Raw genomic sequence first — 102,504 nt, forward strand, 5'->3', positions numbered from 1 at the left:
CCTTTTAAGTGAATACAGAATGGAAATAGCAGCTTGAAGCAGCAGAAATTTCAAGAGATCTGAATTTAAGAGAGAAATTTCACTGCACTCTCCTCCTTTCAACTGCTGCTGTCATGGCTGGGGAGTGAAAGTGGCAATGTTTTTAGAAATGTTTCATGAAATATTTTATAAGTGCAGTTTAAATTATTTTTAAGTTGGGTAATCTGCCAAAGCTTTACATTGTTAACAGAGAAGGAGAAATTGCTGCCGAACTGACTGGTGCGCTCGGGAAATGGAAACGCAGTTCCTGCTGGGAACAAACTGTGCTTCCCAGAGTGTGTTCCAGCATCTCTTAGCTGTGTCCAGAAGCAGCCCTACCTGGAAAAGGTAAGCATGTTTTCTGAGCAGCACAGGAAATCAAAGTACATCTGCAAGGAAATTCACCCAGACCATGTGCCCTCCCAAACGGGGTCCCCATTCCTTTGGCAGAATTACTGCTGAGCGATGGGTGTCTTGTACTGCCCATTTCCAGTCAAATTCAACTGCAGAAATTCAGCATTCCTGAACCTGCTTTTTCTCAAACTTTGTACTTAAGCTCTCTGTCTGCCAGGTGGGTGAATTATCGTGGTGGTTTGTAGCAAGTCCTCTGTGCGCCGGCTGAGCGAGTCCGACTGGGTGCCCTGGGGCTGCCCCGTCATCCCCGAGCTGGGCACGCACAGCTCCACCTCGTACCAGCTGCGGGGCTGCAGAGGTCACCGGCTGCATTGCAGCTCCTTGCTCCTTTTTGGTTAGGACGGGGCTGAGCAGAGCTCAGGCACTGCCGCCTGCTTCCCGCGGTCTGTCCTTGCAGGGAGCTGGGGAAGCGGCACCTGCACCGCCGGGCTGTCCGCCCCTAGCTGCCGGTGCCGGGGCTGCGGAGCACGGAGGGGGCCCGGGGCTGTCCTGCAGACTCCGCTGGTCGGTAGGACTGGTCTGAGCGGTGTCAGGCCCTCGCAGGAGCGACCCTTTCTTGTTTCAGCACGGCTCGGGGCTGTGGACACGTGCAGGACTCCGCACACCTTGTGCAGACCTGAGCCGTGCCGGGCTGGGCCGGGATTGACTTTGAACACTGAGCGAGCCCTAATTCGTCTGTCTTAGAATTCCTCTCCTAACACGAGGGAATCGTCCCTCTCCACTCTCTGACCGGGCACAAAGAGCAGATAATTAATTCTCTAGGGTAGGGATGAGGCTCTGGGGAGGCTCCAGACGCAGAGTCCTGCCCTTGGAGAAGCAGGAGCAGCTGCACTGGCCCTCCTGGTTGGGGATTTTTTTTTCAGCTTACCCAGATAATAAGATCCTTTCTCCTCTTAACCTCTTACCTAGAGTGCAATTAGGGGTAAACTGAGCCGGCTGCTCTGTAAAGAAAGATGTGTCCTTAACCTGGTAAGAACAACTCCTTAATTATTAAGCCAGCAGTGGAAGAGTAGTCTGAGTCTGTCTGAGCCAGGTGAGCAGGGGAGCCTGTGAGACTCACCTGGCTCAGTGTGAATGCCACACAGTGCTTTGATGAGATTTCATCTGCTCAACAGGCTCTGTGAAGGAACGAGCTCAGTGAAACGAGTCCTGGCCAGAGCACAGAGCCCACCCCTCCCTGCAGACCCACTCCCAGAGCCCATTAGCACAGTGTGAGTGAGTGCCCAGCAGGGCCACACGTCCTGTCCTGCTCTGCCCAGGGCTGCGGGTGTGAGCGCGTCCCAGCCTGTGCGTGTGCACGGTCATGCTGGTTAACCAAATCCAGCAGTCTCTGTGGTGTTCCTGTGGGAGCAGGCACAGTTAAATGGATCACAGGACACTTCCCACCTCTATTATCTGATTTCCCCTGAATGCATTTGTTCAGGCTCTGCTGCTGTTGTTTGGTGACAGCTGTGCTCACCCAACCATTTTCTAAAAGCAGAGCACATCCAGTTAACCACTTCACCTGTTACAGCAGTGCTCAGGCTTGGGCTGGGGAGCTCCCTGGGAGCTGCCTCTGTGGGAATTACTGTGGGAGCACGGGGTAAGGCTGGTGCTGAGGGACCAGATGGACCTTGCAGCATCATCATTCCAGTGCTGTGGTCCTGGTGCTTTTCTGTGCAGGCCTTTTGTGAGTTTTCTTTTTTTTCTCCCACAGGCAAGTAGCAGACAAGATAAGCTGCTACTGCAGCAGATGACTTACATAAATGTTAATGAGCATCTAATGTGTACATAATTTTCCTGCAAAAGGTGATCAAAGGTAGGAGAGTTTTGACAGGCCTCATTCGAGGGAGCAAAGTGAGGCAATCTCAGCCCAGGGGCCAGAGCTCAGCACTGGAAATGGTGCCTCCAAATGCAGCTGCATTTCAGCTCCATTTGCCTCTTTCAGGCTCCCTTTTTAATCTCCGCTTCAGCTGCCTTTCAAGTGAGCAGGGATTTTTTTTTCCCCATGAAAGAAATACTACTCTCTGAGGCTCATTTTTACAGTGTGTTGCTGCTAGAGCAGCACCATTCCCATCTCCTGCTGCACCACCCACCTGCCTGGATGCCGTGAGGACCAGCAGCACGTGGGCAGACCTGGGAACACACGTGTCCCTGTTCATGCCATCCCTTCCCTCCTGAGGCAAGCTGGGTGGCTGACGTGAAGCCCTTTGCTGTCAGACAGAGCACAGGGAGGATGTGAGACACATCCTTAATTTTTGTGAGGGAGTGAAGTTGTCTTCAGCACAGCATCCAGCTATTCCCACAGACCGTCACTGCTTTGTTGTGGGCAGTGTCAGCAAGTCCAGGGGCTAGTGAGGCTTTGGGTGTTGAGCTCCTCCAGCACATTGCAGGGCAGGGTTAATGCCTGGCTTGGCTTCTCTAAGCCCTGCTGGTGCCCTGTCTGTTGTGCCTGACTCCTCCCTGCTTACAAGCCTGCCCGTGAGACGCTGTCTGGTTACTGATCTTTCTTACCCCTTATCTGGGTGTCTCCTTAGTCTTCAGTAGAGCTGAAACTTCCCCACACCACCCATTGTAAATCCAGAGCTGGGGGCTGAATTGGATGGCATTTCAGCTCAGGGCTGCAGCCTTCATGCTGAACTACTCCAGATGATAAATGCTGGTTGGGCTGACGTCTGTAAAGGCTTTACAGATCCTTCTTAAGTGAAAGCAGAGCTTTTCCTTCTGATTTGCTGAGTCCTGGTCCCTGGAAAGAAAGGGAAAGGAAAGAGGACCCTGCTGAGCCCTGCCTGTCCCCTCTGGATATACCAGACTTGGAGCTGGAGTCCCTGAGTCGCCCTGGCTGGTGCAGATGATTAAAGGGACTCAAATGATTTAAACATCCCATTTCCCATTTCAAGATGTCCATGACCCTGTAAGACAAGATCTGGGAGATTAATTATTGCAGATACTGTTGTCAGCAAATTATGCCTCTTTCTCTGTTGTCCCTGATCAGATCATGATAATTACATTTACGCTTTGAAATGACTGAGGTAGTAATGAGGAGCTCTTGGTCTGCAGTTTGTTTGTGACAGGAAGCTGCCAGCCGGTACAATTGAAGTTTGCATTGCTCTGGTTTGACATGCAGTGCACGTGGTAGCATTTCCCTTCCCAAACCAGGGAAGTATAACTCATGGTATCAGGTGCAAAAGCTGGTTTATGAGCCCATAATTCCCTTTATGGAACATTCTTTCAGGGTGGTTTAGGACTTGCTGGGCTGTTGTCATTCCTACCAGTAAACCGGTGTTCCTGGGATGTTTGCTGCAGGCTAATGTCAGAAGAACATTTTATCCCTCAAATAACAGCCTCTACATGGTTTAAAAACTTTTCTCTGTAATGAAAAAAAGTAACAGTGAAAAAACTGAAGCATTAGGCCCTTTTCTTAGCAAAAATACTTGGAACATTTCCATTAAAAACATTCCCTAAGAAAATGAACATTTTCATTTCAGCTCTCTGATAAGCACATTTTGCACAAACAGTACTTCTCATTTCCTACTCACTTTATGACCAGTCCTGGGTCTGACTCATTCCTGTCCATCCCACCTGGCCACTGGTTACTGGTAAGAAAACAGGCTAATAGAGATGAGAATGGCCAATTTTTCTCTCCAGAGGACAGAGGTCTCTTGTTCTTTGCTGTGGTTATATTTTCAGTGCTTTTTATTGAAACATAAATAGCCTTGAACAGCTCTGCTCTCCTGGAAGCTGACAACTGACTGTAGAGGGACCATGTTACTGTTTCTCTGCAGGTGGTTGAGCAGACACCTTGCAACTGGAGTAGGAAAGAGGATACGGGGGTATGTATGAGCATGGACAGCTCAGCCATCTCTGCTGTTAGGTCTGAGATTGAGTTCTGGCAGGAGAGCAGGAATGTATGACTAAAGAGAAGGAAGCTGTATCTAATAAAAGGCCAGGCGTGGGAAGAGATGGCAATAGAGAGGGTGTTTGGTGAGGAGACAGCCCCTGCCTTCTCCTGCCTGCCACAGCGACCCCCTGTGCCCCTGTGGAGGCTGGGGCAGGGCCGCCCCCTCCTCCCCATCTTGAGTGTGGAGGCAGCAGATTGGTTTCCCTCCTGGTGCTTCCTCGAGCAGCTCTCATGTGGCAGCCTGCCTCGTGCAAATGAGCTGAGCTGCAGCTGGGCAACCAAAAGAGGTCCCAGTTTGCTCCGACAGAGCAGATCTGGCTTGCAGGTGGCCTGCACCGAGTGCCAGCATGCTGGAAATGCTACCAGGAGCAGGGTGGCAGCCGGAGCTCGCTGGACCTGCAGCAGTGGCTCCGTCACCCGGTGCACTGGAGCCAACTCTGCTCCTCTCAGTTCCCAGGCACTGTGACATATGCTGTCTTAATGCCTCTGGCAAATTGGAATCAGCCTGGCTTTTTCAAAAGCCCTTTCATACAAAGGGGTGACATTTTCTGTGCTTTATTCTGGAGCTGGTTTGGGTTGTTAAAAATTATACCCAGTGGATAGGAGCTGCCATACTTCCAGTTCCTTGTGTGGCTACTCTGTATTTTATGACTCTCTTTTTTAAAATTTTATGTTGGTGTAAGGAAAGGGGAACATTGTTTTGAAACAAGTCTGTAACAAGACTGTAACAAGACATTGAAATAGATCTGGGGAAGTGCAAGTGGTAAATACCTGTCTGAAGAACAAACCACCCCGGCACCTCGAGGACAAGGCCTCCAGCTGTTCAGTTATTCTGCCTGGATCCTGGGCTCCAGCTGTAATTTCCATTTCACTGGCTTAATTCTACACTTTTTTATACTGGCTTTTAAAAATGCATATTTATTGTCTCTCTGCCATTCCCCATTAGCTGTAAATGCCTTTCAGTGGGTCACACTCTCAAGTGCACTTGTGTTTCTGGAGCTGTGCACGGTGCTGCATCAGGACACTGAACAGCAGTAGGAGACTGGCACCCAGCATGGACCTGGTCCATTCACAGGGCTGAGCCCAAATGGAGCAAACAGTGGGAACAGCTCAGCTCTCTTGTCCTGGCTGAATGTCAGACACAGAGGCACAGACACACATCCCCAAGTGCTCTGAAATCTTCATACTCATCTTCCAACATACTCTGGGAATGCAGGGTGTGCTGCCTGCCTTTTCCTTGGACCTTCATCCAGCGTTTTTTCTCTCATTTAGTGGAGCAACTCCTCTTCACGTACCTTGTGGCAAGTCTGGTGTGGTCATTTTCACAGCAGAGAAACCAAGCAAGGCTATGGAAGGAGATATGGAGGAAAAGGGTGAATGGAACCCTCTGGACAGGTGTGTTCACAGGGTTTTAAAGGGACATAGCATTGGAGCAGTGGTAGGAATAGAGAGGAACTGGGAGAAACTGCACTGGGCTGGGAAGTGGGGTGTGCACTAGAATCTGAATTATTCTTCCCAGGAAGTGGCACTGTTTCAGCCCTGTGACTCTGTGCTGGCCAAAGCACGAGGGCACAGCAGTGACTGATCCCCTCCTGTTCTGTTCCTGTTCCTGGAACATGTTGCAATGTCAGAGCAGAACTTGCACTTCTGTTCTGCAACTATTTCAGACTCTGTGATTGCATATATTGATCACAGATATTCCAGACTGCAGCTCTGCCCTTTTGGCCTGAGGGTGACATTGGCCACAGGCTTGTTCCTGGTGCCTAGACTGGAAGAGCCTGTAAGCAGTGCCAGTCTGAGTGCCTTGTGTGGGAGGGACAGGTTGGGCTGGTGAGTGAGTGATGCTGACTCAGGTGACTTTGAAAATTTCTTTTCCTGATCACTTATGCCGAGGACTGCTCCCTGGAGTCAGTCAAATAAATGCAGAGCTGCCCCAGAGAGAGGAGTCAAAGGGAATTTGAAGTGCCCTGAGTGGTGACTGTAGTGTGGGGGACAGCACAGAGCAACCTGGGGCTGGGCTGTGGGGCTGTCTCTGTCCTGAACACCCACAGCCTCAGCTGAAAACAGTCCTGTCCCTTCTCTGGGCCAGGGAAACTGTGCCACAGGCTCCTCAAACTCCTTCCCTAAAAAATGCAATATGGAAAATCCCCTTCCCCTGCTACGTTCACCACAGAGCCCCCCTAATTGTGGCTCCCTGCCACCATGTCCCCTCACAATGTCCCTCTGTCTTGCTTGCAGGGAAGCATTCTGTCCCCGAGGGAAGGCAGCTCCTGTCATTAAGGGACTGCATCCTTGGTTTTCTATTTGCCTAGTTCTTGCATTAGCTCAGTCCCATGGGCCATGTAGCTCTGACCTGGAGCTAGAAAGGGTTGATTTGTCTTGTTTTTGCATAGTCTAATGGCTGTTGCCCATTTTTACCATGCTCTGGAGCTTTAGTGAGTCCACTCCGGTCCATTAGATCACCCCACTGAACTGGAGAAAATGAAACGTGTCCTTTCTTTGTCAGTGGCTCTGTAAACAGTAGGAAAAGAAGAGAATTAAGCCCTCCCCAGTAGGCAGATTGCTTTAACAATTATTTACTTTGAGCAGGCATATCTATATTAATTTGCTTTGGGTGTGCTTGGTTTTCTTGATGAAGATTACAGAAGACAAGTTTTAAAGGAAAGCAAATTGCTTAATTGCCGTTCAATACCGGGGGTATGTCTTGGCTTTCTGCATTTGCAGAGGTTTTTAATAGAAATACTAAGTTTGGGATGAACGAAATATGATTGGAAGTGTGTGTGTATCTGTGGGTATGTGACTAAGCAGCAGCTTATATTTAAGCACATCGTTAAGTGGGTTAGTGAGGAGGGCAGAGTTGCTCCACCAGCCTGCTCCTCCCTTTCACAGACTTGCATGAGTGTGTATTTGTAAGGTTTTTGTTGCAATTTCCTAATGAACGTGGGAAAGAAATAATCAAATGCTGTGCAAAAGGCATTTCAGGTGTTTCTACCTGGAACAATCCATAGGACTATGGCAGTTCAGTTGCATTTCTGAAGACAACAGATATTTTGTATTTCCTCTTTTAACTTGACATTTGAAAAGCTGAAATGAAATGTCTTCCAGTGATTGTTTGTGTTAAAGTGTGATTCTGGCAATGCCCTCCCAGATTTCTATGGTCTTGGATTTTTCTTTTCAGTGTTCTGCTGCTGAGCATACAAATCAGTAAACCTGTTCTCGACTCCTTTGATAAATTTAATAACTTTTCATGGGACTTGATGAGAGTTTTGCAGGGTTTCATTTTAACTTTCAGTAGAACTTCAGAAGTACCTTTACATTAAGCTAAAATTTCAGACTGTCCTTCAAATTCTGATTTTCACTGGGGAATAGTTTAAATGGGAGGGAGTAGAACAGAAGCCTCAGTGAGTCTCACAGCCCTCCATGGACACGGGCACACTCGGAGCAAGTGCCCAGGTCCCAGCCTGGTCTCGGAGTGGGGTGCAGAGCAAAGCAGGGCAAAGTGAGGAAGGGCAGCATTGCCAGTCTCGGCTGCAGGAGCGCTCAGCTCCACGACTCTGACACTGGAGATGAGGCAGAGTTCACTTTTTCCATGCCTGGGTCAGAGCCCAGCTGCCCTCCTGGGTGTCACTCAGCCCTGACTGGCACTATCTTGGAGTTCTTCTGGCTTGACTAAAAATAGGCACTCTGGACACCTCCTGAGAGCCCTGGCTTTGCAGAAGTCTCTTACCGAGGTCTGCAGAGCAGCAAGCACAGGGACGTTTCTGTTAAAAATCTTCAAATGGAAAGAACTACTTTAGCCTGTGGGATTTTCCCCTTCAGTGCCCAGAGAAACATCTCCTGCCCTAGTCACCCCTGCCTTGCTTGGTACAATGGGGATCTTGCAGAGCTTCCTTATCCGGGACCACGTGGCAGCTCTTGCAGCTTCAGTTGTTAAGACAGCATAGCAGATGAGCCTTGGATCAGGGGTCCCACTGTCCTGTAGGTCAGGGACCCGACTGTCCCATGGCCCTGGGGCTCACCAGGGGGGTTGTCAGCAGGTTCCTTGCTCTGCACAAGGTTTTGTGACTGAACCTCCCTTGGTGCTGCCTCCACTCTGATAAATCAGCTCTGCAAAATGCCTAAATACATGCTTCAAAGCTTGATTAAAAGGTGATAGGTGTCGTAGAATTACCAAACTGAACCCCTTTAAGTTATTTTGCCCTGTAAGCTGGAATAGACCCAGATAATTTCAGCATTTCATAGTGTCATCTTCAGTTTAATACACAAATTACTTAATGTGGAGTTGTGACTGCAGGAACACATTGCTGTTTCCTGTCCTGGTCTTAGCAATATTGAATTTCCCCAGCCCTACCAGGACTCAGCTCCTCATGCCAATCACAGAGCTTGGTCATTAAAAATGAGAGACAAGAAAACAAGGAACTGTTCCTGTAAGCCGTGTGCTCCAGCTGATGGGAAAGGCAGGAAGGAGGAGATGGGCTTTGCTCCTAATCAGCCAGAGACGCTGCACACTGCAGAGACAAAGCTCACTGCACTCAACACAGAGCCACAGACCTTGCTGAGACTGGACCTGGACCCGTCTGTCCTGGCTCAGGAGCAATCCTGGCACGTTGCTGACACATTCTCCTTCTCTGCCCACAGAGCTCCCACTCCCCGGGGTGGCTGCCCTGCCCCAGGGTCAGTGGAGGCACAGGGAAGGTTGGACAGCAGACTGGTCCCTGGGATGGGGGGAGATGGCTCTTTGGAGTTTAGGGAAAGCTTTTAGTTCCACAGCCAGGAAAGCAGCCACGAGCCATGTGCTGTGCCAGGGCTGTGCCTGAGCTGCCCAGGGGCTGTGGGGGCATGTTGGGCACACCAGGGGCTGGCCCGAGTGCCATAACAGCGCTGCTGCAGCAGCACAAACACTCAGCCTGCAGCCCCTCTAGCAGGTTGTGGGAGCACAGCAGGCGCTGCTCCACTTTGACAAGCACAGGGAGTGATTAATGAGCCAGGGAAAACAGGATGACACATGCAAATACTAGAGATCTACAGAGGAAATTCTCAGGATCAAGTCCACCTTTGTAAACAGAAATATCTCTATTATTGCGGAAGACAAGAAGGGAGCAGAGAAGCTCCGTGAGTTTCCCAGACAGTCTCTAATGATACTTTGTGCAGTTTGCATCAATCCAGATTAAGCTTTGGGCTGACACAGACGGGTCCTAACTAGGCTCTCCTCCAATGGAGTTGCGTGTTCCCTGTCCCCGCTTTCCCTGCTGCTGAGCTGGGCTCCATGCCTGACGCAGAGTGTCTGCACATCCCCTGGAGCAGCTAACCCTGCTCCCCTGATTGCTCTGCCAAATGAGGCTCTGGTTTCACTGTGATCAGGAGTGCTGCATTGATGAGGACAGTCTGTGTGCGGGAGGAAGTGGGTTTGGTCTGTAACTTTAGTTGTTCCAGGCAGAAATTGGAGCAGCTCAGAGAACTGCTGAAGGAGGCATTCTTGGTCTCCCAGGGTATCTCTGCCAGTGTAAGGCCACTGACATTGCCAACCCCTGAGAACTACTGCTTCATTGTGGACTAAGCCTTAAAAACATCTCCCAGTGTGGGAAACAAATCAAAGCAGAGTTGTGGGAAATGGGAAACGCCACTGTAGAAGCCTGGGATATGCTGAGCCAGGGTGGGATGAATGGTGCACAGCAGTGCTCTTTCCACTGCTGTGTTGAGAGCAGGGAATGTGGCTTCTGGTCCCTCGTAGCCTGGAAAAGTTCACATCAGGTTCTGCAGTCTGCACAGTGCCCAGCCCAGCCCTGTTAGTGCAAACCTGGGCATGTGGCAGTCCCAGCAGTGCTCTGCAGGCACCACTCACTAACAACTGCTGCTGCTCAGAACATCACCAGGAACTGTATTCTCTTTTGGAAAGAGATTTCACTGGGGCCTCCAAAGAGGAGAGCAGTAATTATGCCTCTGCTCTCCATCTGGGGAGGAAAGCCTTGACCTCCTGGCACATGGTCAGATACTGGAAACAGTTTCCTGCCAATACAAACTTCTGAAAATTTCCCATGTTGCATGAGAGGGGAGGCTTTAGTATGAGATTACAGAGCTGTTTAGGAGCCCATTTTCTTTAGACAGCAAATACTGATTGAATATCTGTACTCTGGTATAAATAAGGTTGAATAAGGAGTAAGTCCTTGAGCCATACTGCAGTTTACTGGGGCTCATCCACAGACAGTTGTGGATTCTTTTGCATCAACCTGAGTCTTCTCCCTGTGCCTGCTGCTCATACAAGTTGTCCCAGGGCTCTGTGGACACCACTGTACAAAAGCAGGCTCTCAACACAGCCTGGTAAACCTGGAGAATTGCTCTGGGGCAAGTGGGGACATGAGGAGCATGGTTGAACATGCCATGTGTCAGTCAGGGATGCCATACCTTTAGCAGATAAGGGAACAAGGTAATTGACTTTTCCAGGCTTGTGCTACCTGGAAACTTTCTCCCAGGTGGTGAGAGTCTGCAGTAACACAGAAGTGTTGGTAATTGCGATCAGCACGGTGCACATGCTGCTAAGGTGAAGCCTTCTACCTCTTGAGAAGGCGTGAGCTTGGAAGGGTTCTGGGCTTGATTGTCATTCTAGACAAGTGTATCCTGACATCCTTTCCTTTTTACTTTAAATCAGAAGCAAAATGAATAAATTAGTTATTGAAGTTCCTTGTGGGCTTCATTGATGCGATTGCAGGTGGAAAAGACAGGTAACATAACCAGAGGGAATTGGTGTCAAGGCTGCTCCTTACAGACCCAGATTATGTCACCAATCAGCTGGTGAAATAAAGAGATTTCCCGCGTATATTTAGTAAATCAACATGACAATGTCATATACAATCGGAGTTAATTAGGCAAACCTTCTTGCTGTGTGTAGCATACCTCATGCCTTAGAGGTAGAGAGGCTTCCGTCAATGCTGCAGCTCTGGAAGCGTCAGGGGGAGCGGGCTGGGTGCAGCGTGGTGTTCAGAGGCCCCTCAGCACCCTCCTCCTCCTCCTCCTCCTCCCTGGGTACTGCTGTGGGTGAGCTGGGGCTGGGCAGTTTCATGGCACCAGCTCTGAGAAGGCAGAGGCCTGGCTGTGGCACTGTTGGGAGGGCACTGCTGGGGTGTGACACAACAGGGAGGCAGGAGCCATGGCTGGGAAGCCTCGTGTTCCCCTCTGCTCTCAGCACTCCCCAGCTTCCCTCAGTGCCCTGTGGCTGTGACCTCCTGCACCGCCAGCAGTCCCCGCTTGTCCCCCAAGAGCACACACTGCTCTGGGGTCAAGGAGGGACACGACTGACAGGAACCCCTGCCCTACTCGAGCTGCTCACAGCTTCCTGGCATGGCTGCAGCAAAAGGCTTTTGATCCCTGAGGGCCTTTCCTCGCCCCTGCCCCGGGGAGAAGAGGCTCAGTGTAGGGCAGTGGAGGGGCCTGTCCAAGGTCAACCCGTGTCAGGGCCGGGAGCCCTGCACCATTTCCTCCTTCTGACCGTGGGACTCCATCTGGTTTGATTCAGCTGTCAACCCTGGAGCAGAGAGTGGCAGTAACAAAAGGCTTTTTCAGACATAATCCCACTAAACGGAGACAATCCTGTTATGTTTCCAGGCGACAGGAATTGAGACTTTAGTGCCAGAGTATGAGGACTCTGCCCTAAGGGCTTTGTTTCAGGACTTAACGTCAGGTGATCTCAGGGCCAGCCTGGTCTTTGTGCCCTAAAGCAGCACAGATTAAGCCCTAAAAATGTATTTTTAAACTGAGAAAAGCCCAAGAGGTGTGATAGACAATCTGGGATGGGGAGGAAACACCAGACCAGCATCCCAGTAAGAGGGATTAGTCTGGCCAAGACAATAGAAGCCGTGAATCTCCGAGGGGCATGGCCTGACGTGCCAGCTGAGGGCTGGGCTGCCCTCCCCATGCCAGCTACACCAGCCTGCCAGAGTTCAAATGTCTGACAAGCATCACACTGCAGCTCCTGTATTCCCAGCCCATGTGTCCCTGATCCCCACCAGAGGCCAGTTAATACCCAATTAACAGGACTCTTTCTAATGAACTGAGCCTTAACTGCCAGCCACTTCATCCTTTAATCTCTCCCAGCCAGTGGAAGGGCTTGGCAGGTGTCACTTCAGGCTGGGGTGACAAGGCAGATGTGGCCTGCCGAAGCACAGCCACATGGTCCCTGTCCCCTCCCTGGGGCCTCCTCCCCGAGACACCACTTACCCCAGGGCAGAGAGAATGTCCCTGTTTCCATGGGCCCTGCGGCTCTGGAGTTCATCTTTCCTTGTCCCTGGAGCTAGGAGCTGTTCCCTGGCAGGGCAGGTATCCCAGTTTCTCTCAAATGACTGTCTTGGTCAGTCACACTCTGTCAAAGCTGTTCTTCTTCCCCTGTTCCCTCTTCCCTTTTGTAGCCATGCTCAGTGTGAAGGACCCAGTGCCACTCTGTGTGCCCAGGCAGCCCCAAATGCACGAGTCAGCAGTTCCTTGTGAAAGGCCCAAGGATGAAAGGAAAAACGGACCTCACTTGGAGATACAACTATCCCAGAGCCCTCATCAAACAAACTAGGACTGGGTGTCTTTAGTTGTACATTTTTAGAACAGAGGGACGCCACACCCCAGCTCTGGAGTTACCTTGGCTTTGGGAGCATCAGGGCAAAGCTGTTCCCACTGTGCAGAGCAGCCGCCTTGCTTTACAGGGACTGGTGTGCAAAGCAGACTTTCCCTTCCATGTTCATCCCAAAAGTAGAAATCTGTGATATGGAACAAGTTGGGAAATCCTCTGCACATCCCATCTCAGCTCCCCCAGCCTTATCTCTGCTCACAGAGTGTGGGCATGCAATGCACGACAGCCTCAGGCAGGGCAAAGGGTGAAGATGCAGCACAGTGTGGGTGCTGTGGAATTTGGGGTTGGGGCCAAATGAGGCTATGGGGAAAGAAGAATCACATGAATTGTAATTCCTAGAGGCTAGAGACATCCCCTGCTTCTCCTGTGCCTCTCTGGCTTCAGGTAGCAGCAGCAGAAGCTGGGGGTGGCTTGTGCTGTAGCCAATCCTGCCCTGAGCACCTGATCTACCTGGGAGGTGCCCCAAGCCTCACCAAGAACTGGTTTTCAGTGGGGAATCTGGGAGAGACAGTGCTTAGCACATGGAAATGATGTTATAGCACTCAAATCATCCTTAAAGATGACCCCAGCTTCTGCAGGCTGGGCTAGCACAGAGATTGTTTCATTGCATTTTCTGTTTCTTTCACCTGCAGATCTCGGCATGCATCACATGCACTACTGCAGACACTGTCCTGGGAAGGGCTGGGATAGCATCAGCCCAGCTCACAAAGTGGGGAGTAGAGAGCAGGAATGCATTCAACGTTGGCTTCTGTCTCTGTCAGGTGCATGCAAGAAGCTGGGCCAAAAAGTATCTGCTTAAAGCCCCAGAGCAAATGGCTGGAGCAGATCACGGACTCTGTGCCGCAGCCTTTGGCCGCCTCAGCCACAAAATAGCTCCATCCCCATGACTGGGACAGGAGACAGTGGGAGAAGAATATGATTTCCTAGGTCACAGGGCTTCTCTAGACTTTTGGGGAGCTAGTGGCACAGCCCCAGTTTTGGGGAACTGGGGCACAAGCTGCTGGCACTCCTGGTGCCGTGACAGGCTCTGATGTGACACAGAGCCGGGCAGCTCCTGCCGTGTGACATTGCTGCACCCCAGCCTGGCACAGAAGGGTTTGAGCTGTTCACTCACTTGTTTTCTAGAGCTGAAGAAGCAGACTGGATCCTAAGGGGTCACTGAGGATCCTGTGGGATCTATACTAACATATTGCCAGAGCAGCTTGTGCAGCTCCCCCCACTTTGCAGCCAGCAGTGTCGAACAGCAGAATTGAGTGTGAAACAGCTTCCCCGCAGACCCCATTAGCCTGAGCTGGAATTGCCAACATAAGGCCGGGCCCCCAGCCCTGGAGAGATGCTTGAGCTGAACAGTGCATCCTGTCAGAGCTTCCCAAAGCAGGAGGGAGTGAAACTCAATGAGAAATGGCAGTGCCCTTTTTGCTTTTAGGCACAGGGCCACCACTAGTCCTTTGCTTCCAAGCAAAGCCCTGGTCCCTGCCCCATGCCAGCAGGATTCCCTGAAGGATCAGGCTGCACCGAGGGTGTCCTTCTGCCTCTGATGGGGTGGGGCTTCTCTCTGCCTTAATTTCCTCCCAGATGAATTTCTCCTGTGCCTCTAATTAAGCTTCCTCTTTGGCTTAGGACTGTGGACAGTCTGAGCATTTGTAAATTAGCCATCCACCAGACAGGCTTTGTCCAGCTCTCAGCCCTCTAATTACTCTGCTCAGCCCCCAGAGATGAGGGATCTGCAGCAGGCAGACTGAGCAGAGCAGATCAGGTGCGACAGACCCTGCTTGGACAGCAGCCCTGGGAAGCACAGTGCTGCTGCCCAGCACAAAGAGCAGCAGGGACACAGCCTGAGCCTGGGCCGAGCAGAGCTCCATGCTTGCATGTGGGGAAGAAGAAAACTCTTTATTTGCATGTCTGGGCTGTGTCCGAATCCCCCAGGCCATGTGTGCCACAAGCTGGTGCTCCCCCATGGCACGAAGTCCTGCCGAAGCACAGAGCTGGTGGCAGGTGCCCCTGGGCTGTGCCCAGCCAGCTCTGAGCTGAGTGTGCCACTGTGTGCCCTGATCCCAGGGAAAAGGACACGACTGTCCCTGACTGAGGAGGTGACCAGCAGCCAGAAGCACCAGAGCAGGTGACTCCAGTTTGCTGTGTGACTTCAGGGAGCTCTCTGGGGCAGGACAGCACCGTGAATCAGTGCACGAGGCTGCTTTGGGAGAGTTTGGACTTTTACATAACACAGCCTGTGAGACTTAGTTCAGCGTTTGGAGGAGACACACTGCAAGTCATTTGCAATCTCTGCAGCTTCTTCACCAGGAGAGCTTGAGCAGCCCCTGCTTGAATGTTTGGATTTGTTTACAGAAAGTATTTTTACAATGTGGCAATTCTGGGTTTTCTGTTTTTTTAAAAACGAACATGTAGCCAGAAGTATTGGGCTCATACACTGAGCTTTGCAAGACAAGGACTAAAGAAACTTGTCTAGCTGGGCTTGACTGGGGAGGCACTAAGAGCACAGAGCCCAGCTGCCTGCTGCTCCAGGTGGAGGCACAGGCAGCCCTGCCCAGTGCCTGGCACGCACTGCCACGGACACAGCAGAGGACGGGGGCATCTTTGGGGGCAGCAGTGTGTTTGCCCTGTCCCCCCGGGGCAGGGCAGCTGCTGCAGGATCACTCTTTATGCATAGATTAAAAGAAAAAAGTGCTCCTCTCTGAGCTTGCTGCTTTGTCTAAGTCTTGAATGATTTTCTGTCACTAGGTATCAAACTGCAGTTGAAAGGATTTCCCGTTGACATTTAGCAGTATTAAATTACAAAATAACCACAAGTCAGCCACTCAGTATGATATAAACAGTGGGATTTGACAGAGCTTTTTCTGGCCTTGGGGACCAATTTACTCATTTTTACAGTCCCAACTCCAGTCATCCACTGGTAATGCACAGTGCCTTTTGGACACCACCTATTTGGAATTAGAGACACATATGGCAGAGTGTAATTACCTATTTACTCTGCTGCTGAATCAGCAAACTGAGGCTAGTTAACATTACAGCTCATAAGCCCCTTTCATAAACATGGGTCCGTGCTGGAACTGAGCAAAATTAATTCAAAAGAAAGAAAGAATTCCTCTCAAAAGGGAAGCCAAAAAAATCGGATGATTTAACAGGGAAAAAATGGACCCTCAATGCTTTCTGTAAGGAAGAAATCTGAGGAACCCCAGCCAGGCTTCTGGGAGGAGGGGCCTGGACCATCGTTTATTCCCGCTGGTGTACATCGGGAGTAGCTGTGGAAATGTCTTGCTGAAAATCTAAAATAAATGAGAGGGAAATCAGGCACATTGGCCAGAGCTCCGGCTCAGCTCCCTGAGGAAACAGGCAGCTGCTCTGAGCTCTGGGCTCTGCATCCTGCCCCCCCATGGGGTCCAGCTCCTGCCAGGCTTTGTGCTGGCTTTTGGGGCTGGGCTGTGAGTCCCACTTGTTTGCATCGAGAATTTTTTAGCCCCTTGTCAGCTGTGGGCTGAATGTGCACAGGTCCTGGGTGAACACCCCCGGCTCGTCTTGTGCCCCCCTCCGCAGCCCTGCCCTGGTTAACAACCGGCCGCAGAAAGAGCTCTGCAGCTCCGTGAAGCTCAGACATTTCCTGGTGAGTAAATGCAGAGCAGCCAAGCTGGGGAACGCTGCCCGGGCAGGAACGCTGCGGGGAGGCACCGCTTGGCTGGCACGGCTCAGGGGCTTCCCCAGCCCGCAGCCACGGAGAGTCCCAGCCGGTGGCACCCGGACAGCCCCAGGGCTCCCGGACAGCCCCAGCCTGAGGCGCTGCACCGGCTGCAGAGATGGCACTGGGGGCATGTGGAGGAAAGGGTTAACTCCCACCAGTACCAGCTGCTGCCAGCAAGAATCCAGGAGCGTGTCCTGCCCTCTGGGCAGACCAGCCGAAGGGAATCTGTCCAGTGGGTAACTGGATCTCCCAACCCTGTGTCTCAAGGGGTTCATGCGCGGCACTCCGGGGAATTTCAGCGCCCATCCACTCTTGGCTGCAGGATCTAATGGATTCTGTCTTAATCCAGGCACTGGCATGTGGGTGTGGGTGTTGTGTCTTTGTTCCTGGCGTTTGCATATTCACGGTCTCTGATGAATACCAAGCATCACAACGGCAGAGCTCAGCGGGACATGACTGGGAATGTTGTGGAGCAGAAAAATGTCCCTGTCAGCCTGGGGTGTGGGAGAGGTGCTCCAGTGTTCTGTAAAGTTTGCCAAGTTGCAGTATGACACGTGTCAGGCTTGTGGCTGAGGAGTGGGGAAAGGTGACCCTTGGGAGGGCAGGGAGGGCAATGAGCAGCTCGGACGTGGAGCTGGGTGTCTGCAAGGGCAGTGGGAGCCCCTCGTTCCTCTGGTCACTCCAGTGGCCTGCAGGGCTTGGCAGCCGCTTGGCCAGTCAAGGGCAGGGGAAGGAGGCGGCTTCCCCTCCTCTCCAGATGTGCCAAACAGGCAAAATAATAGGAATCTAAGCTGCCAGCAGAAAAGTGAGAGACGCTTCTGGAAAGCACCATCTAAAGCTGTAGGAACATGTTTCTCCTCCCACTGACTTTCAGGGCTTTGCAGTGATTAAAACACATCACTGCCAGGACTCCTCTGTAAAGCTGCTCTTAGGTGGTGTCCTGTGGGACAGGGTGAGGTACAGGACTTCACAGGGATCTGAAGTGGGATAGGAGATGAGGGGTTGGTCCCTGGCTCCATCCACAGCTGGTCCTGGCTCAGGTCTCTCCCGTGGGGAGCTCTGTGGCTCCTGGTGTGGAAAGCACCCGTGAGCTGTGCTGTTCACAGGGCAGGTGGTGGCACGTTGCTACCCCTGGTCTAATTTGAGTCTCACATGGCTCCTGCTATTCCAAAATGGAAAGGAGCCATTTTAATTTCCTCCCTCTACATTAAATTTGCCATGGTGACCAGTCACTGCCACTAACAGAAGGAAGGAACTGAGTTCCTTGGCTGAGCTTTGGAACCTCAGGGGCCACAGCTGACAGGGAAGGGAGCAGCAAAGCAGGGTGGGCACAGCCACCTGTGTCTTTGCCCTGACAAACCTCATGGTCTGCACAGACAAATTCCCAGTTGTACCCAGCACCCTGGTTTGTACAGCTGTGATATGGGGACAGCAATGACCATCTGCACTGCAGTGCTACAAAGGCTGATGTTTAACTGATGTTTAAGGTGCTTCAGGGTAAGACATTACTGTGAAGTGAGTGTGGCATCCTGGGGCAGGGTCCTGCCACCAACACCACTGGACCAGGAGTGGCCTCCGGCTCCTAGAGGTGCCCCCACTTGTGCTCCTTCTCTTTTTATTTTCACTCTTCACAGGGCTGGGCATCTCCTAGGCAGGTGTGTGGGGAGCTGGGATTTGAACTCATTAGCTTTGTGCTGCCTGCAGCCTGCACTTATGTCTGCAGCCTATGGGGAAACAATTTTGTTTCTTGGTTTGGTTTGGTTTGGTTTGGTTTGGTTTGGTTTGGTTTGGTTTGAGAGGGGAGGAGACCAAAGAGAAAATGACAAGCACTTGGGAAGACCAGCTTGTTCTGGGTGAGGTGCTGCCCAGTAGGAGCAGCAGTGCCTCAGAGGTAGCTGGTGAAACTGTTCCAGGGGCAGGACTGACATACCCGTCCCTCTCACTGAGCTGAGGCCTCTTGTGCTGGGCAAGCCTCTGTGGCTGCTGCTTGGACCTCTCCTGCCTAATGCGTGTGCAAGGCCAACCCCATGGTGCATCTCCAGTTGTGGAGGCCTCGTTTGGTACAAGCAGAAAATAACACAAAATTTCTTCCTTTTGCCCCATCCTCCCTGTGTGGGGGAGGAGGAGGCTCAGACCCTAAAGCTGGGCGGCAGGACTTGCATGTCTTTAGTCTTCCCTCTGCTAATATTCTCTCTGCTAGCATGGATTTTTAACTTGAAGCATTAGTTTCTTAATCTGTAAAACAGAGATGGAAACTAGAAGCCTCACAGGAATATTCTACACACTTCAGATGAAATTTGTCTTATCTGAATTCACATCTCCCTGCCTCATCCCCACAGCCCTCTATCTTTTTCTTTCTCTGTGATTTCAGATAGAAATAAATCTTGTTCCAGGCCTAAATTAAAAGACTGCTCAGAAGTCAAATCCCATCTGTGGCATGCCCTGTGACCTGGCAATCTTCCTTTCCATCTCTTGAAGCTGGCAACATCCCAGCGTCTCAGGGAAGTTCTGCAGAAGGATTGTCAGGCTCCTGGGATTTAGTTTAGATCAGGATTTCCATCCCCAAAACCTGTTTTGGGGGGAAGGGAGAGAAGAAAGCAGTTCAATGCAGTTTAATTGGCCATGTAAAGTCCATACACTTAAACTGTGAAATAGTCTGTTTTATATTGGAATTTGTTGGATCCTCTTAAAGGCTGTGGAAACTTAACTACCAGAAGTCCCCTTTCTCCCACATTTGCTTTCCCTGGGTTCTGTGTTCTCTGAGCATCCTGCCCTGGTGTGAGCCACAGCCACTGGCAGTGGTGGGGAAGGGGCTGCAGCTTGAAATCCTGAAACTGTGAGAAGTCTGATTTTTATCTCAAGTAAGTGTTTTTTTAATACTTTATTTAATACCAGCACTTTGAAGTGTCTGAGCACTGCACCAAATGTACCTAAAGAATGCGGAGGAACAAAAATAACAACAGGAAGCTGTTACAAAAGCAGCAGATGTGATTGCACCAGGGCAGGATCAGGCTCTGGCCCTGCTGCCCTGCAGTAGGGGTGCCAGCACCATCCCCGCAGAGGGAGACAGAGTTGGGAGCCACTCCAGGACTTTTCCATGGGAATTCAGCAAGACCTATTTTCTGATGAAGCTGAAGTTGGCAGCACATGTAACCAAGCCAAGGAGTTCACTCCAGAACATGGTGATTTTTAATAAAGTCACAATTGCTGTTTTGTGCTAAATGAGTCATTTTAAAGTCAGTCCCTCATAAAACAATCACTTCCCAGATCCTGCTTCCTTCTATACATGTCTCACCAGCACAGCATACTTTTATGGCATAAACACCACCTTCGCTTATATTGCTGCTCAACAGTTACTGCTTGTTCTCAGCGATTTCTCAACAGTGAAATCCAGGCCGTGCACAATGCCAGGGAGCAGCATGCTGGGAGGAAGGGCCGGCAGCATCTCACATCCGAAGGCAGCGGCGGGAGCGCTGTTCCCGTGACAAGTGCCCTGATGTGCGCATGTGACACCGCCCTGCTGGGCACAACGGGTCCCCTGTTCCCTGGGGCTGGGGTCCGGGCCGTGCCCTCCCGGCCGTGCCCTCCCGGCCGCGGGGCTCAGCATGGACACTCATCTGTCTCATTGCTTTCTAGTCCACTGATCTTTTACAAACTTTGGCAAACTGAATTCAGTGTTGGAGCCTCTTTCAGCTGCTTGCCAAATTACATAAAATTATTTAAAATTGGCCAGTGAGCTAAAAAGATGGGGGTGGAGGAGCTGGGGGGAGATGACAGATGGATGGTGAGAATGCAGGAGTCTTGCGTCCTTAGGAAGCCAGGCTTAAAACATTCAGGAAACCAAAGAGGTCTCTGATCCATGAACCCTTTTGTTCCCAGGCACTAATCTACCCAACCAAGCAAGCTGTTGAAGTGCAGGATGATTTAGTTTACTTTGTTTATTTGCTTTTTGAGGAAGTGTGGGCCAAAATGATGGTTGAGAGTATGGCACGTCTCGCATTATTGACTGCGGATCGCAACCTTGTAAAACAGCATTTTTGTGAAATACACTGCGAGCATTTGTAACCTGAACGCAAACTGCCAAACACACGTTCACACAACTCTGGTATTTGGTTTAATATGTATATATTTTCTTTTACAATTTGGACCTAATGAAAAACATGTGGTTTGTGCAGAGTAAAAGGAATAATAGAACTTTGTGCCGGCTGCGTCGGTTCCTGCTGGGCATTGCCGACCGCATGTGCTCTCTTGCTGCCTTGTGACTCCAGATAGCGCGGAATGACTTGAACATGTTCCTCATCCCCACCCAAACCTGAACATTGCGGTTTTCAGAAACGCTGTTGTCTTGGCAACCTTCCAAATCCTTTCTGGGCATTTAAACCTTGGCTGAAACTAGTGGAGCAAAAGCACGTTCCAAGTATTTTCCCAGGCCTCTAGCACAACACCTGACTGCAACGCTGCTTGTTCCCAATACTCAATTGCTTCAGTTGTCTTTGCTCTTCTTTCAGCAGCAGTGGCACCCCTGTGGTACCTCCCTGTTTCCTTCCGGTTTAAAAGAAAGCCCCATATCTGCCCAGCATTTGAGCCAGGGGCACCAAAACATTTTTGTTCTGTGGTTATTCACATCTGAGAACTGCAAACAGTGAGGACAGTGATGCTTCACAGACAGGCTCTCCAGAGAGCTGAGTCAGCACTTTCAACTTCCTGAGTGGTACAGACTTAAGAGGGCATGAAACAGGGCTGCTGCTTTAGAAATGGCACAGAAACCCTACAAATGCAGAAAACTGCTCAAAGAAATGTAAATTTGAATGAGAGCCATTGAAACACACAGGAAAATCTTTCATTGTGAATGTAAATTTAAACAAAATCGTCTACCTCCTGCCTTCCCACACAAAGGAAACCTGCTGCCTCTTCCCTAGGAGAGTGTTTTACCAAGCTCATATGAAACTCTTTTTACAACATCCCTTTGTCTCTCTTGGAACCTGACCAAGAACTATAAGCCTTTAAAGAGAGCTTTTTGCTTGTTCAGGCCCAAGGGGAGTAGCTGAGTATAAATAATAGATTGGCCTCTTCTGTCTCCAGTGTTTCTGTTCTGCTGCTCCTCACAGACACAACCTGGGAAAGGTGTGGCAGTGCCTGCAGCAACACAGGAGCAGTTATCTGGTCTCCCTCAAAGAAGCACGATGATAAAGTGAGAAACAGCTGACAGGACCAGAGCTGGTATGTGCAGCCCAGCGGACACGATGTTCCAATTTTGGAAAACTGCAACTGGGGAGACTTGCTAGCTCACTGGACCTTGCTGCTGTTTTCCATACAGGGAGCCTCGGGAGAGCAATGTCTTATCTGCCCAGCCTGCTCAGCAGAAACAGCCCCTCATCCAGGCAGCTGATGATCAACAATAAATACCTTTGGAGCATACACCTAGCTAGTGACTAATGTTAGGGATTTGCAATGTACAGACAGGCAACATGAATTTGTTTTTCCAAGGTGAACAGCCCAACCATGTCGTCCTAGAAAGCCACAGTTGTCACTTGTTTTCAGTTTTGCCAGTGTTGCATTTTCTATGTCATCCTTGCCTGTGAGCAGCACTGCTGTAACCCCAGGGGTCTGAGCTGTCCTGCTTCTCACCCGCCCCACTCCCACCCAGCCCTGCCTTTCTTCTTTTATCTTGTGCCTTCTCAACTGTTAAAACCCACCTCTCCACCTTTGCTAACAGCTACCCTGTAACAGTTGTCTCTTAGCTCTCAGTGTCAGATTCTGCCTTGAATTGTCAAGTTTGACACTGGCAGTTTGTCAGAGCTCCCCACCCGCTCCTTCTCCACTGCTGTGGGTTGTAGGGAAGGGAGGTAGGTGCTGTTGGATAATCCCAAAAGGAAAGTCTGTATTTATCTCTTGGCAAGCAGAATTAGGAACCTGAGGGAGAGTATACAGGCTTCTGCTTTCTCCTACTTCTCAGTTCCCTTCTTGGTCTCTCTGGGCAGATTAAGGCTTTTGTGCTGTTTTTACCAAGGTCAGCGATCTATTCTTTTGTATTTGCTGTTCTCCACTCAATTAGTTGAGGGCATTTAACATGGATTTTTCATATTTGCATCGCAAATTCCAAATGATCCATGAAAGGCAGCTGTTCAGAAACTTCTGAATTCATTATCCCCAGTGTCTCAAAAGAAACTTTGCCAGCCATTTGACTGGGGCCCTCTGTAGTCAGTATGATAGGAAACTGTCAGTCATTTATAGTCTGCATTGAAGAATTAATGTGATGCTGTGGCATCTGGTTTCCATTTTACATTCCCTGCAGCCTCTTCTTTACCTGACTTGTCATTTACTAATAGTTGTGTTGACGGAGCAGTAGATGGAGAGCTGTGCAGCAGCACCCCAAGGCCTTTGGCAGCAGGGTCAGCACAGTCCTTCCCCATCTCACTGCTGTGCATGTGCCTGTGTGCTGTGGAGAACAGCCCTCTGGTATTTGGTTTAATATGCCAGCCACAGCACCCTCCCCACTCCAGGGATACGGGCTGGGAGCGGCTACAGGATGCACAGGCACAGCTGCAGAGCACTCCTGATGTTCTTGTGTGTGACACACATGTGTGCAAACACACCCCACAATCATCACATGCACAGGGCTCCCAGCTCTTCATTCCCACCCCGTGTCTCAGCTGCATTCCTTGCTGCAGGAGCAGCATGGCTGAGAGCCAGAGCCTGCTCTTGCTTTCTCTACTCTTTCCTTCCCTTCTTCCTTCCTTCTTTCCTTCCTTGGCCTTGCTGGGTGTGACAGGCTGAGCACAGTTGTTTATTGCTTTCGTTTCCCCATCTAATCAGATCTCTTTCCCTGACATTATGCAGCTCAGCACAAGTACTCCAGGTGGGATGAATCCAGTTCAGTGCCCTCCTCCCACCCTTGGCTGCTTCTATCACTAATGAACTGCAAACAACCATGTTCCCCATGTTCAACCTTCACCCTGTCTGATGCATCCATAATCTAAATATAGGCCATAATTATTCTGCTGGCGTCTGTTGGCCCATTGACAGAACTGACAGTGGCAGAGGTCAGGAGACCCTTTGCACCTTTAATATATTAACCATTATTTAACCATTTCCCTGCCACTGATTGTTACAGTCTCCCTAACACCCAGTAAATGTCTGGGGTTTGTTCTTTGGCTGTTCCAAAGCTGTTCCTTAGTCTGCTCCATTCCTTTACCACCGAATGCTGATTATTTTCTTCCTTCTAATTGGGGCACTTGGTTTGTTTATCTGGTTGTGCAATCAAAATGTGAACCCAGGATGCTCTTTTCCAGCCAATGACCTGCATCTCCCCCAGATGCAAATCCCAGTGCCTGAGAAAATGAGTGCAGGAATCGATCTCTTGGCCAATGCACCGTTTCCATGTTGGAAGCAGAGGCACTGACTTTCCATATTATTATTTTTATGGCCCTGTGGAACAAACAGTTGAATATGGTGCTGTGGGAGTGAACAGTGGGGAGAGAAACTAATTTGTGCTGTAAGTAATTTGATCGCAAATCATTTAGAGAATGTAAATTGTAGGGGAGAGATGTCACTCCTGGCAGAAGGTCGCCTGTGTCACCTGTCAGACAGTCCCCAGTGGCGATCATGAAAATTTCTTTGTGGGATTATTAATAAATAAACATAATGCTCTGCATTTCTGCAGCACCTCTCAGTGCAGGAGCAGAAAGCACTTCAACTTTAGGAGCTACACTCTTGCAATTATTTTAACTTCCTTTCAAAATACTATTTTAAAGGTTAAATTTGTAATTTGTTTGAATGTTTAAATGTTACCATCATAAGATGGTATTAAATTTAACTGACACTATTTCCACCTCACCCCAGCTCGTTTTGAGCTAACGTGCAATCTCCATTTGACATCTTGATGAATTAAGTGAACTTACAAGTCATTAGCTCTGAGACATACTGTAAGTATTTGCAGTGCAGTAGCTCTTGGAAAGCATAACAGTGGTCAGGAATCCAACGTGCTCCTACAATGCACAAAGTTTTTGTCCCACAGAATTTATAGTTTAGTTCAAAACTACGAGCAGCAGTAGAAGAGAAAGAAGGTTGGAGGTTGAAATGGTTGTGGGCTGTCCCACAGCACACAGGCCATGAGGTTATGATCATAAAGCTGTTGTGCTGTCAGTCAGTGTGCAGTGATGTGTGGCTGCTCTGCCAGAGGATGGGCCCTGGCTCTGCACCTCGGTGTGGGCATCCCCAGAATTGTCCACAAGCGACAGGAACGCCTGGGGCAGGCAAAGAAAAGATGGAAGAAGAGCTGTTGATGTTGTATGATCCCTGTGTGTTCTGCTACCAACAGTGCCTCATTTTTCACTTGCATTGTTTTGTCTCTGTGGATCCATATGATTAGTCTGAAATGTAAAACCACCCACAGCCTTCTCTGGGCAGGAGTCTCCTTTTGTCCTGGCTTTTTTTTCACAACAACAAGCACGGCTTGGGTCCTGACTCATGAGTAGGACCCAAAAATCCTTCAGTTACCAATCTGTCCTGCTGCCATTAAAGTTTATAGCAAAATTCATCCCACTTTCCTTAGCTGTGAAATGATACAGCATTGGTGCTATGAATCAATGTTCAGAGCAAAGGAAGAGAACAAATCACAAAAGAAAAGTATTACCCAGAATAGATTCCTCAGAAACTATTCCCCATGCAAGGGGCTGGGAATGGGAAGGTGCATGCCTGCAGTGTCTGGCAGGGTCACCCTCCTAACATCTGGCTGTGAAAGCTGGGGAGCTGTGCCAGCTCCTTTGGAATAACAAGGCGAGCTGACGGAGACAGAGCTGTGCATTCCTGTGAAACTCGCCCGGAACACTTGGAAAGGGTCACCAGGAGGAATGTCAGCACAAACAGGGGCAGGGCCTAGGACTGTTAAAGCCAGAGCTGCTCAATCTGGCTTCAATTGCCTTTCTCCTTCTCTTTTCTCTATTTCTTTCTTCTCTCCTCTTCTCTGGCTGCTCAAGGGGAGGCATTTGAGCCTCACTAATGACCAGGGACACTATATAAACTATATAAACTGTATAAACTGTATAAACAGGGATCTACTTAAGGCAGTTCATTAAGAAAACAGGGAGACAGAGCAATAAAGCTTGTGTCTTGCTTACACAATAATGAAGTACTTAGAAGGGTTTATCTTCACTATCAGCTTAACATATGGTTTGAGTTCACACCTGGGCCCGGGCTCTGCAGTTATCCTGCTGCTCTGCGGCCCCAGTGAGCCACATTCACACCCGGCCCGGAGGAGTGAGAGGGAGGCACCTGAATGAAGGTGCTCCAAAGCCCAGCAGCAAGGGCAGGGTGAGCTCTAACACCAGGGCTTAGTGGCAGCTCCAGACTCGCACAGCTGGAGCAGAGGGACAGCTCCAGGGACGGAGCTGCAGAAAGGAAAGCGCGTGAGTCAATATTCATCCATTTATTCATGATCTGTAGGCTTGGGTGCTGTGACGCTCATTATCTAGGCATGACCTTAAAAACTGCACTTGATTGAGAACACGGCAGCCCATCTGCTTGGCAGCACAGGCTGCTGGGGGCCTCACCCCAGCACGCTGCTCCCTGCGCTGCTTCTCTGCTCTGCTGGAATACAGATTGAGGGCACAGGCTTCACCTCCAAACCTTTTGCTGGGGCTGAGACAAGGCATCCACAACCCTTTCTCCCTCAAGAGCACAGCGAGTGCTACCTGTGTGTGCAGGACACATAGCTTACTCTGTGTCTCAGCTCCAACTCTGTACAGCAAACTTCCTCTTCCTCCTCCTCCTCACCCCAAAATGAGCTGCAACCCCAAGACTGGGTGCTTAAAAAACTCCATCTTCCACTTGTCCTTCCACCAAAGCAGCAGTAGCAGCTGCCCCACAGCCCCTGTGAGGCAAAGTGGAGCTCATGCTGTAACTGTCTGCAGTTGGGGTGGTGTAGGTACCAGCGAGAGTTTGCTAAGGCCAAGGTGTTCCCTCCACTGCGATGGAACATCTCTCCCAGCTGTCCTCTCCATGCAGGACAATGAACAAATTCATGAATGAAAATGCACAATTTCCTGCTCTATGAGAAGAGGACAACAGGCCTCTTCCACTTTTTCTGCACTGCCCCACCCTGGTTTCAGCTGACCAGAGAAATGAATGAGAACTGTTTGCTGCCACTTCGTCATTTCAAACACAACCACCAGAAAAGAGGAAGCAATTTTCAGTTTTCTGTCCGTGTGAAAAATCCTTCTGCTCCTTCCTCCAGACACCTTCCTGAGCCTGTTTTTGAGCATCCCTTCTTCTTTAAAGGAAAACGTGTCTTTCTTCTAAGCAATTAAACTCTATAAAAAAGGCATTTTCCCCATCATACTTTCCCATCTCCCCTTTCCTGGATGGCAATCACATCCTCCAGATCTCATGCTGAGAAGGATATTCTGCCACTGGTCACATCTGGTTCCCTGATGAGATCTGCAGGCGGCCGGGCTGGAGCTTTCTGAGTCACGTGGTGGCTCTCGGTTCCTTATCTGCCCCAACACCGACGCTTTTTAATCTCCCTTGATTCTGTTTCTCTCCTTTCGGAGCACGCTTATCAGTTTGAGACTAAACTGCTGCACAAATGCTCATGAGATCAATCTACAGATCTTAAATATGGTACAAAAGAGGTGTTTCTGTGAGCAATCTGTTGGAGAGATTTTGTGCTGCCTTTTCGCCTCGTTCCACGCTGGTATGCATTCCTTCAGCATTAATGCTTCCTCTGGGACCCAACCTTATGGAAATCTGAGCCGGAGCGTGCAGGCTGCAGCCGCTCTGTGGAACTCAGCCTGCGTGGAGGGAGCTGCAGCCCTGCCTGTGGAAGGAGGAATCCACAGCCTGGCTTCTCCAGCTACTGCTGGAAGACTGGCTCTCCTTAAACTCCACAATTCCCATTTGAAGAAGAAGGTTATTTTGGGAATGTCTTTATTTTTGTTTGTTTGTTCGTTTGTTTGGTTTTTGTTTTGCTTTTCCTCCCCTGAAAAATAACTTCTAGCAGTCTGCTCTCTGTGTGCTGTTAGGAATGGAAAATAAATAAGTCAATAGGTATATATTAAGTCAGTAAGGCCAGGAATTTATCGATAATGGACTGAGGATGAAGGATACAGTGACAGTTGCATTTAGCTCCCAGAATAAAGCAAATCAATCAAATTGACTGTATGTTGATTTAAAATCCTTAAAGATTTGGGTCAAGATCATTCTAGTTTTCCCAAAACGGACTTGTACAAGTAACACAGGAATGTTCCTGGTTTAATGCTCTCAGCCCCTGATATTACAGTGCTCCCTTGCTGTGCTTGGCTCTGCTGGATCAATTACTATGAAGTGGCCTCACTCCCAGTGGGTCAGTGCTACAGCATTGGGCTGTAAATGGTGAGGAGGCTGTGGGTGCTCTACAACCTTGTGAGTATCGGCTATAAATGCATTAGAGGCATAAAAGATGATTTCTTTGTGTTTTAGGTTAAAAAATAAGTTATTTAAAATACTTTTATTTAGGTAATTCTACATTCCTTACAGACTTACAGTAACTACTAAGAATTCCTTTGGACAATTGAATCAGTGTGATTTTAAGAAGTGCAGATTAAGATGTACATCAACCCATCCTTGAACTGTATAAAATAATTAACTGATTAAATGAAATGATTAGCTGGGATCTGTGAATGATGCAACCCTCATTTAGATGAGTGTGTATAAAATACATTTTTTACACTTCAGGAGACTTGATCTGTGGCTGTTCCTACAGACCCCGAAATACATAAGAATCTGAAAATTCTCACTTCAGGGGTTGTTTGAAAGAGAATTTCACACAGAACTGTAGCACAGATATGAACAAAAGTCTATTTCTGTCAAGACTTAATTGAGGAAATTTAATTTTCTTTCTTAACTGAATTGCTGTTGATAATTTAAATTAATTCTGTCTGGTCTGTCTAATTTAGCCATGAAAAACCTGGATCTTGGAGCTGTGCACAAGAATGTAGCAGATTTTTAAAATCAGCTTTACAGAATAGAAAGACGGTAACTTATGGCAGCCTAACAATAGATATTTCTTTGTTGTTTTGATGTAAAGCACTTAAGTTCTTCCACCTCAATCCACTGACATTCTCATTTTAAGAGAAAGAAATGCATTTTTGCAAATGGTACATCAACAGACTTCGGGAAAATTGAGTTTGGAGAAAAAAAATTGAATTAATTTTGTTTCTCTAAGCACTTTCCCATGTTTCAGATTTTGTACTGATAGATTGATGATATGATTTGCTTTAAAACCAGGTGGCCTCTTAGTTTCCATCTGTTGTGTCTATTGCTCTGTCTCTAGTGAGAAGCATTGCAGAGCTGTGCAGGCATCTGCACCCCGGAGAGAAACTCTGCGCCATCAGAAATGCTCCAGGAGAGAGAATCGACTTTCACTGTCTCTTAAATGTATCAGAAACTCAAGCCCTGGATCTTGTTTGTATTCACCCAAATGGAACACAGTGAATTTCTATTAGATAGGTGTAAACAGCTTTATAACAAAACCAAAACTGAGTGATGTTTCCAGGAGAAGCAGTTAAAATCTTCCCAAACAACCACAGCAGTTTCTGGTCTCTCTGGATGCTGGAGGTGGCACTGCTTTAGCAAGAAGGTTTTCCTAAAAGTATGAGTTTCTATGGATAAAAGCCATTTGAGCAAAGATCTGCCATCATGTTTCAGGTTCTGTAAAACACAGAATTATTTTGAGGTATGTAAGTAGAGCCTGCTGGAAAAAGTGACTTATTTGAACCGAAATGTCTTGGGCAGCAGGTTCCCCCCAGCTCTGGTGTAGGTGGAGGTGATGCAATCAGTCGAGAGAGAGGGGACAGAGCAGCAACACGCCACGAGGGCTGCAGGCATTTCCTTGGAACAGGGCAGAGAACGCAGAGCGGGGCCTTTCCCGCTGCTCCCGGGAAGGCGCGGGCAGCAAATCCCCGGCGCTGCGGGGCAGGGCGGCACCGTGTGCCACTGCCTGCTCTGACAGCTGCGGCACACCTGGGGCATCGGGAACAGCGAGGCCGGGCATGGGCAGCCGCTGAAACCACAGCGCGGTCCCGAAGGACAGGGCTCACCCATGGCGGGTGCCCGGCCTCAGCCCAGCCGGACGGGGCTGACCTTCCCCTCCTGCTGGCGCTGGCTCCCTGCTCACTGCCGGGGCACTTCAACTCGTCTGCCCTACAGGAGTGATTGAAAAGAACAAAAAGCACTTTAAAGTAGTATGTTTACTAGCAAAGGGCTGCATGGAAATGGTTAGAGCAGCAAAGGTGCTTTTGCTGGCACAGTGTGTTTCATTTGTGAGCTGCTCCAGGGCTCTAGGGATGCTGTTAGCACTGTGCTGTGCCAGCGCTGGGAGCTTCCAGTCGTACCAGCAAACATCTCCACCAAAGTTTGACAAAAGTGACAACAGTTGACAAAATAGGAGCAATTGCCTTGGTCCCGAGCCCCGCTGCTGCACAGGGACCATTGCTGAGCCTCGCTCGTTTGGTTTGGGTTTATTGCCACGTTCGTGTTCACTTGTGAAAAAAACCTGTTGAATTTGAAGTTCAAATTCAATCTAGGTCGAGTACTCATGTCTTAATTTGCAGACTGAGGATTTTCTATCCCAAAAGCCGGACAGATTTTGGAGCCAAACCCGTTCAGGCCGGTTTGTGCAGGAACTCGGCTGCGCCGCACTTGGGGCCCGAGGCTGCGAAACGCCTGGGCCGGACCCGCGATGGGGTCGCGCTCCCAGCCGAGCGGCCCCGGCCGGCCTCCCGCAGCTCGGGCGGGAGAGGATCCCGGGCCCGGGGGGGTGCCGGGGCGGGGGGAGTGCCGGGCGGCCCTTCGGTCCCGCGGGGCCCCGCCGCGCTGCGGGGCCGGGGCCGGGGCCGGGGCCGCTCCAGGTGCGGGGCCGCAGGTGGCGCCGAGCGCGCACGCGCCGCCCCCCGCGCGCGGCCCCCGCCCGGCCTGCGTGGCAGCGGCGGCGCGCGCGCCCGAGCGGCGGCGCGTGCGCGGGAGCGCGGGGCGGGCGCGCGCGCGGCGAAGTTCCGTGCGGGACGCGGCGCCGCTCGCTCGGTCCTGCGGGGCTCCCGCGCCCCCGCGCCGGCACCGCCGCGCCTCCGCCGCGCCGCAGGTGAGCACACGGGGCCCTGCGCTCCGCCGGGCCGCGCCAGCGCCGCGCCGGGCGTGTGTGCCCGCCCGCCGCGGGCCCTGGCCCCGCGCGCCGCCTCCGGGCAGCCCCGGCTGGGCCGCGGGACCGAGCGAGGGGCGACGGGGGGGATCGAGCGGCGGGGCCGTGCGGGAGCGGGGGGTCCGGGCCGCGGGGCCCGCACGTGCCCGGGCGGGAGCGGGAAGCGGCCGGGAGCGGCACCGGGCGGGTCAGCCCCGCCGCCGGCGGACGGGCCGAGCGGCGGCCTTGCGACTTGAGCAAAGTTGAGACCGCGACACAAACACGAGCGTTTGCGCGCTCCGGTGTCGCTCGGAGGCTTTGGGGAGGTTTGGGGGGTTTCCATTTCAGCAGCGGCTCTGCTCCGAGCCCACGCTCCCGCAGGAGCCGTTCCTGCCCCGCGCCCCTCCGAGTGCCGCTCCCCCCAGGCCGGGATGTGCTCGGTTGTCTCCTCGGTGGGGCTCTCGGGGCTGTGCGGGAGGCCCCGAGACCCTGCCCGGCTGCTGGGGTCTCCTGAGAGCCATCCCGGCGATTCCCGGTCCCGGGCTGCGCTCTGCCGCTCTCTCTCCAAAGGTGGGAGCCCGCGGTACCCCCGGTGCGGGAGGATTGCACATGGCTTTGGAGAGAGCACATGCTAGAGCTGAACTATCAAATACCATCTTTTCCCTCCAAAGTGTGATTTATGCTTGGTTAGAATAACGGTGGATTTCTGAGCCCATCTGTTTGCCTGCCTGTTCGCACACATGGAATAGCTCTGCCCATGGTGATTGCCTATGGCATTATTGCAGGAGAAGTAGCTTGATAGGAAATATTGTAGCAATTAGAAGTCCAGTGATGCAAGTTCCTGACACATTGTGGCTGTCTTGCTGTCAGCTCGGTGTCTCCTTTAAAAGTTCATTTTTTTGGTGAATCACTATAAGCAACCGTTTAACTTCTGCAGCATTTATACAGCTTTCACATTTGAGACATCTCTTGACATTGAGTCAAACTCTTTCCACTGTTATTTTTTTCCTGTAGACATTCTTTGTGACAGTCATATTCTGTTAAGCAACAGCAGAAAAAAAGAAGGAACTGCTTTTAGATAAGACTGTTGCTGCCTGTTTCCTCTGGCTCTGAGTCTTAGAGACCTAAAAAAATGGGAGCTGTGAGAAACTTTTATTATGATGGAAAAAGAGCATCTTCTGTGGGAAGTGAGATTGTAGATGGAATGTGAGTGACTGCTGTCACCCCAAAGGAGTTGTCAGATCAGAACCAAATTTTTGCTTTCTTAACACCTGTGATGTATAAAATGTTTCTGCTTGTTTAATTTTCCCCTCCTTCCTCTGGAATTCTGTCTTTTGACAAATAGGTATTTTGTGAGAGAGGATGGATGCGTAATTGGAATGTTTTTATATACCTTTTCAAATTCTTCACTGTTCATTTCGTTGGGAGAAAACCAGATGAAGAACTTGAACCCCAAGCCTATATTGGGAAACTGATTTTTTTTTGCAGTACTTGCCCTCTATGATCCTGCCTGAAAAGTTTTATGTCAGTCTATATAACACTGAATTATACATTGAAAATATTGAGCCTACACTGGCTTTTTCTCATTTCTTGCAGTTATTGAGGCTGTACTGGAGAAAATAGTGATTCTGATGCTTCTCATGCAGCGTATTTTTAGGCTTTATTCACACCTACCTGTTAGTCTGAAGGGCTCTTGCAATGGCTTGAAAGAGGTTTTTACATATTGAATGAGCTATTGTTTGCTCAGAGTAAAATGAGTATTTTTGTTTGAATGGGGGTAGGAGCCAGAAATGCCCATGTGAGTTTTTCTCCTGCTCTGCCTCTGCTCTCTTGGCTGTAAAATGGGGGTGGTTACCAACAAGTCCCCTTCCTGAACACCTGCAGCTTTCTAGATGTGTAAAGGATTAATTAGTGGATGTATTTTAGCATCTTTTCTTCCTTTATGTGATGCAAAATATATTTGACCTCAAGGCTATGAAAAATGTATAATAACAACCAACCTGGCAGAACAGACCAACCCCTGTGGCTGCAGCAGCCAACAGCTGGGGCAGGTGGGAGAAATCAAATGTATTCAGTCCGAATTTAAAGCAAGAAAAAAAGGAACTGTGGCTGGAGGAGCAGAGGAAGTACTTGCAGGATGATTTCAAAAATGAAACGACGAAAGTGGAAATCTGGGCCTTGTAGGACATTTGCTTTGTCCTAAATGAAAGCTTAGATGGGTCCTTAGGGAAAATGAATTTATAGCCTAACTTCTGCTTTAGTTTTTGTCATTCTAACTTGCTTTTCTTAGAGGTTCTTGTTGCAGAGGAGGTTGGTCATGGTGATCTTCAGCAATGAGAACACGAAGTACATGGAACCTCATTTTAGAAGCTGGGCTTACCTTCACCACTGAACAAACCTGTTTCTAATTGCAACTTCCACAGTTTTACTGCAGCTCAGCACTTGTATAGACAGAGAGTGGTCGTGTTGCTTTGTATGGTTTGAGCACAGAATTACGGTTCTGGAGGTCGTGAATGGCTGTTCTGCCCATGACACACACTCCTGCATTTGCCTTGGAAACTCACTGAACCAGTCTGTTTTACCTTTTATGGGCAGCTGGTGACTAACCCAGTGTACACCTCCCCAGGTGCTTGACTGGGCTGTTTGTAGGAAATGATGTGATATGTGTCCTTGTAGCCAGTATAAATACAAGATGCAGGAAAAAAAATCTTGTAATATTAAAGGCAAAAACTTAATAGTCATGCAGCTGAAATATACTTGATGATGATGACCTTGATACCACTGTCACTGAAGATGCTGAAAATGTCACAAGAGAATGGTGAGCTGCTCTGTCCTGGTTGTGGGACAGGCATGGTAGCAGAGGAGGTGCTGTGCCTGTGCCACACTCCTTAGACTGGACAGAGTGGCCTTTCCCAGGGCAGAATCACATGGGAGTTAAAGGTTGTCTAAAATGGGCAAAGGGAGCACTGTCCTCGTAGAGGCAGAGGCCTTGGAAATAGTTTTCTTCTGTTACCAAACGCTGTTGAGCTGTGTTTATTGCACTCAGCCTTTGTAAAGCTCTCAGTACAAGCACATGCCAGTACTCAGGCAGGCCCTGCTGCTCTCCTGGCAGGTCAGGGAGCACTCTGGCAGATAAGAGCACCTTATCTCCAGTGATGGGAGCAGTGGGGAGCACTCGGTGTGTCAGCACCAGGCAGTCTGAGTGGCTGGGCTTGTGCCACTCAGCTGCTGCTGGGCTGGAGCTTCCCCTGGTGTTCCCAGGCTGGCATTCCCCATCCCGTGGGCTGGCTCAGCTCACTGGGAACTGGTGTAAAACCAAGGAGCCAAAAGGGGCTTGATTCAATAAGAGAGTTGAGGGCTTGGCTCTTTGTGGCTGCTGGAAGGGCAGGTGGTGCTTTCCCAGGCTGTGTCCTTGCCTTTTCCCTTGGATCCTGAGGGATCCCAGCCTGCTTTTGGGGACTGGGATGGGTGCCCTGGGAACAGGCTGGACCCTGGGTGTCTCCACTTGTGAATTCCGTGTTTCACTGAAGAGCTGTGTCTCTAAAGTTAAATGGAGGAACATGTAGTATCTAGGAGTGAAAGAAGAGTTCAAAGTGTTCAAACTGAGAGGTGATGTTGGCCCAGTCAGTGTATTTCTTTTTGAAGAAAAAAACCCAGAAGCCAAAACATTTGCATGCAAAATCTAGATTTAGGTCTGACTTGAAAGTCATAGTGCTTTTTGGAATTGCTGCAGTGTGTCTAAATTACATAGAAAATTAAACTGCATAAAGTACTTTAAATTCTTTTCTCACAGGTTTTGGGGGTGGTGAGGAGGTGTGTGTTCCTAAAGCCATGCTGGGAGCTGCTGTCTGGAGTTGGCTGAAATGTAGGATGGGTAGAACTGAGGTTCTGAGTGTGTGACCAAGTGGCAGTTCTAGAACCTGGAAGTAAAGTTTTGTTTAAAACCAGAGAAGCACAAGGAATTATTTTTAATAGTGGTTCAAATGCAGAGGCCTGTGAAAGTGTCAGATCTTTTTACAGGTAGGCAAGTATTTTTCTATCTTGACATATTTTTTATATGCACCTTGAAGTGAATCAAGATTACTTCAAGTTCTAACCTGTTCTAAGTATTTAAACATCTGGACTCACTGTAAGCGCCATTGCTGTCCAGACATGAGAAGTCTCTTGGATTGTTTTTTAACATTTTAAAATATTTCAGCAAAAAGCTGCATTTTCTATTCAGTTAAAACAGTATATGTAGTTTCCAGTGTTAAATCTTGTGACATGGCTTATAACATGGCATGATACAATAAATTGCAAATAATTTTACAGTGTCAGTATAACTAAAGAAATTAAATTTCTAAATGATTTACTTCAGCGTGGTGCTACTTTAAGTGTCTGCTATCAGAGATTCCAGGCAGTGAACAGCTGTCTGTCGCAGATGGGGGAGGAAAAAAACCCTTAGCTTCTTCCTTCTAAAAAGGTTTCCATATAAACCCTGTAGTAATGTAATACAACCTTTTAGTCAAATTTGAGTTTCCTGTTACACATTTAAGTGAACCGACAGCAGACTCGTATCTATTTGAAACCAAGTGGTGTAAGTGAATGCAACCTTGGGAATTTTGTACTCCAAAGCATTCTTGAAGCCTCACAGATGCTTGTTGAGCAGTCAGATGTATTATTTATTGCATCTTTAAAAAAAAGAAAAAGTCCTTGCAGGTAGTTCATGACTTCTGTAGTCTGCTGTGTTTCGGTAAGATCAGGTGGTGTTGTCTGTCCTGTGCTTGCACTGGGTTTTACCCAAGAAAGTCAGGTCGTTTAGAAACTATCAGCAAATCCACATTTTTAGTTGAGTCCAGGTATAAGTAAGTCTGAAAAAAAGGAGGTTTAAGGTTGAGTGTTTTCTGCTGAGATCTTGAGATGGCAGAAATGGAGTTTTGCACAGAACTGCATGAAGTTTGGGATTATAAATTGGATGTGCTGGTTCATTGTTCTATGAGCTAGTTCACCATGGCAATTATAAACTTATTGAAATAGTTACGACATGTCAAATCACAAAGTGCAGAAGATGGTAGGATTATTCTTTTTAAATGACAAAGTTGTTGCTGCTGTTGGTGTCCAGTGTCTCCTTTATAGTGATTTCCTTGCTGTCTTTCTTGGTTTAACCCCCATGGACTATTTATAGGCATTTTACAGTTCTGAATTACTTCTTAAAGTTTTTGTGTTTATTTGTTTTGAGTGACTTTGGTCTCCAGTTCTGGACTCCAACCTTTGAATTGTGCTTCAGATGATGAATCAAAGTATGTTCCAGTCCATCCCCTGCCCTTGGACAGACCTTGAGCACCAGTCTGGCCAGATCAATGCATTTGATTTAGGAAGGCAATTATTTTGGTTATTTTATCCAAGTACTGACTGGCTTGGGCTGTAGTCTGAAGCAGTTCTCTCTGTTGAGCTTTCCCTGTTGGGAGCAGAGGTCCCTGCTCAGCTCAGCTCCCTGAGCCTCGATGTGGCTGCACCTCTGGGTGGGCTCATCCCAGTCCAGGGTGTAAAAGGCTTTTCTGAATTCAGCAGATGGATGGATGGGTTATTTGTATAACATCAGTTGGAAATGGTGTTGAAATGCTGATTTCCCAAGTGTGGAGATGCTGCTGCTGCTGTTCCAGACACCCCTTCTGGAAGTGAGCCCTCTTAGCGGGCAGGGACCGCTCCTGATGTGGTGTTGGTGGCAGGAGGACATAGGGGGTGAATGAACTCAAACCTTCCCAAACCAGCCAAGCTGGAGGAACCAAGGGTGAAAAACCCGAGTGTGGCAGTGCTGGAGAAAAGGGCAGAGATTCCCCTCAGAGCAGGGTGATAACATTTTGCACTGCACAGCACCTTCCAAAATGAGTGGCTGCCAGAGTGTTCCCTCCAGCCAAGGCAGCACTGCCAGCAGACCTGAGGGACCTTCCAGGGGAGGTTTCAGTGTCTGGTTTCAGTGCATCCTCCCACCTTTGAGCCCAAACACCCTCGCTGTTTGATGTGGTGGGACGCTCTGGGACTGGTTGTGCTGTCCCTTCGGGGGAGGCTGTTGTCACCGTGCTCCTCCACGCAGCGTCTCCAGATGAATCACGGTCTCCTCACCACGTGGGTGGTACTGCAGGGACCAGAAACTGCTCTGATAAGGCTGTGACCCGGTCCCAGCTCAGCCTGCTGACAGAGCAGGTGTTGCTCCACACCCTGGGGAGGATTTGCAAGTCTTTCATTTTGCAGAGCTCAGTGACAGATCCTGTTCTCCAGTCACTTTTGTCGTTGGGTCTTTGGGAAGCCCTCTTGCTGTGAGGTGGGAAGTATCCACCAGCCCATTAAAAACTCATGGTTTTTGGAGTGCATGGGAGTGGAGTTTTCAGTCCCTGCTGAGAGGAAAAGCGGGTGCTGGGTAGTTGGGACTGCTGCCTCTGAGAGCTGGGGAGCTGGGGTGGCACAGCTCGAGCTCCTCCAGCCCTGCTCGCTGCTGCTCACTTCCCACACCGCCACTGTCTCTGCCTCAAGTGGTCCAGGATAATGTAAATTCCAATTTGTCTTCTTTCCTTAGAGCCAACTGTTCCCTTTGGCTTGGGAGAGTAACTTTGTTCTTAACTTGGTGATTTTTAAACTGTGGAGTTGGAAAGTCCCTGCAGAGGGTGCAGTAATTGGGGAATGCCCACCAACAGCACAGATGACAGCTTCAAAGTACATTCAATACGCTCCTTTCAGGAATTTCAGTGTCTTGTTGCTGCCATCCTGAAAAGGCATGAGTTTTCTCCTTGTTGGAACATTCTGTTTCCTGCAAAAGTGTTCCTAGGAACACTCTGAACGTGAAGCCTTTCTTGGAGGGTTTGTGGTGGGCTCTGCTTCTTGGAGCAAATCTCTCATTGCAGTGAGGAGATGAGGAGAAAAGCTGTAGGTATTTTAAGTTTCTTTCCCCAAGAGTGGGGTTTCAGGGCACACAAATACCAAACATGAACACAAAAATTCCTTCCTCTTTCATGGAGATTCTGATTAATTCTTTGTGCTGCTGGTGTTTCATTAGCTCTTCTATCAGAGTTGTAAAAAAATGAGAGTCTCAGAAATACTAAATTGTAACAAGCCCCCCCCCCAAGAAACAATTAAAAGGTTTTAAAAAACATGACTGTATTTTAAGGAACCAAGTAAGTCACAACCGTGTGCCACCCTATAATCAGCTGGGAAGCCCAAGGAGTGACTCTCAGCTGTCAGTGTATTAAGAAGCAGTGCTGCCTTTTGTGGAGTCTGTATATACTGAGCTCAGGGCCATGGAGTAAATCTTCTTGCTGTGTGTTCATAATCATTCTACTTAGAGTAAGCGCTTCTTGGGTGGGTATTACAAACCTGTTAATCTTTATGGTATTTATAGGGTAATTTTTAACTCTCTTGAGCTCTTTACTTCCTTGTGGGTCAATTACTCAATTTATAACATTGTGTGTCAGATGTAAGAACTTTACCATCCAAGAGTAAACAGTGTTGGGAATGGTTCTCTACCTGTGTTTGCACTTAGTTCTTTGTGTATTAAGGTATGCAATAACTTATTCTGTGACTGACTTATTGGGATTTCTTTTAGTTCCCCTGGTTTGTGCTTTGGAGTGACTGTAATGTCTTATTTTAGCTTTTCTGCTTCATCACTAATGAAGCAGAAAAGGAAGAGGGACTGTTCTGCTTTTGCACTTGCCTTGCCACGTGGCTTCCAACTTATAGCTGCACCTGGATTTTGCTGGACTTGAAAAATTTCTTTTGATGAGTTGTAGTGTGTTATTCACAGGTATTAATAAGGTGTCAGCATTGGGGAGATTGGGAAAGAAATGCAGCCTGGGCAGAACTCTTGTTTCCATGAGTAAGCTCATGGTTTTTAATAATCTGATACCACTGAGTTTATGCTTCAACACTGAAGCTTATTAGAGCAATAGAAAATTGTTACAGAGGGCAGAATACAGTGGGAAATGTGATTTGTCTCTTATACAGAGCTTGCACATTTAGTTATAATTTTCTTGAAAGGTTAATTCCCAGCTTCTCTTCAGAACATTCTGTGCAGGCCTTTCTGTAGGGAAAAAAATTGGACCCAATTTAAATAGACAAGTCTTGTGAATCCTGAAAGAATTTGGGCATTTAGCCCAGGAAAGGGAGAGTTCTCTGCAAGAACTTCATTAACCCTGTCTGTCATCACAATAAGTAATAAAAGTAGCTCTGCAGACACTGTAAAGAACAGATCTTTGTTTTACCCTGTAGCCTTGATCTGCAAGGTACTGGTGCATGAATCTTGTTCTTTAGGGACAGCTGTGCCATGTGGGAGGGGAGATGGAGATGCTGCATGCAGGGATACAGAAGGGGGAGATGAACTAAAGAGCTGCATTCGTTTTTGGAAAACTTGTGCCATTTGTTCCAGGTACTCAGGAATGTGCAGGGAAGCTGACTTGCATTTAGTAGCAATATTGATAATGCAGTCTCACTCACTCACTCACTCACTCACTCACTCACTTTTCTGTCCCAGTTATGTTGGGGTGGAAACCCACAGATGCTATTTCTAGCACAGCTATTTTTGTAAGTAGAGAAATGTTAAATATTTTTACATGGAGAAGAGTTTCTGCTTCCGTTTGGCTGTTGCTTGCAGGATCCAGATGCTGTGAAAGCTCTTCCTGCGATGCCAACATCTGGCTGCCTGCACATTTTGGGTAGAGTTTTATGAGGTAGCTTTGAAGTTGCTTTTGGATTTGAATCACATGAATCTTTGGATTGGCTGGGCTGCACAATTCTCAGCATCATTTCCTTTTCCTTCTGATTATGGGAAATGTAAATACTTCAAGCTGTTGTTTTGATGTTTTGAAGTTGGGGGAACATATATCTCTATTTTCCTCCATTCCTTTTCCCTGGATTAGAGATATGATTTGAGTCTTTAATAGCCAACAGCATGGCTGGAGAGAGAAGCTGCATGAGCAGAGTTGGTTCCAACAGGTTTTGTGGATTTTGAGCCATGGTACATGGGCTTGCTCTCGTACTTTGATCTACCTTTCTCAAACATTTCAGAAATTACAGCAGTATTTCAGAAGTATTTTTGTGAGGTTTGCTTAATACTTCTTGAGTGCTTGGAAGTGTTCTAATTAAAAGATATTTGTAAGTGCTAAGTGGTGGTGTTTCCAAACATATATGTACATAAAGATTTATAGAAAACTTTGTTAAACTTTCTGAGGATGGGCTGGGCTGAATGGATGCCATGTTCAGGGTTTGGCCTGTAGGAGCTGATTCAAATATTTTTTTTTTTAACTTTGCATCTTAGTTCTGGTTTTGTCTTACCAGCTTAAGGTGGTCTGTTCACTTGTGCTCCTGTGAGGGATGGGTGGTCAGTAAAGGTGTCTGACAGGATGCAGCTGGGAAAACAGTTTGGATTCTTTGTTGTGTCTGGTGGAAACTTATTTTAGGAGTTGGTTTAGATGGAGGGGTTTCACCATAGCCTCAGAACAATCCATCTGCCCGAGTGCTTGAGTTTTGACTCTTCTTCTTGACAAGGGTTCTTCAGGTGTTGCAGGAGAGCGGAGCTGTATTTCAGCTGTCATTGTCACCTGGCTGGGAGTGCAGTGAGATGGTTCCCCCTGTGCCAGGAGCCAGCCTGGAAGGGAGGAGGTGCTGCTGGTACAGACAGTGTGTGTTCCACGGGATGGGACTCGTTTCAGTTAGCATTTAACGATGTGAAAATGTCTGGCACTTTCTGTGAACATTTACGTTATGAATATATTTCCAGCCTATATTTAATCTTCCCTTCATCAGAAATGAATGAATTCCAAGAAGGATAACAGAAGTGTTCTTAAATAAGTTGGCTTCGTGTTTAAAAGCTTTATTGCATTATAAATTAAAACGTGAGCATGTTGTCACATGCTTGGTAAGCAGTACAGTAAAATTCCAGGTAGATTTGGTATGTGTTTATTTTTGACATGTGTTTCATTACCAGCGGTGGTGGCCTGAGAGATCTGGCTCTAATGGTTCCAAGGTGATAAAAATGAATACAGTGAATTTTCTGGAGGGCTCAAAATTGCAACTGCAAGAATATAAATTAAGGTTGGCTTGTTACTTTACTGAAACACACCTAAGTGAAAACTGGTAGGGGAAGAATGCAACCTGTTGTTGCTGTCCCATGGTCACAGTATCACCTCTCTTCAGAGGAAGTATTGTCCCTTTAAATGCTGCTGGCTGCTGTCCATCCTGACTTTTGGATGTGAATATGGATTTGATGTTTACATCCTACACAAACATCACACATAAATATTTACATGTAGTGTTTACTAGGAAATTGAGTGCAGTGAAAGAAGGGGTGGGAATAGTCCAGTTAAGCTGGTGAGAAGGAACATTTACCTTAAAATATGAATCACCAAGTGCTCTTGGCACTAATCCTGGAGCTGTTTAATAGGAGCCTGAGAAACCATCCCTTGGAATGGATGGATCTGCTGAGCATCTGAAATGTGTCCAGAAGACTTAGACAACTATGTTTTTTGGTTTAGGACCAAGTTCTAGGGAGCTGGTACTACAACACAGGAAAAAACCGACCAAACAAAACCCAACCCTTAACTCAGCCAAAACTTTTAAAACTTAAAACTAAAATTAGAAGTCAACTGCCTGCCTACCTGGTGAGAGATGGGCACTTGAAATGTTCTCTCAGAAGTGTTGTATTAGCTCAAGTGGCATCCTCAAACACAGTGATCCAGCCAAGCACACTCTGCCCAACCTTGCTATTTTCAAGCCATTGTACTAGATTTTCCCCAAACTAGAAGACAGAGTATCTGAAGTTATAATGTTGCTTGCTTAGAAAGGGAACACAGACCTGAGCAGGGTGTAGGTAGTGATTTGAAACAGAGTGGGATGTTTCATACAGTTAATTATTGGCAGGAAGCATTTGTTTTATTGACATCCACAGAGAGATGACTCTGCGGAGCTTTAAATAGTTGACTTAATGTCATTTTGCTTCTAGGTATGGAACAGTGAATTATGGTGTCTGTCACAGCATTTGTTTAATGAGTATCAGTTGTTGACAGGGTATGAAAAAGCTCCAGGGCTTTTCAGCCATTTCACTAAAACATTCTCAGTTAGGGGATTTGGGGTCTTTGAGGAGCCCATCCCTTACTGGCTGTTGAAAATCTGGTTTGCACAAAGTCTTAGCAGAAACCCATCTGCATCTGCTCTCAGGGTAAATCCAACCCTCTGAAATGTGAGGTCTGACTAAACCACCATTCTTCTCTTCAGTGGTCAATTTGTCACAAGGACCCTCATCCTTCCCAGGGGTTACAGATTGCAGGTAACTCACACTGTCATGTTTGTGTGTGTGACTCTATAGGTGCAGTTTCATTGTGATGCTAGGCCTGAAATTCAGAAGCTGTTTCTGGGTGATTTACTGGACTCTGTTTAACAGTTTTTGCTTGAATTCCCTCAGTGCAGCCGGAGCTGTTGGTGAGAGAGGCTCCAGTCCCCCTCACAGGGCAGGGTGGCCATGCATGACCACCACCCTCCACAGGCAGCTCTTGCTGGGCAGTTTTTCACTGAGTCACATTCTCTAACTGCGCTCTTGCAGTGTTCTCTCCTCAAGCATTTCAGTGCCATTCCTCGTGTTGTTTCGTTTAACATTCATATTCTTTTTTTTTTTCAGTGTTGGCAGGTGTGTATTTCACATTAACATGAGGGGTTTTTTGGATGTTAGACTGCTATTTGCTTATGGTAATTTCCAGTCATCATAAGGTGACTGTTGAGAGAGATGAGCAGAGAGGAAAAAAATTGTCAGGCATTTACAGTAAATACTCTCTGCTTTTGGAAACGCTGTCAGAAGTTTAATTGTTAGGTTCAAGTAAGTTTGTCATGTGCCAGACAGAATCAGTCTGCTGTAATGAACGGGTTACGCACTTCACCAGCAAAAAGGGAGAGTGAGAAACCAAGGGATGCTCAGGATTTCCTGTCACCTTGCACTGCAGAAGGAACAGGGTAGGCTTTTTAACCTAGCCTGTAATTAGGTTTTGCATGGAAGCATATATTACTGTGCTCGCTTTGCCAAAGCTCTTCAGTATGATGGATGAGATTTAAAGGTTGATCTGACTAAATTGCAATGAGAATACTAACGACAAAGATATTTCTGTTGTGAACTATTCCTACCAGGCATCACAGCTGTGACAGAAATGGTGTAAAGTAATGGACAATAAAAGTCACTCGAAAATAATACTCTCCTAGGATTGGGCTGCCTTCCCCAGAGCACCTACCCTGAACCACAGCGATAATGTAATCATAAGCCCAGATCATCATTTAAATATATAGGTAATCTCATAGAGTATCCTGGCAGATTTATTTTATGAGCAAGGAAGAGGAAGAGTATTATTGGGCAGTAGAGAGGAAGAAAGTGGTGCTGATGTGGTTGTGTTTATTCTGTAAAACAGTTTGCATTGCTGCAGCCTTTGGGGAGCCTGCAGTGAGCAGCACAGTGGCTCCAGGAGGAGTGGCAGCCTGGCTCTGAGGGCAGCACATCCCTGCATGTGTCACAGCCAGCTGGGGGCCTGCTGGGTGTGCCCTGCTGCATTTCAGTCTCTGGCACCTCCCCGTGTGTGGTAAAAGATGGACATTTGTGCACTAGGTTAAGTCGTGTACTTGGCTGGTTTTAATCAACTTGTGGATTTCTGGAGCCATATATGACTTGCTGTTTTGTTTCTGTTTGTTTTACACAAGGTACCCACACGGACCTCTTGGCTCCCCCACAAGTTCCTGTGTAGGAGGATAAGAGAGGCACACAGTAACTGAGGGGGAGAGCAGATTTGTGAATGTGACATATCTGTGCTTGAGCTCTCAGTTCTGTGTGTGTGTGTGTGCGTGGTGGGCAGCAGCAGGGCTGAGCACGGGGCACACAGAGCAGCTGCTGTGTCTTGCAGGGAGGTGAAAAGTGCTGGTACAGAAAGCAGTTGTAACACTGAGCACAAGCTGCTGCTTTGCTGCCTGCTCGAGAGGTGCACGGTCCTGTCATGTTGATTATACATCTGGGAGCAAATAATTTGGCCTGCAGCAGAGTTGGAGGCATCCTGAGACACATGGTGATACCCGATCAGACTGGGCACAGCTGCTTCACCAGGAGCACCCGGGGCACCAGGGCGGCTGGGACCGAGTGCCAGGATCTGATGAGGTTCTGCTCCTTAATGAGTGTCTTGTAACTAATGATCCTGGCCTTTGCTACCAAGTGCCCTGGGCTGTTCTGCCCTGAGAATCCCACCTGTCAGGTACCTGCAAGGTATCAGGGCTTTGATGGGATTTTGTGTTTTGCTCTCTACTGATTAGGTCTATGGACACTGGTACCCAGAGAGGAATTGCAGCTGGGGATGTGGCAGGGGAGCTGACTGTACAAGAGAGTTTTTGTTTTCCCTGTACTTGGAAACAGCCCAGGTTACCTGTGAGTGCTGCTGCATGGAGTAATAACTGTACAGCAGTGAGGTGACAGTGTGTGGGAGAAGGAGCTGTTCATCCCATGTGGGTTGTGGCCATTTTTCCTGTGATGTTAATGATGATCCTGTTCTTTTATTCACTTTCTGGAAAGCTGTGTGATGCTTCATGCAATTTAAAGATGTTTTGATTTACAGTCATAGTCAAGACTCAGTGTGAAAATGTGTGATACTGCAGAACTCTGTAGGAAATTTGGAAGCAGGAATAAAAGGGTAAGTGCAGAGCTAAGACAATGCCAAGTAGAAACGGGCCAGTGTTAAGAGTGTACCTTGTACCTTTTCTGCTGCAGTGCAGTGCCTGTGTGTGTTTGGCTGCTCTTTGAAGATCCTCTGTGAAGCCCCTTCCTGGGGATTCCCCTTCTCCCTGCCAGTGCAGTGCCAAAGCCTGGAATAGCCCAGCTGACAGCCTGGCCAGGACACGCTGTCCCGAGGGAGGTGTCAGGGGCTCCGTGCTGTCATGTGAGCTCTGCTGGATCTCTTTTCAAAGCTGCTATTTTGTTCTTACTCCTTGCTCTGCTTCCAGCTGCAGCACCTCAAACAAGCAGTGCCTGAGTGCAGCTCCTGCCCTGGCCCGTCCCTGCCTGTGGGCTCTCCTGAGCTGTGAGCCCCTGCCCCTGGTGCTCCCTCACAGCAAGGATTGCTCCTCGAGTTTCCTCAGGGCCCTGGGGACTGCCCAGACTGGGCTATGGCCAGGGCATTCAGGTTCCCATGTCCAGAAGTAAATCAGTAAACCCCTCCCCTGTTTTTGAGCTTTAGCCCTTTGGAAGGCAGGGCACAGTGGATGCCCAGTTTGATCAGTGCTAGCCTGCAGACACTTCAGTGGCCCTGCCTGGACATGTCTCTGTGCTGGGAATGTGCCATGTCCAGGTTCCTGTGTTGGAACTAGGCTTTGCTTTGTGTGTGTGGGCTTGTAAGAGAGAGAACATGTGGCTCTCCCTTCAAGTAAACTGCCTTTCTTCAGATCTTGAATAATGAAATAATTAAGATAGTTCCGGCAGTATAACATAAGGTAGGAATTTCATAGGGCACTTTAATGTCAGTATTGAGACATAGTTTTATCTAGGTATCTTCACCTGATTACTAATAAACCTACAGATGCTTGAGACTGAAAAGATCTTAAAATCAAACTTCTTCATACTAGCAGTGATTCTCCTTCCCCCACTGGAGTTTCATGGTACTGACTTTGAGAAGCTGTTTTTATTGAGAGCAGCCCATGTATTCACCTGTGTAGTGTGGCAGGAGCTGCAGCTCTTTTGTCAGAGTGAAGGTTCATTTGCTTGAGACATGAGAAGAGTCTCTGTGCTTTCCCCCTGTGTTATGGTAGCTGGTGTTGGGAAAGATCTGCCAGAGCTAAGGGTTTATTTCACAGACAACTGTTAAAAGAATTGAGCACTACTTGCTGCAGAAATTCTTCTTCATCATATTTTCTCCCCCACTCCCACAAATATTTAAAATACCTTTGTATTTTAAACTAAGACTTAGTCATTGCCCAAGTGCCAGGCACGCACTATTAATACACTAATGAGGTCAGGTTGTGTTCTTTCACTGGGTGAATACTTGCCAAAACTCTTGAAATAAGTTTCTGCAAATGCTTGTGTTGGCCACTAAATCTTCCCTTGTCTCCATTAGGCTTCAGTCAGTGCCAAGGACAGGAATGATGTGGCTGGGAATGGCAGGGTGTGGGTAAGGGGTGACCAAAACCTGTGAATGGCCTTTTCTGGGGAAGGGACATGGGTGTATTTATTGTGGGTGTTCTCTAAGTGCTGTGTCTGTATTTTGGGGCCTGACTTTGCCTGGGGACAGAGCCTGCCCCAGAGCTGGTGTGGAGCAGGGAGTGCTGTGATGCAGTCCTGCTTCCCTGAGTAGCTGATAGAATTACCAGAGTTTGTCCCCGAGTCAGGCCTGAACACAAATGGTTCGAGTAGGGCTGGAAAATCCGGGTAGGTTCATTCTTTCTCTGCAGGCAGAGGAGGAGGAGGTGTCCCACAGGTGCCCCATCACTGTTGCCCACGGGGTTCCTGGAGTGTGTGCACAGCCCTGTGCCAGAGCACCAGTTAATCTGGGATCACAGTGTTGCTCAGCACTGGAATGTCTCAGCTGCCTGTTGGGCAGCTCTTTACAGCTTCTGCAGGTTCTGGTACCATTTCTGAAGGGGAGCAGACTCTCATTTCCAATTGCTGTGTTGGGCTGGCCTGAACCTCTCCCCTTTCTTTTGCCCCAGCAGAGCCGAGAGGCAGAGTTTGGTATGATACCATGGAAGGGCAGCACAACCATCCTCATCATCTAGGGGACCAGAACAACCCTCTGTGCAAGCTGCCAGGGCAGGAATTCCAGCATGATCCTCAGGTAAGCGTGGGTGTCTGATCCATCTCCCTCTGTCTTTTCTTGCCTTCGTTCCATAAGGGTCTCCTGATTTCTTAGCATTTAGCTGCTTTTGTCCCCCTCCTTTTGTTTTTAGTGCAGTTGTAGCAGTTTTAGGGAATATCCAGTTTGGGATTCTGCCAGACAGTTTCCTGAACCCACTTTTTGATTATAGTAAGAGAAAGAGGAAATAGTTTGAATTTTGCTTAAAGCTAGTGTTTTTAAATCATCCTATGAAAACATACTGAGTTGGCTTTCTCATGTCTTTGATTCTTTGAAGAAAAGGCCAAGGTAAAATAGATTATTGTGTAAGTGAATAAATGTATTTTATCTCTTTTTATAGTAAGTGCTGGAGAAGTAATTACCAGATAAAAGAAAAAGCTCATTCTACATGGAACTGTAGGCTCCCTGCGAGTCTCTGGAACTCATCCTGTAATGTATTTTGTCCACACTATAATGAACTTTCACTGTAGCAGCTCCTCTCTCTTCCTGCCTTTCTGCAGAAGGGAGCTAAAACCAGGATTAACCCACAGTCTGTGCAGTCATGAAACTTGGATTTTGTGAATTCTGGCTGCTTGACTTTTCAGCCTGTGTTCTGTTGATCAGAGCAATTCAGTTTTGCCCCTGTGTTGTATTAAGGAATAAACCAAAAGGAGCATGGAAAGCTGTCAGAAAGAAGAGAATTGCAGCAGTGGTGGGATGTGACTGTGGGGAGGGATGGGTGAGCATTTGCTGTTCCCACTGCAGTGCAGGGGTGAGCAGGGGTGGGCAGGGTCCCCAAGCAGGGTGGGCAGGGTCCCTGAGCTGGAGATCAATCCCACTCTCCTTGGGAAAGCTCTGCCAGTGCCCAGCACAGCCTCTGCTGAGGGGGAGTTTTGTGCACACGGTGAATGCACTGCTGGGAAAGTACCATGGTGTGGAGCAAAGCCCCCTCTCCTAATGTAGCAATTTGTCATATTAAGTCATTTAATAATAATTGAATCCCCTTGATTAATCTCCGAGAATTAGCCAGTTGCATTTTGAGCAATTAGGGTTAATTACTGCCTCATTTGGCAGGATAGTGCCCCTGTAATTATTTCATGAACAAGATTAGGAAGTGTTCCTGTGCAGCAGATACATTCATGGCATCTTGGAGCACATGTTAGAATTTGTAATGACATAGTTAAGTGTAATTAGTAGCTAATAATCTGTGTTCTGCTGTGATGCTGATGCTGAGTGGGCTCATTTTGCTGTATGGTCATTGTTCAGTGAAACCTGCCCTCAACTCTGGTAATACCCAAGTTCTGTTAATGGAGGGCTCTAGGAAACTGTTCTCAGAATGGTCTAATTTGGAATTAGAATTGCAGGAAGACTGCCTTTGGTTTTGCTGTCAAAATAACATAAAAAGACCTGAAAACCAAAAATATGCAGTCTACCAAGGAACTGGAAAAATGCATACCAAAAAGGTAGTGTTGAGAAGCCTTACATTGGTAGCATGATAGGGTTGCTGATGACATATTTCTGTTTTTCCATTTTTCAGGAATATATTTATATAAAAATTTTCAAATCTCTGATACTTTTTACCTGGAGAATCTGAAATTGCATCCTTTCTTTCTTCTGAAAAATCTGAGTAATCCAGACATGCTGTGTAGTGGTCTGTGGGAGGGAGGTTTGGGAAGATAGAATTGACCAAACTGGTCTTATGAGAAATGTCATTAATGATAGAGATAAAAACTTCAGCAATAAAAACCAGAACATGAGTTCTTAGAGCCTTGGATGAGGAGGGAACAGCCTTCTCTCCCTTGCAGCCCCTTCATTACAAACTTCTGTGCCAGCCCCCAAAAGTCCAGAGCAGCAACATGCTCCTCTCCCAGAAGCTTCTCCTATAATTATGCTGCTTCCTAAAGCTTCTTTTTTTGTCAGTTCTGACAGAGGTGTTGTTTCTGCTCTATAACTCATCAGTACAGAATATGAGTCAGGCTTTTCTTTTCTGTCTTGAACTGCTGTAGTTTAGCTCATAAGATGAAACCTTTGAGTAATGCTGGGTACTTAGAAGTTATCTGTAATACAAACATTTTTTTCAAATGTCCAATAAAATGACATTTTTGGCTTTTGGCTCCCATACCTGCCCAGAAATACCCCAAGGAAGTTCATTAGCAAGAGGGAGAACATTTTCTAGCAATGTTCCAGAATGAAGGTGTTAATTATTTAAGTCTCCAGATTACTTAGTGTATAAACACTAAGTAGCAGTGAGCAATAAAAATTATTTAGGAGTAAATCAGTGATATAAAAATATAGTTGTAATTTTTCACTTAGTTTTCATACTAAATAAACACAGTAACTCACTTTTAAATAGCTCTTTTATATACTCACATTTTAGCAGCAGAGCTGTTAAGAGATTATTTCTATGGTAATTTTAATTTCTTTGTGAATGTCACCTTGTCCTGCTATTTCCAAGCTGGTATTTTTCTCTTCCCTTGTGGTGTAGCAGTACAAATGTCTAGACAGGCCCAGAATATCTGGATATCAGGATAGATCCCAATCATGCTTTCAGGGATGCTGAAGCTTTGAAACTTAAACCAAGTTCTTCAGCAAACTTTAAATTCCAGGTAACAGGTCAGGTGAAGGATATTTCATGACTGTGTAGTCTAATTTTGAAGCTCAAATTGAAAAACCTGATGTATTCTTCAATAATTACTTGGCTACCTGTTTGAAGGATAATCCATATTTTAAAAGTTTCCTCATCTCTTGCAAGCTTAGAAGTTCCTTCTTTAATCAATCTGTTCTAATGTGTTCTCATAAATTCACACTGGAATTTCAGCCTCAAAGTATGCAAAATTCTTTTCAGGTAGGCATTATTGAATGGAGGCAGGTGTATAATTTTGGACATCCTGCAAGGGTTTGAAATACTGATGTTGATAGTAAATCATTGCTTATAATGTGTGCACATTCTGCAGGAGGGGCTGGAGCTCCCCCAGTACCACTGCAGATGTCTTTTAAAGGTGAAATTAGTTACAGTAAATGTCACTCAGATGAAGTATGCACTTTAGAAGCAAGGAAACCGTTCCTTTAAAATTAATGATGCATTGCAAATATCAGAAAAAACCTTATATCCAGCGTAAAGATAATTAAAATTCAGGTCAGAAGTGTATGACTTAGTCGGGCTAAATTTTTTAATGAGATTTCAGAAAATTAATTGGGCGAGTATGTTTTTACTCTTCTAAAGAATATTTCATTTCATGGCTCTACAGGAAAGATGCTTTTATTGGCATCTGAAGATTGGACTGTCTGACTCTTTAACTGTTGGTTAACTAATCCTAACAGTTTTTAGGTTGATTACAAATACTCTAAATGCCTGCAGCCCTTTGTGCAGGGCTGACTGGTGCCTGTTTTCCACATGCCAATCAGCAGTAAAACAACTGACTTGATTATTAATTAACATTAGCACTCTGGGTTTCTCTATTGTGCAATTAGCAGCGAGCAATCCCCTTTCTCAGCCCATGGGTTCCCTGTGCCTCGGGGGGAGCAGGGGACAGGCCTGGCTCTGCTCTGGGGCTGTATTTGGGATATTTTGGTTTCACTCTCAGGGTGCTCCTTGGCCCAGAACAAGGGCTTAGAGGCTGCAGGCACAGCTGCTCCCACAGTTCCCTTGAAGCTGCTCAGGTTTTCCCTGGATCTGAAGTCATTACAAAGAGGTAAATGTATTGGCCAAATACTAATTGTTCTGGAGATTGGAAGTCTTTCTACAGAAGAGTTTTTTCTTGTTCTTCCCCATCCCAAAACACAAATTCTGGACAGCTACTCGTGAAGAAAAATAGAACACAACAAATGTATTCAGGGTGGGTAGGCATCCTATCCTGTTCTTAGAAACCTTACAAATTCTGCTCTGCAGACAGTCTTGTAACACCTCAAAATTGGAGGCTAAAAGCCCTGGCAAAATTCCTCCTGAAGCTCTGACAAGGGCTGCCCTTGCCTGCTTTTGCCAGCTTTGGAATCTCTGCTCTGGCACCAGTGGTTCCATCTCACAGAGCACATACATGCCAGAGGAGATGTCCAGAAGAGCTTGTTCTTGGAATGATCTCTGCATTTCTTCTTCAAAATGAATGGGTTTTTTATTTGCATGAGGAATTCTTTGACGCTTTTTTTTTCATGGAGTAGGAGAAGAATGAAACTTCCTTGTGTGCATGAAGAGAACAGCCTTTGTCTGAAAACAAGTTATTCCCAGACTGTGCCCTTCCTACAGCTGCCCCGGGAACAGAACTGTGCAAACAGCTCAGCTTTTGTACTGTCCAGGGTTGGGATTTCTTTTGCTTGCTTGGTTTTTTTTTCTCCCCTTTTCTTCTTTTAATTTAGTTTTTTTTTATTTCAAGCTCCATTGTTGACCTTGACACCTGATCTGTAGAGGCAGGGGCTTGATTTTACTGCACTTATGGAAACCTGAGCCTAAACCTGTCCTAAAAATGAGAAAATGTATTTTTAATGGACAAGTTAGACGATGACGGTGGTATCTTACTACACACAATTGATATCTGTGCATGAAAACTCTGAGGTTTGCAGAATAAAGATCATGGGTTTGAATGAAACAACCCATGATCTTTTGGATTGGTTCTTTGCCAGCTTTGTGAAGAATGGTGGTGGTTAGTTATGGAAGGAGCAGAAAGCAATGGAGAGCCCCCTGTGAAGAGTCCTGACCCAGTGCAGTGGGTGCCAGGGCAGGGCTGTGGCTCTGAGGAGGCCCCTGGGTGCTCTGGGTGTCCCTGCAGTGCTGCTCAGCAGCTCCTGCCAACCTTCAGCTCCAGCAAGAAGGGAGGGTGGCCTGTGAGCAGAGGGAGCTTTCTGGGGCTCACCTGAGGACGATTCCTGGTTTGCTCCATAATCAAACATCTCCTGCCCTCTCTGAAAGCTCCATTACTTTAATTAGGTCTGATAGGTTGTGATAGCCCATGCAAATCTAGGTCATTGCATATGTAAATGTGCAGCTGCAGTCCTGGAGGTGCTGGAACACATCAGCAGAGGTGTCCAGGCATGGGCAGCATCACCCCCAGCACCAGCAGGCTCTGGGGCTCTCCATGGCCAGGGGGCTGGGGCACATTCCCCTCACACTTGCCTAACATCTATTTATGCTTTCAAGTTCAGAAGTTGGTAGATATTTCTGGGCACGTGCTTGAAATATTAATTTACATGTAAGCACTCTTGGTGTAAACACACACTTTAACAATATAGGAAAGGCAAGTGGAAACTGTCCTTGATTTCAGTGTGGATTTCCTTCTGAAAAATAAAGTTTTGTAGTAGTTGCCTCATAAAACATTGTTAGAAGTGCTGCTTCTATTGTGAATGCTAACTGCAAGTTAGAAAACCTTCTGCTCAGACTTTCTTACTGCTCAAGAACAGCTCAGGAGGCACATGGACACGATGAAGGAAATGCTGTGATTCCTTTCTATTTTTAAATTAGGAAAAAGTGTTTTGTATGTTTATGTGCTGACACCTTTGTTTTGTCTGGGGAAAGTGGTTTGTGTGTACAGGTGAAGGAACTCACTCAGCAGCTGGTGAGTAAAACAGCTGGGAAGCAGAGGAGATGTTCCTGGTGGGAGCCAGGCAAACGGGACAGATCCCTGAGTGGCTTTGTCAGGCACACAGTGCAGGGCCTGCTCTTTGTTACACTGAGCTGGGCCTTTCCGTGCCCTGTGAGGGGAGTGAGGAGTGCTGCTGTTTATCAGACCCCTGCAAGAGGAGCTTGCACACCAGTCTGAATGGAGAAGGCAGCAGGGGCTGATTAGTTGGAATTCTTGTTTGTCTGTTTCATCCTGTGCTGCCTTGCTCTGGTGATAATTCAGTAACTTGGAGGAGAATGTATGGAAACAATAAAGCAAAGCAATTGTGGCCTTCTGCCCTTTATCTGTGAGATACCTGCTCCCCCATCACTGAGAGGATGCTCCCAGTGTATTGGATAGTGTACCCTGCCAAACTTGGAGACATGAATCCTTAGACTTGAACCTTGGTTTGTTTTTTGTTCTCTCTGTGAATGCAGCGTAATTCCAAGCACAGCACAAGCACTGAGAGCTGACCCAAACTTTGACTGCAGTTCATAGCTGGTGACTTGTTCCAGAGTGCAGGGGAGACAGGAGGGTTCCTAATGACCTTCCTCTTTCTGTGGGACTCGCCTTCAGAAGTAGCTGCAGGTCCCAGCGCTGGGCTGAAAGCTGTTCCTGCATTTCAGATCTCAGTTCCAGCCCTCTCCTGCTGCATTAGGCATGGCAGTGGTAGCAATAGTCATTCCTTAGGCCGTGCAGCCCTCCCGGGACACTTGTGCTGGGCGTGGCTCTGCTGCAGGCCTGGCTCATCCCTGGGAATGCCCTTCCCCACCCCCAGCCTGTGCTGGGAACTTCTCTTTTTGTGTGTTTTGGTGCAAACTCTGAAATGGCTCAAGATGCTGAAACTCAGAAATGTTCTGCTTGGCACGTGTGCTAACTTGGAGTAATTAATTTTGATAATTTCTTTTTTAAGCATTGTTTGGCAGCCGTGCTGGTGCCAGAGGAGCCGAGCGGGGCTCCCGGGAGCCCTGGGGTCCATGGGGTCCCTGCTCCTCGTTAGGCTGTGCCTCCCTGCCTGCCTGGCTGTTTACCTGGGACTGCTGGGCTGCATCTCCCCGGTGGCACAGGCAGGCAGAGCTGATCAGAGGCTGTGCAAGGAGCCAGAGCAGTTGGGGATTAATTAGTTACTTACACGGAAGGCAAGACTTTAATTCCCTTTGTAAAGGAGTCGTTTGGCTTCCTCCAGCCCGTGTTGCTGCTGCATCTGCCAGGAGTTGGTGTGTTTGTGGTGGGATGTTCTCCACTCCCAGGGGCCGGGTCTGAGCCCTTGCCCGCGAGCAGGGGAGCAGGAGGGGCCGAGTGGCTCTCTGGGGTCCCTGACTGCCTTTCCTTTGACAGAGACATTTAACGTCGTACCCGTATCGCTGCACCTTGGCAGATTTTCAGATTGAGAAAAAGATCGGGCGAGGCCAGTTCAGCGAAGTTTACAGAGCGACTTGTCTGCTGGACAGGAAACCTGTGGCTCTGAAGAAGGTGCAGGTGAGCATTTCATGCAGCTCCTGCTTTGGGGTGGGGTGGGAACCACCCAGGGCTGCCAGCTCTGCCCTGCAGGGTCTGGTCCCTATCACCCCTCACGGGGTTCCTGTGTCCACGTCAGGACTGCACAGCACTGCTGCCATTTCATATTTATTTCAAATTTCACCTTTTCTTCATGAAGAGGGCTCACCAACTTGTTATTAAACGTGTGAGACAGCGAGGGCCTGTGGCTGTGCTGGTGCATGAGCAGCTGCCATCCCAACACAGCTGAACCACAGGAACATGGAAGGGAAAAAGGCTGGGGCTTGCTGGTGGAGTTGGAGAAGAATTTGTGAAAACGTGGATGTCAGAAGTGTAGATTGTTTTAAACTTGGCTGAAAGTATTGGGCAGTATTCAGAACAGCATTTTATTTGAAGAAATTTGCCTTTAATCCTTCAACAAATCCTCCAAACTCCCATTTCCAGTGATTTAGTGATCATTGCAGAATGAATATTAATGCTCAAAGTTTTTGTTAATTATTACAGAGAAATCAGTGGGAGCTGTATCTGTTTAAAAGAGAAAAGTAAACATTTTGTCTTTTATTTACTATATGAAATTGATAATAATTAAACCAATGAAAATCACAGCAGCAAATTCACAAACTTGTATCTTTCTTTTTTTGTGCTGGTTAGAATATTGCCTATGGGTTTTAAAATTTGTTTTACCCCAATGTTATCCCTGTGGTGGTTTCAAAATAAAGAAAACATTGATCTTTCTTTGATCTGGGGATTGTGTGAATACTCATTACAGTAGAGGATGTACAAACTGGGGAAGGAAACACCAACTGCTTGTTAAAGTATAAAGTAATTTTTTGTTGTTGTTTCATTTTTATCTTCTATGCTTTTGTGTTTGAAGATTTTTGAAATGATGGATGCCAAGGCAAGGCAAGATTGCATTAAAGAAATTGACCTCTTGAAGGTAAGAATTTTTATAATAACTTTTTTTTTTTTAAATTTTTCTTTCCTTGGGGTTTTGTTGTTTGTTTGTTTTCTTTTGTGGAAAAAAATGTTTTCAGGTTGGCAAATAAAGCTTACACAGTAAAGGAGAGAGCAGTTTTGGCTGTGCATGTCATGTATGTGGGTGTATAAATATCACATATGAAAAATGATAATTTAGATAAAGGCTCTGAAACCAGAGTGTGTTTAAGTGATTAAAACAAGTAGTGATTTTGATGCCTTAGTAGCTTATTTTAAATTGTTGGTTAAAAACATAGATGTATTGCACTTTAAATACCTATTTTTAGTAAATGTAACAGACTGCAAAAGGCTAAAAATTTAGTTTAGCTAGTCAAATTTCATTCTAAAAGTATTAAAAAATTACTTCTGTGCCTGTGATTTTGGGGGTCTCTGTTCAAATTCATGCAGTTGGAGCCTGAGTCTGTAGGCTGTAGGGAAGGATAAACATGAGCCAGTTGCTCAATATTAAGGAGGAAAATAATGCTGAGGTTTACATTCAGAAAGAGGATCTGTGATATTTTTGGGTTCTAGGAAAAAAAAAAATTTGAGCATCAGTTGTGAATGTAAGAATGAGCTATACTGAAATGAAAGAAAGGAATTGGTGAAAAAGCCAGCATAAATAATTGGATACTGACATGTACAATTTGTGTGGTTTTGTTCTCCTTCAAAGTTTTACTTTAGTTTTGTTGTTCTTTTAAGGGGCAAAAGACCTTGAGTACTGTAACCAACATCTGGGGGTTTGTTTCCATTTAATGGGGGGGGGGGGGGGGAATTGGTAAATGCTTAACAAGGCATCCTTCAGGACATTGCTTTGAAATGTTTTGCCAGTTTGCAATAGAAGAGGCTGTTTCACCCTGTTTGGGTGGAATTGCTCTGTGCCAAGGACACCTCCAGGGTGCTGTGCCTGTGGGAAATGCTGTTTCTCCCAGGATTTTGTCTGGAGCAGTTTGGCCCAGGCTGTGGGTGCCCCCACTGTGGAGATTTTGCTCGTGGCTCACAGGAGTGCAGGTGCTGTGTCTGGAGTTGTCCTGACCACGTTGTAACTGCTCCTCTTGCATTCCCTCCCTCTGCAGCAACTCAACCACCCGAACATAATTAAGTATTTGGATTCTTTCATTGAAGACAATGAACTCAACATTGTCCTGGAGCTGGCTGATGCTGGGGATCTCTCTCAGATGATTAAGGTAAGGGTGTGTCCGTCCTGGAGGTGCTGCAGACTTCCAGGATTAGACAGGCCTGAGGCTGTGGGGTGGGCACAGCTGGGTTGGAGACATTTTTTTCTCCTCTTGCAGTTTTGCACACCCATGGGTTGCTTCCAGACCTGAACCCAAGTGGCTGGTGGCATTTTAAGTAGCCCCAGCCATGCCCTGAGTTTCTGGTCACTGCTGCAGAGGGAAGTGTCTGTGATCTGGTGGGACATGTGTGTTATTTGCAAGGTTGATTTACTCAGCCCATGATTGATGGGGACATTTAATTACTGTTGGGTTCACTATTCACATCGCCTGTCTGCCACTCTGAAGACATTCAAGGAAGTCTATTGACTTCCTTTGCAGTGGGGATTTGGGTTTGAGAAAATGTTTCAAGTACTTGTTCTTCTTTTATGTTGCTCTTAGGAATACTTGTATTGCTGCAAACCAGCTTTAGTTAAGCTGTTACCACCTGCTTTTATATTTTCTTTGACATGTTAATCTTTAGACATACATCCCTTGTGAGAACAGATGTGTTATATCATGTTTGTTAGCACTCTCAACCTTCTCTCCATGTTTTACCTGGTTTTTGCCATCATTATTCTGTAATTATCATAAATGAATGTTTGGAAAGTTCTCCTCCTCCTTGTTGTCACAGTTAAAATATCTTATTAACAGATCTGTTTTCTTTGCCAGCAGAGCCATGAGGCACTAGGCCAAAGGCTGTCAAACAAGTTCCCCATTCAGTCCAGAGTCAGTGGCTGAATTTCCAGGATCCAGGAAAATGTGCTGGGTGTGACAGGAGAGCCCCTGGCGAGTGCTGGGAGCAGCAGGTGGCAGAGGCATCCTGGGAGAGCCTGGAGCTCCAGTCCAGCCTCACCCCGGGGAAGGGGGAGCTGGGGGGGCACAGCAGCTCTGCCTTTGGCCTCCCTCTTCCCTTGGGGCTCCGCTGCCTTCGGCCCTTTTCCCACCATTTCCTGGGAAACTTGCAGCTCATCTCGGGCCTGTTGTGCTTGTGGTCAAAGATGGAAAAAGCCCAAGGATTGTGAGAGCAGAAGTTAGGGCTGTGTGAGGCCTTCTTGGCTTACAAAACTTTTACCTACAGAATTGTAAGATATCGTTATATGAAATATTTGTATTTTTTAGTCATCTGTAGTTTTTAGTTTAAAAATATTGACAAATATGTTCATTTGCTTATCAGGGTTGGCTATTTTATTTTTAAAAATAACTTTCTGTGTCTTTATAATAAGAGTTACATTTTCCAAAACATAACTGGTAGAGTCTTGGATTGGCGCCTTGCCCAGTTCTGGATTGTGCTGGCTTCCAGTGTCACAGCTCTGTGTTCCCTCTGTATTTCAGACATGAAGAAGATGTATTTCTTTTTTTCAAGGTCATATAAATGAAGTTTTTCAACTGGTGCAAATCTAGGAATTAAATTTTTACAATTTCTAACAGAGGTAAAAACCAAGCTCTAAAGCCAAGGGGGAACAAAAGCTGCCTCCTAAATCCAGCTGCACTGCAGCAGGGGAGTTTCCCCACCAGCTCCTCCGTGTCATCTCTCCCTCCCTGGGAGCTGAAGCTCCTGTGTGGATTTTTGGTGGAGCAGTAGTGACAACCCTGGCAAGGTGTGAGGGTGATAAACCCAGGGCCTGTCTCTGTCATGCCCCGGTGCCTGCATTATTTATGAGGGATGTAGAGCTGCAGGAAAACCCACTGGAGAGTTGGGACTTCCTTGTAAATGTCAGGCGAACCTTATTGGACATGACATTTAGAAAATTATCACTTGTGGTCTTGCATATCCACTCTTAAATATTTTAATAAGAATTAAATAATTTTATTGTGTATATAACACTTTCTCCCTCACCCTCTGTAATTCCTCTGTGCTCTCTCTCCAGTTTTGGGTTGAGACTGTTGCAATCTGTCAGATTTGCTGCCTGGGGAATTGCACAGTCGTGCCCCTTCACGGCTGATCTGCAAAAGAAAATTTGCCATTGCTCGAGTCAAACACGAACTGGTAACAGCATTTCACATAAAATAGGGAATCTGACAATGGACATCAGATGTCAGTGCTGAGGGGGAAAGCATGAGATGCAGAAAGGGGCAGCAAGCCATTGCCTTCCTTTATTCCTGCTGCAGGTGGGAATTCTCACGGGCACCATGAAGTGCAGCTGCGCTGAGGCAGGAGGGTGCCTGGTGCTCCCAGTGCCACCCTGTGTGGCAGGGCTCGAGGAGCAATGGGAAAAGAAACCTCTGGAAGTGTTGAAGGGTATTTTGTTAATGCTCTGGCAGTAGAGCTGGCTCAGTGAGAAGCCAGGGACCAACGATTTGAACCCTGCAGTGTTGGGATGCCTGGGTGCGTTGCCAGACACGGCTGGGGTGCCCCCCTGCAAAGGAGGGAGAGCAGCTGAAGGTCTGCAATGTTTGGCCTTCACTGAAGTGTGCAGCTGGCTCTTTATTCCTGTAGTGGCTTGAAGAAGACTCCAGTATTGCAGGGAGCCAGGGCCACGCTGCCCTCGGTGGTGCTGCTTTGTGCTGCCCATTATTGTGAGAGCTTTGAGGCACCAGAGGTCCCTGGAACGGGGCCCGGCTGCGCTCGGCGCTGCCTGAGCACACCCAGCTGATCAGGAGAGCCTCTGCCTCACTGCAGAGTGCAGGGCATTTAGTATTCCTATTATGCATGAAATAGAATATATTATTCTACCTGATCACAGAAGGAACATGGATGCTTTATTGATGCTCTGGCCATCTTTTAAAAAAGGAAAGCAGATTTCCTTATTCTTGTTAGTAGACAATGCAATAAGGAATGTTTACAAGGGGGGTGTTTAATGGCCTTTGTTTCTTAAGGCAAAATATTTGAGACATTTGTTGTTTTGAGGCATTAAATATGTTTTGCAAGGTAATTAAGGAGATTAATGCTAATCATAATTGTGTCCATTCAAAAATGTCAAACCTATTTAAGCATATTTTTCATAATAGTTGTTAATTAGCGAACTGCAGCGAAGTTTCCACACAGAGAGGAGGAGTTAAAAGCTAATCAGAAGAAAAGTCATGCAGCTGCCGATCTGGAAGACGTGAGCAACCTGCAGCTGACGAACACAATTCCAGGAACGAGTCAAATATGTTGCTTTTTCACTGATCTTTTATTTATTTCCTCCCACAGTATTTTAAAAAGCAGAAACGGTTAATCCCGGAAAGGACGGTGTGGAAATATTTTGTGCAGTTATGCAGTGCAGTGGAACACATGCACTCCCGCAGGGTGATGCACAGAGGTAACATTAATTCAGTCTCTTTTCACTGAATAATAATATAATGTTCCAATTAGTAAGCGCCTACATTCAAAAACAATTATGCTGATGTTCAGCCAATGCATGTTTAGAGAGGCTGGAGCCTGCGAGATGGATTTCTCCTTCTGTCTCTGCCTCATCGTTAAAGCATTCAGGCCGAAGTGAGGGTGGTATTAGGAAGATGAGCTGCTTTGTATTCCAGACACTGATATTAAGTAGAAGTGTCAAACTTGCCATTAGAAAAGTGTCAGAAATAAAATGCTGAGACTCCTGGATACAGTGAACTCTAAGAAATAGTCTTCATTATATTAGCTGTGACCTTAGAGAGTTGAGAAGAGTTTTCCTGTCTTGCAGGCTTTTCTGAAATATTAATACAAATATGTCCCACACTCTCATAACCTGTTCTCTATTTTCATTAATTATTTTTGAGTCTCTTGTCTTAGAACATCTTATAACTTTGAGCTCTATCCAAAAATTGCACTATTGCTTTCAGTGTCAGTGAGGTGCTTTGGGAAGGACTGGACTCAGGAAGTGCAAATTTCCCAAAAGGTACCAGCACCCATCTTGGCTGCTTGTTTTTTCTTTCTCCTTTGAAGGAGGAATTCTTCACTCTATTTTTCAGCAATGTGATATCATTTTTGCTCCATTACACATCCCCTGATGCAGTGTATCACTTGTACCTGAATTAGGTCTGTAATGGCTGAAATGGGGAGCCTCTCACATTGGCTCTGCTCTAACATGAGGAAAGAGCCTCTCACTCAGTTCTGACATGACTGCTTGGGAAACTGGGGTTGTAGAGATATCTACCCTCTATGAACCAGCTGGGCTGTGTAGAGCCCAGAATGTATGTATATGTGGAACAGTAATTACCCTTTTCATGAGGGGCTGGTGGTGGGCAGTGCAGTTTCCTGTGCAAAGTGATCATTCCCAAAGAGAACTGGGCTCATGTCTTTGATTTCCAGCAGTTAAAGAGGTTGCCTCTGTTCTCTTGAGCTGTTTCCTACATTTTCCCTCAATGGTATTTCTTGTGTGCTAGGAAGTACACTCTGATTTTTGTGTCTGTGCAGAGCTGGAAGCCTTGGAAGGCTGAGCCTATCAAAGCTCTAAAGAAGCAAGTTCTGCTCGAGCCCCTTTGTACCGTGAGCGCTCCAGGCAATGCTTCTATTGCAGCATTAGAACCAAATAACCTTTTGTGGCTTTGACCTTTTACCTTTTTCTTCTTGCAGACATAAAACCAGCCAACGTGTTTATAACAGCCACAGGGGTGGTGAAGCTGGGAGATCTTGGATTAGGCCGGTTTTTTAGTTCTAAAACCACTGCAGCACATTCCTTAGGTAAGCTGGTACTCGTTAAGCAGGGCCTGGCGTGCGCTCTCAGCTCTGATGTTCAAATGCAGGGTGTCCATCCCCCCGTGGTGACACAAGTGGCAGTCAGGCCATGGGGACTGCATTTTAAATACGCTTTGGAGGCATTAATAGGTATCTTTTGTTTAAAAACCTGTTATTTTTTTCTGGAAGGCCTGGCCTGGTGTGTGTTTTACAGCCCATGTGGCAAATGCAGCTTTTCCACTCTAAAGAGCACTTTGGCTGCACGGTGCTTGCTGGAATTCAGTGTTCCCCCCCCCAGTACCTTCTACCTTTTTGCCTTTGGCCCAGGCTCTGCCCTGACAGGGGCTGGGACTGCCTGAGGTGGGTGAGCCCTCATGGCTCATTTGTCCCAAAAAGGGACTTCACTTGAAATCTGGCCTATGCTTTAAACATCCAGCTTTTCTTCATACCTTCCACATATCTCAAGGTCGTCTTCCTCATTTTTAGTTTTAACATTAATTCTAGTGCTATAGAAAATTGCATAGTTATGCAGTTCATTCTTCAAGTCTTACACTATAAAGTATTTCATAATTGTGTCTGTAACCTCTTGAGAGGTGGCTGATTTTCAATTTTTATTAAGGGGTCTGAATTTTTGGAGTCCCAAAGGTGCTTTTTTTTGTATTACAGCAGTGAAGGAACTTTGGCTTTTGATGCAATATTTGAGCTCTTTTAAACTAATGTCTCTCAGTTGACTTTGGAACACACAATATTTGTTTCACATTTTTGTTTGTGCAATTTCCTCTGCTGAGCGTGTCTTGCTGAATCCTTTTTTGGACGTGAACAAATTTCATTGCTAATCCTGGCCAGCAGCACTGGGCTTCTCAGTGCACAAGGAAGGAAAATACCTGCCTTGTATTGTGTGTGCTTAAAAAATAGGAGGCATTTCTACAGTTTACTTTCATAAAAGAGGAGATTTCAGATTTCCCTTTGTATCAAAAGCCGTCCTATGATATATCCCCACCATACTTAATAGATGAAAATAAATCCTCCTCTTCACAGGAAGTTACAATCACATCATCTGAACAGGCCAAAATATGATCATGTCTAATTATATGATCTTATCCAGTTTGACTGCTGCACTTATTATATTAATAAGAATAAATTGGGGCTTGGAAACTGGCTGCACATGTAAGCCAAGCTTGTGACCTTTACCAGGGCTGCTCCCTCTTAATTGAGAAAGCTGGAGTAGGAAGAGCTCAGCCCCTGGTGCACAAACCCTGCCCTTCCTCATATCACCAGCGTCCTGCAAACAGGTGAGAGGTGCAGGACAGGGGGAGCAGTGAGTGAGACTGGAGGTGTTGTGGGAGGGGTGGGCACATCACCGTTTTCAGCGGTTCTTGGATCCCAGTGAAAAAGAATATTTTAACAATCAGAAAATACGCAGACATGAAGCTTCTTTCTATTTTTTTGATAATTTGCCAGAGCTAGAGGTTTTGTAGCAGCAGGCAATGGACTGGTGTTGGGTTTGCTTTAATGAAGACGTTTGCTGAGGGAGCTGTGAGGGCCGGGCACCCCAGACCAGGGCAGGGCACCGGCGCGGGCCGGGCGCCAGCGGGGCCGGGCACTTCCCGCTGCTGCGTTGCCCTGGCAACCGCCCCGAGCCATCATTTCTCTGGCTGCTGACCCATGAATTGAACGTGCGGCTTATGCAAATATATTCATCTCATTTCTCCCTTTGCTTGTATTTGCTAGCAGCAGACTGGCATGAAAGGGCATCAGGCAGCCCCGACCCGGCTGACAGGTGTAGCAGGGGCTCGGCAGCGCCCGCCGCCGCGGCGGGAACGGAGCCGTAATTAGAGCAAGGAACAGAATGAACGTCAGATGAATTACCAGGCAGCAGATCATATTTGTCAGGGAGGATTGCATACATAAAAATTAAGTGACAGTACATGCCGAGGTAATGAAAGAAAAATGAAAGATTTGCCTGTACACAGCTCGTGAGATGCCGGCGAGCGCCGAGCTCCGAGCGCCGGCGGGAGCCGGGAGCGGCGCCGGGGCAGCGCGACCCCGTGGGGCAGGAGAGCCCTGGCCCCTGGGAAAGCTCCATGGGCACGCCTGCCACAGGGGCAGCATGGGCACCCCCAGCCTCTCAGTGTGGGGACAGGCAGCAGGAACCAGCTGGGGCTGCGGGAGCTCACGGGGGACACCTCAAATGCCACTGCCACTCCCTGGAGAGGAGACAGGAGATGCTTCCATAGGGAAGAGCTCTTCCTGTACAAGCCTTAACAGCAAACCCATGTTTGCAAGGTACTGGGTGTAGCTGAGGTGAATTTTACTACTTGTTACAACATGGTGGTTCACCTTCCTTCCCTGATTTTAGACTTGGCAAACTTAACATTAATCTTGATAGATCTTGTTTTAGTAGGAGCTATAATAAATACAGAGAATTTCCATTAATAATACAATGGATAACTTTTTTGAGAACTGGTATAATGTCCATTTTTAGCCAAATAAACTTGGCATTATCCAGAACTTCTGACTGGCTTTACATTTTGAAGGAACAAGAGGAATAAGAAAAACATCCAATGAAACCCCAAAAGGAACCAATTTTACACAGAATAGTCTTGTTTTGGAGCAGATGATTTATTATTTATTCTTGGACAAGAATATACTTGGAGCAGATTTTCCTTCTGGGAGATTCACATAAGTCAAATCTTCCCAGTTTAGAACATGCCAATAGCCCTGGATTGGAGTACATGGGCTGTTACATGTTCCTTCTGGTTCCTGCTTGCATGTCAGGGTGAGCAGGGAGGAATTGAAGAGCTCTTCAATAAATGGACCATTTGTCTGCCTTCTTTTCTTTCTTTTGCTTGCCAAGCCAGTTTGCCATCTGAAACAAAATCCCAGGGCTTGGAGGGGCTGGTAATCAGGACTTGGTAAGAAAAAAATGGACACAAGAAATCCACTGAAAATGTCACCAGCCAAGTGTGTTTGGAGTTATTGGTTTGCCTCTAGTTCAGTATTTGTGGAAGAAAAGAGCTGCAGAATTGCTGCAGGTAGATTGTACTATTTACATGTGAAAAACTCAGCCAGCCAACCAAAAAACCCAACCCAACCAAGAACTATAAGGAGTTTGGCAGGGTTGTGTGATTCAATGATATGAATGAAATGAAAAAAAAAAAAAGAGCTTAGGACAACAGGTCTTGCAACAACAGCTGCGATATTATGCACAAAATATTTATTGTTTTTCTCCAAGAGTAAGTAGATTTCATCTAGGGATGAGTTTCTGAGGAAGCATTGCTCATGGCTGAGCCATGTTTGCAGATGTGAGAGGAATGGAATTTGAATTTCATTTTTGGAATAAGTTTGCCACCTTTGCCTTTGTGTTTTCTTTGTGAAAGAAGAGACTCTGCTCCTAATCTTAACTGGGAATAATTAGCATTTCCTTACCTTGGATGTTGCAGCCATCCCAGGGCTGTTGTGGCTGCCCATGGGCAGTGCTGGGAGGTGTGCAGGAATGCTCTGGCATCTCTGAAGTGGCTGATGTTCAAGTGAAGGGCTCCGACTTCCAGAAACAGAGCAGGAAGCTCCTTCCTTTACCATAATCTTCCCTGTGGTTTTGCGACCTTTATAACTTGAAATGCATTACTCTACCACCTGGTGAGTAATGTTGAATCTGAGCAATATTTTGTATTTTCAGCAGGGCAAACGCTGAAGAAAGTTTCTGATTAATAGTCTCCGATTAGACTGTTCTTGTCAAATTGACTAATGGGATGCAAGGGCGAGCCCTGACTGATTGCACTGGAAGCCTTGTGCAGCTTCCTAGAAGATGCTCATTACAGGAGATTCCCACGTAATGTTGGACAGGCCAGAAAGAGAATTGGCCTTGTCAGTCTTTTATCATGACAGTTATTTAAAAATTAATGCATCAGTTTGGAAACGCAGAGCCCTGCTTGTTTGTACATTTGCTGACAAGACTACAGTAATGATAGGTAAATGTGCAAGGTGGGCTCCACGAAATGAGCTCAGACGTGGAGCGCTCCCGGAGCCCTTAATGGGCTGGAGCAGCCCCGTGCCCCTGCAGCGGGGCTGGTGACGCACTGAGCCGTGCCACAGCCCTGTCACAGCCGTGCCACGGCCCTGTCACAGCCCTGTCACAGCCCTGTCACAGCCCTGCCACAGCCCTGCCACAGCCCTGTCACCGCTGGCACGGCCGGGGAGCCGTGATCTGAGCCGACAGTGGGGCCCAGCAGAGCCGCTGCCCCGGCGCCTGGCGCTGGAGCCCACGCGCTGCTCTTGGTGCCCACGCCGTGACCTGGAATAACGGAGTGCCAGGGCAGCCTGGGCACCACAGCGGGCACGAGCGGGGCTGCTGCTGCTGTGCCCCTCTCATCTGCCCTGTGCCCCTCCCGCCCGCCCCGTGCCCCTCCCGCCCGCCCCGTGCCCCTCTCATCTGCCCCGTGCCCCTCTCATCTGCCCCGTGCCCCTCCTGCCCGCCCCGTGCCCCTCCACAGCTCCCGGAGCTCCTGGCACGGCTGGCAGAGCTGCAGCTGGGCAAGTGTCTTACGCTGCTGCTCAGTGGGGACTTCCAGAAGTGTCTTCCACAACTTCCTGGAATGAATCACCATTTCTTCTGCAGCTGCATATTTTTAAGCAGGAAGATGAATCAGTGCTATCCCAGCCAAGTCAGTTCTTGTACAGAAAGCTGGCAGATGTGTGGGAATTCCTTGGAGAGCTGTTCTGTCCATCGTGTGGACAGAGGCAGGGAAAGCCTCTGAAGGAGTCCTGTCTGCTCCTGCAGTCCCAGGAAGTTACTCTGTGTAGCCCAGTGGAAATCCTTAACTACTGCCAGGCCTAAGGTCTCCTCCCTACACAGGGGCCTTTCACAGGCAATTAAACCCAGCCAGGCCTGGGGCTGTGCCAGCCTGACCTGCACCTCCTGAGCATGGAAACAAAGGCATCTCCCTGTGTTGTAGTTTTTAGAGAATTTGCAAAAATATAACTTCTCATTAGGATACTCTTCACATTGAAAGGGAAGTAAGTTCTAAAGTGAAAGACCTGGAAGCATGAGCCGAGTTCATCACACAGGGCAGCTGATTGCTGAACATCTTGAGGGTCCAAATAAAAATTACCTTCTGTGTGCTGGGTCACGTGTGCAGGTGCCAGGGCCTGGCTTTGCCTCTCCAGGATGTTCTTTGTGCCCCAGAACTCATTTGTTTCCCACAGTGTGCAATCCCTCCATGGGAACGCTGGGGAAGCTGGTGGCTGTTCTTCCACCTCTAGCACCATCCTTCAGCTTATTAGTCCTGCAGCTGTCTTCAGGCAGCTTTTCAAACAGAGAAATTGTAAACTGAATATTACAGGCAAATTAAGCATTTGCCATCTTGTGAGAAAAGGTCTTTAATTAGGAGAAGGATACACTGGAATGCCAAAAGGAAAAAAAAAATTGACAGGGGACGGACAAGCAAGGGGAAGCAGGAGAAAAGAGCATATCCAGTGCTTGGATGTTTTAATAAATGATGTATCTGAGGATTATTTGATGTAGTTGAGACTGCCAGGATGTCTTGTATTTTCAGTACCATAACTGAAACTTATTTAGGATTTTAAAAAGAACCTTTTTGAGGTAAGGAATTTATTAATAATTTCCTGTAACTTCTGTCCAAAACACTGAGTAAATTTCTTTTGATAAAGTACAGACTTGTGGAAGTACATAGAAATCCCCCAGCTTCTGACATAGCTGCAAGCTGGAGCAGGGTTTTAAAGCTTGGAATTATCTTAGTTTTTTTCAGCCAGGTTTTGCATTCCTGGCTGATGCTGGGCTTGGTGTCCCCTGCAGTGCCTGGTGACCTGTCAGAGCCCCTGCCAGGGGAGCAGCCAGTGATGTGCTGGCTCTGGGGTCACAGTCACGACCCCCAGTGCAGCCTGGTGAGCCAAGGGCCTGATCCCTTCCGGTGGCTCTGTCCATCCAAGACACTCGGAAAGTTCTTGGGAGCCTGGAAGGGAAACAAAACATTTCCCAAATGTCAGAAAAACAGAAAATATTTTCAACCACGTTCACCATTGTCTGCTCTGTTTATGATGATATTTGGTTCTAAGCAGCTCTTTGTGCTGCAGCTGACCCTAGAATGAAGTCTCTGTCACCTGTAAGGCACTAACCCCTGCTTTGTTTGTTTTTGCAGTGGGAACTCCCTACTATATGTCCCCAGAGCGAATACACGAGAACGGCTATAACTTTAAATCTGATATCTGGTCTTTGGGCTGTTTGTTGTATGAGGCAAGTATCTTCTCACTTTTTTCTCTCCTGGGCTTTCCATAACCACAGTTTGGGACAGGGATTGAGGAGGTCAGACTGCCTGTAGTCAGCTTGTTGAGAATCCTTGGAAGAAGCATTTGGTGTTCACTGTGCACCTTTGAGCACGAGTGAAGGGGCTGTGCCACCCAAAGTGAATTGGGCTCACAGGAGATGGAGGATGGAGCCATGAAAAGCCAGCTCCTGCCCCCCTTCCTGCTGGGAGCAGAGCTCTGCTAGGGCAGCACAGTCAGAGTTTTTCCTGACTGTTTTTTGTTTAGAAAATAGCAAATTCATTTGAATGCAAGGTACTGGTTTCTTAGATGGAATTCTGACCAATTGTGGTATTTTAAAACAGAGGTTTTATGTGATGTGAAATCAGTGTCTCTTGACTACTGTATTATGGCTGGAAGTTTCTCTAATTGTCCATTGTCTTACAGCTTGAGGCACAGACTCAGAGCAGACACATTTGGGTGAACTGCCCAGTGTGCAACTTGTTCTTAAAAGCTGTTGCATGTATTTTGAAAATAAGTGTTATGATTTTGTAACTGTGCTGTTGGTTTTATGATTTAATTTTTAGCAGGGATCAAAGGGTATCAAACAGTGTTGTACTTCTTTATAATCTAATCTAAATCTTTTTTAGATGGATGCTCCTTCCAATTCAAGTGACAGTGCATGCCAGCATTTAGAAAGCTTTTATCCCCATCCAGGGAATTAAAATCCCTGGGATATATAGTCAAGAATATTGCTCACATCCTCTTTGGTTAACAAATTATGGGAACTGATGACATTTTGCTTCTCAACAGAACTTCTGGTAATCCCATGAAATCAGAGAATAAACAGAAATGTAATTCATTTTGCGAGCACTTTGGCTGGTTAATTAAACAAACACTGTAGGATGTGATGGCTAAAGCACATTTCCCCATCACACCTGTAAGGCTCAGAGCTGGGCTGTGGCCCTGCCCTGGGCAGTTGGGAGCAGAGTGGGCCCAGCTGGAGCCCAGGGCCCGGCTCTGCTGCAGTGCCAGGGTGCTCTGAGTCACTGCAGCCTGAGCTCCCGGAGATGGGATCCCAGATTTATGCAGAGAGAAATATTTAGCCTTGTGCTAAGATGTGTTTTTGTTGCAGGCAATATGGTCCCCTTATGGCACAGGAGTCTTGGTACTCCTTGTATTTCAAGAAGCTGAATTAATTGCACACTAAACATAATTCTCTGGTAGGAGTAGCAGTACTACAGTAACATCTGAAAAATTTGGCATGTGAAGCGTTTCTAAATTTCCTTCCTACGTAGGTAAACCTTAACTTAGGGAACAGGAGCTGTGAGATATTGCAGATTCCAGGGAGGACTGGACAGGTACCAATTTTATGCTTAGTAGTTAAACAACTACTTGACTTCTTAAACTTTCTAGAATTTTGAAAATTAAGCATCAGATCTGCGTGTCTTTGAAGGAATTATTTTATCTGCTTTTATGTCTTGTAAGGAGAATGTTTTTCCATTTGGCTTAGAAGTCAGGGAGGGATGCTTGTTTGGATATGAGTCACTTCTGATATTTCTCCAGATAGATTGTGTAGATAAGCTGCAGAGAGATTTAATGTACAAATTGCCTTCAGAGACATGTGTGTCCACTGGAATCCACTTAGGGAACATTGAGGGCTTTGGGACATGATGCCACATAGCACCACTTAACTTTGACATTGATAATAATAGTGATTTTTATTAAATCTTATCAATATAGTAGTAACTGTCTTCATCCCTCACTTCCTGTAGATATCTGTCAGCAAGATAACTTGGAGGGGATAAAAATAAGTTGTTAATTCCCAGAATGTAGCTACAAGCAATGACTTCAGCAGTTCTGGCAAGATGATCAATTTAAGCACTAACAGGGATTCCCATCTCTGGACGTTTGAACCAGTCCTGCTGCATGGTGGGCGTTTGCCATGGAGATCTGCCTGGCCTGGGGTAATTGCTCTAATCAAAATGTCAGGAGCAAACCCCAGTGTAGCATCACAAACTGTGGTTAGTGAGAGACTCTCAGTGCCTGTGGTCATGGCCCTGCAGCCCTGGCTGCTGTGGTCACAACTGGGTGCTCTCTCTTTCCACTTTAATTCCTTGCATTTACCACCCCAAACCCCACAGCGTGTCCTTTTCATTCCTTCCCTTTTGCACATGAGCACTTAACTAAACCTGGAATGGAAAGTTAATGGGAATTGGAAAACCCCTCTCAACCTCCCTGGCATTATTGATGTGTGTATTGAGATCTTGGAGACCCTGTTTAACCCTTGCTTGCTTTCTGTGTTCTCCCTAATGCCCCCATTAGTGCTCTCCCTGGAACAGTCTGTGCTGGCTTCTCCAGTTGGTTTTAGCTGATTGAGAGCAGTTTGCTATCAGTCCTACTTGGGGAGTAGAGTCTCTAATTGGACTGTGTCATTTTTCTCCTACTGAGTTGCCTACTGCTGTCATGACACTCATGAAGTAACAGTTACTCTTCACCTTTTGACTTCAAAAATCTTCCAAGCACTCTTGCCCAGTGCTGGGGTTCTTTGGGATCCTGTGAGGAGACTCTTCACCCTCCGGGCTGTGGGTTTGTGGGGAGTAACGTAGTGTTACTCCTGATAGTAGTGGTGAGGAGTGAGGAAGAAACACAGGTTTCTTCCCCAAGTTCTTTAGAAGACAGGTGTATGTTTTAAACCCAGAGTGGTTTGAGTTGGTGTGTTCTGCATTGCTCAGCACTTGGATGTGTTTTTGCTGAGACCCCCTGGCTGCAGCCCCTTCCTGCAGTGCCTCTGGCAATCCAGCCCCACCAGAACTGCTTGTGTGTCACAAATCACTAAGAATGCACCAATCTTGGTTCCTCACTGTGGGGTAAGAGATTGGAGGATTTGGTCTTGGCTCTCTCCAGTCCTGCTGGGAGCTCACTGTGGGTCAGAAAGAGCTGTAGTTCTCCAGACACTTCCACTGCACAGGTAAGGAGCAGCAGACCATTAATCATCAAATAACCCCCTTAATGTGCAGTGAGAAGCATCAACTTCAGCTGGCCTGGGATGAAACTGAGAGGAAAAGGAGCAGATTGATGAACATTTTCAGTAGTTTGGTTCTCATATCTGCCTGGGATACTCTTTTCTAAATAGCAGATTTCTGGCAGGAGATAGATTTGTTTTGAGGTTGTTTAGGGGTTTTTTAAAAGATTAAGTACATTGCTCATGCTTGCAGAATTCTTCATCTTCTAAGCAGCTAAATTGTTCAAAGATAGAGAGAGATGATTGTATCTGAGAGGGTTTCAGAGTTGTCTTAGAGCCAGCTGAGTTCTTGCTGATGGGCTGCTGGTCTGAGCATCCTTTTCTTGGGGTTTTTTCTTGGGAACCCTGGCAGAGGCTGGCACCAGCCCTACAGGGGCTGCAGAGCTGTCTCAGAGCAGCCTGGGCTGGGAGCAGCAGCATCCCTTGCTCTCCTCACTGCCAGAGAACAGAATTGGCTCTTGCAAACTGGCAGCACCAAGGGCTTTCAAATCCTTTGTGTTTCTGAAACATTTTCTGGTTTTTTCTCTCCAGATGGCAGCTCTGCAAAGTCCCTTCTATGGAGATAAAATGAACCTGTTTTCTCTTTGCCAAAAAATAGAGCAATGTGACTACCCACCTCTTCCAGCTGAACATTATTCTGAAAAGGTAAATTGGGAGTGTGGTTGCAGGGGAATGGGAGGTGCAGTGAAGCTTCTCCAGGCACAGGGAAAGAGAAGCCAGGAGGAGAACCCCCCACATCCAGGGAAGAACAGGGGATGGCCAGCGGGTCCTGGATACTTGGCTGAGCAAATTATTTCTGTGGTGTCTGAATACTGATGAGCTAAATCAAGACAAAAAAGATTTCTTAATCTGGGGAATATTGTCAAAATGAAAGTCTATGGTGCTGGCAGAAACCAGCAGTGAGCTGTGGGAAAACCCTCTCCTTGCTTCCTTTCCCATGAAACATTTCATAAAAGAGCACTGGTATGTTTGTTTATGTTTGTTTATGAGTTCTTCAGTGTGTGACAAAGTGGGGAAGGATTCATTTTAAGACAAAAAGAAAAGCCATTTAGTTTAATGCAGTAAGACCTGAACAGCAGCTGCCCAGGTTTGTGTGTCTGGCCATGAGGGATGGCAGCAGCATCTGAAGCAGTGCATAAACCCAGTGTCCCAGTTCCTGCTGGCCCAGCTGCAGACACATGTGCTGGGTTTCCTCAGGGCCTCTTGAGATGAGCTTGACTTTTTTCTGCCTCACCTAGACAAAGCAGCTGGATTTCCTTAACCTCCTCATTTCTTACAGCGCCTTCTCTTTGAAAGGAAATGGCGAATGGCATTCTGAATGTTCACTACATCCTATGGGGTTTTTCTTTTGTTTCACTCTACCTCAGCATCCTGAGGAGGAGGCAGGAAGCCGGGAAGTACCGAGCACAGCCTGGCCTCCGCCCTGGGAGGGACCCTGCACCAACTTCACTTTTTGCTTTGTTTTTCCTGGCCAAGAAACTGGTGCAAAACGGTGCTTTGAGAACTCGGCTGTAGAAGTGAATTTTACCATTTCTTTGCCCCAAGCTCCGTAGCAGCACCCAGCTCCATGCATCCCTTTGCTGTGCTGCTGCAGCTTGCATTTCAGGATATGCCTGTTGGCAGCAGGAATTAGTGTAAGTTGACAGATGTGTTTCCTGTCTTTACAATTACTGTCTGTTTGCCTCCCTCTGGCAGTGCTAAAGAGTGTGTGGAGTGCAGTGATACAGTTGGGGTGAGAAGGATGGTTTGGAGCTCAAAGGCGCCGGCTCCCAGAGAACTGCAGATGGTTCATGCACTATTAACAGGATGCTGGGGAGGCTGTGCCTGTGGCTGCAGCTCCTCAGCTGCTGCTGGTGCTCACTGGAACAGCACAAACAGGGAATTAGAACAGGGCTCCAGCACCAACAGCATCCAGTGTGTACTTCCTTGGAACAAGAAAGAGGAATAAGGCAGTGTTTTTTAAGCTTTAGTTTCCTTTCAGGGATGTTCCTCTCCTCTGTGGCTTTTTGTGCCTCACCAGTCCACATCCCCCTGTGAGTAACTGCATGCTGCTGGAAGCAGGAGGAGGAGCTGGGATCCAGCCAGGATTGGTTTTCTATATTGGGAACAGATTTGCTGGTAACTGGAGATGCTGATCCAGGCTCAGCCCGTGGTTCCTGTGGGTACTGCTGGATGCCTGTGAGGACAGAACTGCCCGGGCTGTGTCTCAGTGCTGCGGGCACAGGGGAGCACAGCTCCTGTTTGGACAAATGGCACTGACAGCACAGGCCCTGGGCAGAGCTCGAGGAGCATTTTCAGTGGTTTGTGGGAGTTTTGTGGTCAGGGCTGGTATGTGTTCAGTCTTTGGGGTCTCAAGGTTGTGAAGGCTGCAATGTCCCTGCCCTGAGCTGCTCAAAGTCACCAGAGAATGGGCAGGGCCAGGCAGCAGGTCTGGGTTGGGAGCAAGGGCTGGCCTGGCTCTATCCAGAGCTGGAATCCTGGGGTACGTTTGTTAATGCAGCTGAGGCCGTGTGCTTGATAGCTCTATGGCCACGCTTTTAATTACCGGTAAAATAATTGGCACTGTGGCTACTGGGAGGATGTGAGAAGATCAGAGGCTCAAGGCTGTTTTTCCTGGTGCCTCAGGGGTACCAGCAGCTTTCAGTGTCTGTATAATTAAAAGCTACAATCTTTCATGTGCACAATAAAGAGGGCTGGGAGGTGGGGAGACTCCAGCCCTTCTGCATTTTATTTATTAGACATAATCAATGACCAGTTTCTCTTCCTCATAAAGGTTTTTTAGGAAGCACCAGGGTCTCATAGCTGTGTCCAGTAGCTTAGGATCCACAAGTGCTGGTCAGGCTCTTCATGCTAAAGGCTGGAGTTTAGTGCTGGGTGCTGGGGGTGGTGCAGGAAGGGCAGCACAACTGCAGTTCCTGAGAACTCAGCTCAGGCTCCCCCTTTCCTCACTTCCCTTTCACTGGCAGGTCCCTCCTCACCTCCCACATCTTGGAAGTGATCTCGGGTTTCCTTCCTTCCTTTCTCCTTGTTCTGCTTGTGCCACAGTGCCTCCCTCTGTCCCATGCTCTCCCCAGCCCTGGGAGCACAGGCTGGGTCCTCCTTTGGGATGTAAAATATTCTGGGATTGAGGAAGATTTAAGTCTTTAGTGAAGATTTGGTGGAAAAAGATTCTTCTTGGCTCTTTTGGAGGCGGGACACACAGACATGAGCCAGACACATGCCTGGACTCTGCCCAGCACAGTGGAGGTTCCCCTCTCTGGCAGACGCTCCCAGAGCCCTTGCAGGAGTCCCGAGGATTCACTCACGTGTGCCTGTTCTGCTGTCTTGCAGCTGCGGGAGCTGGTGAGCATGTGCATCTACCCCGACCCAGACCAGAGGCCTGACATCGGCTACGTGCACCAAATAGCCAAACAAATGCACGTGTGGACCTCGAGCACATGAGCCAGGGCCAGCACAGCTCAGTCTTACTTGAATTCTTTTTCTCAGCTGAAAGCGACTGGTGCCAGGTCACACAGGTGGGAGGTTGAGCACTCGCAGCAGAGGCTCCATCATTTGCAGGTTATTTGACAAGGACTCTTACAGGTGGTTGTGCTTTTAACGTGAAGATTCTGTGAGGTATTGCAAGTGATTCTTTTTATTTTTTATTTTTAAGGCAAATAATGTTACGGATGTAGATCATTTAAGGGTCCTTTCTTAAAACTGTCGTGTGTAATCTAGGATAGCAGCTATTACCGAGGGCTCAGCGTTTGCCAGACCTTCTATCTTAACTGTAATGTGAAATATTGAAATAATTCCTTCAGTGAAATCACTTTATACTAATGTAAGGATTACCATAGATTTTGTGTAATTTGTATAACTGCTACTTTGCCTCTTCTGCAAATGGTTAATAGCAAATTCAGTTTTTACTTGGTATATTTTAAAGCAGCCATTTATGTTTTTATTAATTTCCTCCTCTTCAGACTTAGGAACTGGGAAGGGTTGGGGGGGTGGGAAATCCTTTTGTTTCATGATTTCTTAATTGAAAACTTAAAGAGTATTTGATGATTCATTTCTCTGTCAGAGATGAGTTAAACATGAGCCTGGGGAAAAGATAAACACGCCAAGCAAACCCCTGCCAGCCTTGCTCCTGCTCCTTTCCCTCATTTTTCCCTTTTGGAATGGTTCTTCACCTCCAGGTTCCTGTTTAAAACCAGTGTTTCTCAAAGCCAACTCAGTTTTGGTGCAGAGACTTTTACATGTCCAATAGTACATTGGGTACTATCGGTGGAACTTCAGCAGTGTTTTAAACACTTGGAAAATTTAAAAAAAATAAATGAAATGCTTTGTGTATGGAATTCTGCATAGGATCAGCCCCTTCTCTCAAACTGTGAAAGCTCATTACAGAATGTGAATGTTTATAAAATCTCAACGTGGTCTGAAGGAGTCATCGTCTTTAACGGCATGAAAATTGTCAACCAGCTCAATTCATTCATTGAATCAATGATTTGTTTCCTTACTGCCAATGGAAATACTCCCTGCCTTAGGAACAGCGTGGATTCACGTTCCAGTGTCTCCATTCCATGTACCTGTCAGGAGCAGCAGGGCTGTGCTCCAGAGGAAACCCTTGAGCCTGTGCTGCTCCACGTGGGACAGGGGCTCGTGCCAATGAATTCATTTGTGTGAGACACTTCAAATGCAGCCTGTGCCTGGTTTGTTTTTTTTAAAGAAAGCTTACAATCTTTAACTTTTTTGAACTAAGAGTAGGGTTAGGGGGTTACATACATATATATGCTTTTAGTGGATTTTTTTAACCTACTTTTCTTTACTTAAAGGAAAACTGTAGTGCCATCTTCAACTACTTCCTGTAAAATTTGGGAATATTTGTATAGGGTACCAAGAAAAGCCATTAATTGCTGTGAATATGGTTGGTATCATTAATGGAAGATGCCACTTACTGAGGCTTCTCAGCAGAAAGTTGAGGCTGCTGCTCTCGGGAGAGATGTGGGAAATTTCAATCAGCAGGAGAATGGTGTGAAGGCACCAAATTGCTCCCACCATTCCCATGGCCACCAGCTTGGTTATTTATACCAGCTCTTTTGGCACTTCCCAGAGTTCAGCCTGAACCTCTCTGGCTCCACTGCAGCTTTCCTTGGAGCCATGGCTTCCAGGGAAGCTCAGCTCAAGTATGAGAATCTGGAGAAGTCTGGTCACGTTCTTGCTACATGAAATTTCGTAGTGCTTATAAAGAAATGTATTTCAAAAGGTAATTTTTTGCAACTGTGCCTTTTTAGATAAATAAAAAAATTATTTCCAAAATAAACACCTTTGTTTAAAAAACAAAAAAGTCCAGTATTAAAGGTCCAAGTGGAGGTGAATAACAAGCCAATCAGACTCAAAATGAGGCTGGATCTGCCCTGTATCTACAGCAAACAGGGAAGCAGTAACAGCACCATCCCCTGATGAGCAGTGATACCTGCAGTGAAGGAGGAGAGCAGTGTCTGCTGGAGGGGGCGAGGGCAGCAATTCAGAACCACCAATGCTCTCTGTTTTCTTACATTCTATTAAATCAAAACAGATCAAATTCGACTTCTGCAGAGCAGTTTTACTCCTGCTGTTTTGTTCCTGGAGTGAGGTAACAAAGCAGCTCCTTGTCTGCCCCCAGTGCCAGGGGGTGCCTGGAGGGGAGCACAGCTCTCACCTGCTCATTCCCCTTGGGGTCAGTCCCAGAGCCCTTCAGGGCTGCTCGAGCCTCACCTGCTCTAAAGGAGAAAGGGAGAAGCAGCAGCAACAGCACCAGGTACAGACACACAGACAGTGGGCAGAGCCTCTTTATTCTGCACCAGCTGCTCTCTGAGCACCCACCAGGCTCAGGATGTGTCCATGGTTTGCACGGTCTCATCCACCACCTCGAGCTCCAGGTGTGCCACATTCTCTGTGAGAACAGCAGTTGTTCCTTTTTCACACTTGTACCTACCAAACCTAGTAAAGAAATGGGGGAAAATTAGTCTGGAAGATGGTACAGAAGAAAACTTGCATTTAAACTTTCAGAACTGATCAGCTTTAGACATTTCCTGTAAAAGTCCAAAGTAAAGAAGCTGTGCTTGCTGCAAAATCTATACTGATTGCAATAACTGACAGAGTTTCAGATAAACCAGCACTGCAGGAAACTGCTCACAAAAACACTGCCACGTAACTGGAAAGGTTATTGAAATCAGTGGCCTCTCCAAGTGGGGAGGGACTTTGTGCTAAAAACCAAAGAACAAGCAATTTACTTATGTTTGGCAACTCTAGAATGATTCCACCAATGTATTTGCCTCTGTTCAGCTGCTGCTACAGCTGCTCCTTTGCACTGTTTAGTTGAAAGTTCTACAGCCAGGGAACACTGACAGAACTGGGCATTACTGGAAAGAGGCAGAGCAGGGACCCCACAAGAGCTTCAGGCCCACTCACCTGTCCCCCTTCCTGTTGGCCACGTCGTAGGGCCGCAGGAAATCCAGCTTGCTCTTGCTGATGACGCAGATGTCGATGTTGCTGCCCGAGCCCAGGTCGTTGTAGATGCCGGCTGCGATGGCGTCGCGCACCAGCTGCTTGGCCTCCTCCTCCTGGGAAGGGAGAAAAGCTGCCACTGCCCAGTGCTGGCTCTTCCCAGGACTCTGCCTCCCTGTGCCTGTGGAGGCTGAGCTTGGAACAATAAATGATGCACCAAACCCTCCAATCGCCAGTACTGCAGCCAAAATGCTGAGATTGGTTACCTTTGTACCACTGAAGGGAAACAAAAGAGGAACTTTTGCTACAGTAATGGATCTAACCAAGACACAGTTACTAGTTAGAGGCAACCCGAGTGCAACAGTGCCCACATTACACAACAGCAGTCAGGAGTATCTTTTACACAGAAACATTTCAAATTCATCAAAACAGCCATTAGACTATTACACCAGATCTGTAAGATCACATTCCCCCTCAGCAGTACCACATGCCTGGTGCTGCTCTGGAGGCCTGGGGAGCACTGATGGCACTGGCAGCCTCTCCAGCAGCACTGGTTCCCTCTGCAGCTCCCGGCCAGGGCTGGGGCTATTCCAAACCAGCAAAGTACCACACTCGGGGCCATCAGGAACCATCTGCCATGGCCTCAGCTCCTGCTGGAACCTCTCTTGATGTATCATTTTAAATTGTGTCAAAGGAAATGTTTTCACTGCCAGAGCTCCTCAGCCCAGCCCTGCACCCTTGCCATGGCACTGGCCTTGCAGAGCCCTGCCCAGCAAGGGGACATCCTGCACCCTCAGCTCCACTGAGCCTGTGCCCCTGTCACCTGCCAGAGGGTCAGAATGCAAGGAAAACATATAAATATGTATATGGACATATGCATACATCGTATACATACACAAATCTTTTCAGTAGCCTAGAAAGTACAAACCACAGAATGTGGACCCCTTACTTTCTCTCAAAGGTGTGTTACTTACTTGAAAACTAGAGCTGCCTGTTTCAGTACACAAATAGTGAGGCTGGCACACATCCATGGACACTGAGGTGTGGACTCATCCCCAGGCTGTGCAGCAGTGGCTGCTCAGCTCACCCAGCAGATCCTGCTGGGATGCTGAGGCTCCCAGGCTCCCTCCTCACTGCTTTGCTGCTATTTCACACCTTGGAATAATCTTCTGTCAGCAGACACCAGGAACAAGAGATGGGGTCAATACTGAATTTGATAAATGCAGCATTTTCCAGTGTGCCTCATTCTCACAGCCTGTGTGTGCCAGGCCCTGCCCCGTGACAGCTGCAGTGCCAGGAGCTGCAGTGCCAGGGGCTGCAGTGCCAGGGGCTGCAGTGCAGGGGCTGCAGTGCCAGGGGCTGCAGTGCCAGGGGCTGCAGTGCCAGGGGCTGCAGTGCAGGGGCTGCAGTGCCAGGAGCTGCAGTGCCAGGGGCTGCAGTGCCAGGAGCTGCAGTGCCAGGAGCTGCAGTGCCAGGGGCTGCAGTGCCAGGGGCTGCAGTGCCAGGGGCTGCAGTGCCAGGAGCTGCAGTGCCAGGGGCTGCAGTGCCAGGGGCTGCAGTGCCAGGGGCTGCAGTGCAGGGGCTGCAGTGCCAGGGGCTGCAGTGCCAGGGGCCTCAGCCCCGGCTGCAGCTGCTCCAGCCCCGAGCGCGCTCAAGGAGCTCAAAACCACCTCAAAACTCTGCCCCCTGCCTGCCCTGGGCCTGCCCCGCACTCCCTGCTGCCCCTCTGGACAGTGGGAATGGCAGCATTCCTGTGCCAACAGCCATGGCAGCAGGGCACAGACTCCACTGAACTACAGGAACAGCAGCAATCCTTACTTCACTCCCAGCTTCACAACTATTACTCTTTATAAAAAATAATACATTGAATTACGTTTCCTACCAAGCTGACTAGAACAATACAGCCATGCTGCAAAAATAATCCTTTCCAAAAAACCTTTCCATCAGTGTTTTGGGCAATAAAATCCTGACAAGCAAGTAATTCTTCACTTAACTGATATAAGACTGTCAATAATTTGTTGCAGACAAAAGTTTTTAGTACTATAGTGAAAGTAAATAAACCAAAGATGTATGTGTAGGTCTAAGAACTAAGTGGTAGCAAAAGCAGAGTAATTTTAAGCTATATGAGGGTTAGGTGTAAGAAAAGTAGCTTAGGAAAACTATAGCAGATGGGTGGAGTTTGTTCCACTCCTCCTTTTAATTGAATCCTTTTGAGTCAACACTGCAAACCTCACAGACTCCTCTAATTCAAATCTGATTTGCTTTAAAAATGTATTCTATCACATTATCAAAATAGTTGAAAAATACCCAATAAAGTGCAGTTGGAAGAGCTGAGCTGTAACTGCACTGAGGCAGCCACTGCACAGAGAGCCCAGGCTGTAACCTCAGCTCCTTCACTGACACAGTGCAGCTCAGTCTGTGAACATGGAGTAATTGTCATTAGAAAACCCTGCCTCAGTGCTGCTTCCTGCTATTCTTCTGACAATTTACAAAGCTGAACAGAACAGCCACAAGAAAAACCCCGAGTATTCCTTACAGTGATCCTGCAGTTCAGCAAGGACTGCTACTTACAGTCACAAAATAAGGGGTTAGCAGGAAAGTGCTGACACAGTCTCAAGTACAGGGCCCTCAATGAGTCACTATAATAATTAATCTTAAAAAACCCTAAAAGTTCAGAGTATATAAAAGGAGCACTTCGTGCTTTATGGTCGCAAAGACCAAGCTAACTGGGAATATCCTCCTGTGGGGCCCCCAGTGCTCCTTAAATGAGATTACGGCCGAGTGATGAAGTGCACGGCGAGGCAGCGGTGACAAGCAGCACTTTATGGGGTGATCTGTCTGTCCCCATCCCAGAGCCCACAATGTGTCCCCTGGCTCCAATGTGCAGCTCCATTTACCCGCGCCTGACAAACGGCAGCGCTTGGCGGCGGCGCTGCAATGGTCAGCAGGGCTGAGCCGTGGGACAGCTTCATTACACTGACCACAGCATTGCAGGGACTGCCAAGGGCTGCCTGAGGAACAGGGCAGCAAGGGCTGAAATAAATAACTCAGCATGGAAGGCTCATCTGAAACGCTGTTTGATAAATTATTTATAACGCAGACAATTGTCTGCATTTAATATTGGCGCTACTGGTAGCATCTTTAAAAGATGATTTATGTGTTGTAATGCCATTAAGCTTTATATGGGCCCACTGCTGGCTATAAAGTCTGCTGAGATTTAGAGAATGAGTTTTAAACTGTCACTGCAACATCACAGCAGATAGAGGCTGTATTAAATCTTTACTTTAAACCTGTTATCTGGAGAGTTGCAGTTTGCAGACACTCAGAGCTGATGGATTGCCTCTCACAGCTGCTGTGCCACGAGTCCCAAACAGCACCAAGGTGCAACTTTTACACATTATTCTTCTATATGACTTGGATCAACTTTCTCTTCTCACTTGAGCAATTTCCAAATTTCAAGTGCTACTGAAGGAAAAAAGAGACTTTCCTACAGGAGATAAGGCTACTTCTACATTGTATTAATACTGTCTTCACTAATAACCTGTAAACAATTTTATCATTACGCTCCAGCAGCAAAGGAAGCAGCTGGAATGGCTTTGTGAACACTATTTCCTCACATTTTGTAACTTCACAAGCAAGTTAAACAGGAGATGTCTTTTCCAGATTTTAAAACTTTAGAAATTCCTGATTTTTTTTTCTCTTACCAAAATAAAATTAATCCCTTCTGCAGGTTACCAGGATGCTGTTAGAGATGCAATACATTGTGCAGTTCCCCAAAGCAATTCTTAGAAAGATTTGAAATGCAATGCATGATCAGTACAATATCAACATAAACAAGTATTTTTGTAAGAATAAACAAATGCAAATACTTACCATAACAGTCTTTTACAATGAGATTTTTTCAAATACTATCATATAAAAAGTTGATACTACTTAAAATGAGAATCCCCAAGAGTTTTTGGGAAGAGAAGGGAAGAAAAAAACAGCAGAAGCTTCAGGAAGGACAATGGCAACAAAAAATAAATCAATAAAGGAGTGTTGGAAATTCGGGGGTAGAAAGCAATACCTCTTGAAGGACATAAGCACCTACAGGAGCATAATTAGAGTCTGGAAGAGAATCAGCAGCGTATGGGGAGTGAGGGGCTGGGGTGGAGATCGGTCTGTACCTGGAAGAGACGCTGAAGTCTGCTCTAAGTCCAAAGAGAACAAACCTGAGAGGCCAAGGACTTTCTGTTTCTTGTAAGGGAGGCTGGAAGGCTCCAGCAGCAAGAACAGATTTGGTATGGCTGTCAGGAAAGGGGCTGGCATGTGTCCTTTAAACCACTCAGGTTTAACAAGTCTCCCCCCAAAAAAGAGCATTTCCAGTGCTGCCTCAGAATAAGGAATGACCCAACTTGTCTCTTTTTACAATTTTTTAAAATTAGATCTATGTGTTTTATGTTTGGATTCACTGTGACTGAAGTGTCACTAAATGTTTATTTTTCTAACCATCTTCTGCTAAGAACTTTCAAATAAACAGCTCAGTAGTCCCTGGTAATTCTTCTCCAGTTTTTCCCCATTCTGAGGAAGCTGCCTGTGAGCGCAGGCTCATCCCCACCCCCTCTCTGATATCACACACCATCACTATAATAAACCACGTTAATATTTCATACCAGGGTGAAATATGCTGGAGTATCAATTCAACATCTGCTGTCTTTAGGGTACTGGCGTCCCGCAGAGACACTTTCAATTTGTAATTGAGTTCTATACTGAATTAATCAGCAGTTTATCTTTTTTAGTAAAATAATGTCTTCCCCACTAACCTGGATTTACATTAACAATTTATGCCAAATTACCTGCCAAGACAAGAAACTTATATGATTGGAACTACTATTCAATAACATTAGTTGCTGTATGTCATTCCCTACACGGGGATTAGTACAATCCATATTTCCGATGGCACAGAATTAAATTACAAGCTCTTCTCACAACTATGGGATTTCTTCTAACACTATTCCCATTCTCTGAACTAAGAATGATTACAAAAACTCATTCAATCCATCACTTAGTAAAGTTCTTGGGATTTTAGGGAACTGATTCTCAAAATTGGAACTGGCTTAACAACACCAGAGCTGTTAATGCTGCCAGGCTGCAGCTCCTCCTCTGGCCCCTCTGTGCTGCTCTGCAGTAACACACCGACCCTCAGCCACCCAGATATGCAAACCCTGCAAAAGACTACACTTAAAGTTATTTTATGTTACTGCATATAAAAAAATTAATATCAAGCAATAACACGTCTGGCTTAAAATAAAGCAAACTCTGCCCATCCGACCATTGCTTTACCTCTGACAAAAGGATGGAAGGGAATGAAGGTCAATGTTTTATTTGGAGAAGAGGCTTTGGGCCCTCTGGTAATATATCCTTCCTAACACACCAAAATGCTCCATAAAGGCCAGGCTGGCTCCCTCCTCCTCCTTCTCCCCTCTCCCTCGCAGCAATTGCCCTCAGCCCCGCCGGCCTCGCCGCGGGAGCAGCGCTCAGGCTGCGTGCCATGTGAAATATCTGCCAGGACATTTTGCCTGTGTTCTGCAGTTATGGGAGATATACAAACTGGAACAATTTAAACTGGAACACCTGCTCCTGAGAAATGCATCAAAAATAATTACCTGTCCTTCCCCTACCCTGTGCAGTGAAATGATCCCTTAACACAGCGCTCTGCTTCTGGCCAGCTTGTCTACATTATTACGGACAAAGTTTAAGTGTTACTTTCATAAAGGTGAAGAAATTGTTGCTCTTTGACATGCAGCAAGGCCCAATTTACACAAAGGTAACATTTATTTCCCTTGATACAGTCTGCAATCAGCAAACTGGAAGGCAGCACTGCTGGGTATCTCTGGGATCTCAGACTGGTGCTGCCGGCAGTGTCCCAGCGACTTTAGCACACAAACCAGGCTTTCACTCCTTCAGAAAGCACCCCACAAAACACCTCTGCTGCAATCCCAGCCATGCCAGAGCACACCTAGCTGGCATATCCCAAATCAGCCCAGATTTCCTGTTTAACACTAGTTCCACAAAGGAAATTGATCCACGGCACAGTTCTGTGAAAGATGATGAAAACAATACAAACTGTCCAACGTGTCAGGCAGAAACCAGGCTGCCACGGGATAATTGTGATCTAACCTAAGAATAAGAAACAGGTATGATAAGCCTTTATTTTCTGGCTGACTGTATGCACTAAGATCTGATATTTACCCATGGAAATCCCTGTCTCCAGGAGACACAAACACAGCTATGTCAGGAAAGCTGAAAACTGCAGTGCCACAAGCTCTGGCAGCAAGGAGTGAAGATGCTGCCACTAACAGCCTCAGTTGCTGTCACTGGATAATGAAATACACAGGCACAGAAACACAAAGTCCTGATTTTTGCTCACCAAGTCAGATTTCGTCTCATCTCCCTCCCCCATTTACTTAATTCCGTGTTTGACACCAACGGGGGTTCAAGTATCTCAGGCAGGCTCTCCAGCCTAACTCCATAGTCTGGCTTGATCTCCATTGTCTGCTGCCAGAGTGGAGCCCACAAACTCCCAGCAAGTGGTGCCCGTCCTGCAGAGTCATTAAGGCAGCAGTGTCAGCTGGGGATCAGCGCGGCTGCCACACCTGAGCCCAGAGCTGATCACCATGGCTAATGAAGCGGGCTCATCTGCAGCCTGTCACTGCTCCCACCCTGTCACACGCACCAGGGCCGCGGAGACAACCGCTGCTGCAGATTAGAGACTCGTGACAGGTCCCAAAAATAGCTCAGCATTGTTGTCACTAGTTAATAAACAAAAATAATTCTCCCATATTGAGGGACGGTAGGAAATGTGAGCACAGGAACATTTGAAGAATCTATGTGTCAGCTGCTGAAAAATGGAAGAAAGTTACATGTTTTCATATTTTGTAGTGTGCCTGATGCATTTTTTTACTGGAATTAGAGATGCACAGCAAAAGCTGCATTAGGCTACTTTGCATTTCGATACTGCAAAGATCCCAGAGCACATGGAGCATCCTGAGGAAAGCTCTCTGTTCCTCAGCTACTTCACTTATGGCTTAGGGGCTACTCAGAAGTGCCTCAAAAACCACTCCACCCAAACCTGCCTGCCAAACTGCTCACCAGATGGCTCCCAGCCCCTGCAGGTCCCACCCAAGCAGGTGAGCCAAAGCCCCCAGTGCAGAGTGGTCACTGAGGCACACCAGGAGACAGCCAGCTGCAGGCTTTGGGACAGCACAGCTGCTGCAGCACCGAGAGGTCTGTGCTCCATGTGGAACACACAACAGTCCTCTCTTATTCATCTTCTTACCCTCCAGGGTATTTTTGTTTTTATTCAGCACCACTTGATTTCCTGCCACACTTAAGAAATGGTTGAAATGCCTGTAAGTATCATCTCACACCTTTGTGGTGATCTATCCTAGAAATAATTAAGTATCTGCCAGACTGTCTCTTATTTCCTGTCTTCCACCTGTTCTGCTCCTAACTTGCTACTCCAAGATTTACTTTCTTTTCTTTGCAAAAGTTCTGTTTTCTGAGGCTTCTGATTCTCTTCCTTTTGCACCCTCTTTTTATTAAACCTGCTTGTTTTGATGAAATACAGAAAAGAAGTTACAAGCAGCCTTTCCTTGCTTAAACAAGAAGTCTACAACATAGCCCCACTGAGCATCAAGTAATTCTACAGACAAAATGCTTCTACTTTTCAAACAGCAGAAATCAAATACCAGAAGAAAATATATCCCCCTCCCCATCTCCTGAGGAATTCAACCACCACAGGATACATAAATGCAGAATTCCAGCATTTAATACTGTAGACTTTTTTCCCCAGCTCACAATGCTTTCCATATCCACTGACTCAAAGTATTTCTTCACTATTGTTTAACACCAGAAGGCACAAGTGCATTTACAAAATGACTGTAAGGTTTAAAACCAGTGGCGGCTCTATTGGAAGAAAAATTGGCTCCAATGAAAGATCTAAGCTGGAAACGCTCCATTAGATGTGCTGCTCTTCCACTTACGTTTTTTAAAGCAGATCTATAGCTGCCCACATGACAGATTAATATTGTTCCACAGTAGTTAGGTGCTTGGCATTACATTTTTGAAGCATCTAGAGGCCTTCAGGGCTGAAAGTGCTCCCATCCTCAGCGATCTATAATGGTTCCTCTAGAGGCCAGCACTCCCTCCCCACAAACAGACCCTGCCTCATAAATCAGCTCACGAGGGGCACTCGGGGGCAGCGCCTCCATCTCCAGAGCTCCCCTGAAGGCCGGGGGTAAAGATCCTCTCCCAGCACTGCAGCCAGGGAAGGACCATCACAGCTGGCACTGATAACACATGTGCTGCTTAAATCTGAAGACACACTAAGTCTATGGAAAAAAACACATCCTGCTGGTGTTAGCATGCCTCAGGCACTGGGAGAAGCTTCAGCAACTCATCTTCAAAAGACAGAGAGCCAGGGCTCTAGAAACCTGCAAAAATTGGCTAAGCCTGCAGTCTTTTTTTTTTTTTTTTTTTTTTTTTTTTTTTTTTTTTTTTTTTTTTTTTAGTTGAGCATCTTCAAAGTCTACAATTCTAACTGTAGGGCACAGCAGCTGCCACTGCAGATTTGATCCTCTCAGCTTTTGGCAGCTCTCAACTTGAAATTCTAGCAAAAGAATTTTTCAAGTTGCTATTATTGCCTGTCATGGATTTATAAATATTGTGCACTATCTGCTGTGGCACGGCTCTCCTGGGACACCAGTGCATGCCAAAAGCATAACAGAATGAAAAACAGTTCCTATTCTTCAAATAAATGCTAATTTTTTTTTAACTGTGCTCACACGATGTGTTTGGTGATCAGCTTCAATAGTACAGAATATATATCAGAGGCAAAAAAGCTGATTGTCTTTTCCAGTAGTATTCAGCTGCTACTTTCATTAAGCTTGTTTAATTACATTCCAGATGCTAATTTGCAAGTTGATACCAGAGGGTGCAGGACAGTTTGCCTTTGAATCATTTTTCTGTGATGTGATGGTCTTGAAGCACACCACTACCCTCCAGTAGCCCTAGCAAGCTATTCTGACAATTAGTGCAAAAGAAAGGAGCATTGATCTTGACAGAAAAATAATAATTTTCTACCAATTTTATTAAATGAGTCTCCAGCAATTTTATCTTCATTGCCATTTTGCAGCCAGTTTTATGTAAAATATACATAGCATATTTCAGATTTAACTTGGATTCATTTCAATTGAAATATTTGTTATTTTATTAATTAATTGAAAAAAAAAATCCCACATCTGACTTAGAATGTAAATACAAACTCACAGCCATAACAGAATATGAGGAAGTGTTTAAGAGTACCATTGAACTTTATCACATGAAACTTTGCTGGCTTGGTTAATACAATTCCTGAACTGTTACTAGATAACAGATTATCCAGGAAAACCAAAGGAAGGGTTAAGGTGCATGCAAGTCTCAAAGATCTAAATATCTATTTCAACAAATTGGTAGGCTGCATTTCTCCATGCCTGTTATAAGTGACTATCTGCTGCCACTTATGGTTGTGTGTGAAGACAGTTTAATGAGGGTGACCTTTCGAAATAGGAAAATTTAGAGATTTACCAGTTTTTGGTGCCTTTTTTGGTTGCTCTAACACAAGAAATGACTTAAAATCTAAGCTTGAAAGCTAGCTGGAGAATAAATGAAAACTTTAGTTCCACAGCACGGCCCTTTGCCGTTTGTGTCTTGGACAGAGGAGCGCTGTGCTGGAGCTGCTGCTCCCAGGGACCGCAGGCCGTGTGTGCAGTGGATGGCACACGTGCCAAGTGCACAGTCACACAGGAGGCTGCACAAGGGAACTCTCACTCCTGCAGCAGCACCAGGGGACAGGGAACAACAGAGTCTTCCTCTCTCTCATGGCTCTATCAGCCATCTGGTGTGAGGATCCTTCCCAGAGACACTTGGGAGCCTATTAAACATAGTCCAGTATTCTGATAACAATTGTAAATATACCTGAGGCCAGAAGTCCAGCATCTTCAGATGCTGCCCAAATCACAGCAATCCTGATCCCACTGTGTGTCCCTAACTTTGCACACCTACAACTCTTGCTTAGGTACTGACAGGAGAGGGATAACTGGAAAACTGCTTTTTACTCATGCTGAGGCAATTAACTAATGGCAAACTTCTCAAAACAAGGTGGGGCAGTTGACTGCTTTTTACAAAATCTGCTGGAATTGCACACTGTGATTTGTCAGGAGATGTACCAAGGTACAGGAGATCACCTCACATTTTAAACTTCATTTACCAGCTTTGTAGAAAAGAACTGTGGATTTACAGGACCATCACCTGAAACCACAGTGCACTTCAGGGGGAGGAAATCACCCACAGCAGCTGCATCACAAAAATGAGGAGCATCTGAAGACTTTTAGATGCATTCTCTTCTCAAGACTGAGAGAGAAGGACAGAGGGACAGAAAAATAAAAATATTGACTGTGCAAGGGCAGGTAAATTGCTGAAGTAAACTACAACCAGTAAGCTGTATGTTTTTAAAGCCTTCACCTACATTCAAATCGCCCATTTTCCCATACATATATACAGCTTCTTGCAAATTTAGTTATTTTACTCATCAATTTTTACAGCTTTGCAGAAAGCTGACATTAGAACATTTTAAGTGCAGCAACACTAGAGCATATTTACCTTTTTTAGAGTTTGGAACCTCCTAAATTCTTATGATGATGAGGATTGCTGAGAGAAGAAAGGCTGAGGTTTAAAAACGCAGGACTCACCTCCATGTCGGGTTTGAATTTATCTTCAAACACTGCCATGGCCGCCAACGATCCAGAACCTGTGGTGACAACACCAGGACAGCCCTTCAGCCAGTGCATTTAGGTATGGCAACTTTTTAGAGAAAAATACAGTAATTTCATCAGCACAAACCAAACCAAGCCCACCACAGCTTCCTCTGCACTGTACAGCGTCTACACTAAGTGAGAACCCGATTTAATCCTGGGGGTACAGCTTTGGGCACAGGCCCATCCTGACAGCCTTTCCTCCTTGCCATCTTGAACATAAGGCACAAAAATGGGGTTAGAAACAGAGAGTTAGGGGAATGCCACAGTTTGCAGTCACTGCTCCTCCATCCCTCCCGCCCCACGTCCGTGCCTGCCCCTCTTTGAGGGGTGCTGGGGAGAGGAGATGGCTCCAAGGCTGGATGAGCAGCCCAGCAGTGGGACAGGGCAGGGGCTGCTGCCACCAGCAGATTTCCCCTGCAGTTAAACAGTTAATTGTGCTCCTGCTCTGTGCCATTATTCTTACAATAATGAGCAATAACAGCTGAACAAAGTGCCAGAGACAAAGCCACGAGTTGAACGTTCCTCTCCAGAAAGGACCAAGTACAAGTGCAGTGATGGAACAGGAGCCATCTCTGCCCAAAGCACTGTGACTGCAGGCTTATAAATGTTCTTTTTGTCACATTTGTACACAAAAAGCAGGATGGCACTATTTGAAACTGTAAACTTGCTTTGTTCAGAAAGAGTGAGCCTTCAGGAAGATTTTCTTGTCTGTCGGTGGCCCTACCCATATTTCAGAGAGCACTACTTTTGGGGAGTGAATAAAGTTAGCTGCAATTTTTTACTCCAATTAGAAGATTTTTTGGCATTTATTACTTTTTAACTTGTTTTGCATAGTGCTATCTGTTTAGCTGGGTCACAGAGAAAGCCATATTTCCTATTTAAAATGATTTGTGTATATCGCTTGACCACCTCAATGGTTTAGTGAAAGCAAAAGGCAGCGATTAAACAGTTTCAAATGAGGTGTCCTGCTGATTTTATCAAGTCTGCTGAATGTATAATGAAAAAGGAGAAGCTGACAGTGACACTGTTGAGAAAATACAGACTACCTTAGCTGAACCATTTAAGGAGGTCCAATTATAGATCAAATTTAAAGGGTTGAAACAGCAGATTTACAGACACAAATCAATGAACATGGTAATCCTGATGAATATGACAGATATTCCTGTTACAGAATATTGCTGTGGTTGAGGATCATTACCTTTACAGTACCAAATACATCACATCTAAAAGCAGTAGGACACTCTAAGTATGCACTTGTATTGCTGGCAATGACTATTCATTTACACCTTGGAGCAATACACAACCCCATTTTTTAAATGCTGAAACTGAGAATAAAGACGATTTTAAAGCAACTAATAGCAAAACTGAACTGCTGATGCAAACAGCTGATATCACAGAACAAATCACAAATAAAAGGAGTTTTACTGACCCTTCAAACAAGGTCAAAATAAAGCATGTGCCAAAACAAATAAAGGAACCTGAACAATAAAATAATAATTCTTCTGGAATTATATAGGAATATTTCTAGTGAGAGGGGAAAAAAAAATCTGGGCTATGGTCTCAAACCAAGCGCACATTCGTGCTGTTCCCAAATGAAGGCCGACCATGAGCTGAGTGGGGAGCCTCAAAGCTGGAAAACAACCCTGTTCCTGGGGAAAGGGTCACAAAATCAGATTACAAAGACCAGAAAAAGTGCAAAAAAAAAAAAAAGAGAAAGCTCAAAATGTAATATCTGACCAAAATTACTACATTAGCTATTTAGTTGGGGAAAAGTGATCTTAATTTCTTAAAACTTCTAGTGACAAATAAAAGATTATTGATAACACAATTGCATACATGGCTCATGCTGAATTCCTCCAGCTCCTTTAAAAAAGAAGTTCCTAAAAGAACTATGGGCAGGAAATTAGTAACTTAAAGACAAAAAACAGAAAAAGGAAAAAGCAGGGAGAATTTTATGTTACAGTGCATGAAATCCTTTATACATAAAGAATTACACTTAATTATTTATCTCACTATGTTACCGAGACACAAATAAATGCCAAATCTACTATCAACCTTAAATAAATAAATCCAGACAGTCCTAAAATGTAAATTTTCAAAGAGTTGTTTAAAGTCTTAACTTAATTAAACCTCCATGTAGACATTTACATCAGAAACCCAAGATCCTAAGGAGGTTCTAGCAGAACAGGAAGCTGGAACAGCTGAATAGACTCGCTTCATTTTTTCTCTAGTGCTTATAAATCCTAAACAAGCCTACATTTAAAATTTCCCTTAGCAAAAGCCTCCCAGCCCAGCCAAGCATCCCTGTCCCTGTCCCACCCCACTGGCCTTCCAAACAGCCCCACAATGTTCCAGCCTCTCCAGCTGCCTCCTGAAAGCTGCATTGTGACAGGAGAGTGGGCAATAAAACTGGCAACTTAAGTAAACATTGCAAGCACGGTTTTCTTATTGCAGCTCCTATAAAAACACAGAAAACTTGGATATTAAGGGTCTATGGAGAACTTGTTTGTGTGTGGGGAAACAGCTGCTCTCTTGTCCGTGCACTCAGTGCCCACCAATAATTCATTTTTAACAAGCATGCTTTGCCTTTATGCAGAAACAAGCTTCACAATTCCCAAACATAAAGTCTGGAGAAGGACAAAATCCAAACACAGCAAAACACCATCCATTAACTTGGGATGGATTCCCCACCTCATACACACAGTAACTGATTTGAGCCACTACCAGTTCAGATTCAGCAGCAGTTCAAGCTCAAATCCATTAAAACCTCCAGGAAAGCCATGTGATAATGTGTCATAAGGATAATTAGCAAAGTCATAATTTATTTGTATTATATAGCACTCAGGAAAAAATCCATTCAGATCTTTAAAACCCATCTATCTGCTAAGAATGCTTACACTTAACATCAAGTAAAAAATGCCATCTCAATTCCAAAGAATTTACTTTGCATATATTTTCAGTAAGCTACTTCAGAACCAAATATTCAGGAAGCATTAATCTGATATCTACATACATAAAAATATTGACTGCAAACAAATTCTACAGAACTACGGAAGCTGAACTACTCTGAGGCAAATGCTTTTCAGTATGAACCAGGGAAGTTATGAAATGATAAGAGAATTTACTGTTCTCTTCTTTAAGTAACACTGGTCATTTCCTGATTTTTCCCAACCAAAGCATTAAATTTTCTGTATGCAACTCTAATAAACTGACTAAAAATACCATCTGGTCTTCACTAGAGAGTTGTGCCACTTCAGTATTGATTTTAAGTGAAAGATAATTATTGATACATAGCAAAAATAATTTTCACTGTGAATTAAAACTGCAGGAGCTTTTCTAAAGCAGATGCCCTGGATCTTTTCAGCAGAGCCTTCACTGAAGACAAGTTCTCATTGCCAGGTACAGTCCATCTCCTCACCCAAGGACCTGTTTGCTGCCACACCAGAGGATGTGCAGAGCTAGGAGAGCAACATTTAGCACTTGCTCATCCATCACTGCCAAGGCTCTGTGACAGGGCATTTATTCACAGGCACTGATTGTTATTCAATTTGCTGCTCATCCCAGGTAAGAATTCCGTGATCTCGGCAGCCCCTTGGACTGGGATAATTTTTCAGCGTGGCTCCTGGCTGGGGGCTGGCTCCCAGCAGTGGGAGTTCTTGCTCTGCAGCACGACACTGCCACTGCAATGAAGAGCTGATTTATGAATATGAAGCACCACTGGCACCAGGGGAGCAGCTCCAGCCACCAGAGACTCCTGAGCACTCCGCCTGCTTCCGAAAGCTCAACTACACACTTCAAGTGCTTTAATTTTATGCATGCATTTCATTAAAAGCCTTGGCCAGAAGCTTTCCTAGACAAGCCAAGCAATCAGACAATCTTGCATCGTTTGCTGAAATCCAATTTTGTCCTTTGTCAGCATAAACAGTTTAATTTGATGTTCTCGCTCCTGAGTAAGCACTGTGTACCCTTTAAATCTCTCCTGCAAGGTGGGACACCACTGTCCATCCAGACAGACCAGCACACCAAAATAAAACTCAACTTCTCAATCACCTTTCCTATTTAATTTCCAGAAGTTAATTGGCCAAACACACCTCCCCAGTTTAATAAACCGCCTTTCGAACATTTGGGACAAAATACCCCAAAAACCAATAGATTAGTCTAAGTAAGACTGAAATACATTTCCAACTGTTATCTTAAATTTGACTTGTTATAGTTTTTGGGCTGTCTCGATTCTATCTTTCACCTATATGCATTACCTAATTTTTTACTAAAACAGATGCTGGTCACTGGAGGCAGTGTCAGTGCACCAGGGGTGGGAAGGTGAAGGACCCTGATGCTGAGAAGGGCTTTGTCTGACAGCGTGGCCAAAAAGAACGTGGGCATCGCAGACACCTGGTACTGCCCGCAGCAAAACGAAGTTTAAGCTACACGAAACTTAACCCTCTGATATTCTACTGCCCCCTCGTTTGAACTTAAGTCTGCTACCGTGCTATTTTTGTGGAGAGAAAGAGGAGCTGCCAGCATTTCCCGACAGGCAGGAAAACTTGAGGCAGGAAAGCCAGCATGTGCAGAGAGCAGAGCGTCCCCACAGCCCCGTTCGGGCTGGTTCCGAGGCCCCACAGCCCCGTTCGGGCCGGTTCCGAGGCCCCACAGCCCCGTTCGGCCCCGTTCGGGCCGGTTCCGCGGCCCCGTTCCGCGGCCCCGTTCGGGCCGGTTCCGAGGCCCCACAGCCCCGTTCGGGCCGGTTCCGCGGCCCCGTTCGGGCCGGTTCCGCGGCCCCGTTCCGCGGCCCCACAGCCCCGTTCGGCCCCGTTCGGGCCGGTTCCGCGGCCCCGTTCCGCGGCCCCACAGCCCCGTTCGGGCCGGTTCCGCGGCCCCACAGCCCTCACAGCCCCCGATGACGTCACGCGCCCTGCCCGCCGTGCCCGGCCCGCCGGCGCCACCCAGCGGCCGCCGCAGCGCCCGGCCCGGCGCGGCCCCGCTATTTGCGGGCGTTCATCAGGCCGGCCTCGCTACACCGCTACCCGCGGAAACTGGAACCTCTGCCGCCTCCCGAGCAGCTGTTCCAGCCAAAGATGCCAGCCAGAAACAGAGAACATTAATGACAATCCATAAATGTGTATTTTCCCACCACAGAAGCAGCTCAAAAGCTGCACCAGGCATAGGCTGATTTGCTAATCTGACACACTTTGTTTTCAGATTAGCTGATACATTTATTTGAACTTTCCCTTACGCTCCCGTGGCTCTACCAAACACAAGCTTCCTTTTAAAATAACCCAAGTCTTCCAAACAATACACAAGTTCCCCAAGTGAAATCACACAGAGCAATGTTCCCAATATCAGTTTCCTGGCAGCTGAGTTTTATCCCAGCCCATGTTTGTGAGGAAACAGAACAGTGCACCTGCCTTATAAACCCAGGTACAACTTTATCTTTGTGGTCTGATGCCCACCCAGCTCCCAGCACACAAGGAGCTCTGACTAAAACCCCTGTAGGTAGCAATGTGAGGCATTGCCTGCCCTGGCCCCACAGCAGCACTCACCCATGGTGACGTAGGGCAGCTTGTCGGTGGATCCGTGGGGGTGGATGCTGTACAGGTGGGGGCCCGTCACGTCCACGCCCCCCAGCACCAGCGAGGCCCCGATGTAGCCCTGGTACCTGGGAGCAACGTTTGTCTGTGAGTCTGAGGCTCAGGGCTCAGCTGGGGCTGTTCAACACCATACAGGGCTTGGGAACTGCTCCCCAACCAGCGGGTACAGCTCTGCATTGAACAGGCTGCTTTCACCAGCTGGCAGCAGTAAAGTGAGAAATGTACTAAAATATGGCTTATTTCAGTGTCCAGCAGACCTTCTGAGGCAGTGATTCTATTGCAAATCACTCCCAGCTTTATAAGCTTGCACATTACTCTGTTACTGGTCCAGCCTTCCCACCACAAGGATACACAGCAGTTTTCACGGGTGGGATTATGTTTTAAATTAATACCCTTCTATTTCTGTTGTGTGATCACTACATCACACAATTCTGTAAAACACCACAGACTCCATTTCTCTTCCATCTCAGTTAAGAAGCTCATGAAACAAAGAGCAATTATGAAATCTTTCCTGAAGTCTTGTTATGAAGGTCAAGCAGGCTGAGACAGGACACTCTTTAAGCATTATCTGGTGGTTTTACCAGCACGGGTAATAAACAAGAAACCCCTCAGTTACCTGAAGAGCATCTGCTTGAGCATTCTGTTGGCAGTGACCACTCGTGGGAGCCGACCCGTGGACAGGGCGTGCAGCTCCAGGTTGGAGGAGATCAGCTGAGTGGTCATCTCGGTGTCTGCAGCTGTGCCCGCACCGCAGCAGCTGAGGAACGGGATCAGCAAGTGAGGAAAAGGAGATAGAAACCTCCGTGCTTCAGGGGACAAGCAGAAACTTTCTCATTGTAAAATTGAGGGAATTAAGTTCTTGCACAGAGAGTGTGAAACAAGAGAGCCTGCTTAAGTGTAAATGGAATACCAGGAACCCCCAAGCCTTGCTAATAAAATATCATTTTGAAAGAAAGCTTAATATTTGCTCTTAGTAAAGAACACTGCTAAAAGCCCCGGTACCAACAATATGCAATACCATACCAAATAAATAATTTACTACCCAACAAAGCACTGTAACACTTACTAGATATTAGGGGAAATGAAGTGTATTTTGGAACAGTTCTTGTCAGCAACAACCATGCCCTCAGTCGCTCTCGTATCCGCTCCGAGGACGACGCCATCCTGCAGGAAGGGAGAATTATTCCCAAGGCCGCGACCTCCTCCGGGGGCAGCTCGGGGGCCGGGATGGGCCGGAACGGGCGGGGACGGGGCCGGGCACACACCGGGGCTGACTCAGCAGCGCGGAGCCTCCGCCGCGGGCCCGGCCCGGCCTCGCCGCCACCCGCCTCACCTTGAAGATGACGCCGGCGATGGTGGTGCCGGTCTTGCGCGGCGCGGGCACCCGCAGCCCCTTCTGGGTGAGCTCGGCCTCCAGCAGCGAGTTCCTGCAACACAGCGGGCCGGTGGGGCCGGGCGGAACGGTGCCGCCTCCGCCTCCGCCGCCCGGCCCCGCGGCCCCCGCACTCCCCCGGCCCCGCGCCGCCACCCCCGGCCCCGTCCCGCTCCCGGCCTCACCGAGCGCAGTTGTCGAAGCTGAAGCCGCCGGCGGGCGCGCGCAGCACGGACACGGCCGCCATGTTCCGCCGGGCACGGGGGGGGCCGCGAGCGCTTCCGGGGCAGCGAAATGGCGGCGGGGCCGCGCGCTGAGGGGCGGGGTCTGGCGGGGCCGCGCGCTGGAGGGCGGGGCCTGGCGGGGCAGAGAGGGGCGGGGCCTGACAGGGCGGGGCGGGGCGGCTGCAGGGGGGCGCTGCGGGGCCCGGCCCGAGCGTTGGGTTCCGCCCGTACAAATTGCGTGAAACGGACCCGAAACCGACCCCAAACCGACGTGCTGGCAGTGGAATGGTTCTGTGGCAAAAAAAAACCCAAAACCAAAAACCAAAAACCAAAACAAAACAAAAAAAAAACCCCAAAACAAAACAAAAAAACCCCAAAAAACCATTTTCAAAGTTGCAGGAGTTCTGCTGTATGTCACTAAAATTAATTTAGTGCTTTCTGAGTAAACTACATCCAGCCTCCAGTTTAACTTTTCCTCCAGTGTCCCAAACCATTAAAGGAATGCTCAAATGTATCCACAGAGAGCAGAACTTCTGGAACATCTGCAGAAAGGATGTGCAAAAAGCAAGGCAGAGAGTGAGATTTTTCCAAAGTTCACACACAGTTGCTTTCCAGATATTATAAGTGCCTGAAATTAAAAACCTCATTAATAAAAAAAATAAAGTGCCATTCGTTCCAAACATTAAATATTAATTACTTGACACCCTTTCTCTTGCAGGAAAATGAACCCAGGCTCCCCTGTGTCAAACCAGATCTGCATGTCTGCACTGTCCCTCCTAATTATTGAAAAATTATTGTTCTCCATCAGGGTGTTCTCCAGATGAACAACAAAAATGGGATGGGTGGGCAAAGCTACTGGGCAATGTCTACTTTTTCCTCCAATGCTCAAAAATACTTGCCAATAGGAGAGAACAAAAACGGGAAGAAATCCAAACCCCAGCCTCTCTCTTGGTTGTGCCAATCTTGCAGAAAAAAGCCACCAGACCAGGCAAGACCATCCTCCAAGTAAACACCCAGAGAACCTGTGCTCTGCACGCTCTTCTCCCCTTCTTTCAGCCCTTGGGTAACTGAAATCCCAAGTTCTTGTGCACCAGTAAAGCTGGGAAACTGTCTGAGAGACAGAATATCCTGCTGCCAGATGCTCTTTTTTCATTCTAACACAGTTGTTTTTCTCTTCACTTGATAAAGTTAAAATAAACAGTCTCTGGGGTGAATTACAGGCATCAAAATTGGATTGGCATGTAAACTGTGGAGCAGTTGGTGGTGGGGAGTCTGGGGAAAAGGAAACAGCAGGTTTTAGCTAGAGGGGACAACAGCTTTATTTCCCTTTTGGTCCTTGACAACTAAGCAGATGTCCCACAATTATTGTTTTACCTTCCAGAAACAGAGTGCCTTCTCCCATCCTCCAGGTCCACAGGACTGGCCCTTTGCAGATGTGCAGGTGCCTCTCCTCCCTGCTCCAGAGGCACCCTGGTGCACCACCAGCTCCATCCACTGCTGGGAACCGCCTGGCTGGGAGTCACACACAGCCTGGTCTCTCCCTCAGCTGCCTGGGATGCCTATTTCCAGTGCCATTAATGGGGACACAGCTGATGGTGTAAAGGATAAAATCTTCTCTGATCATCTGCCATGGGCTTTCCCACACCTGTTATATTTAATATAGCAATACTTTGGCAATGGAGCAATTCTGGGCTGGTGTGCACTGCAGACACCAGTGTCTGTTGATGTCCTCGAGAGCCCTTTGGTGTCCCTGAGCCCTGGCAGCAGTGCTGGGTGACAGAAGGTGTCCCTGGACACCCCCTCTGTGCAGAGCTGGAGGATGCTGCTGTTCTGATGAGCTGGGGAAGTCCAAAAGAAGAATAAACACTGGGAAGGAGAGTGACAGGTTCAATTTTTAATACTCTGGTCCCATCTCTAAAGAAGTGCTGGTTATACATCTGGGAACACTCAGAGGGCTGCACACCTCAGAGCTCACCTCAACTTGCTACAATGAACTGCACCCAAGCCTGAAAAACACAAACTTTTCTCTTTATTTTTTTTAAGCAGTCCTGAAATCTGTTTCTAGCCTTAACAAAGCTGCAATCCAGGTTTGTCATCCTACAAGACATCTGACAGGGAAGTTAAATAGCACTCCAGACACGTTTTTTAAAACTTGCTTGGGATGGGAGGAATGTTTGGTGCTATCTCAGCAGGTGCTGAGCTCTGTCTTCACTGTGTGTGTCATGTACAAACTCCCAGGTATTTTGGTGCCTGCACTGACACCTGCCTGCTTTCCCACTTTTGTGTTCAGTGCTTTCTCAAAGTGTGAATGACAAATGACATCTTGAATTCTTGGACCTTTTGAAGACACATTGGGTAACTTGGAATGTTTAACAGAATTTTCAGTATGGTTCTCCTCTACAAAGCTTGCACCTGCTCTTGCAGAGGGAGAGGCAAACATGCTGTTGCAGGGTAGCTAGAGGAAATCACCCGGCAAGTTTTTGCTCTCTAGAATAAAGGAGTTAGAAAAAGCCAAGTGTCACAGGGTGAGGCCGGCCTCTGCACCACCCAGCCCTGCTCAGGACAGGTTTTCATTAGAGCTGGTCAGAGGCAGAGCAAACTGGCCAGGAGGGAGAGAGAGCCCTGGGGGTGCTCCTGATCCTCCCCACGGCTCTGCCTGCTGCCTATTCCAGTACACTCCTGCTTGCTGTGTGTTCCCAACTCCCAAACAGCAACCCCTGTAATGTCCCAAGGTGAACTTGTGTCAGGAGTGGAGCCAGGCAGGGAGAGAAAGGCTGAACTGGAGAATAAACGCACCATGTGTCTCTCCTGTTCCAAACCGCCCTAATTTCAAACATGTCGCCTCAACAACGATCTGTTAACGAGCTGCAAGCCAAGAATCTGTCAGAAGAATTTCAATACAATTCTGACAGGATCAGAACTAGATAGACTCAAACTTTACCAACCTGTGGCTAAACCTAAGCTAACGGAGTGAGTGTTTGCCCAGGCAGGAGAGAAGGTGAGCTTACTGGGATGCTCTTCACTGCAACTGAAACTCCCAAAAGCAGACTGATTTGACATATTTAAATTCATAAGGGGAAATGGAGTGTTGATTTGAGTCCAAGAGGATGCCCTCATTACTTGGAAACCGAAAGAAGAGGTTGAAGCTGGAGCAAACAAGAGGTGAGAGTGAAGGAAGTTCCACAGAGCTCCTGAAGAGCCATTTTCTGAATGGGAGCAGCTTCTGGCAGAGGTGTAGATGTGGGAACAGACTGTCTCCCTCCGTGGGACAGGATTCAGCAGAAGGGATGTGAGGGGGGACTCCTAGTGCAGGTTGGGAATGCACACTTGAGTTATCTGAACTCCAGAACCGTGGAGGCCCCGGGGCCCAGCTGGACACAACGTGCTGGCTCATTCTCAGCATCTGTGTTCCTCTAAAGTGGTGTGGAGCTGCTTTTGCCAGTTGTTTGTAGACCCTCCTGTCTTGTGCCTGGCGTGATTAAAGCCAGCAAAGAGATGGTTTCTCTGTGCCAGGCTCCTGCAGCAGAGGCTTGGGCCATCTGCTGAATGGTCTGTTGTGTTTCTGGTGGCTGCAGCTCTGCTGTTGTGCAACAGCCACGTATGGAAAGCTTTAGCCTTTCATGTGAAAAACGGGAAAGACAGATGCAATCTGGGGCTAATATTGCTCTTGTATGCTTTCTGTCATCTCTCAGGAGCTCTCTTGCTGCTGCCTTTCCTCACTCTGAGCACCAGAGCTCCCCTTTTTACTCGATACAGCAGGCACAGCCACTGTCCCCCAAGTCCAGATCCCTGCTGAGGGTGTTCCTCAGGGCCTCCAGAGGACAGGAACCATCTCCCCACGATGGTTGTGACCTCAGCCTGTGCATATTGACACCTCACAGAAATGACTGTTTGCAGAGGTTTTCCTAGATGCGATTCCAGGTTCAAGCAGATGCACAGTGGGTGTCTGGTTAAACCAGCAAAACCCCTTCATTAGAAAAGTATGGAAAAAAGGTATCAGAAAGATTTAGTGTCTCAAAGAGAATCAGAACCAAATGCCTTGTCTTGCTGGTAGGAGGATGGGAGATTTAGGGGTAGTTAGCTTGAGGGGGAAAAAAAAAACCACCAAAAAGATGAGCAATACAGGCAGCTCCTGTTTTTTTCTATGAAGTTTCTGGGCTACACAGATTTGTAAATGATGGCTCTAAATAAGCAGCCATGCCCAAGCTCCCTGAAAGGCTATGGAATATCAGCAGCTGATGTCCCACAGTGCAGGGACACAATTGGGTCTGTTCCTCCAGACAATACACCTGTCACTGGGAACAGAAAGCTGGCAATTAACGGGGAGGCTCTGTGCTGGGCTTTCATCCCACACAATGAGAAGGGCCTGGAAGAGTGAGATTAAGGCTGGCATGTCCACACGAGATTGCTGAAACCAACCTCACTGAGATTTGGGGGCATTTAAGAAGCAAAAACAAGAAAATAAAACCCTGGTTAAATCTAACTCTGCAAACTAGTTAGAAAGCAAAATAGCACTGGAACAGGATTCTTTGCATTAGAAATGTGAGTCTGGGGATGCAGAGGAAACTTTCTTCTCAGCTGAGATGTCTCGTAGTTGTCAGTATACGACAGGAAATGAAACCAAGGCAGGTTCTGCAAGGGCTGCAGAGTTCTGGCAGCTCTGCATTGCTCAGCCAGGACCAGGAATAAGCAGCAGCCTCCACAGAGAAGACTTTTTACCTACCTAATGCAAGGTCCACACTGGGGACTCCATACCTTGCACTCTGAATGTTTAAAGGTCTCCCAAATACTGGCCCTACAAAGGCCCCGAAAGCAAAGCAGCAGCACAAGCAGTGTGTGACACAAGCAGTGTGTGACACAGGCAGTGTGTGACACAAGCAGTGTGTGACACAAGCAGTGTGTGACACAGGCAGTGTGTGACACAAGCACTGTGTGACACAGGCAGTGTGTGACACAAGCACTGTGTGACACAGGCGGTGTGTGACACAGGCAGTGTGTGACACAAGCGGTGTGTGACACAGGCGGTGTGTGACACAAGTGGTGTGTGACACAGGCGGTGTGTGACACAGGCAGTGTGTGACACAGGCAGTGTGTGACACAGGCAGTGTGTGACACAGGCGGTGTGTGACACAGGCAGTGTGTGACACAGGCAGTGTGTGACACAGGCGGTGTGTGACACAAGCACTGTGTGACACAGGCAGTGTGTGACACAAGCACTGTGTGACACAGGCGGTGTGTGACACAGGCAGTGTGTGACACAAGCAGTGTGTGACACAGGCGGTGTGTGACACAGGCAGTGTGTGACACAAGCGGTGTGTGACACAAGCGGTGTGTGACACAGGCAGTGTGTGACACAGGCGGTGTGTGACACAAGTGGTGTGTGACACAGGCGGTGTGTGACACAAGCGGTGTGTGACACAGGCGGTGTGTGACACAGGCAGTGTGTGACACAGGCAGTGTGTGACACAGGCGGTGTGTGACACAGGCGGTGTGTGACACAGGCAGTGTGTGACACAAGCGGTGTGTGACACAGGCAGTGTGTGACACAAGCACTGTGTGACACAGGCAGTGTGTGACACAAGCACTGTGTGACACAGGCAGTGTGTGACACAAGCAGTGTGTGACACAGGCGGTGTGTGACACAGGCAGTGTGTGACACAGGCAGTGTGTGACACAGGCGGTGTGTGACACAGGCAGTGTGTGACACAGGCAGTGTGTGACACAAGCGGTGTGTGACACAGGCGGTGTGTGACACAGGCGGTGTGTGACACAGGCAGTGTGTGACACAGGCAGTGTGTGACACAAGCAGTGTGTGACACAGGCAGTGTGTGACACAGGCAGTGTGTGACACAGGCAGTGTGTGACACAAGCGGTGTGTGACACAGGCAGTGTGTGACACAAGCAGTGTGTGACACAGGCAGTGTGTGACACAAGCAGTGTGTGACACAAGTGCTGTCAGTGGCTGCTTGTGACCAGCCCTGAGTCTGGAAGGGAGCAGCTGTTAGAAAGGAACTCATTTGGTCAGCAAGTCTCAAACTTTTTTTCTCCTGGTGCAGGTGTTCTTCCAACACACAGGAATCAGGAAAGCCAGAGGAAAATTAGGAAAATCTTTTCCTTGCTATCAGCTCCATGTCCCCAGGATGCAAGTTAGGACTGAGGAGAGATGTGCATGCTCTGTGTGAGGAGGTGGTTGGTACAGGCAGGCTCTTGAGACCTCCCTGGGCCACTCTGTCCCCTTCGGGAGGTTTTGCTCTGCCTGTGACCTGTGCCCTCTCCCCTCAGCTTCCTGGGGACATATCCATCACCTGCCAGGCTCTTGATGGGAAGCCTGTAGCATCGGGAAGTTTGGGAAACCCTGATGTGACAGACTTGAAAGGAGAAGGGGAGAGGAAAATGAGAGAAATAGACAAATAGTGGCATTGCAAAAGATGTGTGTGTCTGGCCATAAAATCACATCAGTGCAGACCTCCAGTGTGCAGGGTGAGGAACTTGCTTGGGTGCCTGAAGAAAGCTGTGGATGGGAAATGGCAGCTGCCATCCCAGGTCCCAGCTGGGCACTTGATGGCTGCTCCCTGGCCAGTCAGAGGTGGCTGTGCAGGTACTGACCTGTTTTCTAGGCTGGGGGAGTGTGGGGGCCAGGTGCTGACCCTGTGCTGTGTCCAGAGGGGCTGCGAGAGCTGTCTGGATTTTTCCAGGCACTGCTGCTTCTGCCAGCTTGGTCCATGTGAGAGTGGCAGTGTGTGTAAGAGCCTGCTTGGAGTGTCAGGGATGGGATGTCCTGCCCTGAGGGCTCCCTGGGAGCAGGAGCAGGAGCTGTGCCATGGCCTGAGCACTGCAGTGCTGGGTTAATTGCTTCCTGAGTGCTGATGAATCTCCCTTTGTGGAGAACCCGCAGCAGCACAGGCCAGCAGCAGCTTGTGAAACATTCAGATGTGTGAAATGGTAAAATAATTGTGCTATGGCAGTGGTGTGACACACTTTCACAGCCCCAGTGCTGGGGAGGGAGGTAAGTCTGCACCTCTTCTACTGAATCAGCCCTTGGGAAACCCTGCCTTGGGTCAAAACTGGTGCTGATGAAACTTTGGGTGACACTAAACCAAGTGAGGAGGAGTTGGGTTAGAGACACTGTCAGTTCTGAGCAGCAAACAGCAGGACAGAAAGAGACTGGAGGAGAATAATTTGTACAACTGGACTAAGGGAATGCTGTTTTGAAGGATAACTCTGCAAGGGACAGACTTGCACATGACTGAGTGATCTCTGACACGCTCTGTGCTTTGTTCCATTTCTCAGTGCATCTTGCTCAGACACATGGCTTCGACTCCACTTGGCAAATATTTGATTTATAAAGATTAACATGTTGCTCGCCCATGTGCTGGGAAGGCTTGTGTGAAAGATGTGCCTTGAGGGTGGCAGCTCAGGGTTTACTCACTGCTAAGGAAACGTCCCCTAAAATGCACCTGAGCTGATTTTTTAAATTGACTGAGTGTAAACAGAACTGCAACCTATTCCAAACCAAGCTAACCCAAAGTGACAGCATCACCCAAATGGCACAAAACAACTTGCCCTTTGCTCAGCTGCTTGTTAGAGAGATTTACCAGCATTAAAAGTGCTTTGGGATTTTGCCATCCAACCATCCCAAGGTCGTATGTCTGCTTGCCAAGGTCTTCATGTGCTGGACAGACACCTCTTAACTCCAGGAACTCTGTCATCTCTGATTTGTGTTAAGGTGTATGAATGAAGGTGATTCCAGAAGCTGAGTTGCCCTAAGGAGACAGCTGACTGCCTTTGTGGGAATTAGTGCTGATACGGGGAGGAGCTGCCAGCACTGATGGACACGAATCTGCTCCATGGCAGGGAGCAAACAGCTGGCAGTGCCCATTTGGGCACAGAAATCATCTGGAGAGCTGGGCGGTCCAAAGGAACCACTCTTCCTGGGCTGTGCTCTCTGGAGCCTTTTCAGTGTGATTCTAGGTGGAGCCAATGAGATGCCAACTGTTGGTTCCCACTTGCTGGCTGTGACCTTTCCTTTGAAATGCCAGTGGTGCCTTCTTGCCAGGGTCTCTAGAGACATCCTGGATGCCAGCCAAAGCATCAAGTCTTATTTGAAAATTCAGTGTATACTTATGGAAATCAGTTAATGTTTAAATCCAGGTAACTGGTGTAGGTGAGGTTGGAAACCTGGGTGGCATTCAGTGATCACAGGAAACTTCCCTTCACCTCCCTGCATGTGCACAGAGGAAGGTTTATTTGAATATGCAGAGAAGAGTGAGGCTGAGGGCTTGATCCCTTTTCTGATGCTACCA

At 47.2% G+C, this 102,504-nt stretch overlaps 2 protein-coding genes across 3 annotated transcripts; one reads left to right on the forward strand and one right to left on the reverse strand.

Annotated features, from left to right (window-relative positions):
- Positions 1 to 16,385: 16,385 nt before the first annotated feature.
- Positions 16,386 to 75,016, forward strand: NEK6 (NIMA related kinase 6). 2 transcript variants are annotated; one of them, XM_071454256.1, is made up of 10 exons: positions 16,386 to 16,542; positions 46,454 to 46,575; positions 53,499 to 53,639; positions 54,532 to 54,594; positions 55,706 to 55,816; positions 58,980 to 59,088; positions 60,330 to 60,437; positions 66,590 to 66,684; positions 70,249 to 70,362; positions 73,048 to 75,016. In XM_071454256.1, exons 2-10 carry the CDS (start codon positions 46,483 to 46,485, stop codon positions 73,156 to 73,158), a joined length of 945 nt encoding a protein of 314 aa, XP_071310357.1. In that variant the 5' UTR covers positions 16,386 to 16,542; positions 46,454 to 46,482; the 3' UTR covers positions 73,159 to 75,016. The 2 variants fall into 2 exon arrangements, with proteins under 2 accessions (XP_071310357.1, XP_071310356.1); XM_071454255.1 differs by lacking the exon at positions 16,386 to 16,542 and adding an exon at positions 30,577 to 30,733.
- A 490-nt stretch (positions 75,017 to 75,506) lies between these two features.
- PSMB7 (proteasome 20S subunit beta 7) lies at positions 75,507 to 94,320 on the reverse strand. The gene is made up of 8 exons (XM_071454257.1): positions 94,163 to 94,320; positions 93,939 to 94,032; positions 93,672 to 93,769; positions 93,222 to 93,362; positions 92,558 to 92,673; positions 86,952 to 87,010; positions 76,147 to 76,298; positions 75,507 to 75,675 (listed from the first exon to the last, which is right to left on the reverse strand). The coding sequence occupies exons 1-8, from the start codon at positions 94,222 to 94,224 to the stop codon at positions 75,564 to 75,566; spliced, it is 834 nt and encodes a 277-aa protein (XP_071310358.1). The 5' UTR covers positions 94,225 to 94,320; the 3' UTR covers positions 75,507 to 75,563.
- Between the last annotated feature and the right edge of the window lie 8,184 nt (positions 94,321 to 102,504).

Source organism: Agelaius tricolor, unplaced genomic scaffold (genome assembly GCF_023055355.1).
Source record: "Agelaius tricolor isolate 1412-34295 unplaced genomic scaffold, bAgeTri1.0.p SCAF_38, whole genome shotgun sequence".
Classification (NCBI taxonomy): domain Eukaryota; kingdom Metazoa; phylum Chordata; class Aves; order Passeriformes; family Icteridae; genus Agelaius; species Agelaius tricolor.

What these genes read in the sequence shown, in the direction of transcription:
- NEK6 (XM_071454256.1), top strand. Translation starts at nt 46,483, where the DNA reads ATGGAAGGGCAGCACAACCATCCTCATCATCTAGGGGACCAGAACAAC. An exon ending in ATCTCTCTCAGATGATTAAG is followed by an intron (nt 55,817 to 58,979) that starts GTAAGGGTGTGT and finishes TTCCTCCCACAG; the next exon opens with TATTTTAAAAAGCAGAAACG. An exon ending in CTGAACATTATTCTGAAAAG is followed by an intron (nt 70,363 to 73,047) that starts GTAAATTGGGAG and finishes GCTGTCTTGCAG; the next exon opens with CTGCGGGAGCTGGTGAGCAT.
- PSMB7 (XM_071454257.1), bottom strand. Translation starts at nt 94,224, where the DNA reads ATGGCGGCCGTGTCCGTGCTGCGCGCGCCCGCCGGCGGCTTCAGCTTC. An exon ending in TCGCCGGCGTCATCTTCAAG is followed by an intron (nt 93,770 to 93,938) that starts GTGAGGCGGGTG and finishes CCCTTCCTGCAG; the next exon opens with GATGGCGTCGTCCTCGGAGC. An exon ending in TTCATTTCCCCTAATATCTA is followed by an intron (nt 93,363 to 93,671) that starts GTAAGTGTTACA and finishes CCCGTTCCTCAG; the next exon opens with CTGCTGCGGTGCGGGCACAG.